The 107,811-nt window shown below is 43.5% G+C and overlaps 5 protein-coding genes across 5 annotated transcripts; 3 read left to right on the forward strand and 2 right to left on the reverse strand.

The window, feature by feature from the left end:
* Positions 1 to 5,428: 5,428 nt before the first annotated feature.
* Positions 5,429 to 9,429, reverse strand: LOC131262417 (SWI/SNF-related matrix-associated actin-dependent regulator of chromatin subfamily A containing DEAD/H box 1 homolog). Its single transcript, XM_058264411.1, has 7 exons — positions 8,931 to 9,429; positions 7,248 to 8,695; positions 7,026 to 7,172; positions 6,790 to 6,947; positions 6,580 to 6,727; positions 6,008 to 6,509; positions 5,429 to 5,940 (listed from the first exon to the last, which is right to left on the reverse strand). The coding sequence occupies exons 1-7, from the start codon at positions 8,989 to 8,991 to the stop codon at positions 5,807 to 5,809; spliced, it is 2,598 nt and encodes an 865-aa protein (XP_058120394.1). The 5' UTR covers positions 8,992 to 9,429; the 3' UTR covers positions 5,429 to 5,806.
* A 535-nt stretch (positions 9,430 to 9,964) lies between these two features.
* Positions 9,965 to 15,146, forward strand: LOC131266835 (glycoprotein-N-acetylgalactosamine 3-beta-galactosyltransferase 1-like). The gene is made up of 6 exons (XM_058269493.1): positions 9,965 to 10,270; positions 11,164 to 11,847; positions 13,149 to 13,538; positions 13,611 to 13,749; positions 13,820 to 14,198; positions 14,279 to 15,146. The coding sequence occupies exons 2-6, from the start codon at positions 11,829 to 11,831 to the stop codon at positions 14,588 to 14,590; spliced, it is 1,239 nt and encodes a 412-aa protein (XP_058125476.1). The 5' UTR covers positions 9,965 to 10,270; positions 11,164 to 11,828; the 3' UTR covers positions 14,591 to 15,146.
* An 11,520-nt stretch (positions 15,147 to 26,666) lies between these two features.
* On the forward strand, positions 26,667 to 59,931 carry LOC131261823 (dual oxidase). The gene is made up of 14 exons (XM_058263660.1): positions 26,667 to 26,699; positions 26,834 to 27,437; positions 46,246 to 46,329; positions 53,881 to 54,435; positions 54,500 to 54,903; positions 54,968 to 55,245; positions 55,310 to 55,477; positions 55,554 to 56,523; positions 56,595 to 56,798; positions 56,877 to 57,186; positions 57,252 to 57,375; positions 57,448 to 58,531; positions 58,597 to 58,725; positions 58,790 to 59,931. Exons 2-14 carry the CDS (start codon positions 27,323 to 27,325, stop codon positions 58,916 to 58,918), a joined length of 4,554 nt encoding a protein of 1,517 aa, XP_058119643.1. The 5' UTR covers positions 26,667 to 26,699; positions 26,834 to 27,322; the 3' UTR covers positions 58,919 to 59,931.
* Positions 59,932 to 73,834: 13,903 nt separating this feature from the next.
* On the forward strand, positions 73,835 to 106,392 carry LOC131266777 (dual oxidase maturation factor 1). Its single transcript, XM_058269414.1, has 9 exons — positions 73,835 to 74,420; positions 98,084 to 98,292; positions 99,370 to 99,427; positions 103,886 to 104,240; positions 104,693 to 104,904; positions 104,969 to 105,048; positions 105,119 to 105,240; positions 105,372 to 105,602; positions 105,682 to 106,392. Exons 2-9 carry the CDS (start codon positions 98,128 to 98,130, stop codon positions 105,722 to 105,724), a joined length of 1,266 nt encoding a protein of 421 aa, XP_058125397.1. The 5' UTR covers positions 73,835 to 74,420; positions 98,084 to 98,127; the 3' UTR covers positions 105,725 to 106,392.
* LOC131262086 (ficolin-1-like) lies at positions 91,832 to 92,470 on the reverse strand. The gene has a single exon (XM_058264005.1). It carries the CDS (start codon positions 92,468 to 92,470, stop codon positions 91,832 to 91,834), a length of 639 nt encoding a protein of 212 aa, XP_058119988.1.
* Positions 106,393 to 107,811: the final 1,419 nt, after the last annotated feature.

The raw sequence follows: 107,811 nt of genomic DNA on the forward strand, positions 1-107,811 counted from the left end.
ATCGAAAAAGCTTGTGGTATGCTCGTTGGCTTCTTGACTGCAATTGCAAAGGCACCCAAATCGAAACGAGGTCGAGCCTGCGCAGGCATTTACCGTTGAATGGTGGGTTTAATGGATTTTGTTTTGGTTTTTTTTTTGCTGTCCGATCCAATCGCACCACCGATCGTTCGTTCACACCGTCCCATTCCCCCACCCACTGGTGGTGGTGGTGACCTTAAAGACCTCGGTCAACCGCCATGGGCGGGTATCTCCCCGCGATCGAGCGAGATCTGCAGAGGAAAATGCAACCCGCGACGCCCGGTACACCATTTGGCCAACGCTGCCAAACAGTTCCCATCCAAGGGGGATAAAAGTGAGGTTGCGATAAGAAATTCCGATCTGATTCCGGTCGTGGCCGTCGCTGTGCATGAGGTAAACCAGCGAATCTTAGGCGAACCTTCTCGATGCAGAAGAAAAGAAACATTTAAAACAAAAACAGAGCTGTTAAAACTGGACACACTTGACGCCAAAGAGCGGTTCGTGGCGGATGGCCTTGTGAAGTTCACGAGCTGAATTCATTAAAATACATCCGAATTCGAATTCCAGATTTTCAGCGGCTGTACATCCACCTTTTGCCTCACCAAGGCTTCTCGTCCACAGCTTATCGGACAGCTCATCTTGTGGTCGCTTCCGTTGAGTCGTTTGTTTGTTTCAACGCGTTGAGCTTTTCTTGAAAATCACACCGGACGCTTTCGTATCAAAGCCGCGTTAGAAGATTCCACTGACGGCTGGGAAACACTCGCCGAAGATTCGTTGCTTGTGGACGTATAATTAACCAACGCTAGTGCCATGAATATGGCGCGCCTGCTACCGCCTGGCCTGTATGGCCTTCCCATGGCACGCTGGAGGACTAATTAGATATGCAGATTTTTTTTTTATCTAATTCTTATTGCTTCGTATGTCTTGGCTTTTCTCGCGCACCCTCCCCGGGAGACCTCGAAGTGGCTGTCTAACGCACACGCGCGACTCCAATCCTCGCCGTGCGAACTGCGCGAAATTATACCGGAAAAATAATAACCACAGAAAAACAACTCTCCGACCCCTAAACACACACACACACTCGCACACACATTCCAACGAGGTGATGGCGTATCAGAACGCGAACCTCGCGATCAAGCCACAAACCCCAGCTCCAAGAAAGTTCATCGGTTCTTGTGGCGAACTTTATTCCAGCCCGGACAAATTTACGATCCTGTTTATGATCACCTCAACCCGACGCAGACCTGAATTTTGTTATAGGCCAACATTTGTGGATACCATTCCGGGTGAGTGTTTGCCATTTGCTAAGAATTGGATTAATGTTAACGAAATCTTTAACCGAAAACTCGTTAAAAGCGACCCGATTTCATAACAGGAAATTAAAAAAAGATGTGGCGAAAATGAGATAAAAAGAAAAGTAGTCAAAAAATAACTCGAACAGCCGCTCATCGAACATTGGCTAATAAAAATGAGGCAACAAATGGAAATGAGAGACATTTATAGAAAATGAAATTTTAATTACATTAAGAATTTAGAAACCATGAACAAAACATAAGAGATCAGCGCCGGATGAAAGTGAAATACAACCAGTAAAAGTATTTAAATTTTATCGGATTTTATAAATCTCGCTAGGAAGGAAGTAGTCAAGGAAATCGAACGGTCATCGAAAATTGGCTAAGGTAAGATGAATTTGGATACTAAAAGGACGCAAAAACTATTCCAGAAATGATTGTATTATCTACAAAATAAGACTTGACATAACTTAAGCAAAAAAAACACAAGATCCGATAACACAAGATATATCCGATAAAAAAACTCATCAAAACTTAACTCATTCCCTATGGAAAATAAACTAATAAAATGTGGATTAAAATGAAACAGGATGCGAAAAGGAACGAAAGGCTGTGTTAGATAATATCAAGCAGGAGAATGAAAGATTTGAGACACCGAAGGCGAAAACAACATAAACGCCAGATCAAATATTAACAAAACACGGGTAAAAATATGAAAATTTTATGTGAAAACTAAATAAAATCTAATGTTAACTCAATTTCTATAACCATCGCACAAGACGAAACTTTTGCAAACTTTATACCACCGATAGCAGAACTCATTATCGGCAGCGTGATAATAAAACTCGATCGGTTGCCATTTCTGAACCACTTTCACTAGGGGGGCCAAGCGAGGCCCCCAAAGCACTTTACTCTACATTTGTTTGACATGGCTCTTGCCCCACCCATGGCTGGTCCCAAATCCCGCCTCCCTCCCTGCTGACCGGTTTCACTTTCGGTGACCCAGCGCGGGGATGGACGATATGTGAAAACATTTCATAATTTCTCCGAACCGTCCCAGGCGGGGTTACGCAAGTTACCCAGCACATCTCGCCCCGCAAACCTTTTTTTCTCTTCGGAGGCCGAGGACTTTGATTTAGGATAGCGAAGACGGCGAAAAAATGCATCTTAAGGAACACCTGCTCACAACGAACCCATGCTTTAACAAAAAACTGGGCGCCCCCTTAGGCCAAGGGAGCTCATTTGGGAGTGCGTCTAAGCCTCGCGCGGCAGGTCCTCGCGTGTTTGGACAGCCACGACAATCAACATAATTCTCCGATTGAGGTCACCGTCGGAACAATCGTATCGTCCCGCCGGATGCGTACAGCCGAAGGGTTGCCAACCTCGACTACTAAGGCGGAGATCGGAATTTTGTGATGAAGCCTTAGCCGCCGAACCCCCGTAAGCTTAAATTATGGAAAACAAGGTGCTTAGTTCAAGTTTGAATCCGATTGCTCAGCGTTACGGTTGAAGGTTCAACGGAAGGTTTTATGCGTAAGCCCTTCTCATCAGATGCCCTTCGCATGGGGCGTCATAGCTCGCCCAGGGAGCGGTATGATAGTCTACCTAGCTCTGGCTCCTGGCGAGGTCACTACACGCTGGGAAAGACAGAGGCTTCGTCGATTGTTGTTTCTCGCCAATCGAGCTCCGGTGGAGGCTGCCCGTTTTTTTGCAGGTGCCCCACGATCAACAAACAACTAACCTAGCCTACACACTCACAAAACGCACTAGTCTATCCGTGACGTCTACTAAGTCGGGGCCCAACGGTGGATCACTGGTAACGAGCACTGGTGCGGAATCGAGAAAACGAGATGAAAAACCAGTTCTGGTCGCGCTCGCCAAGTCGGCTTCTAACGCACACGCGAGCCTCCCCAAACGCACTAACCTCTAACGGATGGCAGCTGCTGGATGGGATCCGGGTCTTGGGAGCTTAGCCAGCTGTTTATGCTGCGGTCACTTTCGATGGACTAAACCTGGCACTGGTCTTGTGTTGGGCTTTATAGCGGGCTGGAAAGCGAGCGAGCGCGCGCGCGAGTGATCACCCCTTCCCCGTGGAATGACGAAGGGGGGAACAGTGGTGGACAGGATGATGGGGGGCCGAACGAGTCCCATTTGGGGTGGGATCCGCTGAATCCGCTTGCAGGTTGTTATGCCGAAGCAGAAGAAGAACCAGAGCACGTAGAAGATTCCTAATGGAAACGCGAAAACGGAAGATTGGTGGGCTTCGAAGCTTCGGAAGAACAGCAAACTGGCAAAGATTCTAGATCGAGAATTAGCGCACACACACCGGGCGAGTGTGATTGGATGGAATCTTGTTTTTCCTTCCTCTACTCGCGGTGCGCATCCCTAACGAAGGCAGAAGACATCCAGTCCATTTCGCGCGGAAAGGGATCAACGATTTACGGCGCGTTTTCGGCGATGCACGGCGGGTTTACGGGTTCTGCCACACGGGTGAAGCCAATCAATGGACTGGACCGGACTTCAAGGCCATTGGCGCGAGCCGATTTTCTCAGCCCCCAAATGGGAAGGTGCGCATCCAATTAAAAAATATCCAGCATGCTTCCACCGGCTCGGGATGCTTCATACGTTCGTTCTTGGGCGATCTTCATCCGAATCTTCCCCTCGGTGAGGGAGTTTTGGGGCGACCGAAAGAGGAACACTTGATCATTCCGAGGGTCACTGACCGCACGACGGTGAACTAAGACTGTGCAGCTACGTACGAACGATTCTCTGAATCGCCAGTGATACGACGGGAGGTCACGTCGAAACACAACGCCCCAATACGCACCACCGTCCCATGGGTTGATCTTGAACTTGTTTTTGGGGCGATTCGCGTCCGGGCGGGGAAGCCCGGTGGCCTAGCCGACGGAACGGAAGTCGACAGAAGATCGGCACACACCGCGCACTAATGGAGGGCAGTTTTTCATCGTTTAGCGAATGCGAATGCCTCCGGGCTGGCACGGGAAGCATCCTTCCTGGGGGTCACATAAAATCGCCTCCCAGGTTGTCGGTTGCTCGAGATCAGGTCGGATGGCGCAATTATAAAATGTGCTTCGTTTGCTGTCTTTTTGCAGTATTTTTTCCATCCATTCGCCATCTTCTCTCGGCAAGGTTTTGCCACTTCCTGTGATTTGATGTTAGAGATCGCGTGAGATCGATCTTAAGTGCGAAGCAGCGGTGGAGCTGAGCGAATTGGAGCCGAGAACGCAGTAAGAAGCCTACACAGTTTATGGCGTTTGCAGCGTGGAAACGACAGGATAAAATATGCAGTACCGGCACAGGATGGCGTAATACAAAACGATCGCTGCGGAGAAATAAGAGCGAACACGAAAAGCTTTAAATTTCCTATTAATATCCGCCAAAATCGCGCTTCCTATGTTTTGGGCACCAACGTTGGCTCACCTTGCGGTGGAGTTATTTTTCGTTGCTTTTCTTCAGTTTTCAAGAGTTAAACACTCAAAATAAAAGGAGAGCTTTCGAAAGCAAAACGATGGTTTAATTTATTCTTCAAACATGAATTATTTCGCTTGTAATAAAAAGGAAACCTACTGAGAGTGTACATTAATTTACATTACAAGTAAAACGAGTGAGAAAACAACAAATTAATGGCTCGTAAATTTGGCCCTCACATTGACAAAATAAATATTAAACGAACGAAGAAAAAAATGAAACACAGAAGGAAGAATATTTAAAACTGTACAAGAAAAAATCTCCGGAAATGAGACACATTAATTATTCCGAAACGTAAAATTATCAGCATGAATATTCCGTTTGGCCAAGACACAAAATGCAGAAGACTTCGCACATCGAAAACGCAGTAGAAGTGGAAAACGAAACAATGAGTGACGCATTACGGTGATTTCGATTGGCATTTAATTGGTACGATATTTGCAAAGCCTAAATCGAGCCCGACCTTGCCAATGGAGCGGCTTATTTATCCAAAACATACCGATTAAACATACGGCGAGCCGAAATTTGCGCACACTCATCCCATAGGGCTGTAATAAGTAGGTTATTTAACTATGCAAAACAAAAACACACGATCGTACGATCAATGAAAGAGTAGAGTAATCGGGCCGTTTTTTATTAACCAAATTTTACGTTTATTTTTATCTGGGTTTGTTTGCGTTACTTGATCCTACGCTTGAGCCTACAGGCTCCACGGTGCAGTGTGTATAAATAATTAAAATTATATATGTTTGGAAATTAAATTTTAAGTTTTCGGCTGATCCCTTAGCAGTAGGTATGGTGCAAATCAAAAGAAGCCACCGGCGATTCGTTTTAAAATTATAAAGAAACACAAAAACCTTAAAAAAAACATAGAGATGGTAGGAAGGCGGCAGACAATGATGCCTCGCGACGTTTTCGCTACTCCACAATCAATTAATCAGTTTTTACAATCTCAGGTAACACCAGCAAAATAGTGATGTGTAATTATAACTACATCCCGGGCGTCGTTAAAAGTCCTCCTCCAGCGACTTCTTCCTGGGAGACTCATTCTTCAGTAAGGAGTCGGCTTTACTTTCGTCCATGTTCAGTGCCATTGTTAGCAGACCAACCATGCACTTATGATCGTTTACCGGATTATTAGCTGGAAAGAAAGGAGGACGGTTGTTTTCAAATATGGAAACAGATTACGACAATTATGCAACACCTACCGTCCTGGTCCGTGACATCTTTCTCCAGTTGAAGCTTCTGCTGGGCGATCGTTAGCATTCCTTCCTCGATCGTACCCTCCGATACCAGCTTGTAGATCGTAACGGGTTTCTTCTGGCCCATACGATGCGCCCGGTCTTCTGCCTGCTTGTCGTTGTACGGGTTGAAGTCAATGTCATGTATGATTACGGTATCGGCGGCGGTAAGGTTGATCCCCAGACCACCCGCTTTCGTGGAAAGCAAAAAGATGAACAGATCTGGGTCTTGCGTGTACTGATCGATTAGCTCCTGGCGATCGGTGACGGCCGTCGCACCATCCAGTCGAAGAAAGCCGTACTTTCGAATCTTCATGTACCGTTCCATGATATCCAGCATCATGGTGAACTGGCTGAAGATCAGCACCCGGTGGCCGCCTTCCTTCAGCTTAGGTAGCAGCTCATCCAGTTGTCGGAACTTACCGGAGGCGGTAATCAACTTCTCCGGTAGACACAGGTCGTAGAGATTCTGCAAGGATAAAATATAAAAAAGTTGCAATCATTTGATTCCGTCTTCATGTTGACTGGCAGTAACGTACAGTATATTTTTCCTTTAGCTGGAATAGTTTAAAGTCTGACAAGTACGCAATGTCCAGGAAAATATCATCAACGTTGTTGCCTTTGTAGTCCACGTCCGTGGCAAGCTTCCGAGCGATGTCACGAACATCGGCATCGGAGTAATAGTATCTGCGTGGAGAATCAGACCCGTTTAGTCGAAACAGCTTTGCGAAAGATCATCCGTCACTTACCTCAGTAGAAGTGGGTGGTTTGCAAGCTTCCTCAAGTCCATCATGATCGCCATTCCGGACACTTCCGTGTTCTCCTTGATCACACCGGTTGCTTGCTGGTACTCGTTCACCGTTTCGTTGTACTTTTCTCTTTGCGAATCAATCATGGGCGTTTTAAGCTGAAAGTTTGTAGACAAATTAATAGGAAATCGAAAGAAACACGGTTTGTGCCACCGGAGGGCAGCAGTTTCACTTACGACGATTTCTTTTTTCGGTGGAAGGAAACTTAAGACATCCCGTTTAAGCCGTCGAAGTATAAACGGTTTCATGATCTTCTTGGCGCGTTCGATCTGATCCTTTTCAAAGGAAGACACTTCTTCGTCTGTCTCACCTTTGGCGGTTTTCTTTAAGTAGGAAAATATTGTTAATCTTATTTTTATGATTTACCACTCGCGAATGCGCACACGAATTGTACTCACCACTTTTCCTTGGAAGAGCGCTTTAATATCTTCCACCTTGCTACCGAACAGTTTGGGCATCACAAAGCAAAGCAGTGACATTAGCTCAAGCAGATTGTTCTGCAATGGGGTGCCAGTCAGCAAGATCCGGTGCTTCGCATTGATCCGTATCAGGTTCTGGTAGCGCTGCGAGTGTACGTTCTTCAGCATGTGCGCTTCATCGAACACGACGTAATCGAACTGCGTGACACGCCACATCTTTTTCTCCTCTCCGGAAGCACCCATCATATGGTACGTGGTCAGCACGACGTCTATATCGTCGATACCGTTTTTCGCCCAATCGACACGAATCATGCGACGATCTGCTTGGTTGCCGTAATACTTCAGAATGACCAAATTCGGGCACCATTTGACCAACTCTTGCTCCCAGTTGTCCATCGTGGACGACGGTACCACCACTAGGTTCGGGCGCGTTTGTTCACCGTTCTCCTTCAGCCAGGCTATAAAAGCGATTATCTGGATCGTCTTCCCGAGGCCCATCTCGTCCGCCAGAATACCGTTCATGTTGTGGCGATGCATGATGGTCATCCAGTTGAGCCCGACCAGCTGGTACTCGGCCAGCTTCAGCCCATCGGCGATACTTTCCGGCTGCTCGACCAAGTTGGTACCCGATTCGATCGCATCCTCTAGCTTTTTCACGATCTTGCCACATTTTCCCATGATCGCCGCCACGTTGTTGCGGCGCGTTAAATACTCTTGAGTGTTGTTCAGCAGATCAGTTTGTAGTGATTTGTGCGAGCGTAACTTATTCACTAGATCAGACCAGTCTTTGAATGGGCGGAGTTCGAGCAGGAAGTCGATTTTCTTCTGCGTTAGCGTTTTAACGCTGATCAGCTCCGTCAGCGGTGCGGCGTTGAGGAACTCGAGCACTCCTTTGCGTTCCTTCGTGAGCTTACCGTAGCTATATCCACCGTGGCCATCGCTGTCCTCGTCACTGTCGAATACCTGCTCCGCCGGACGGTCCGAATCGATATCACTCTCATTGTCGCTGCCATTGTTACTCTCCTGGACACGTCTCTTTTTCGCCGGTTGATTGTTGGTGTGGCCATTGGTTGGGAACGTTTTGGTTGCGACCTTCGATGGAGACGGACTGACAAGGATTTTCCGTTTGGGGGCAGCTTTCAATTGCTCGATGGTTTTTTCCACATCCCAGTCGTTGCCAGCGAGGGTCGATTGTACCAGCATTGCGTCCACGTCCAGACACGATCGTCTGATCGTTTGCAAACGTGCTTCCTTCTCTTTTATTGTCAGTGGTTGAGGTGTAACCTCTTTGGGTTTTTCTTTCACCTCAACGGCCGGAACAATAGCGGCGCTCGGTTTGGAAGGACTTCCTGTGGCATCCCCTTCGCTATCGCTGTCTCCCATCATTTGGATTCGCCTTCTTCCAGGTGCAAGGGAAAGCTTAGAATCTGAAACAAAAAATGTGAAAATTAAGTCATTCCAATTCTTACATTTAAATTCATAAGCCTCTGAGTTCTGGTTTGTAATTTCACATCAAACAGGCAACATTCGATGGCCCCATTAAACGCACACCATTCAATATTTTGTTTACATCCACGAAGCATTACTACACACATGCTCTTCGATGCCACCGTACAGCATTTTGTAATCTGGCCTCTGGCCGCTTCCCCGGAATATACCTACCTCCTCCGTTTCCTTCCCCATTTCCATTCTGTAATGGCTTGCGATATTCGCGTAGCGACATGATCAACTCCTTGTAGGCGCGCCTGAACACTAACAACAAAATCTACTCAAAAATTACACGCCGTCGTGAGCAGAAAATGTATCACGCTATACGAAAGATTTTGATCGAAATGTGAACACATACGCACAGCACACGAACGGAAATATGTTTCTGCTGCAAAACAACACACGAGTATCACAAAAATGTAGTTTAAAAGCTCCGAAAAACGCGAAGCAAACCAGACGACGAACGGCTTGGTTAATGCTTAATGCGGACGCGACGATGTGACAGCTGATTGATTTCAGCACAAAATGCCGCGCAAAGAGAATGGAAACGAAATTCGGCAAGTTTTAAGCTTTGAGATATCACTACCAACATCAAATTTGGTGCAGCAGCAGTGTGTGAAAATATCGACACTGTTTCTAAACACTTTTTAGTAGCAAAACACACAAAAAGATAATTTAAAAACTTGCATTTGGTATCGTAACTTTCGCGGCTTGACAGCTGTCGGTGTTTTGCTGTCAAACAAACCAAAGAGACAAGCTTTGCAGGTGGCTTCGTAAATGTTGAAGGTTGTATTGAAAAAGATGTTAGTAGGAAAATTAATCAATGTTACACTTATTGACTAAATTTTCTTTCAAAATATGCAAACAATCGAAATGAATACGGTTGTACAATGAGAACTTTTTTTTATAATGGTCAACTTGAAGTAACCTGCTTGGTTCAACCGTTGTTTGAATGTGACTAATTCGACTCAAATCATTGTGACTCGATTCAAACAGTTTAGGATCAAGTCAGAATCGAATCAAATTAAGTTCCAAACAAATCAAATCTGACTAGAATCCTAATCGAATCAAATCATTAGAATTTGTCAGACGGGATTCGAATCTTTAGAATCCGTCTAGGGATCGTATCTTCGCATCTTCCGAATCCCGATTCTGCCAACACTAGTTTAAAGTTTGACAGCAGTCGGTACTTTGCACTCGGCGACGATGGTTGCTTGTTGTTTGTGGTGTATATTTTTTGCGTTTTTACTCTGATCGACCGAATTGCAATCAACCGGGTGCGAAGAAAACATTTCGCGTAACGCCGTTTCTGCAGCGGTCATTCGGTGGTCTCATGCCGACCGTGTCAGGATGTGAATATTGAAGCAACAGCCCCCAAAAGTGATACGTTTTGTGCATCAACCCAACGAGTGGTTACCATATCGCCAGATGGCTTATCACTCCGTTTCCTGTCCGGAACGATGCTACCAGTAGCAAAAGCCCCTGTTTGGACGGTTGCTATCGCAAGACGGAGTGTAAGTTGTCCTATGTAGGTCTGATAAATGAAATCTTTTCATTGTGACCGTCTAGCATAACCCAAAGATCCTGCCCTGTTCGCAAGCCGCATCATGTTTTTCCTTGTGTGCAATCCGTGCAACTCCCTGGATACCCAATTAGGTTTTATTGATCCAAATTGACGAGGTTTGAAACATAAAACCCAAGCACGACTATACTTCCGGTTGCATCTAGTTCAGTCGAAAGATGTGTGAGATTTGTGGTCCTCCTTCAATGTTAGGCGATGAGCAGCGGTCAAAGACGTCGTTGATAAGCCGTATTTATGGTTCACAAATAACCAGATAGGATTTCCTAAAGATTCATACACACGAAAATAGTATATGTATGAGGCCCAATTGAATTTATTTGCCAGCTTATGGCCAACGTTTGGTGTCGGTTTAAAGCAAAAATCTCTCACCGATTCGTTAAGGCCAGTCAAATTTAAATAACACGCACCCCAAAAGTCCCGTTTCCGTCCCGGCTTCCGGCGACACTGCAGTCTGTTGCAAGCAGCAATTATTTGTTAACAATTGTGTCCAGCATAAATTAGCATGTTTGATGCTTTATTGGTGCCGTTCGCCTGTGTGACAAACAAAAGCAAACCTCTAACGCCGGGCGGGTGGCAGGAGGAAGAATAATTTAAAACTTTCATTCAAACGATCCTCCATCTGTTCCGTTCCAGTTCTATTCTTTTACATAAATTGTTTAAGATGATGTTGCTTTTATGTCAACGATCAATGGCGCTGGATGCACTGACGCGTAAGCCACTGTGTGGTATGAACATTTCCTCGGCATATAATTTTCGGGACCATAAATTACGGTATCATTCGTTAGTTTATCAATATTTACCAGAGTTTTCTCTTTCAAATTTTAGGCCAACTGAGACGGCGGAATCTCAAGTGAAAAGAATCTTATGGCAATAAGAGCAACAATACGAAACATTGAATCTCGCGTATAATCACGAGAATCTCGAGTGTGGTGGATGATTAAGGATTTCATTAGAATTCATGGATGCCGGCCACGAAGGTCATCATCGATGAACGCAGCTGAGCTCTCTGCTGGTTAACTTAGCTGTGAGGAAAAATGCAAAGCCCGACCGCTGCCTGAAGGTGATAGTTTAATCATGTGGTAGAAAGTGATACACAGGCTTGCTGTAAATTCTAGGAACGAAGTGGCCGCCCTGCCTGGATTATCCTATTAAAACACTATTAGTGTACGTTTATAGTGAACTGAAGTCACTATAAATTCGCTCTCGAAACACAATAATTACTCATATAGAAGCCTAACGACTCTTGTTTTCAAGGGCGTCAAATGTGTGCAGTAAAAAAAAAACACGATGAATATTCGATAGAACAGCAATCATAATTAGTGGTTCAAGTGGTCCATCAGGGAGCAGTTGGTGCGCAAGTGATATGGTAGTGGTTTGCGAAAATTAACCCAAAGTGACCGTTTGTCCACTCGGTTGTTCAGCGGGGTGTACGCAGATAGTGTGCAGAATCAGATAGATTCTAACGGAAAAAGGAAGTCATAATCATCACAATGAAGATCACCGATCTGGGTAAGTACGGGGGAGATAAAATGTTTTGTGGCATTTAATAGCTTTTTGTTTGAATCGTTTTTTATTTAATTTGTTGTATAATGTTTATTTCATTTTGTTTTTTTTTTTAAATTAAAGCATTATTTCATCAATTATTATCATGTTTCGTTAAATGGTTTACTCGTTTGATTGTATACATGAAGTATTCATGTGCCACAGACACTTAAACCGATTTGTATACCATTTGATTTTGTGTTTTATCACGAAACATGTAAAGATCACGTTATGTTTATCAGTAGAGGATTGAAAAAAAAAATGAAACAATTGACGAAACCTGAGCTAAGCCTCTTAAAAAAAACCTTGAAACTACAGTTCTCACGTATTACCCAAGATAAGCTTTTTGTGCAACTTTAATTTCTCACATTGTTAACTTGCACATTACTACAACCATTTGTTTTTCTTTTTACATTTCTGTTCATTCTTTAATTCATATTGTTTTACGATTATTTTTACGACAGTACTTTTCTCTAGTAATGGCAATCGTAAGTGACAGTACAGATCTAACTTCAAACGTGGTTCTAGCAATGATTGACTACAAATTACTATTAGTTTTCTACCAGCTATTTATTTGGTATTTAAAAAAAAAACAAAAAATAATAGCTTAGTCATTTCAACCCAGTTCGTTTCATATGAATCCGCGATACTAAAACTCACGTTGTAATTTTTATCAAAAATGCTTTCAATATCACTTTCAATTGCTAGTTCAACAGGAAGCTCGCGACGTTCTTGGTAAATGTTTGCAAGAGTAGAGTTTTATTGTAGAACTATTTTACAGCCAGACTGAGTCACAATCGGATCTAAACTAGGTGTCCAGAACTGTCGGCCCTTCGAATGAGGACAAGCCCAAATTGGTGTCTTTAAAGTTAGCCTGATAGTAAAAAAAGAGACATACGCGCACCCAATAAACTTTCTGCATCGTCAACGCTACTTGTGAGACGCTGTTTAATGTTTGTCAAACAGTTGTTCTTTTTCTTTCTTTTTAACGTAGCTGGGTAGAGAAAAGTGTAGAATGTACGTGTTTTTCACGGTTAACCAGGGGGAAGTTTCACTTTTGCTAGCTGCAAATGTTTGTTGCATCATCACGGCGAGTGTTTTCCCATCTACCAGATGTCAGTTTGGTTCTTTAAGCGTCGGAACTAGGTCGTTACAGCAGCAGCTTCTAGCAAGATATGGATTCTAATTACCACCCGTTAGGTTATGATCGCTATGAAGATTGTGTCGAAAAACAAATTAATTTAATCTTGATTATGTTTTCTTCACAGGACCACGAAACGGAAGCCACCCGCGAACGTTTATCACGTTGCTGTTTGGGACGGTACTGGGGTTCATGTTTGCCACGTTCATCTCCTCGACAACGGTGCGATTGCCGGAGTACTATCGCCAGCGTGATTCACCGACAGTTGTGAGTGACCCACACACGGGGAACGATTTGCGGGAAGCGGCCGGCCCGGAGCAGGATGTTGGCCAGCATGGAGCCCACGAGGAGGCGCACGCACATGAGAACGCGTCACTTGCGCATCAGCTTTACCGGGACGTGCGTATTCTCTGCTGGGTGATGACGAACCCGAGCAATCACAAGAAGAAAGCGTTACACGTGAAGCGGACGTGGGCCAATCGGTGCAATAAGGTGCTGTTCATGAGCTCCGAAGAAGGTACCGTGTGGTAAAACATTCGATGAATGCGTAGGAAATGTTACACTACACGAAAATGTTTTATTCCTACAGATCCGCTTCTCGATTCGGTAGCCCTTCCGGTGCGGGAAGGTCGAAATAATTTGTGGGGCAAGACGAAGGAAGCCTTTAAGTACATCTATCAGCATCATCTGGACGATGCGGATTGGTTTCTAAAGGCCGACGATGATACGTAAGTAATAGAGGCAAGGCTATTGAGCATTTGAGGATTTTCTAATACAACTGTCGTTTACTTTCAACAGTTACGTGATCGTAGAGAACCTTCGCTACATGCTGTACTCGTACTCTCCGAGCCATCCGATCTATTTCGGGTGCCGATTTAAGCCCTACGTTAAGCAGGGCTACATGTCCGGTGGCGCCGGGTACGTGCTAAGTAAGGAGGCCGTAAAGCGCTTCGTTGAGGACGCCATTCCCAGTACGCACTGCCGGCAGGACGCGGACGGAGCGGAAGATGTTGAGATGGGCAAGTGTATGGAAGCGGTGAAGGTGCTGGCGGGTGATTCACGGGATGCCGTCGGGCGGGGTAGATTTTTCCCGTTCGTTCCCGAGCACCACCTCATACCGAACCATGTCGATAAGGATTTTTGGTATCTACAGTACGCGTATTACAAACCGGATGAGGTATGATTAAAATGCACTGAGTTAGCATTGGTACGGTTTTATTGCACGATGCACGATAACTATTCTTTGTTTATTTGAAGGGCCTTGATTGCTGTTCAGATAATGCCATCTCGTTTCACTATGTGTCGCCGAATCAGATGTACGTGTTGGACTATCTGATCTACCATCTGCGACCGTACGGTATCGTTGCGCATTCGCAGCCACTTCCAAAGAAGCTCAGCTTGGGCGACATCGTGCGGGTCGACGATGCGGGTAAGACGACTACCACCAAAAAACCACCTGCATCCGTGCAGCACCACCATTCAGGAGCCAGAGGGCGCGGGCAGGACGTCGACGAAAGGCGGTTGGAAGTGACGTTTGCCGATACCAAAGCTAATGAACCAAAAACATAATTGATAGTAGCAAGTAGTAGGGCAAGGTACCAAAACGAATCACACAACTAAAGTAGAGTGAACATGTGGCCCTACCGTATGCCCGTTGCTGAGTGAATGAGCGTGCGCAAACGGCTGTGAGTTTGTATGTATGTGGCCAGTTCACTCGAAAAGAATGTCATCTAGGATTAACCATAACGATCCTTTTTAGTTTAAGAAGTATAAGTTCGAAAGGTTCCTGCTGTGTATGCTTTCCTCTGTCGACTGATAATTCCCTATTTCCTGTAATTGCTGTTCGTCTGTCAAAGGTCCACGCGCCCAATACCAGGGCATGAATTTCACTGCATTTTGATTTGCTTTGAGTCTGTTTTGTCTAGAAAAAAAGCCTTTCCAATCCTATATTTAGATGTAAACTTTGAGTGACGTAAAATTGTAAAAATAACACCTCAAGTTTAAAAAAATCGTAGAACGGTTTTTAGTGACGCCAAATGAATGAAGTTGAAGCAAATGCCATGGATTGAACGTTTGTGAATGTACCAAAAAGCGAAATAATAGATTTAATTCAGTTTTGATTCGATGACGTTCGTACCGTTTGAATCATACTTTCATGTATAGCACCTCATTCATGTTTTTATCCGGATTCTTGACCAGAGGAATAATCTTGCCGTAGAACTATACAATTTTGATCTATAACATGTAAGCGTTCCTTACTGCAGGACTTTTGTTTCTAAAGTTTCTCCAACTGTTTAGAATTCCTTATCGTACGCGCCTGCACACAACACATGTTTGCTTCTGATCCATAATTGTTCGTACTGTAATACGCAGAAAGTAAGCCATGAGATGACAAACGGAAACGCGTGTATTAACAGTAAAATGAAAAGTGGAAAAAAGGAGTACAACAAAACAATGATAACAATAAAACTTACTAACGAATCTGATTCTGGTAAGCGCAAGCACTACCATAGATAGATAAGTTAATAATTGTTTACTTTTGATAATGGGGCCGCATTTATGTAGTGATTAGTTGAAGAAAACACAGAATTTGGTGTATTAGATTAATTGTAATTTCGAGTCCTCTTTCTTTCGATCGATTCACTTAGAAATTCATTCTTTCGTAGGTAACGTTGTAGAACTATGAAAGTGTACCGTTTCAAACATCTGACTATCTAGTGTAACACGATAGGTAATCTCTTCCCAATCAGTTAGTCTTTGGTTGACCCTATCAATGCAATGTACCCATTAAAGTTTCAATACGGTTGCCATCACATTCAGGAGTTTTAGTTTTAAATTGGATCATCACTGAATATTGCGAACGGGCGTAGCGTAAGGAAGGTAGACTGTAAGTTCAGTTTAATAGAAAAGAAATCTCCCAAGGGAACCATAAAATACTCTCTATACCGAACAAAATGTGTAGCTGCAAGCTGTAACGCAAAGCATGGCAAAGTATCGAACCCATTTTGAATAAACTAATTTATCTAATACAGAACAAAAACATTTTGTCAGTCATTGATGAGCAAACCGAAAGATGTTGTGAGTTTGTTCTAATGTTGTCATTTGAGGAGCAGCTTTGTATCATGCGATTTTTGGCTAATTTTATGTAATCAGTAATAATAACAAAGTTGATTCATACTATTTGAATAAGCATGAAAATGAAGTGATTTACATAATACGAAAGACTACAATTCTAATTCTATCAACAGCAGTGCTTATGTATTACGCTTTATTACTGCATCTAATCCTGCAAACATCTCTTTCTAAAAGGAGGCCTCCTAGTGGCTCGCGCAACCTTTTTCTGCCCCACTTTTTATACTTATCTTCTTCCCTACTGCATGGACCGCTCCTACTGTTATCATGGCTGTCGGTTGCATCACCAACATATGGGGAACGATGACGAATTAGTCAACCAAGGAGGCCATAACATATTTACAAAAAATTATCACTACACAACCAAGAATTCTCAAAACATTGCGATAAGCTTTATTTTGAATTGGCCCGTTAGATGTTTACTGTCGCGAGAAGCGTGTGGCATTTGTACGTACTGGCAAACGCGTTCAGTTCGACTTTAAATGCGACGATAAGCAGTGAGTGTGTCCAAGCGAACTAAAATGTTGAAAATCTGTCCAACTAATGGACCCTGCAAAAGTTTTCGCGTTAGGCGTCTTGAGTGGACTCTTACTTGGAAGGAGTCAAAGAAGCGATTTGAGAGGAATTCAATTCGAGCTGTTATTGGCGCGCTTGGCGGATTTGGAAGCTCGTGTAGAGGATCGCTTTGAAAACAGTGTATTACAACTTATTAGCAGGATGGAAGAGTTGGAAAGAAACGTGATAGTTTCCTGCAGTACCCAAGTGGTCGTAGATGCATCAATCTTACCGCATCATCTTGATTACATTAGCAAACAGCCGGCTCTCTGTCGTGGAGGCGAATGGACCCCCATCCAACGCCGATTAGATGGTTCGGTGAACTTCTTCCGCACCTGGGCTGAATATAAACGAGGGTTCGGTGACATTAGGGGAGAATTTTGGATGGGTCTGGAGTTCCTCCACCGGATGGTCCGTGTTGAAAGACACGAGTTACTCGTTGTGCTGGAGGATTTCACTGGAACTTTAGTGCACGCATGTTACGATGACTTTCGCATCGGAAGTGAGGCGGATGCGTACGCGCTAGAGATGCTCGGAGAGTATTGCGGTACGGCTGGGGACTCGCTGCGGGATCACTTGCGGATGCCCTTCTCCACACACGACAAGGATAGCTCTGGTGAAACGAATGATTCTGCCTCTCGCCATCAAGGTGCATGGTGGTTTAATGGGAGTAAATATTGCATCGCTAGGTATGTGTAGCAGAAAAACATCCATTCAAAATAAATTCATTTGCAGCATAAAATTAACTTATATTTTTCCTTTACTTCCAGTCACTTGAATGGAGAGTATTCTAAAACTGCCAAGGTAGCGGAGGAGATGGGCCTGAATTGGTACGAGTTTCGCGGAGACTTTTATTCGCTGAAGTCATGTGAAATGATGATTCGTCGAGTTGAAAGTTAATTTAAAGTTTTGTTTTGTAAATTCGTTAATTTTGAGTGAGTTGATGTGAGTGAACTTAAGAATTCGAGATTCAAACTAATCGCTTCTTAGTTTTATTGCAGCCTCCAAAATGAGTTTGTTTTGTAGTTTAATTCTTACCATAAATATATAATAGAATCCAACTGAAATGTTCGAGTGAATTCTCGTTTAAATAGTTGAAACTGACGGAGGGCGTGTGAAGCGTTTTCGCCAGTTTAAAATTTAAGCGTTTTCAGGCTACTATGGTGCGGATGTTCAGTAAAACCACTTACACTAGCATGTCTGACCATTGGATCTCCAACCGGCATAACTGGCACTACATGGTGTGTGTATTTAGAAATTGTTTTCGTTGTACAAAGTCGTAACCACTTCATTCGCCTACCATAGTACTCCAAGGGGTCGACTGCTTCTTCACAGCATCGCTATGCTGCCGACTAAGCTGGTGTTAGTGCACGATGCGGGCACTCACGCATCGATCGCGAGATCGCGAAAGCCCTTCATAAGCTCGCATAAGGCGGCGGAGAGAAACGTCGCTAAAACCAGCGAGATCTTCGAACCTTGGCTGGCAGTCTTCGGTTACACCTCGGCCCGTTCGGTTGTGCTTTCGCTGCCTTCTTCTTCTGTGCTGCCATCCGCGAAGCTGGGCAAAAAACGCGTGCGCCCGCATCGCCTCGCAAACGTGTTGTAAGCTGTCGTGTGTGACTTTTTTTTTAATCGTTCGTGGTTACTGTAGTGTTGGTGGATCTTGGGCGTATTTGGTTTTTTTTTATTTCGTCGATGTTTCTCTTTCTGTTGCCTCCGAAACGATCGGAGACGATCGAACAGCCAAAGTGACTCCGGGCAGAGGACGCGATCCCCGCCGACTCGTGGCGTGGTTTTCATTGTGGCCACCGCCACCGTGTCTTGTCGCCATCGCCATCGACGTCTTCTTCTTGGTTCCCCCTCCTCACTGCCCCTCCCAATCGACAACAACGGTCTGTCGGCTGGTGGAAGAGTGCCATTTATTTGCCTTGTGCTCGTTTCTCGCTCGGTTAGCTGGCTTTTATGTCTCGATGTGTGTGTTATTTTCCCGTTACCGCAGCGATCTGGAGCCGCCGATATTTGGTTGGCCGCGGGCATCGATTTTCGCGACTCGCCAAACGAAAACGCAAACGAAAGCCCCTGCGACAGCCTCCAAAAGAGCTGCCCGTCTGCTTCCAAACTGCGAGCTGAAGTTCGGGGTCGCAATCGCTGACAAAACAATAAACCAATCCATCAGGTTCCCAAGTACTTGCTCGTTGAAGTTTTCAGTTCGGCCCAACGCAACTGCACGTTGCACGACGTGTTTTTGGAGTATTTTTGTTCGGGTTCGTGGTTTCGAAAGTTGCCCACCGTCGCAATCGGCGTGTTTCCGCATTCAAAACTTGCTTTTCAGGAGAGCCTTTTAGTCAGTTGCTCTCCTATTTTCGACCATTCCCAACATCAAGATTGATTCAAAAATATTGTTTTTAAGAAGTTCAAATTCACCGATCGTGGATGGAGTCGCGTAAAGATTGCCTCAAGCAAGGCGCACTTCTATCCACCGTTTACTTCCACCATTGCACGATAACTCACCCCCCGTTGCGGCACATACGTGATCCCTAATCCTGAGTACTGTTGAAAAGTGAAAACATTCCAGCGTGAACAAGTGAACGTAGTTGCACACACTCGTACGCGTTCGTCTGGTGGGGCAGCAGAAAAAGAAAACGCTTAAAACAGTCGATCCCCCCAGTGCACGTCCCTTCCTTCGCCTGTTGGTGGCACACTTTAGCTCGATTAAGCAGACGCGCGATGATCGTGTACCGATAATGGAAGTTAATCAAAACTCATCACCTCGGCATCGGCGCTGGTGGATTGAGGCCGTCCACAGGAGGAGGCTGGTGCGGTGCGTTTCGTTGCGGTTGAAGAATTTCCCTCCCCCCCTAACTCAGGAGAGATCTTCCGACGTTCGCCGGCGGAGAAGGGGAAGAGACCCGTGGCGTTACATAATGGCAAGCGACCGGAGATAAAGCGCAACGCAGTGTAAGTATATGTGCAGTAATTAACGAACGCAGCCACCCCGTCCCATTCCCTGGGGGCCATTCTTGTGCCACCCATCGTGCTGGGTTTGACTCGGCCTCCATAGTTCTTCAGATGTTCATCTTCCTTCCCACTTGCGCTCGGCTTCACCTTGCCAGCAATCATGATCATTTCCACCAGGGCTTGATGCTTTTTTCACCTGAAATTTCCATGCCATCACTGACCGACTGCCGACTGGTCGTAAGTCGTGGTGTCGAGGAAAAACTCGGCCCACCGAGGGACACAGCATCGTTGGAATCCGGCGCGAATCGCGCCACTGTCTCGATGTTGACCTGAGCCACGCTCCCCGCGCTACGAGATGACGAAACAATGATGAATTGCAAAAGGCTTCTGTTGTGGTGCTGTTTTGGCTCGACGACTCTTGTGAGTGAAGACACACAAAAAGAAACCTAACCTTAGCTTTGGCACAACGGCAGCCTTTGGCGGTTCACGGTTGGCTTTTGATAGTCCACGGTTTGCACTCCACACTCTCGCTCTTGATGATACCTTTGCAGCCTCGCGGATGGGTTTTGCTTTTGGTTTATTTTCCACCGCTCGTTAGGCGTAAGCTTCCGTAACGGTGTAATGCCAGTGTACCATAAACCAAGAAAAGCGAACCAGAAAAAAGATGTTGTAGTGAAAATGAAACTGAAAGTGGCATTTGGATTGGCTCCGCGTGTTGGAACTCACATCTTCTTCTTCTGTTTTCCACCGTTCGCTGACTAATACCAACAAACGAGAGATAAAACACTCCCATCTACGGAGAGGAACACTGGTGGAGAAAATGAGCACCCGCAATTCCTACGAAAATTGGGCTCCGTTCGGTTGAACAGCGTGAAGGCGCCGTTTGCCTCGGCAGTGGTACGAAAGACTTCAACGGCCAAACAAGCGACGAACCAACGAACATTCGTTGAACGTATGTGTTTTGTTTCCGCGTACGGATTTTTTTGAACAAAAGTACATTTTGTTTATTGTTAAATTGTGAGTTTTTATTTTTATGTTTATTTTACTGTCATCTATTTCATCTATCATTTAATTTAGTGGTCCTTTCAAAGTGTTCAATTTGTGCAATGCCAATTATTTTACAGAAAAAATGTTTTACATTTTGTTTTCTGCTATAAGTTACATTTGTGCCAGTCACAGTGTTTCAATCTCTTTTTGTTGTACAAAACATTGCTTAGTATGGAATTTAAAAAGAATTTGTTTGAGCCTAGGCTTATATACTTTGGAGAGATTTTTCTATTTCAAGTGAAAACATTATTGTCGCGTTTCCATCCAACTAAAACTGTTAGTTTCAACCTGTGCATTGATCGTGGTTTACACTCTTGTTTGAACAAACTGCAAGTCAAACCGCATGGTACAGTGCATTCCTCTGCCGTTACTCGACGATACTAGTCAGCTGAGAAGCTGAGTATCGTCAGGTTTCCTGAGAAGTTCCATTGGATCGTTGGAAAACGCACACAAACGCACCCGCAAGAGTTGGTCGGCGTACCTGAGAGTTTCTCGCGCTCCTTCGCGTGATCACACACATGGAATATCGCGATCGCGAGCCACAGGTTCGTTGTTCGTCGTGAGTGGTACGGCCCGCGGGCGTAAGGCACGCCGAGCGGAAAGGTGTGTGCGAAACGGAACGTGAATGTGGTTTTTTGAAAGTGAATTGCCAGCAGCGCGTCGCCCCGGTCCGTCTTGAGGGTCCGGTTCGGCAACCATGAAAGCAGCGTGCCCAGCGGAAGGTCGTCGCGTTTGGCGTTGGAGCCGGATCCGCGATTTGTAGATCATTTGACGCCTCCGTCGTCATCATACGTTAAAGAGCAGAATTTCCCATCCGTGAAATGATGTTTCTTGTCCACTTGGGCCCTTCGTTGTGATCCTTCTGCTTGCGAGACCGTTTAAAACGACCACGAGTGACCTCCTTTTCGCACCGTCGGTCTAAAATGCGACATCCGGCGAGCTGGTCTAATGGACAGCATACGCGGACGTATGTAAATTAGATTTCATTGACCAACGATTAAGTTGTGGGTAATTTGAGCGGATTTTTATCACCAAACCCTCGGCATCACACAACCGGTGTACGATGCGTTAGGCGAATCGTCGCGTGTCCTCGAAACCGGTTCGCCCCTACGATCGGTGCAACGGTTGGAGAAAGACACGGGAATGCATTCGCACAAAGCGTGTTCGAAAATTGTGCGTGGCGTGCGGTTGTTAAGAGAAGGAAGAGGAGGAGGAGGACGAGGAGGAGGCAAGCCGACACGACAATGGCCTAAGTCGGGCTGCAACGAGCACCACCCGTCGAGTTGTCGCCGTAAAGTTCAAGAAAAATGTAATTGCTCGCCAAATGAGTCGGTTGAAGGTTTTGCTCCGTTCGGAGTACGCAGGCAAATCGAGGATCCTGGGAGCAATGTAGGGGAAGAAGGCGGGAAACTGACGGTGGGTGAAATAAAACAGTGCAACAAAACGAACTGTTTTGCTTTATCGTCGGTTTCATCGAGATACGCAATACCGCAGGGGGAGATGCGGACTGGCAAGAGACATGTCTAGCTGATGTTCGGATCTCCTTTTACCCCAAACACCCTCTCCACCATTCGGTGCAACCGTGAAGCTTTGCATCATGTGACGAAATTAGCCTACTGGATGTTTTCGAACACTAAACGGCATTTTGCTGCGGTTTTCTGTTCAATTCAGCTTCACTCCGGGTGCAATCCAATCCATTCGCCGCTTTATAGTGAGACAATCTCATTTATGTTTTTGCCACCATAAAGCCAGGAATATCACGAACCACCGCACTGGTGCACTATTAAGTTGATTGTGGTATTGGATTCGCTTGAAAATGGTGCTGCATATGATATGAAAGGGACCAAACCGGCAACCACCAAGTACGCGTAACTGATCCGATTTGAGAACACGCTTCGCAGCGGACATGTTAGGTCGAAATTGAATGATCTTGGCCTTACGGGCGGATTAAGAAGAAAAATAAAATACCTGATTGACGTTCGAAAATATATATCACCCCAATCTGGCCTCACATTCAACAGAGATCGAATGTTTGATTTGGAATTCAATAGATCCATTTGTGCATGCACGTTCCAAGGGGTTGGCCCATGAGTCACTGACACGTCTAGATCAATGGATTCCTAAGGATATGATTTGATCTTCAAATGTTTGCAAAACCCCGAGGGTGTATTTTGGAGAATTGTACTCCTAGACATGTCCAAAACATATACTGTTGAATCATAAGGTTTCAATCGTTCCCCTTTTAACAAACCTTTATAGCACACAATCCACCCAAATAGCTTACAGTCAAATTTGCTTTTTATTGTTGTTCTACAGTTCCTTCATGTTTGAGTGTTTCTGTACCCCCAACCAGCTGCGAAAAGAAGTCGAAGCTGTTAATGCACCGGAGTTCATCCAAGCGAAAAGCCAGACCATAAACTAGCCTTTGGATTAATTCTTATTTGGCGGATAATTCGTCTTTACATCAGCTTCCTCCAGTTGCTGTTTCCAACAGAGACTCGATAGCGTCTGGCTACAGAGTAAGATCTACAAATTATGGTCTTGAATTTATGGTGAATTTTTTAGATTATCCCCCTATTTTGAAAGTTCACCGGTTCGTGCGACTGAACCACTCGCCAAGGTCAGTTTGTTATTCTGCATTGTTTGTCTGTTTGTTTGTTTTAAACAGGCTCCCGGCGGATTACCGGACGGTTTTAGTGGTTGTTTGGTGTGTCTGCCAAGTTCGAGCAACCTCCGACATGGGTAACAATTAAATACAAGACCTTGGCGAAATGGTCTTTGACGTTTTATTTTCCGGGATGCGAAAAACTTGTTAAGATCAAATTGGATAACTAATGTATGTAAGATCTTAAAGAGCAACTCAGTCTGGCGGTTAAACAAGTCCAAATATTGGAACGAACCGTCTGCAACTGTAACTTCTCAAATAGTTGTGAATTCTGATCCATTCAATGTGTAACGATGCGTCATTCTTTAATGACGTCGTACGAGACCTCGCATATCAATCCCTATCAATCAGCTTAAAAAACGTAATTTATCGATACCTTCGACTTGCGATCGATTATGAGCTTCTCTCTCAAGGTGCTCGATCATTACCCGAAGAGACGCACGCTTAATCACGCAACCTCACCTCTACATTGCATGATACGACGTCATGGACTTACATTTTATTGTTATTAGTCACCGCAACGAACGACGGACGAGTATTCCAGCTCCAACGGTTCGAATGGCAGCCAAAACGAACGCACGCAAACGAAAGATTTGCGCCGGACGCTAAGCGACGAACCTTCAAATGGTAAGCCAAAGTGCTTATCGTCTGCTGCCAAATATGTGCTTCAACTTTCGACCGTGCGCACGGTCCGGGCCTGCATACCGCCTTGAGACATTAATTGGATTGTCCCCAAACCGGCTCCGGCTGAAGATGTCACCGCATGCCGGGCTGCTATAGAGTTGTTCACCTACACACGATTAGCGTGACAGGCTGTTGTAATAAATTGCAATCGCGTGTCTCCCCCATCGGTTCGAAAGGGGATGCAGTTTGTGCCAGTGGCAAACTCATCTCGGTAGGGTTTAGACTCAAAGAGAATTATTTTTCAGATTATTAAAGAATCATTATTTTTCTGCTTCTGATTATATGTTTCTTCTTTCTGATTGTTAAAGTCTAACAAGGTAGTTCGTTGTACCAACGAATTTACCAATATTGAGTTATCAATAAATTCTTTTACGAAATGAATTTAAATTTTAGGGAGAATTTATGAAGATTTTTTTATGAAATAATATATTGCTTTAGCAGCTCATTTGCAAAATAAGGAATAACTTTTCAACGATCTATCAGCTGCTTATTATAAACACAACTCATTCGAAGCCTTTATTTTCAACGGTTGCTTTGTTATTGACGCATAATTTAAAATCATCACATTACTCAAATCTCAATGGCGCGTGGTTTCACACCATGCGTAGGCTTTCTCATTACCATCACAAAAGACACGCAAGATAGCCAACTTGTGATTGGTTCTTGAAACAGTACTACTTCTTTTCGGTAAACCACCCTGCCGAAAAAAGTAGCCAAGTGGAAACGAAAATGATCTGCAATGAACATTGTTGAGCTTCGTCACCTGCCACCATTATAAACGCCTCCAATATTTCTCAATATCGTTTGCGTAACCTTTCAACCGTACGTAAGCTCTGCGCGGTACGTTCAAAGTGGCCGTTTTCCGATTGACACTTGAACTCATATAAAACTTCGGTTACCTCATTCCGGTACGCGGAATAAATATTGCACACGGCGACGTCCTTGTTAGGCGGCACCGTGATGATTTGTCGTGTTGTTGATTGGTTGGTTGGTTGATTTTGCCGCTTCCAGCCACTGGTTGATTGCGGATATAGTGGCAATAATAATACTTCATCCGTTCGCCAAAGTGTTGGCAATTTTGCCGTCACTTTCAGTCTTAGTTTCTATGTGCAACCACTCCCTACCGCACACTGCATCACAATTGGCGTTTGATAGAGGCTAACAAATCAAAAATAACAGGTGTTTAACAAAAAATAAGTTTGATCAAGAAAGCTATTTCGAGGGCAGAAGCGAAAAAAGATGAGCCTCTTGAACATCGACGTTTGATACGATCTCATATTGTCACGTGTTTCACCTTCGCATGCGAAGATCACTACGAAAAATGCCGTAAAATAAACAACAAGTGAAGGATTGTTATTCCAACGTTCGCTTCGACAACACGCCCTGATACAAGCTGTAAGCTTAGAAATATTTTTTGACTTCACACAGACGCATAACTGCGTCAAATTGATTTTTGAAATGTTGGCAGCATAAAAACAAATATGCCATAACCTTTGATGATCACATTAGATGTCAATTAGTCTTTTCGAACAAAAAACGTGCAAGAAAATCCATTAACTTGATATGAGCTTGGCTTTTCATTTTTTTTTTCTTTAAACGTGAATCGGTGTGTAAAAACCATATAGCTAATTTTTTCCTTTCTTTCTTTACAGATATTCGGATTGATCACGATGTGCCTGTAGCCGGGACTACAACATAACACACAACACGCAAAAAAGAAAACAACTAGTGTCCGATATAATTGTGTTACCTTTTTCTTATCGAAACACCCGAAGGTGTTCCGAAACGTGTCATCGACGGATCGGCCTTGATATAAATTGTGCGTTGGTCCGGTTGGACCTGCCAGTACCACCCTCAGCCCTCAGCAACACGCACGGTTCGCGAAAAAGCTAGACCCACTCACTTACCCTTGGTCGTCATTTAGGGTGAACCGACGGACGGGTGGAGAGGGTGGCTAGACGACACTCGACCCGGTTTTTTCTTTCTATTTTTGTATTCGACACTCGAAAAAATGTTTGAACATCGATCAATTTGCCTTAACCCCGCATACTTAACCCTATCCTTCGCATTCCTTCTCAAAAACGCAGCGTCCTATGAATGTTCGAACCAGTGAGCGTCCGAATTCCGGGCAGTGACCAAACGTTCACGAGCGGACGATGTCTCAAGCAGTGAACATTACAATTTGTTGATTCTATAATTTGATTAATCTCTAATAAATGATACAGAGCGCTATACCTGCAGTTAAGGTAGAGTTCAATGTGAATCAAGAGAATACAAAATAATGAAATTAAAAAATTTAAATGACAAAAATTATACTAAAGGAATGTTCTAGATTTGAGCCAATGTTATGTACACACGTAACGAGAAGAAAAAGTAACAGAAAAAAATCTTTACTAATTTATTCGAGACGATCATCTAATTTGATCAGTTTGACATTAGAAGATGGCCGGAAATAACTGTGTGTGTCATCATTGCCCTTTAGTATCGTACCTGTACTGCTATCATCACGCTTGTCAGAGCGTACAAAGCGATTGCATTTAGCATCCATCGCGCCATAGCCTCTAACCTACGATCGTTCGATCATCATTATTCCTAGCAGAGAGTGTTGTTTTATTGGTTGTTTTCATCTGATTCGTGGTGGTTGATCACCGTTTTTTCATTTCCTGGTTTTGCTCGACAAAAAAAGGTGCCTGGAAAGCAGTTCGGCAAACTTTCTAACGCATTTCAGTGCTTTGATTTAATTTAATTTTACTTTCATCACCCAAACCCAGTAGCGACAGTGGTAGTGCTAGTGGTGCTGCGGTAGTAGTAATTGTAAAGTATTGTATTGAAGCGTGATAGTGTAAACTTTGTGCACACGACTCGAGCTTTCGAGTGGCAAAGAAAAGATAAACCGGAGCGAGTGATAAGTGTGTTTGCGGCAGTATTTAGCGGCAGCCATCGTGTGGCACCGGACCCGCACCCTGCATGTGTTAAAAGTGAAAGGAAGAGTGCGAAAATAATTCGATCACGGCCGCAAGGAAGGAAAGTGCCCCGCGGTCGCTTTCGCAGTGTTGCGAAAAAGGAGTCGAAAGCGCAAAATCGTCGGCGAGCGTTCGTTCGCATTTCTTTTCTGTTTTTGTTTGGCTGACAAAAATTGGTGCAGAAAAATAGCAAAACCGAAAAAAAAGCAAAAGGGCAGCAAAAGTGGTGTCACACATAAATGTGTTTTCAATGAGCGCAGTGTCCCGAAGTCAGCCACCGAAGCAGGAGTTATCAACATGAGGACTCTCGAGCGGCCCTTCGCAGGCCGGCGCTGGCTCTGGCCATTCGCCCTCGCGACCACAGGCTGCCTGTTGGCCTTGCACTTTACGATCCCTGCCATCAATGCTGCCGGTAAGTACCCCCTCCTACCTTCGTTCACTTTCCCTTCATTCCTTGCAGTTTGCAGTCGAGCTCCCTCGTGGCGATTCGCACAGATATCTCACTTACGTGGATTATCGAACCTGATCGGTTTATTGGCAATCGGGTCGATTACTCTCCATTGGAAGGCAATTAGCCGATCGTGACATTAATGGCTGGTGAAAAGGGAAGCCCTGATGCTGGGCACTCTCAAAGATTTGGCAACAATTGCAATTCCGACCGGGAGGGAAAATCAAGTGCTTGTTTCCCTCCTTCTCGACAGCGAGCTTGTCCGCAGTTGTCTCTCTACTTTTATTTTCAGTTGCATAAAACGAATCCGCTACCACGTCGTTGTTTGTGTCTGTTGTTACTGTACTTCTCGTACGACCCGAGGATGGTTTTTATTATTTTTCTACAAAAACCAATCGAGTAATACAAATAAATTTTATGATCGATAACAGGCTTCACCTTCGGGAACGAAAAGAAAAGGAAACTCACATCCCGCCGTCCAAGCCGTAACTCCCGTAAAAGTCGCAACCCAATCTCCACCGGGTCGGTTTGCATCCTTTTTGGCAATTGCAATCGAAGGCATAAACTATCGACCCCGGGGCGTAAACCTAATTTGATGATTTTGGCGAACGATTTCTCCCGTATAAGGTGCTGTCGTGCGTGTTAATATTGATTGCGGGTAGGAGTTTGTGAGCAAAAAGTCCGCACGGCCCCGCGGAATGTCGTTAAGCTGTGCAAAATGGATGTTTTGGCATGCCGGGTGATAGTTGAGTGCTGCTACGGGGGAATTATTTTTGACATTTTAATCTGATAAAATATGATACACAACACGAGCTCGAGTGAGATGTAGGAATGAAAGTGGAATAAATAATAAAAATGGCCAGCCAACATTTTTCAATTGTAAACAGGTTCGTTACATACTTCACCCTTGTGTTATGAATCAAAAAGCACAAAAATTACAGCAAGTTAAGTGTGTTGTTAAATTGTAAAATTTTTTATATATCTTTAATCCATCAACTTCGGTACCATTTTCAATTGTATGAAAAGGATAATTTTATCTTTAAATTAGTCTAAATTATCTTATCTAATTACTAAAATAAGTGGTAAGGTGTAAAAAAGGAACAGTCGATTGTACATGTATAATTTAAAGTAAAGCATACCATTTTGAAATCATAATATACAAATTGATTGTAAAACATCCTTACTGCACTACGAAAAATTAAAGATACATAACGCATTGTTTATTCGTCAACATGTTGTTTCCTTCAACACGTATGAAGCATTTCCAATCGTTCTGGATGCTTCGTTCATCATCATCGTTATCAAGATGGATTAACCCATCGACGTGAATTTATTTGCCTTCCTCCAGACTTCTCCTTACCTCAACCACTAAAAGCTTGGGCATCAATTGTACGCGATCGCATCCTTTCCGATCGATCGACGACAACCTTTCGAATTCGTGTCAATTCAAAGGTAGACGAATGAGAAGCGAACGGGTGAACGATGCCTTTTGTGAGCGAAACACACCGGTTGACAGAAGTGCATTGATGCATCGTGCGTCTTGACAGTAGTCTTGCGAATTATGCAATTGTTCAACAATGTCCCGCGTCACCCGTCACTCATGCGGCCCGCGCTGGTATTATTTATTGTGTTGTGTGCTATCGCTATCAGCGCATCTGGAACATGTTCCCAACGCCATCCAACGCTCGGCCATTTTTCGCATTAACGCGGTTATTATTCGATTTAATCAACGTTTTTCAGCCCGTCAAATGACACGAACGAGCATATTTTGCGATATTTATTTATTTATTTACTTTTCCGTCTTGCCTTCACCTCAATCTGAACATGCTCCAAGAAGCGTGTACTTTCGAACATCCATACAAACACTGCCGGATGCGGTTGGTTCCTAGTCCTAGGCAACCGAACTGGGCATCGTACCCACCACCGACGACGATGCACTCCAGCCACGCTGTAAATCATCAACCGCATGTCAAAGTCGGTTCGGTTATGCATACACAAACCGCCATTAACAGCGTCCTACCGCGTGACACGACAGATGGCACCGCTTCAACACCCTTTAAAGGAGCTGTAGGCATCTCCCCGGGTTAAAATTAAGCTAATTAAAGCCCCAACGGAACACATCTGCACCGCACGGTTGTTGCGTACGGAGTGCGTTTTCCCGTGTTCTACTTATCGGAGGGGTACAATTTGAATTCTAAACGGCCAACCGACTCGGGCGATCATCATTACGCGACGTCTAATGGCGTGCTACTATCGTAACATCGGTGCTGCTCACGTTTGTTGACACCTCCGTTTTAACCTGCAGATAGCGGGCTCCCGGAGCGTCGCTTCAAAAGCTTCGCGGGTCGTTTTTTTTTGGTCGTAATAATTATCATTAACCGCCAATTACTCACCGTCAACTAGTGGAAATCACTTTCAGCTATGATTTATGAAACTGGCTTACAGCTCAGGCTACCAGGGGGGCCTTCAAGGTTGGTGATGTTTGATCAGCAAACAGCACGCGCTCGCGTATGCTAACCATCGTCATGTATGCTGCCTTTGACGATCGTTTTCCTACCGGTTGAGATTTGTGTTCTACCATGTACTACATTCTTGCAGCTGTTCTGTTTGTCATGTAACATTTCCGCTACTTTTCAAGCTCCTCTTTTTCGTCCTTATCTTCCTTCTGTATTGTATTGAAGTAGTATAACAAGCCGTCAAGGAAACTCAATCAGATACATCAGTTATATACATTGTATCTGACAATCGACCACAATTCGTTGCTTTCTGAAACCAAAGATGATCATCGCAATAAGAAGATACAGCTCTCAATATAGCCTCACATTATAACGTACAGCACTGAAATCAGGAGTGCAGTCGATGGACTAAACCTAGCGGCCTCGTAAAGGTTCACCAATTTTCCGACGACTAAGTATAGCCAGTTGGTGTTGCTGGCGTGGATGATGATATAATTGGGCCGATATCTTGTTCCGCTCGCCATCCAACCGCCTGTAATCGATCCGCAGCTCAGGAGATCGCATCTAACCGGAGTTCGGCTGACATTCACCGACTTACGCTTGGGCTACCATAAATCTGACACTTTGCGGTGTTCATCAAATTGACAGGTAATTGTGCACCCTGCCGGTGGTAGATCCCATCGAGACAACCTTCACTCCTCTATGTAGTTTTCATCGCGGAAAACTTCTTCCTTCAACCGGAAATCATGCGCAAATCGACGCGAGCAGATCGATATCAGCGATTTACCGATAACGATCGACTTAATCGGGTGTGAAATGAAACCAACCCGCTCGAGTTCACTTTGATTTCCTGGTTCCCTCTGACAAGTCTGCTCACAAAAATAGTGCTCCATTTTGAGGCCTAGACTCATTGTCGAAATGAGGCTTTGTTTCTCATTTGTCTTCATTTGCGTACCACCGCGGTTCCCACGGTGTACAGCGGCCCTAGAGCCTTGATTGGGCATCTTTTAATTTTTTTCCCCCTTTGTGCGTTCGCGGACAAACCCTTAACACGGCGGATTGACCACAACGCCGTCGTTTTGTCCGAGCACTCGAAAAACGCGCGGGCCCAAGGTTGCCGGACGCGGATGGGAAAGGTGGCCGAATGGTCCGAAGGTCCGATTTCAATCATTCACTGAGCACGGCAAGGACATACCGACTGAACCGCTCGACCTGCCACCGATATGTGATTAATACAACTATTAATCTGCATTACCGCAACTGAAACTGATGGGTTGTTTTATTTTTTTGTAGCGTTTGCAGTTGAAGATGTTGGGATAAACATGGCTCTGGCAAGGCAACCGCATGTAAAACCTATCGAAGATCTTGCGGTCACTGTTGGGTACATATGGAATAAGCCTCCCATCGCGATAGGGACTTTTGGGCTCTTTGGTTAAAACGCCATTTGTGCGATGGATGGAATGTGTTAAACCCATAATCACAAGGCTATCCGTGTTTTTGTTTACATGTTTTGAACAAAATGGAAACAGACCAAAAAACAAATGTGTTGGAATAATAAATATTGGAGTAAATATTAAATTTAAACACATTCGTGACACAAAAATTATGGTCAATAGAGAAAGAGTTATTATGTTTATTGAGTTTTTATATGTTTTTCGGTAACGGCATGCCTGAACGTGTAATTACGTTAAAATATTCATAAGCTTTTAAAAGAGATTTATTTTAGTTTAATCATGTTTGCGTTAGCAATATTCTTACATCTAAAACAGTCAAAAGAAACACGTCAGAATTATCGTTTTCTCTTCCATCTTACCAGCCCAAACAATTAAGAAGTTTATTTCTGTTACCTGGGTGGCAAATTAACTTAACCGATCCTGTTACACTTGATTGCGGTAAAACCGAAATCCTATACGCAATCCATCAAGAACGATCCCACGAAGAAGATAAACCAATAGAACACTCAATTTAACGGCGGCCACACGACCCGATGTTCCGACGGACGAGCTCCGAGCGTGAGCGCACTTCGCGATGGACGGATCCATGTCCATCCTCTTTACGACCGGCAATAGCACCCTCGGAATCCCCCCTTCATGGACTCACCTCATCGTCCCATCAGCGATCGGCAGCTCAGGGTCGCGACATCACGACCGACCGAGCAGCGTGGCCAATTCTTGTTTCGAAGGAATTTAGACTAATTCGTAGCTTCTCACCGTCGTTGGCCGTCCCTTTGCGATTCATCATCGATTCGAAGTGGTTGTTTTATTATTGGCTTCTCTGTTTGTCCCTTCTTAGTTACCCTTTTGTTTCGGTGGTGCTTAAAAAATCGCCAAGAACTAGCTGGAGAGGATCGCGGGGAAGCTTTGCGCGGGGAAGCAATTGTTTATTCAAATGAGCTGCACTATACATTCCGTGATGAAAGGCAAAAAATGACGGAAAATGCCAGCAGCAGCCACAGCAGCAGGTCACGATGCATACCAATTGCAGTAGAGGACGTCCTCAGCTCCTAAGAGAGCCATCAGAACGGTCATCGCCAATTTAAGCATCTTCAGCCGCGTCTCCTTCAAACAATTGGTGGCAATTCTATCGTGTTCGTGTATGCCATTAGCAAACGAAGAAATACTCCGATTGCGAAATCTCGCACGAAGACCAACTTCTGCCAATGCGACCGCATGTTTTCTGCCTCCGGATGAAAGTGTCTTTCCACATCCTTTCCAAGTGAAAACCGAACCCGATGCCACCGGCGAGGACAACCAGCGTCCAGTGTTGTCCTTCGTCCTAGATATGCGAACAAACGTTCACTGTTCACGATCGCGATTTCATTGGCACAAGGCCAAATACACACACACACACGTATTCAACCCCCTCGATGGGGACCATCTTCGACACCACTAATTGCTACCGCAACAGCCGATGGCGAAAAGAAAATGGCCAGCCGATGGTTGAGTAAAAGGCGGGCTCTGATTGTAGGCTTTGGCCGTCCGGTTCTTGCGCGTATATCTCGCACGGTGGCGATGCGCAAGGTCAAGGCCGTCGGTGATCGCCACAAAAACGCCCGTCCTGACACGGTCTATGATTTTAGAAGGTTTTTCACTATCGCACCCCCCTGGCGCTGCGGTGGAAGATAAAGTGCGCTTCCGTTGGTTAAGATTGAAGAGCTGGTAGCTCGTCGTAGGTAAGTGGCGTGGTCAAAGCATTTCGATGAGCTTCTAGTTGGGTTGTGATTTATAGCAATTTATTATTTTATATTCCATCGGTAACAGATTGATATGGATCTATCGTTAATCAAGACGAATAGCTTAATCTTTTTCGAAACCAGCGTAACATATAACTTTTTTAATTCTTCTACATTAATTCACTATTTTTACAAAGCTATTTAGTTAATCAAATAGTGACATAAACATGACCATATCTGCTACAAGCCTTCAAAAATCCTTCAATCCAATCATATGACCACAAAAATGTGTCTAATAAAACCGCAGCCGTTCATTGCCAACGTGCTCCTCCCAAATGATGGACAGTTAATTATACGACACACCGATTAGCTCCTTCTCGTTATGCTGCCACCCGAAACCGATGTTTGAAGACGTAAAGCTGCCCATTTAAATTAGCTAAGATATAGAAAAAAAGAATCGAGCCGAAAAAATGCTCTCTCATTTCGAACATTTGTGGAACGATCACTCAAACCGTTCGTGCTCGGTATGGAAAGATTAAATCGAGGGGAACATAGACATACATAATGGGACTTGGGGGTCTTGCGGATAGCAAACACACAGTTGCCATTTCGGTTTCAATATTCATCCTCCGATGGACGGGAAGAAAAAGGAAACGACCACCGTTTATTACATTTACACTCGCTCCAGGCACGAATCGATGCTATTTTTAACCGGGGTTGGGATGGCACAAAAAAAGGCTTCCAAGATCCTCCTGTTTGTCCAGCAAACGGGCTGTGTTAGCGAACCGTGACCTGCCGGACCGGAGACCAGCCGATTGTCCGGCCTTCTTTGCGAACCACATCCGGCTCGGCGAAGCCGGATCCACACGAATGTGTATCGACACCTTCAGCCCGACATGGAACGTGGAGCACGTGTACGAATGTGATGAATAAAACAATAAAAAAGCGAGCTGTTCTCGTGCCCACACCGAAGCCTCGACGGAGGCGGTCCCGATGTTCCCAGATGCGATGCACACGATAAACGTGCACTTGCCGAGCTGGAGAGTTGCATAACACGATGCACGATAGCGATCAGTCGATGAGGAGCATTCCAGTCGCCGATGCTGGGGTCCAGAAAGGTGATGATGAACTCCTGTTCATTGCGCTTTCGTTGCCTAGTTTGGTGCCGATTTGGTACTGGATTTCCAAATTCGTTTGGAAATTCAATTTATTTAGCAAAAATTCGACGGAGACGCACTATCTCTTTTATGGTGAGGTCATTTTTGATACAAAAAGTTCGTTTACTTGCATTTGCCAATTGCTATTTTTTACTTTGTGTTTAAGCTTGCTAACCTTTTACTGCTGTTTGGTATGCTTCGCTTTTTTTTATTAAATTGTATCTTTTATTTAATTGGTTTTTATTCAATTGAAAATACATATGTATGTATTGTATTTTCTCACAATGGAAGAATTCAATAGAGTTTATTCCATGTTGAACGTAACGGAAAAGATAAATCATCATTTGTTATGGGTATTTGATTTGATTGCATTACAAAACATGTTTTTGGATTGATAATTTTGTCTTTATAATTTTACTATATTTGTGCAACTAGCAAAACTACTCTAGCTGTTGCTTTTTAATGGCAACAACTCGGAAAAGATGTTGTTTCTCGTAAATGAAAAATAAAACAAATCCCCCAATTTTCATAAAAAGTGGAAAAAAGGTCTTTAAATTTCTACAAAACATATTTAGACACCTCCGGCGGTTCCGTACATTGTAGGAGCCGATGTTTGTTTGCCGAGGTGATGCAATCTATAATCACCGTAAATGTCCGCACCGTCACACAAAACACCCGCCGCCAGCGCCATCCGTAGCCAATCGATTTCGACCCATCAATCGGTACGCTTGGGGCCGCAGTTAAAAGACACTTTCAATCTCCGCAGGGCTTTTGCGCGTGCACAAAGTCGCGCAAGCTCCGATCGGTTAGCTGGCCAGTGTTTAGTCAGCACTTGCTGGTACCTATACTAACACCCCTTTGGGCTAGTAATTATTACGTCTAATGATCGTTTCAATGGACTCGTTCGGCGAAGGACGAAGGGTTTACGAGGGGAGTTTTATAAAACCTTATTTAAATTCTCACCATATTTTTTTGAGATGTGAAAACCTTCATAAAGTACATTATCGATTGCTTTGAATCTCAAGGTTTGATGCTTTACATATATTGTTTACGTCCCTTCTAATAAAAATTGCTTATAATTAGTATCATCATTGAGTAATGTATGAGCGGATCGTCCTTCGTGGCGCTCTAATTGCATATCTGCAAGTCTTCAGGACGCTCAACGTGCGTTGCGTAGATCGCAATGTTAAAAGATAGTCCAGCCGATGTATTGGACGAGATCCAGCCCGGGGACGATGTCACTTGCCGATGTAATAATTGTCATCCACCAACTGGGCCACCGCTTCGTCTGGCTCGTCGCGACACCTGCAAGATCCGCAACACCAGCCGCACGTTTCGGCCTTCGAGATGGATTTTAATTAACTTCGCAATGCGCAACCAGTGTCGATACGTACGCCGCCGGTACGCCGATCGCAAAGGAATTCGCGGGCGAGTTATGACAAGTATCTCGAATTGAAGTATTTTAACGAACGCGTTCGCGCGGCCGGATCTGCTCAACCAGATCCTAATGGTGGCCCCCGTTCTACGGTTGTCTACGCACCCTCAATGCGATCCATCTGAATATGGTGGTGCCGTTTTCTTGCGTCTCCCTCCATGTTATTCTTTTTTTCCTATCCTTCTCTCGACATCTAATAAGAAAAAGGACACTAAGAAAACTAAATCTGTCAGATGTTGTAAATCATTAGTTATTGCTCCAACCACTGATCAAACATGCGAGCAAACTCGCTTGGATATACGAACGCATTTGGATCCGGGAGACAACAGAATAATTGAACTTCGCAACGGTAGAGCTGGGCAGGTTATTGCTCAGTTTGAAACGCAGGAGGACCTTGAAAATACACAAAAGAACTTATTGTCAGCGCTAGGCTCCAAATATTCTACCTCAGCTCCTCCAAAACGCCTTAATGTTATTGGTATGAGTGAAAGGTATGCCGACGAGGAAATAGTTCAACTACTAAAGAAGCAGAACCTAGGAATACCGGGATCGTATGTTAAAGTGATAGGACATTATATTAATTCTAGCTTCAAGTACCAAAAGCATAATGTTGTGCTGGAGGTTGATGCTGACACGGGAAGATACATGGTGGAAAGGGAGAAGGTCTTTGTGGGTTTCGATCGGTGTCGAGTGCATGAGTCGTACCATGTGTTAAGGTGTTTCAAATGTGGCCAGTTTGGACACAAAAGTACCACTTGTAAAAATGAAGATACATGCTCACGCTGTGGTGAGGGTCACCGAACTGCAGAGTGCAAATCCGAGGTCCTAAAGTGCGTTAATTGTGTTAGAGCGAACGCTGATAGAAAGCTGAGACTCAATACGGATCATGCAGCAAATAGCAAAGACTGTCCATCATTCAAGAAACTTTTGGACAAAACTAAAGAGTTTTCTAGATAGCTATCACAGGCACCCAATAGGTCTACTGATTTTTTGTACCTAAACGTGGCTGGATTATCGTCCAGTTACATCATGCTAAAAAAGATGGTTGAGGACACGCAACCTATTTTGTTATTTGTCACTGAAACTCATATCGTAGATCCTGATGCCTTCGAACAGTATGGAATAAATGGGTTTAAAGTTGTAGCTTGTTTGTCCCACTCTCGTCACACGGGAGGTGTTGCGGTCTATGTCAGGGAATCGGTCTCCCTCGACGTGGTTGTTAATCAGTCGCGGGAGGGCAATTGGTTTCTGGGTATAGCAGTAACTTCTGGAGCAAAGGTTGGACGATATGGTTTGGTTTATCATTCACCTAGCTCAAGTAATGTGCGATTTTTGCAAGTGCTTGAAACGTGGCTGGATGAATTTGTGGAATTGGAAAAATTGAATATTATAGTCGGTGACTTTAATATTAACTGGCTGAATGCGTCTGAATCCATTCAACTGAAAAGACTCATGGATTCTATGGGTATGGTACAAAGGGTTGAACAAGCTACACGTATTTCAGGAAACAGTAGAACTTTAATCGACCATGTATTCAGCAGCGACGAATCACTAAAGACTTTTATATTCCCTGAACTTCGGATATCTGATCATGAGACTATTGGTTGGAGGTTTGCGAGTAGTCAGTGCTCGTCCAATAAAAAGCGTATAAAATGTTGGGACAGATATTCCAAAACTAATCTCCAAAGACTAGTGTCCGACGGCCTGAGTTTAGAAGCTCACAGCTTTGAAGAAAAAGCATATAGAATTGTTAATGTCCTTGAAAATAGTATGAAGGAATTGATTCATGAAAAAGAGATAAAAATAAACGACCATAAAAAGTGGTATACAAAAAGTTTAGATCGGTTAAAGTATAATCGGGACAAAAAGTATAAACAATTTTTAAGAAGTAATAGACCTGCAGATTGGGAGGCGTATAGACAACTCAGAAACAGGTATTCAAAGGAGATTAAGAATACGAGAAAACAATATTACGCCTCCAAAATTTTTGAAAACAGAAATAATAGTAAAGAACTTTGGAAGCTGCTAAAGGCATTACTGAAGCCTTCGAATGAAATTAAAAGTTCTAACATTAAATTTGATAATAGCATAATTTACGACGAACTGACTATTGCGCGGATGTTCAATCGGTATTTCGTGGACAGTGTCTTGGGTGTCCATCTTAGTATTGACCCTGAGGTCGAGCCGGTCGAGCTAAGTATGGCTGCTCCTGTGGAACATGAGTTTCATTTTCATCCAGTCGGTCTTGGCAAACTTAAGACAATATGTTTTGGCTTGAGGAAGACTGCTGGATTGTTTAATGTTAATTCTCAGGTTATACAGGACAGTTTTGAGGTCATTGGAATGGAGCTGCTCAGCATTGTGAATGAGTCCATCATGACTGGTAGTTTTCCCACCACGTGGAAAGAATCTGTGGTAATTCCTATTCCTAAAGTGCCTGGAACTATCGTTGCGGAGGAGTTCCGGCCCATTAACATGTTGAACATACTTGAAAAGGTTCTGGAAGTTGTTGTTAAGGAACAACTTGTAGAATACTTGACTTGTAACCAGTTGCTAATGCCGGAGCAGTCGGGATACCGGGAAGGTCATTCCTGCGAAACCGCTCTGAATCTGGTATTAGCTAAGTGGAAACATGTTATGGATCGTGGACATGTTATTCTTGCTGTCTTTTTGGATCTTAAAAGAGCGTTTGAGACTATATCGCGACCTCTACTTTTGGAGTGTTTGAAGAAGTTTGGTATCAGGGGAAAGGAGCTCAATTGGTTCGAAAATTACCTTCGGGGTAGAACCCAGAGGACCATGTTTGGGAGCTCTACTTCTGAAGCGTTAGAAAATACACTTGGAGTTCCACAGGGCAGTGTGCTGGGCCCGATTTTATTTATTTTATATATAAATGACATGAATAAGGTTTTGCAGCACTGCGATATAAATCTGTTTGCAGACGATACAGTAATTTTTGTCGATAATCAATCTAAATGCGAAGCTGTTAGACGTCTCAATGACGACCTTGCTGTCTTGAACAAATGGCTAAAATTTAAAAAGCTGAAATTAAACATGTCAAAAACTAATATGTTAGTGATTTCTCGTAGACCAGAAGTACTTCCGTCGCAGGTGAGCATAGGTGGTGTTCCGGTTAATGTAGTGCAGGAGACTAAGTACCTAGGAGTAATTATTGACGAGAAACTCAGGTTTACAGCCCACATTGACAGTTTGATTAAAAAAATGGCAAAGCGATGTGGCGTCTTGGGAAGATTAAGGAGTGACCTGAGCTTGGTTGGTAGAATTCAGTTGTACAATTCTCTAATTATGCCACACCTTGACTTTTGTTCGTCGATCCTGTTTCTTGCCACACAGACCCAGTTTAATAGGCTACAAAGATTGCAAAATAAAGCCATGCGATATGTACTGGGCTGTAATCGGTTCACTTCGTCTAATATAATGCTTGACATTCTGCAATGGATGTCAGTTAAACAGAGAGTTGTGTACCGCACCATGGTATTCATCCATAAGCTTCTCAAGGGTCATCTACCTGGATATTTGAGCGAGAGAGTGGAGCGAGGCTGTGATATCCATCGTCACTTTACCCGGAGAGCAAACGAACCGAGAGTGCCGAGCTATACGACGATTAGTGGCCGTAATTCTTTGTTTTTTAAAGGTGTTCAGTATTACAATAAACTACCAATCACAATTGTCAGTGCGGGTACACTACCTGAGTTCAAAAGATTGTGTGCGGCTTATGTTAGAAGTAGTTTGGTTTAGGATAGAGTACGCTAGTTAGTTGAATAGAAAGTAGGATATGTGTACACAGCATTCGTCAATCATAGATGATGATGATGATTTAGAATTAAACTTAACGATTTTTTTTTTACTTTTGATTGTTTTTTGTAAGAGGCTGCACAGAATTGAGACACGCGCGCGTCAAATGGACTTGTTTGTCACTCACCTTGTAAGGATTTGTTTTGAGTTGATCTCTACAGGCGGGCAACCTGTCATCCTTACGAGGACTTTGTAGCGTGATTCTCAAATCATCCATTCGTAAAATGATATTTTGATTTTGTAATAAATGTATGAAATTTTTTTTTGTTTAACACTACATATCTTAAAGTAATTAATATATATCGTCAAATGGACTTGTTTGCCGCTCACCTTGTAAAGATTTGTTTTGAGTTGATCTCTACAGGCGGGCAACCTGTCATCCTTACGAGGACTTTGTAGCGTGATTCTCAAATCATCCATTTGTAAATGATATTTTGATTTTATAATAAATGTATGAAATTTTTTTTTGTTTAATACTATATATCTTAAAGATAATCCGTCTCATCTCAATCCTGTGCAGGGGTATGAGGTGGGCCATCATCATCATCATCATCATCATCTCTTCTGTTGCTTCTATTTCCACGCTAATTGATTGAAACGTGAAGCTCGCTTTGAACGCTGTGCGCTAGTGAACACAGCGGGTCAAACGTGGCCAGCTTTCGCGATCTTGTTTGCGATCAATGATTTCAAAACTCTGCGGCGATCGTGCATGCACACCTCCAAACTGTCGCCTGTTGTGAATGTAACTTGTTTTCTTGCAGTTAGCTCTTAACCGACCGGGATGACCCGAGCGAGACCTTCCCAGGGGCCACAGGACACACGACAGACGTAGAGCCCTTTAAAAAACACATAAAAACAACAGCTTCTATTTATGAGTCCGATTTTATGGCTGTTGAGCGATAAATAAACGGCAACATACTTTTTCCCCGCCAAACATAACTTTTTATTACCTCCAGTAATACTAATAATAATTGAGACATAATCGTTGATCTTTCGACACTTCGCGGGGTGGGTTTTGGGAGGAGAATTTACTTTATGGATCAACCATTAAGGGTTGGTGCACTTACGATCTTACTCATATCTCGCCTTTTCCTCGGACTTGTTGTGTTGTTAAACGTTGCTTGAGGGTAAAATTATTGTAACCCAATTTGTAAAATCGGTTGTAAACATTTATAATGTATCATTATAATTTACAGTTTATAATCTGTATGTAAATCGAATGCTTCATTTAAGTTTATTACGTAATAAAGGTTATGATGTGTAATATAAGAAGAATACTGGAAGGATACAATATGAGTAAAGAAAACTTGTAAATTTGGTGAGTTAAAAAAATATTTTTAAAGCTTTTTTAAACTAGGTAACTGGAAACCACAATATTAGAAACAAAGAATATAAATCAATCGAAAACGTTAAACATCTAGAACAGACAGCACTTGACATAATGAAGTGGAATCAATAGAAAAGTCTTGCCCGGGGTTAAAAACACATAAGTTAAAAACATATTTTTATAGTTTTGGCTAGGTAACTAGGTAACTGAAAAAATCAATGTTAGTGGTAAAGAATAGACATCAATCGAAAACATGAAACATCGAGAACAGACAGCACTTGAGAATCAAGTGGAATCAATAGAAAAGTATTGGCCGGGGTTAAAAATATATACATTAAAAACACATTTTAAAAGTGTTTTTAAAACTAGGTAACTGGAAACCACAATATTAGTAACAAAGAATATAAATCAATCGAAAACATGAAACATCGAGAACAGACAGCACTTGACATAATCAAGTGGAATCAATAGAAAAGTCTTGCCCGGGGCGGCAAAATCAATTAATTCACCATCGAACCGAACCGTCGCGGCCATTGCCCATTTACGTCACATAAAGTCGGCCCGATCCGTCCCAAAGCGCAAAGCTCGATCGGCAAACGGGCGTTTGGAGATGAAATAAGAAGTGGCGAACGGGTGTAGAAAAAATCCCACACGTCCGCCGACCACCACAAGCACGTGCTGATCTTTAACACTCCATGCGGGCATGTGTGAAAAGTGATTTTCATTAATATGCGCACGGATGCTACCGGGTTGTGCGAGGCGGAAGAGAACCGCGGCGACGGTTGCGGACAATAGCATGTAGGGAATTGTATGGTATATTTTGCCTCTTTTTTTTTGCATGTAATACATTCCATCATGACAGCTCGCTGGTGATCGCTGATGGAGGTTTTGGATTAAGCTTAATCATCGCCCGGTTCGTGCGCTCTTCTAGGCAACAAGTGTGGGGAGGATGGTTGAGAAAATCCGGGATTTGGAAGTTCAGGTTCGTGATTGACAGCAATTCAGAATTTTTCGCTGTTAGCTGGTACTTGAGGTAGAAGGAATTTACACTTGCTCGGTGGAAATTCAATTGTCTATTCATGATCAAAAACTCTCGCTTCACACCGCGAACCGCAGGGCAACAGTTTTGATTATTTTTACCTTCACTTTTTCTCAGTAATCCTAAAGAAAAATCTGACGTTACAAGAATTCTTGTTTTGCTGGCGTCATACGACCACGCAACCTTACTAGCCCCGGGGATAATCAATAGCTAGCAACAGAGAACTACTATTTAGATGAAATCGTTTTTGGCACTCGAAAACGAAGAAGGACATCGTTTTTAATGGGTGGTCCAGCGTTTATCTTTACATTCAATCACATTCCGCCGTCGGCCCCAATAAATCTGGGTTGAAGATAACAATTTTCGGTTCGCCAAATAGAAGCACCAGTTATGCTCCCGTTTCGTAATGGGCGGCCGTTGTTAACGTCCGGTGATAGTTCCGCTCTGACTATTAATTCCACTGTCAGCTTTTTGCCGTTCGGATTCCAGTTTGGCTATCTTCATTATGCCTTTTATGATCATGTTAATATCTGTAGTTTGCTTCACCCACTGATGCCCCCGCGACCGGCTTGTTCCGCTTTCCATTTATTTTTGTGTTTTGATGAATGATCCTTCTGGGGCTTTTGGTCTTTTCCCCGCGCAATCGATTAATCAATTATTTAAACATTTTCCCCCGCCACAACGTGACCGATGACTTTCGACAAGAGGTCGGAAGTGGAGATTCGGTAACAATTTGCACGGTCGCCAATTAAGCCACCGACGAGACCCAATCGCGCGCCGATAAGGGAACGGGTTTTTTTTAACATGCCCGAAACACCTACCGAAAGACTTCGCTTTCCGATTTTGTGTAGCTCGCGCCATCGAGGCACACTTTAAAAGCCGCTCAAGTCCCCCGTGAAGGTGGGTGTTGCTTTTTGTTTGAATATGAACGAAACACGCATAAAACACTCCCACGTGGGATGGTGACTGAGAAAGAAAAAAGCAAACGCGAGTCGTTGGGTTGACGCCCACTGGCAAGCACGGGATTGTTCAAAGTAACCTGTCCAGTTGTCCGTCATTTCGTCGTGTAAGCACCATATGCCAAGCCCGTTGTTATTGTGGTTGTTGTTGTCGTAGATCTAGGTGAGTGTACTCTGGACGAAATATTCTTGAAGAGGTACAAACCTCCGCTAAGAGGTCCACGTATACATAAATCCTAAAGGCGTTCGCACTGGACCGATCCAAACCGCAAACCGAAACTAAAAAGTTGTACTGCGAGGCAAGATTCTGTAGAATTCCAGGTCGAGCCCGGGGACAACACTCGGCGGTCCTTTGCGACACGGCACGCTCCGCGTGACTTCGCAGACGGTGGATTCGTGCAATTATCGCGTATTAAGTGAAAGGCAAATCTTGGGCGACCCAAACGCACGCTGATCCCATGGCTGTTCGCTTGACCCGACGGGCTTTTGGCTGCGTGAATTGCGATCACCAAAGAGAACCATCGCACGACCCAGACGGATCACATCGTCACCTGAATTCATACAGGTCTCTGTGAAATATACCCGAAGTAGAGTAGGAATGTCATGTTTGCTAGTAAACAACATCCTTTTCTCAATTATTGGCCAAAATTATCAAATATTTACTTGGCATAAATTTAAACTGAAAATCCCAAAAGTTCTTAAATTGATACGACATGCAGTAGTTTTAATGTTCATTTTGTAACATATTTACATCAAACAACATTTTCAAACTGTTGAAAGTAATAGAAATCCTGAAATATTCATTAACGAACATTTTCAACATTTCTCTTCAATATACTGAAAACCAACCAATAGCTCAAAATAAGTAGTTTTTTTTTATTATCGTATAAATTGATTTGGAATTAATAATTTTATGTTTTGCAAAGAAATTACCTTAAGAGTTAATTAAAGAGATGAAGAGTTACCTCAAGTAAAAGCTTATGCTTATGGTGTTGTATAAAGAAGAGTTGAATACTTGAAATGATATCTTGAATTACACAATTATATTTTCAACTATCGATTCGTTTCATAAAAATGTGATGTTTAATTCTTTTACATGGATAATGTGGATGAACATTTATTAGTAGTACTGAACAACGAGGATTTGTACATCTTTGAGGATTTATTAATTTGCATTTGAAATACTTCATAGAATTTAATGTTTAGCTGGTTGAAGCAAGCTTTGGTTGAACGACGAATGTTTTTGTGAGAAGTAGGCCCACTGTGCTGCTACCAGGATCGCGTCGCTACGCGACCAAGAACGAGACCACTTAGCTATCGCGCGGACATCTGGTGCTACTACTTGTCCCCGATTCTACAGCTTGACAGGTAAGGCCGTGAAGGATTTGCATGCGTGCAGCGCCGGAGACGAGATGTGTGCGTCCGAAACACGCAGAATGCAGCACGATTCGCACGCCGAACCGGACCAAAAGTCTGGACCACTCTGGACCGGCCGGATTGCAGCATGTTGCGCAAGGCGAACGCTTCGTGGGTTCAAATAAATCAATAGGACTTGATCTGCAAAATGGCTGCCGTAGTCCGTCGACTAGCGAGGCGCACAAACGTGATCCTATTTGGGCAGGTTGCAGTCGGCAAAATGGAAAGTCATCACCGGGGAGCCTTGTTATATCCACACACCCTGTGTAGACCGCATTGGCACACGCTGTTCTCGCGACGTACGGAGAGGGGGGAGGCTTCTGTAGGCACAAACAATTGTGCGCCCCGGTGGCAGGTGTGACTAACGATGTAGGGAGGTTTCGGTAGGCAGTGACTTTAAGGTGTGATTTAGTACAAAAGGCTCCGTAGGCTCGCTTTTCAAACATTACCAGCGTGACGCTCTGAAAAGCTGCCCATGTGTTCCGCAACGAAAAAGTTAAATCCTAAATTGATTTCTAACACCATTGTTTGGCTCTCGTCTTTTGATCGCCAGTAGACAGGCTATAGGTTGGATATCCATTTTTAAAGACACTTTATTAATTTAATTACATGCAGAATTCGTTACATCATCAATCCTAAAGTCGGACGCAAATCATAAAGACAACAATGTGACTGTGTGCCTCCCGATGAAGATATAAGAGCTCATGAAGAAGGAACTAATTAAGACTTTACAGAAAAAGCTCCCAGAAAGGAATAATTGTGTGTTGACTTTAATTTCGATCCACTTCTTCCGTTTGTCTCCTTCATTCTGTGTGCGCCAAATTCTTCTTGTGCTAGCATTCCCACCAGATTTCTCACGGCAGCTAATCCCGGATGCAAAATTAGTCTGCGACAGTAGGTCTTCTTGCGCCGTCCCCGTCGGTAGCACATTTGCCCGAGACACTGAGCCAAACAATTAAGCCAGCTCGAATCGATCCACCACGCGCATTCGCTTCCTTCGAAACGCCATTGATGGTTTTGGCCACTGACACAGTTGGGGGACGTATTGAGGACGCGGGGGGCTCTTTGTTTTCCATCTGGTTCCGTTTCCCATTCGCCAAGATTTCTGCCGGCCATGTTTATGACTTTATGACTTCACGACTGCCCGCAGGGACTACGTGCGAAATCTGTCGTGGTTCATCTAAAGCGAACATTAAAAAATCAAATCATTCGAGCGTGCGTGGTGAGTTATTTCGGCAAAATTCGTGCGAACGAGTCGCCAGGCTGGGACAAATACCTTAAAAGGGGAAAAAAGAATGCTAATTTTAATGAATCCCAGTTTCAGGTCCAACAAACTTTCGCAGGGATCGCTGGCGCAGATAAAGCTATGGCTTTGCATACGCGAATAAAGTTATTAAATTGTTGACCACTAAGGTCACCCTTCTAGAGGGCACACGAGGGGTACATGACCCTCGGACAACCGTTCGGGACAATCAGGATTTCCAGTCTTAACCTCAGCGCCCGATCCTCGTTCGCTCACTCGTGCGAAAAATCGTTTGCCGCGAAGATTTACGATCCAGTAATGCGGAACATTAATCAACCGGTCAAGTGACATGGAACTGTAAATTGCTCCTTTTACGGAGCATTTGATCGGAGTACGTTAGCCGAAAAAATATGCCTTACCCAAGCGCCGCACCGTCTCTTCCTCTTGCGTCCTTAAGCTTCCTTTGGTCGCTTACGAAAGGATTAGATTTGCTGCTTTAATTCTTGGGTGGTGACAAACATTCTCAGTCAAGCTTGATCGGGTGTGACCTCACGCAGATCCGAATTGAATTACTTATTCCCTTCACCTATTGGAGACCTTGTCCTCCGTGGTCAGATGTTATAAACCTCGGGCACCATTCGGTAGTCACCCGATGGGGGTATCTCTGAGGGCAAATCGGGCATAGGTTCACTATTACCACATAGGTGTTTTTTTGGTGCTAATTTTTCCTCCCCTTTTCTCTTCCATTGCAGAGTCCAGCCTGATGAGCCACGTCGAGAAGCAGCGGTACGATGGATGGTACAACAACCTGGCGCATCCGGACTGGGGAGCTGTCGGTAAGTCTGTCCCACTTTCGGAAGGGATCGCTCATAACGCGTTTGATTTATCACCAACACCGAACCGTCACAGCGGGGCGCCCCCAAAATACGGTGTACGAAGCTTGAAAGCCTCAACCCACCCAAAACGTGGCCGTCCGAAGCCACGGGGAGTTGTCAAACAATTCCGCACCATTCCGAGCGCGACCGCCACGATGACAGTTTGGCCCGTCCGGCCTGCCCTTAACGGTGCGACTATTTGCTTAACCCGCGGGGCTTTTATGACCCCTTTTTTTAACTCTAGTTGCACCCGGTAAAAGGTAGAATTACGGTCCACCAGGGTATCTTAAAATCGGTCGGCAACGATCGCTCAATTTTCGACCTGATCCACCCCGGCGGGGCGCGATCGCATCGCAATGCAGAAATTATCCCTTGTTGCCACAAAAAACCAACCACCCAGGGCTTGGAGCGTCAATCCGTTGAGAATGGTGTTTATTTTTATTAACGTCTGGACCGTCGTCCTCGTCGCTCCTCGTTGCACCTTCTTTCCGCACGTTCCGATGTGTGGCGAATGAATATGTAAAGTTTAATTATTTATGATTACCGGGCACTGATGTTGGCTATAAAAACCGAAAATAGAGTTAAAAAACATGACACCCAGCTCGATCGATTGCGTCATGCGATGCGGGTAGTTAAATTGTTCTCCATTTTCCCATCGTTCCATGGCGGCTAATTGGCGAAAACCATCGTTCGATTTCTTTCGTCGGTTGAAATGCTTACGTTTGGTGCACATGATCTCAATCAGTTTAATTGGTCAGATCCGAGCCAATATTCAAAGGAGGGGGTGGTGAAACTCGGTTAAATAGAACTAAATTGAATTCACAAAGCAGTATAAAGTACAGAATAAATTAAGCAGGCGGCGTGGGTTCGAAACCCAACCGAGACCGGGGAAAGTCTAGTAACCCTTAAACGGGCAGGCATGACCAAGACGGTTGTTACGCAAAGAAGAAAATTTTATTTTGTTGAATCTATTTCAACCTTTCTTTTTTGTTATTCTTCTCTTTGAATTCAAACGAACATTTTGCTATCAAACGATCCGTTTTATTTAAAAGCAATTGCTGCACAAAGTAATGGTTGTATAAAATTTTCTGTTTATTACTCTAATTTGGCAGAAGAGAAAGCAGAGAGGGAACAAAGATGCTGCAGCTGATGAACATCTTCACTGATGAGGCAATCGCTTCATGTTTGCATTAATTAATGATATCGCGAATCATCATTCGCGAGTAAGACAAACCACGAAAGTCGTTTTTTAAATGGTACCACTGCATCGCACTATAATCATCTGTTGTGTTCTGATAACGCCCGTTCAAATTGGAATCGTGGCAGTCGTTGTACCACCAGGCTCCGTGCCCATCCTCAGCACAATTCCCATCATCTGAGTCATTGTCGCGATCGAATGTGCTAAACATTTCATCCTTGTGGAACTCCATCGAAGCTCCCACTGTCCCTGAGTATGTCCCTAACTTCTTCAACACATACAACTCCGATTCGTTCCCTATCTCAAACTCGTCATACTTAGCGTATCCGTAGTTTCCATGGAAATCTTTCATTTCCACCAGCAGTTCATGAGATCGGTTTTTGGTAATTTGATGCACGTATTCTAGCCCGAGCCAGAATTCCCCATCAACATTCCCGAATCCGTTGCGGTACTCCGTCCAGTTCCTATAGAAATCGACTGAACCGTCGTACCTATGCTGGATTACAATCCAGCCGCCCCCGAACTTATTTTGCTCACAAAAGACCTCGAATGGTTTCGAGTTTTTCCACAAACGGAACAGATACGTTCCAGATTCTCGGGTAACTTGACGACATGAACGGATAGGAGCTATTAAGTGGTCTTCCAATGTCTTACTGCGTGTTTCTACATTGGTAGTCAAATTATGCATCGAATTCGCTAGCATATCTAGAATTTTCTTATTCTCTCCTAGTTTTATGAGTTCAGTTTTCGATGATTCCTGAATGCGGTTCATGTTGAGAATCGTATGATTCTTCAACTCTTCCAATTTAATTCGAGTATTCTTTTCGGATGCTTCCACGCTCTGCAAAAGAAGCAAACATATTTTTTTAGAAAATCGATCAGCTTGATTTTCTGAACCGGATCTCCAACACCTATTGCCCGCTTCCTTACCTTTTTCAGAGAGTTTTCCATTGCACGCATTTTGGCCATGATCGTCTCGATCTTTTCGTTGATATTATTTTCGTGTTTGGTTAGCTTCTCCTGTAGATGCTCCGTTTCCTACAAAGAGTCGATACTTTTCTCCTTAACTATCGTGTTTTCACTTAACTTGTGCTGAGGATTTACCTTCAGCGAATTCGGGACCTCTGCATTGGTAGTTAAATTATGTACCGAATTCGTTAGCATAGCAAGAATTTCCTTATTTTCTCTCAATTTCTTGAGCTCAGTTTGAGACGTTTCGTGCATGCGGTCCATCTTTGGTATCATATGATTCTGCATTTCTTCTAATTTGATCCGTGTATTCTCTTCGCTTGTCTTAACACTCTACAAATTAAGCGAACATTAATTTTTAGAAAATCGACCAGCTTTTCTGAACCGAATCTCTAACACCTATTGCACACTTCGTTACCTTTTCCAAAGAGTCAAACTTTTCGTTGATATTATTTTCGTGTTTGGTTAGCTTCACGTGTAGACGATGCTCCGTTTCCTACAAAGAGTCGATACATTTAGTTTTACCATCATGTTTTCACTTAACTTGTGCTGGGGATTCACCTTCAGCGAACTTTTCATAGTTTGCTCTACATCTTGTAGTTTGTCCGTTAAGTAATCAAGTTTGTTCATCAGTTTATGTAACTCGAAACTATTGATCGCCATTGTGAACCGGGCTGATAAAACAACACCATAACACAGCGCCAAAACATAGCTACAGATATTCATGACTTTAAAAATAACTTAATGCACTTAAACACACTGTCAGAACGAAAGATGAAAAACGAATGAGGATTCCGGATTCGTTTGGCTCGGAAAGGCAAGAAGTACAAAGAACTAATGTTGAAAATGTGTTCTGAGCGATAACGCGTGCACAATTATCACCAACATTGACCCAATTAATCGCGAACATATTTTTGTAAAAACCCAGTAAGAAGGTGACCCATACACATCAGCTCGTACCACAAACTGAGTCGAGAGCATAAACTGATTATGTTATCTCGGTCTCTCACCATCTCGACGGGCATGTGTCTTGTGTTTGCTGCTCATTTTGTAATATTTTAAAACCATTTTATTTATGTATTTTAAGTGTTTGTAAAGATTCGAACATAATAAATATCATGCTGAATTTTCTTTGAATTAGGAATCCATGAAGATTTAAAAGTAGCTGGTTTTTATTAACAGGCAGTTAAAAAATTCATTGAAATGTTCTCCATCTTTAATGTTCTTTAGATATTAGGAAAAACGGAATACTTTATATTTAAAAAGGATATGTATTCCTTCAATGTTTCAAAAACCAACTCAAAAAACCTTGTAGCAAAAAAACGAATTTTATGTCTTAATTCGAATTATTTTGTAATTAAGTTCATCATTTAGTCTATAGACAGACACCATTTTTCCTTTCAACACTACCACTACTGGTCGAGCTGGGGTTAAACATAATCGATTAGTGCATTTATTGAAGAACCCTAGGGGCGTTCGGTCGCCCGCTCAACCCTTGTGGCACGTGAGCAAAAACGTAACACGCCATCAGAATCACGCGACCTGCGTCTGAAACTGCATTTGTGTCCTGCGGCGATGTGAAATGCATCAAAATTCCCTCCCCTTGCCTCCTCAAATATATCTCAACCGAAGCCCCTCATCATCCACAGGAGGGCGTTTCGACGATGAGGTTCGAGGCTTCAAGCGGCAGGGGCTCGATTCTCGCAGTGATTTAATTGGATTAAAGCTTGTCTACCGAAGCCAGTTGGGCCCACTTCACTCCGCGCCCACTGCCTGGTTTCTGCTCGGGAGGGTGCTTGCCCAGTCGCCAGTTGTTAACTTTGTATCGTTGGACCTCCCTCTCGCTCGGGGCATTCCGGATCTCGCCGTCCCCCGAGACGCCGCCATGGGTGCCCTTGATGTGGTGCACCCTCCCGAGCGGCCACGTTCGTAACGAGCGTAGGCCTCAGCGCAGCAGGAGCTGCCCGTCCAGCTTCACGGCAGGCACACAAACTCGTTTTGTTTCAAGCGGCACAAACGGCAGCTCTAGAGCTGCTACTACTAAACAGCTACTAAATCGTCTGAATAATACCGCACAACGCGTGCTCTTTCAAACCCTTTTGCACAACCGGCGACGCGCGGTCCCGGGTGGCCAAGATGAATGATTCAGCGAACCCCTTCGGCGAACCAGATACACCTGTGCCCTGTGACACGCTCGACAGCGAAGGAATGCACTCCGTGGAATATGATCTTTTTGCCACCGGCGAGTTGGTAGGCTTTTTTCTCCACTCTACCGAACCTGTCGCCCGAAGGTCTAGCACTAAGAACAGCCTTTGAATGGTGCGCCGACACTCGGCAAACCACGCTTGAGGCCATCAGTGCAGCATAACCCAGCGCCGACGAGCATACTTATGGTAATGCTCTCCAACGCACCAATTCGATCGTGCGCGATCTCGAGCGTTCCGTCAAATACAATGACTGCCATGCCGCTGGAACTACATTCTTCGGAACGATCATAAATCATTTACGACTCTTCCTCGCCAGCATTGTAAAGAAGTTGCCGAGTGCAACAGTGGGGGCTTAATTGAATGGGGTTATTAAGACGCTAAACCTACCTACCTTGTACCTTTTGAACCAACTATCAGGAGCTGTGTTTTGACCAAGGAAATATTTTAATTGAACTTGTTGATTTGTTCGCCTTTAAAAGGTCTTCTTTAGTCACAGGAAACGTGTATTATTTAAAGGAAAATTTTAATTCTTGATTCCTCACAACGAAAACTCTTTGCTTCTAGATTTTTCTTACTCGATGCTCGTAATACGAGCAGCTAAAGTGCTTTCAATACACTTTTCCTATTTTTAACCAACATGATCATTTAACTGTTGTTATTGTTCCTGATTGAAATTATCGATTGATGTAGTAACAAAGCGTGATGTTTATGTTGTGTCATAAATTGCTTTATCTTTTCCCTAGATTAATCAAATAATTACAGTCCATAGTTATTGAATTATCTCCTTCGCTTCGAGGTGAACGGTTTCAGCTCCAACTCACCACCTTGAACAGGAACTTTTTACAGTTTCCTCTTTGATCCTCACTCCATTTTAATCCTTGCCAACCAACATGCGCTATCTTTCAACAGCTCTGCGAAGCCTTTTACACCATTTTAATCGCATTTCCTGGGAAGCAATGGAGAACGATCGTGCAGACGATGGGCAGCCGTTTGCCAGCACTATTCACCCTGCTCCGGATGGGCACAAGCAAATCCTTCGCCAAAACTTGTTGCATTATGAAACAATGCAGCCGCTCGAAGTCATTTATATCCGTCCCGAAGACATAATTGATGGTCTGGTTGGTTTTCTGGCCTCGAAACTAAATTTCAACCAAAGTTAAGCGGTTTGGAATGGGAATGGTGTGTCAAATGTGGTGTTTTGCAAAGGACGAATCCATTCCATTCCCATCGAATATTTCTCATTAAGAGCAGACTTTCTATAATTTAATGATTCTTTTAAATAAAGGGACTGCAAAAAATTTACTCCGTTTTTGCCGTTATGAGAAAATTCCTCAGTGTGACTTCTCATACACAAACCGACCATTAAAAACAACTGAAACACCTAAAGCGTCATACGAAAGCCTTTTGGAACTTATTCTATTATTTTATGAGTAATGAAGTTGTCGCCATGGTTGTTGTCTTCCTGTTAGAGGGTGCGGAAAAACACATGCATTATGCATGTTTTCTAAACATGGTACGGTCGCTTAATTAGTCAGTGTTTAATTACTGTTATCACCTTGCTGACACACTCGGCGCGTATCTGCGGCATTGATCTAGATACCTGCCGGCTTGCAAAGGACAACTTTATTTAGCCAAAGGTATCGGGGAATTACGGGCGTGAAAACGTATAAGATTTTCCTCACGTAAGGATCAACTGCGCTGCTGGATAACATGACCATATACAAGACTAAATGCGTAAGAAATGAGTATAACACATGGTTTCATATTCATCGTCTTGTAACATGTTTTGAATTATGTTCTCATAACCTAGTAATTTCCGTGCCAAACATTCCCTTTAGTGCTGTGCACTTAACCTTTCGAAATGGCATGTTTATTGCATGCACGCATACAGAATAGTGGTACAAATTCAATCCACATTCCCTCCAGCGTATGCTCCTGCAAATTTACACCAGCAATTACAGGGACATAACTTATCTTCGCCTTTCGAAGTACTTAACAAGGTAGAAAAAACGGTTCCTCTGCTTACCATTGCGTAAGCCCACTGCAAAATTGGTTAGCTCCATTTACAATTTGAGCAAACATTAAGATTCAAGACAGACGGACTAGATGGACCCGGGTGTCATAAAAACCTTCCAAGAACACATGTAATCTTTTCCCAGTCAAAGGGGATTCTATGAATTTGCACATTGTTTTGTTACACAAACTGTTTTGTAGCGCACACCGCATGCATAAACACATGTAGAGGAAAAGAGTTTGTGTACTGCCCATCAACCGCCGGAACCGTTAATGGACATTTTAGGAATAGTTATTATTTATGAACACACCACATTGACATTGAACTGCTTCCGTTTAGATGTTTTTTGTTGTGTTGTGTCTGCTCTCTGCTCCGTATACGCTCACTTAGCAGACGACAGCCACCACTTACGTACTTCCTTACTCGCCGGGCGTCCAGTACACTTAGGCACCGACACGAAAATCATCATCCATTAGCGTAACCCTATCCCTTAAAATATGCAAATTAGTACAAGGTACAAGCAATTACAACCCGGTGAAGTGGGGAGATTCTAAAGCGCGCCGCATCAGTGAGTTTGGTGGGTCGGAGTGGGGAGTGGGTTGTAGCTTTTGAAAACAAAAAAAAAATGGTAGACCTATGCATGGACTGAGCTTATAGAAAAGACTAGTTTTTACGCTTCGTCAAGCACCTTTTTTAAGTACCTGTAACTGTCGAACAGCAAAGTTAATTAAAATTAGGTAAACAGCTTCATTCCACAATTTTTTTCAATGTTTAACCAGTTCCTACTAGGTTCCGTTGTTTTTCGCTACGTTTTATGGTTATATATCCTACGTTTTTCTTACGTGGAGGCTTTAAATTGCCTGTATACATGTTTTGTATGGTAAACGAGTACCAATGGAGGCGCCTGGTAATGTTCTCTTTATGGGATGTTTTATTTTATTAGTTTTGGTCTTCAAACACTATCAATTTACCATAAAAACTAATTACCATAATGTATGAGCTATTTAATGTTAATCCATAATAAGCTTTTTGTTTTCATTGTATTATTTATAAGTACTATATTATTCAAAAAGCTTAGTAAAACAAAAACAGTGCTGATCGTTCCGTTTTCTTCTCCATCGTAGATAACCATCTCACAAGGAAGGCTCCTTCGGCCTACTCTGACGGTGTTTACGTCATGGCCGGCAGCAACAGGCCATCCCCGCGTAAACTAAGTCGACTGTTCATGCGCGGAACTGACGGTCTGCCATCGATGGAAAACCGAACCGCACTGCTGGCCTTCTTCGGGCAGGTTGTAACAAACGAGATCGTGATGGCATCGGAGTCCGGCTGCCCGATCGAGATGCACCGGATCGAGGTGGAAAAGTGCGACGAGATGTACGACCGGGAGTGCCGGGGAGATCGGTACATTCCGTTCCATCGGGCCGCATACGATCGCAACACGGGTCAGAGTCCGAATGCACCTCGCGAGCAGATTAACCAGATGACGGCCTGGATCGATGGCAGTTTCATCTACAGCACCTCGGAGGCGTGGTTGAACGCGATGCGATCGTTTCAGGACGGTGCGTTGCTGACGGACAAACAGGGGACGATGCCGGTCAAGAACACGATGCGTGTGCCTTTGTTCAACAATCCTGTGCCGCACGTGATGCGTATGCTGAGTCCGGAGAGGTTATACCGTGAGTAATATCAATGTGTTATTACAATTTCTTGAAGCTTAACCAATGGTTCTTCCCTTCACAGTCTTGGGAGATCCACGAACCAACCAGAATCCAGCGCTTCTCTCGTTCGCTATCCTATTTCTGCGTTGGCACAACGTGGTGGCAAAACGAGTCCGCCGACAGCACCGGGATTGGGGAGACGAGGAAATCTTCCAACGGGCACGCCGCGTCGTTATCGCCAGTCTTCAAAACATAGTCGCCTACGAATACCTGCCGGCCTTCCTGGACAAGGAGCTACCACCGTACGATGGCTACAAAGCGGACACACACCCCGGCGTGAGCCACATGTTCCAGGCGGCTGCGTTCCGGTTCGGCCACTCACTCATTCCACCCGGACTGTTCCGACGCGATGGCCAATGTAACTTCCGGCGAACCAACATGGACTTCCCGGCGTTACGGCTTTGTTCAACCTGGTGGAATTCTAATGTAAGTCCAGTTTAACGAAACGTTTGGACATTGGTGCATCTCAAATTTCTCTTCCCTTTACCAGGACGTCCTCGACAATACGCCAGTGGAAGAGTTCATCATGGGAATGGCATCACAAATCGCAGAAAAGGAGGATCCGCTGCTGTGCTCCGACGTGCGTGACAAACTGTTCGGACCGATGGAGTTCACCCGGCGGGATCTTGGCGCGCTGAACATTATGCGCGGTCGTGACAATGGACTGCCGGATTACAACACTGCCCGTGCCGCATATCGACTGCCTAAGAAGAAGACCTGGCGAGACATCAACCCGCAGGTGTTTGAACGGCAACCAGAACTGATGGAGTAAGTAACCAGAAAATCAAGATCACAAGTACTTTTTCTCATACAACGTTATTTTTCTGCACAGATTGCTGATCAATACCTACGACAATCGCCTCGACAACGTGGACGTCTATGTAGGGGGAATGTTGGAGTCGGACGGGCGCCCTGGAGAACTATTTTCAGCTGTCATTATAGATCAGTTCACCCGAATCCGCGATGCCGATCGGTTCTGGTTCGAGAATGAAGATAATGGGTGAGTTGACAGTTCCTTTCAATATAGACTAAGAAGAATAAGATGATTATTTGACATCAATTATTGGATTTTGCAGTATTTTCACGAAGGAAGAGATTGACGAAATCCGTAAGTTCACACTCTGGGACATCATCGTCAACAGCACGGACATCGAGGGTGATGAAATTCAGCGTGATGTGTTCCACTGGAAGCAGGGAGACCCATGTCCCCAACCGGAGCAGTTGAACGCCACACTCTTGGAACCGTGCAATTATCTTGAGGGCTACGACTACTTCTCCGGCTCCGAGCTGGCGTACATCTACTCGTGCGTGTTCCTCGGTTTCGTGCCCATCCTTTGCGCCGGTGCCGGTTATTGCGTGATCAAGCTACAGAACAGTCGGCGCCGTAAGCTGAAGATCAAACAGGAGGCGATGAAAAATGCCGCCACAGGCAAGATTTCCGTCGAGAAGAGTGTTGCACGCGAGTGGCTTCATGCGAACCATAAGCGGTTGGTGACAGTTAAATTTGGACCGGAGGCGGCGATCTACACCGTCGATCGGAAGGGTGAAAAATTACGTACGTTCAACCTGAAGCACGTGGACGTTGTGACGGTTGAGCAGTCGCAGGAGAATTATAAGGCGAAGAAACCATACATTCTGCTGCGTGTCCCGAACGATCACGATCTGGTGCTCGAGCTGGAGTCGAACTCGGCCCGCCGTAAGTTCGTCAAGAAGCTGGAAGATTTCCTGGTAGTCCACAAAAAGGCTATGACGTTCGTTGAGTCCAATCGGGACCTCATGCTGGCTAAGGCTGAAACTCGTGAGCGTCGTCAGAAGCGGCTTGAACACTTCTTCCGCGAGGCGTATGCTTTAACGTTCGGTTTGCGGCCCGGTGAGCGTCGTCGTCGGTCGGATGCTTCGCTCGACGGCGAAGTTATGACCGTAATGCGCACCAGTTTATCTAAATCAGAGTTTGCGGCGGCGCTTGGTATGAAACCTGACGACATGTTCGTTCGCAAAATGTTCAACATTGTCGACAAGGACAAGGATGGAAGAATATCGTTCCAGGTGAGAAGCATTAGATGACAGCTATCAAAACCACGACCGAGTTATTAACCGTCTCACAAACTCTTTCACAGGAATTCCTCGAAACGGTGGTGCTTTTCTCACGTGGAAAAACCGATGATAAACTGAGGATCATTTTCGACATGTGCGATAACGACCGCAATGGTGTGATCGACAAGGGCGAGCTCAGTGAAATGATGCGATCATTGGTAGAGATAGCTCGTACGACCAGCGTTACGGACGATCAAGTCAACGAGCTGATCGATGGAATGTTCCAGGTATATATCATCAGATCTACTCTTAATTAAAACCAAAGATTCTATTGATTTTAATATTCTCATTCTTTTTCCTATTAGGACGTTGGTCTGGAGCACAAGAACCATCTGACGTACGAAGATTTCAAGCTCATGATGAAGGAATACAAGGGAGACTTTGTCGCCATCGGGTTGGACTGCAAGGGTGCGAAACAGAACTTCCTCGACACGTCGACCAACGTGGCTCGCATGACGTCGTTCCACATCGAACCGATATCGGACTCCCGCCGTCACTGGATGCAGGAGAAGTGGGACGCCTACACGACGTTCCTGGAGGAGAATCGGCAGAACATTTTCTATCTGTTCATTTTCTACGTTATCACGATAGTGTTGTTTGTTGAGCGTTTCATTCGTAAGTTCACTGAGAGAATTATTTGTTATTTAGAAACCGATTCAAACTGAGCTTGATTTTTGTAGATTACTCATTCATGGCGGAGCATACCGATCTTCGGCACATCATGGGCGTCGGTATTGCCATTACACGTGGTTCTGCAGCTTCCCTTTCATTCTGCTACTCACTGTTACTGCTCACAATGTCAAGGTAAATGTCCATCATTGAAATATTGCGTAGGTTTCCTTCGTTATAGTCTATAATTTATCTCATCTTTTACAGGAACCTGCTCACCAAGTTGAAGGAGTTCCCCATCCAACAGTACATCCCACTGGATTCGCACATTCAATTCCACAAGATTGCTGCCTGTACGGCGCTGTTCTTCTCGCTGCTCCATACCGTTGGACACATCGTAAATTTCTATCACGTTTCGACACAATCCATCGAGAATCTCAAGTGTCTCACGAAGGAAGTCCATTTCACTTCCGACTATCGGCCCGACATCACCTACTGGCTGTTCCAGACGGTTACGGGCGTAACGGGCGTGATGCTATTCGTTACGATGTGCATCATCTTTGCCTTCGCCCATCCGACCATCCGCAAGAAGGCGTACAAGTTCTTCTGGAACGCACATTCGCTGTACGTGCTACTGTATGCGCTTTGTCTCATTCATGGACTTGCGCGTCTAACAGGTGCCCCACGCTTCTGGCTGTTTTTCATCGGTCCCGGCATCGTGTACACGCTGGACAAGATCGTGTCCCTGCGCACCAAGTACATGGCGCTGGACGTCATCGAGACGGACCTGTTGCCGTCGGATGTGATTAAGATTAAGTTCTACCGACCGCCGAATCTAAAGTATCTCTCCGGCCAGTGGGTACGACTATCGTGCACGGAGATCAAACCGGAGGAGATGCACAGCTTCACGCTGACCTCGGCACCGCACGAGAACTTCCTCAGCTGTCACATCAAGGCGCAGGGTCCGTGGACGTGGAAGCTGCGCAACTACTTCGACCCGTGCAACTACAATCCGGACGATCAGCCGAAGATAAGAATCGAGGGTCCGTTCGGTGGAGGCAACCAGGATTGGTATAAGTTCGAGGTGGCCGTCATGGTGGGCGGTGGAATCGGTGTTACACCGTACGCGTCGATCCTGAACGATCTGGTGTTTGGTACCAGCACCAACCGGTACTCGGGAGTGGCCTGTAAGAAGGTGTACTTCCTATGGATTTGTCCGTCGCACAAACACTTCGAGTGGTTCATCGATGTGCTGCGTGACGTCGAGAAGAAGGACGTCACCAACGTGCTGGAGATTCACATATTTATCACACAGTTCTTCCACAAGTTCGATTTGCGTACTACCATGCTCGTAAGTATTCTTGTGCAGGAGCTAACTTCAATGATTTTGTTAAACGTGTATTTTTTCATTTCTAGTACATTTGCGAGAATCACTTCCAGCGACTTTCGAAGACGTCCATGTTCACCGGATTGAAGGCGGTGAACCACTTCGGTCGTCCGGACATGTCCAGCTTCCTGAAGTTTGTCCAAAAGAAGCACTCCTACGTACGTACCATATCTTCTACCGAATCAACTGATTCTAAGCTACTCTGTTATTCCCACCTTGCAGGTCTCAAAGATCGGCGTCTTCTCCTGTGGACCCCGGCCGCTTACCAAGAGCGTCATGTCGGCGTGCGATGAAGTGAACAAAAGCCGCAAGTGGCCATATTTCATACATCACTTTGAAAACTTTGGCTAACCGTCCAAATTCGATCGGCGACGATGGTGTCGTGTTGGTCCGCTCCAGTCCGCTACCTGCAAAACCGTTCGCTTCTTCAATCCGTCTGGAGGGATGCATTTGCTCACGCATTTCATGGCAAACTCGTTCATCATCGTATCATTTACGTTTTTGTGTCTCGTATTCTGTGTTTTTTGTGCGTCTTTGAATGTATGTTTGTATGTCGCTTACTATATGTTGTTCAACCCGTCCTTAGAAGCGTCGTTCGCGGCTATAAGTCGTACATAGCTTCTATTTTGTTCTAAACACAGTATTCTCAAACCTTTTGGTTTGATCTACGCCTTCCCAATGAGAAGTTGTATGTGGAACTGGAGGCGTAGAGTTTTGTTCATTTTTAAATAAGCGGTTCAACGAGTCAGAAGTTTCGGTTCATTATCACTGCCTCAAGTGGCTATTTATTTTAGTCGAAAAAAATCATATACAGTGCGCATCAGGTCATATAAAGTGCGCATTAGTTGGTTTTGTTCAAACATACAACAACATGCAAATGTAGTAACACAGTCGGTTAGCTGGGACCATGATGCACAGGAAAAGGATGTAACAGAAAACTACCATTTCAGAATGAGTGATATTACATGTACGAATAAATGCAATTATTTGTTAGCATTAGGGAACACAACTATCATGCATCGCTGTACGAGGTAGTCGGTCAAAACAGGGTGCACATAATCGTTTCTTCGACGCTGGTCCAACAAGTTTCACTACCATCACAACTGCCGGATGCGGATGTACCGTCTCGTGGTTGTACATCTGGCACGTGTTCGGTGTAAGCGCGCTTCACCCCTGTCACTTTCCTTTGAGATACATTTGCTCATGCCCGAGCTCATGCTCGTTTTTCACGCTGGCGCAAACAGGGAGGAAAAAACCCCACCTTGGGGCGTAAAAAGTAGTTAAAGATCAATGTAAATAAGCATTAAACTCGTTGCTATATTTATTGTAACATGTACCGATAGGAATAAATGTAAGCTTTCCAACAAAACGTTACGTTATTGTGTCTTATTGTGTCAAACCTGTATCATATAACAGTAATATTAAATCTAAATACAAGTTACAAATGGTATAATATGTAAATTGAAATTATAAAATTTAATATAAGCATAAATCTTCCAGCACAACGTAAGTAAAAACAACTTGTCTGGCAGCACTGCACAAAGCTTGCAAACATGAAAGCTCTCAGATGAAACATTAGATGAAAAGCTCGAATGCTCTGGATCGGAAGCTTTCGAGCGGCGAAGAATGTCTTTAAAATGGATTAATAGATCAAAATTTATGAACATTTATAAAAATTTTGTACAACTTTCACTTTGAAAATTGATTGGTTGATTTGATTATTTAATGTTACATCAATTGTAGACGATCTTCAACTTTTTTGAGGGCTTTTATTTGATTCCATTTGACATTTTGAATAACAAATTCCACATTCCTTCCTCGCGTACTTTGGATGTCACGAGGAGGAAAAATCATCCCATATTGTCATAGTTCAGCGCAAACCGAACTCTGCCCTACGCCACGGTGATGTAACGTAATTATGTTACGATGAGGAAACCCAGCAATAAAACCAGGCACTAAACTGAAGCGCCACGGTCGGAGGCCAACAAAATTCGTTTTGCTACCAACCAGATGAACCAAAAAGGGAGACGCGGAGTTAACCCCGTAAGCCACCCAGCGTAAGGGCTGGCCCCGCGTGGTCGAAGGGAAAGAAAGTGGTTTGTGGTCTTTTGAAATGGCTCTCCCGATATTCGGTAAAGTTCACTGGAAAAGCTCATGCGGCCAGCGGCGTCTAATGCCAGACGATTGTGGGACGTTTTCCTCAGGCGATGCAGACATCAAGCGCAACATTCAAGAGTCCATCTAGACAAACCATTTATGATGATGCTGCCGTCGCCCGGTCGAGCGAAACGAGCAGAGGATCGATGGGCCACGATCGTCAACCGTGTGATTAAGTGCGGCACTTGATCTTTCCAAAAGGCACGAAATGCTCACGCCTCTGGTCGGTGGGAATCGGTCAATGTGCCGCGATGCGTTAGCTGATAGGTCAGCGCAGCGTAACGAATACCTTTGCTCGACGTCCGACTTTTGAGTATCCATGATTGGAGCAAATCTAAACGAAACACGAATGGTGAACGATGTAAGGGTGAGTGGGTCATCACATTTTGGTTTTGTTCCTTACTGAAATGGTTTTTCTTCAGCAACATTCAATACCTTTTAACATAAGAAGTCACCGAAGAGGTTAGCCTTTTTATCCTAAAACCTATGCTTGTGGTGACATTTATGAAAATATCGCAGAGTATTTTCTAGGCTTTGTGACGTACTAAGCATCTTGATCTTTATTTTAATTTTAACGACTGCAATTTTTAAGATAAAAAGAAAAAACGGTTATCTTTGTCGGTCCGGTTGGTCCTTTGGGTTGAACATCTGTCCAGCCGCACCTTGCGAGCAATATTGAGGACAGCACTTTGGCGCATTTTTATCGCACGTCGCCAAGAAAGGCAGAGGTTAAACCTGCTGCGAGATATCATGCCACGCGCGCGCACATCGACCTTACGAAATACTAAGATGTGCGAAACAGTTACGAAAGTCCACCTGCGTTCTATAGCCCTAGGGTAGTCACGATGGTATGGAAGATGCCTCTTATTCAGGGTTTGGCAGACCTTAAAATATAACATAAAAGACTATGCACTAACTTACATCCTATTGCGTGAATTTTACAAAGCAAGTTTTTTTTTGGAAAAGAGTTAAAAAAAACACTAAAAACTAAAAACGAATCTGAACATCGAGGATTGCGAACCCCTGACAAAAAAAGGTGTGATGAAGATGCTCAATGCTGTAGCTGCGTTGAAGATACAAGTAAATACATAAATGCAATTAATGTCGCTTGTCTCCTCCTCCGAGTACTTACCTCTGATGTGTGTGGCAATCGGAGGCTCACTTGGCTTCAAAGATACTGCTCGAAGTGAACCTAGACTATCCGAAGAACAGAGGCACACATGAAGCCAGATGTCAACAAGCTGGAGCTGATTTTCTCGTTATCCGTAACCTCTCGGTGTCTTAGCCGGTACTTGGAAGAAGCTGCTGTGCCGCATCATCTTGAAGCTGGTTAGCTCCCCGGTTGGCCTTTGCAATCAGCAATGATTGACCCCTCGAGAATTTCGAACAGAAGAAATAGCGGTTAAAGAATTGGTATCCCACCGCGGTCAGGTTCCAAAAGTGGTTCCAACAGTGGCTCAAAGGAGGCTACTCTGAGATGTCGAATGCGTTCCAACATCTCCCATCAATTTCAAGCGTACATACGCGTGATGAGGCTTCACTTATCACAAGCATTACACAACCTCTTCCGTTGCCACCACAAACTCAACTTTGACTTCTTCTGCAGAATCAATATTGATCGATTATTATACCCCGTTGTTGTCGGGCGGGTTTACCGACCAAGCGTGCAACGGTGTTCGCAATTAGCAAACGGATAATTAATATGTTCAATGTTTTCACGCCACATCGGCGGCGTTTACCAAGGGTGTTGATTACTTAAGCAATGCGTAAGACGTTGGATCAAATCGTAAGGATAACGAAAGGGAGAGGAAAATTTGTGTTTGAATACAAGATTTAGGGGATTTTATGTAATGTTCTCACGGTCTGTGGAGTTGCTGTTAATATAAGAAAAACAATATTATTATGTTTTTATTTTTGTTGCAAATGCGATCTAAGTACATTATGTCAATATATCGATTTGAAAAAACAACTTACAATATTGTAGCTTTATCATGCATTGCTGATGACATTGAAATACAAATTACACACACCTCTTGGCTAAGTTTAAAATCGTCTTCGGCTATAACTAGATGGGGTAATTATCAATGTATGTCTTCAATAGTTGTAATAGCTTCTGCAAGCAATATAAACTTTCCTATTCTTTGCAATTAGCACAAACTGTTGGCATTATTTAATGTGTTTTTACAACAACTATGGTCATCAGTATAACACGTGTTTATCGCTCTTTTACTGTACGGCTTGTTCCACAAATAACCTTCCATTTACGGGTTTGATTGGATTTGTACCGACGCGCCATAAAATAAATCTCCCTCGTGGGAGTTCATTACACCTACATAAAATAAAGTGTACCGCGCACAAGACCGCAAGTGAGGCTACAAATGACCTACACGCCAAACATGTGTATTTCGGCACACTTTGCACGACCTGTACCACTCCCCCGGGAATCGCTTCATCGGTAGCGTCTTCGCATAACATGGCTTCTGCAAACGTTACTTCAAGCACGCGACAGGTGTTGAGGACCCGTTTGGAACCTTCAGTTGTGCAACAGACGGTCGTCTCCATCGGCGATCCGTTGGACCTTCGACTGCGCCGACCTCACCTTCGACTGCAGTTCGCAGGCTCAGGCAAGTTTTTGGGCTCCCCTTGTCAAGTGCCCCAAAAATCGATTCATTTTGATTGCCTTCCCCTCCCAAAAAAGCTCTCGCTCGCGCCGACAAGATGATCCCTTGCGCCCAATCACCCAATCTGCCGATCGCTGATGATGAGCCGTGATTTGTACGCCTTATGCCACGGTTTGTTGGGTTTTTTTTTTACTTACCCCCCCGTAATCCACCATTCTCCATCCCGCCAACGATGGGCGTCGAAAAAAAAGCCACATCGTTTTATTGCTCCAGGGGTTGATGGGATCAACGTGTTTCGTCCACCGAGACCTCGTTCGTCTGTTGGCTCATCTTACCCTATGCCAGGGGGAGGGGTTTCGTCGGGGCGTGGACGTTCATGCTGATCATGCGTGCCGATTGTGGGCAGACCGAGCTGATTTTGGATAAAACGATTTCGCGGGTTCAACGGTCGCTCGTCCGATTCCGGGCTCGTCCTTCCCTTTTTTGGCCACCTAAAGGCAAAAACCCCGTCCACAGCAGTGTACGTTATGTATTGCATATATCACCATTTGAAAGCACAATAATAAATCAGTTTTGTGGTCTCCTTCCCCCGTAACCATTTCTAAAGTGTGGCTCCTGATCCTGTTGGATTTCAGAGCCACGGTGAGCAGTCGTGACCTGCCAGTCGGTGGGTAATTTGAGCGTGTAATATAATTTATGTCCGTTTTGATTTGTGTAACGCTATCAAGATGGTTCTTCAAATGTCAAACCACAAAAAGGAATCAAACCACCTCGCAAACCCACGTAGAACATAATCATTCGACCTCCGCGGTGGAAAAACTTCTGCAAAACTTCCTAACATCTAATAAAGCCTTTCTCTTTTGCGACCACCGGGTTGTTGTTTAATGGTTGTTTTTTCCTTCTTTTTTGTATATTTCTTCAGCTCAGTCACATTCTAGCGAGCCGGTCGAGCGCGCACAAAAGTAGTCCGTTCTAATTTCTGGTGGAAACCGAAAAAAGTTACTAATCCAAGCAAGCAACGCACTCCAGGAAACCGTCTCGGATCAGTGCTGGCTCGACGTTTCGAGTCGTTTGGTTCAATGTCGGTCAGCCTGCCCCGGATACGAGGCAGGCCAGTTCGAGTGAACCCTCCAATGGGTAGGAATTTCTTAGGTTCAAGGACTCTGTCTTCGATCGCGGGTTGTCGTTTGTGCCGAGGCGTAATAAATTCAACGTTTAGTTCGAGTGCTCGAAGAACCACGACTTTAGCGTTCACGACCAGGAGAGCCCAAAGGGAAGTGGAAGCGATCGTAATTGAAGCACAAATTTCTGCTCGATCGCGAATGATGACTTTTAATCGTAGTATGCTTTGATTTATTTTATCCTTCCGCGCGTTGGAGCATTGCCCTTTTGCGTGATCTTGTGTTACGAGAGAACGTTTCGATTAAGCATATCAGAGTAAATAATCATGTTGGAATGATTGAGAAGAAGAAAAATAAAAATAAAACAAAGAGGGGTGGCATTTAAATTAATATAGTTTTGAACTTATACGAAATACAAAAAAGTTTCAATTTCATGATTAATTGAAACAAGTAAACTTTACAGTCTTGAATTAAAATAAATTACCTTGATCATTTAAATTCAAAACACTTTAATGTACAAAGTAAAGTGTCGCTCCCCCACAGCAGAACAAAACCATGAGTCACCGGACGTAGGATCGAGCGGAGGGAACCTTCGGTGCGCTGGGCGGTTCAATTGCGGCCCACTGTCGGCATTTTATTTGCCGCTCCGCGCTTCCGACATTCTAACGGTAGCACGTGAGTAGGAAGTGCTTTGCGAGAATGAGTGACATTTTCCGACTTCTAACGCGGAACGGTACAGCGAGCTGTTCCGTTTGAATGCTTACGACGTCCTACGCGCTCGAGATTGTTTGGATAGGATTAGGTCGACATTGGAGGATAGAGATCATTAATGTGTTACGAATGAATCGATGTTTATTATGTATCGATCTATAGGTTGTTTTATTGAGTTGGAATGTAACGAAATTTCCATATCATAATTGCTGTTAAGCAGATTACTATATTAAAGTTTTTTTTGGCACTTTATTAGCAATTATATAATAAACTTAATATAAATTAATTGAAGTTGGTTTTGGAACAAGTTCGTTCCAAATAACATACCATGATAATCATTAAGGATCATAGCAAGCCCTTAACGCAAAGGGAAAAAGTTTAATAAGCCCCTAACAGGCAGGCATGACCAAGACAAGACAGTCGTTACGCGAAGAAGAAAATTTTATTTGATTTGGTTCACCCTTGTTTCTTCCCTTTTTGTTTTTTTTTTATCTATGAATGCAAACGAACATTTTACTATAAAACGGTCTGTTTTTATTCAAAAGCAATTGTTGTGCATAGTAATGCTTGTATCAAACTTTCTATTATTATTATTTTAATTTGAAAGAAGTGAAGGAAGAGAGGGAACAAAGATGCTGCAGGTGATGAGCATCTTCACTGATGAGGTAATCGCTTTATGTTTGCGTTAATTAATAATATCGCGAATCATCATTCGCGAGTAAGACAAACCACGCCTGTCGTCTTTGAAATGGTGCCACACCATCGCACTCGCATCATTTGTTGTGTTCTGATAACGCCCGTTCAAATTGGAAAGGTGGCAGCTTCTGTACCACCAGGCTCCGTGATATTCCTTAGCACAATCATAAGAAGCTAAGTCATTGTCGCGATCGAATGTGCTGAACATTTGATTCTTATGGTACTCCATCGAATTTCTTAGTGTCCCTGAGTAAGTTCCTAACTTCTTCAACACATACAACTCCGATTCGTTCCCTATCTCAAACTCATCATACTTAGCGTATCCGTAGTTTCCATAGAAATCTTTCATTTCCACCAGCAGTTCATGCGGTCTGTTTTTAGTAATTTGATGTACGTATTCCAGCCCGAGCCAGAATTCCCCGCACAAATTCCCAAATCCGTTCCGGTACTCCGTCCAATTCCTATAAAAATCGACCGAACCGTTGAACCTATGCTGGATTACAGTCCAGCCGCCTTCGAAATTATTTTGCTCACAAAAGACCTCGAATGGTTCGGTGTTTACCTCAATTTTGATCATGTAAGTATCCGATATACTGAGAGCTTGCCGACATGAACTCACTGGATGCAAAAAGTTAAGCAACTTAGTGGTGAATTTTCCTTGCATACTAATATTTCGTACCGAATCTGTAAACATATCAAGAGTTTTCTTGTTCTCTCCAAGTTCCTTGAGCTCAGTTTGGGTCTTTGCCTGGATGGTTTTTGTTTCATTCATCAGTTGTAGCTGCATATTGTCCATCCTGGAAATCAACTGATTCTTCACATCTTCAAAGTTGGTTCGTGTAGTCTCTTCACTTATCTTAACAATCTGCAAATCAAAAAAGTTAATCATTTTAATTTTCTAGACCGTATCGCCAACACCATTTGCACGCTTCCTTTCCTTTTTCAAAGAGTTTTCCATTGCGTGCATTTTTGTTCCGATTTGCTTTTCATGTTCGGTTAGCTTCTCTTGCAGACGTTGTTCCACTTCCTATAAATAATTGTAATATTCCTCGATAACCTTTTGGCATATAACTGAATTCGTAAGATTTCAATTCACCTTCAGCGAACTCTCCATAGCTGTCTTCATGGTGTTTTCCACCTCTTGCAATTTGTCTTGCAAGTAATCCAGCTTTGTCATTAAAAGCTCCATCTCGAAACCTCCTATTGCCGTTGTCATTCGGGCTGATAAAACTACACCAACACACAGCACCAACATATAACTACTATTATTCATGACTTTCAACTTGCTGTAATTCAAAGGACTCAATCGCACAATCGGAACGAAAGATGAAACACGACTGAGGATCGTGCGAATTCGTTTAGCTAAGAAAGACAAGAAATACAAAGAACTAATGTTGATAATGTGTTCTGAGCGATAACGCGTGCACAATCATCACCAACACTGAGCCAATTAATTGCAAGCATATTTGGCAAAAACATATTCTTCCTGAGTGATCCATAGCTTTATGGTACACAACAGCTCTTACCAAAAGATGAGTCGAGAGCGTGAACTGATTATGTTATCTCTGACGGTAATTCCCAGCTTCGCTTTCTGACTCGTCAAACGCTCAAGGCTCGTTGGGGGTCCGCGACTGCCGAGCGGTAGCGCCAGCTTGAAAATTGGCCCATGACCCGTCTCTCACAACCTCGACGGTATGGATTCGAAGTCCAACCGAGACCGGATCCTCCCATGTACGAGATTACAGACTATCAATGCACACAAAGGGAAATGTCTCGTAAACCCTTGACGGACAAGCATGACCAACAACGTCGTTACGCTAAGAAGAAGAAGAAGAAGAATTACTTCAAACATTTCAGAGTTGCGTGTAGCAATATCTAATAGCTCTACTTTGCCACAGAAGTTTATAAATAAGCCATGTGCCTTGCAGAAGCTTAAATTGCCGCTCGCTCAACTGAAAATTGTGAATGATGCTGGAAGCTACGATCACGTGGCCCCGTTTTACCAAGTTCAGGACTGTTCGCCGCAAGGAAAATTCAGCTATCAAACGCATCACTCCTAATCTGCTGGGAAACCTACTCCCCTGGCTGACCAGTCGTGCGAAAATGCGCATCGCACCGAAAACGGTCCCGGGGCATCACGTTTTCCATCTCCATCTCTGAAGCGCTCCGTAAACGGCTTCGGAGAGGGAGAGAGATTATAAAAGTGCGAGAAACTCGAAACAGACAAGAAAAAACCCGCCGGCAGACAACCTGTCCAGACGCCAAAGAAAACCACAACCAACTTGTTTATTTTATTTTTATTTTAGTTGTGTCTGCATTTTTGGCTTGCGCAATAGATTGTGTCCCTGCAATGCTGCCCCGAGCTGAAGATGAGGAAACCTCGGCACCGGGGGGGATCGTTCAGCCCGGTTTGACTTGTTTGGGGCTTGGCTGCTCCCAAGTCGTCATCGGTCCGAGGTGGATTGCACGACAAGTGGACAAACGCTGTGGAAAATCTTTCACCCTTATGGAACAAGCTCGGTGCACTGAATTGGAATTTTGGCAACACATTTCCTTAGTAAATTGCTTGCATCAAATAAATTCCTGCTTTAACCAATCGTTGAACACACAGGTTTATTGAAGAACCATTTCATTCAGCCAAATAGCTTTCACTTCGTGTGGCTGATAAAACACGCACTTTAACGTACAAATCAATGACCGTATGGTCTCGCCAATCATTCTAACTGGCTTGGCACATCATGGGCTTAGTTCAGTTCGGTAAAGAAATCCGCAACCATTTAACGGTCTGCATGCTCGTCAAACTTCTATGTGTCTAAGCTCAGACCAGTCTGTCGACTTCAAGCCAACGATGAAGATAGGTAAAGTGCTAAATTTAGCACGACTGGTATTGCTTTTATCGAGATAAAAATAAACACAACCATGCTGAGGTATTTAGATTGAGGTTGTTGCAATACATGCTGCTTCGACCCAAATCATGACGCAGCGATGGCAGCAAATCTATACAACTATTATTTTGCATGTCAAAAAGCTTGTTATATAATTCATCAGTCATAAAATGTTCATATGTGACTTAAACTCAACACGATTAGATCATCTTAAAACTTTTAGTTACTTTTTGTAGCTACACAACGCGGCATTCCAAACTCATGGCTCGTGTTTTACAACCATCCTAACCGATTCTCACGTTGCTCTCGGTCCATCTGCAACGTGACAAATTTGAGCAACCGAATACGATTAATATTGGCGGTTCGCATCATCTCGAGCCGCTCGCCGAAGCGTTCGTATTACTTTTAATGAAAACATATTGCGGCAGCCCTCAAGCTTCATCAATTGCGCATGCGATCAACATCGCCATCAACATCATCATCAGCAGCAGCAGCATCGCCGTTTTCACGATGTCACGATTTTTTTTCCCTCTGGCGGCCTGTTTCATGTTTCCCAGCATCGCGCGGAGGAATGTGTGCTCGGTTCTAGAAGTGTTTGTTATTGTTCCGATCCACACGTTGATACTGAAGGACAACAATCAGGGTAAGTGGCACTGAATATAAATGCTTTGAGATCAATGTTTTGGCTGAACGATAATAAAAAAAATGTGTTTTTTGTAGAGTTGAAAAGAAATACCGTATGCTTCGCATATCTTTCATGGGTTGTTAAAGGATATATGAACTCTCTTTTTTGCAATTTGATTTTCTTTCAAAAAAATAACCCTAGGGGTTGCACACATGTGCGCCACAGCTGTGCCAATACTACCACACGGTAGCCTGCCGACACGAGTTTCCGTTCAGAACTGAATTGATTACGGTACCGTGCGCCCGTGGGTGAACCTTTCTTCTCACCGTACGTGATATCAAGGTTTAGCAGGCGAAGTTCAAAGCCGTTCATAAGTGTGTCTGGCCTTAGGCAAGGTTTCAGCAGCTCTCCTTGAGTCGGAACACAATCTACAGTTGCACGTTTTGCTTCATTCGTTCGCCACAATCAGAAAGTGCAACCGTTCGCCGCTCGCGATTCGCAATCAGCCCGATCCGTTCACTTTGTCGTCGGACGGTGGAGGATAGATCAAGTACCGAACACAGTGGCTCGATAAGGCGGAGAAGACATAAAAAACATGATTTATCACAATCCCATAGCGCCAATCCAGCGACAAGATAATTCGGCAGCGTACGCTCAGTTGCTCAGAACAAAATACTTCAACGCTTCGTATGGATATAAAAGCGACGAACTTCGCGTCGCTTTGAAAAATGAGTAATGCCTTAAAAGAAGAATTCCAGCTGCAGTCGGCTGAAGGCCGCTTTTAATCACTGCGATATGTTATGATAAATGTTTGATGAGTCTTTTCGTATGCAAAAAATCCATTCTAAGCAACCGACCGGTGATGAATATTCAACAATTTATCTGCGATACAAACCGATAAGTCCACTTGACCATCTGACCTTGAACATTCCACCTCGGACTGTATTTTTTATTATATTTTTCATTTGTTTCATCGTTTCTACTCGTTCTTCTCTTGCCACTCACACGATTACAATCGACCAGAAATGTTATTTGCCCAGCCTGGTCACTACATCGGTAATCGCTCGGTGAAGCGTGATGTCCGGAGTTCAAAATCCAAGTTGAAGGACGTCAGGACTTTATTGGCCCGCGCAGTCATTGCGGTCCACTTTGCTTTCCTCTCTTGAAAGAGCGGTTCCGCGGAAAGGAAGCTCCGAAATGTTCGAAAACACGTTCAAATCCGAAACTCCTTGCGTTCGCTCCAGTTTTTTGGTACATCCTATAAATGCGTCGTCCACATTGTTTGGAGCTTGTTTGTCTCCGTTTGAAGAAGGTCAAAGATGGGCTGTAAATACGAACGGACTAAACAGAAATTTCCGTCAAAAGGCGGATGAGTGTGTGGCGTTTGTAAAGCAACGCAAAGCTCGAATAAATAATCATTACGGACGATGAAGGTCAAATGAAAATTAATACTACCGGCTAATGTGACGGGCAATGTAACTAGAACTACTTTTTCTGATAATTTTTCTAAATCGTAAATGTACCTACTATATATTTCATTCAAAAATTGATTACAACTATCATCAATTGCTTTCAAAATAGCAATCTACTATCTCTGAAATAAGGTCATATGGATAACAGTTACAAGAAATTCCATGCAAATTGTTAATTTATCTTTTAATAATACATACGTACAAGATTATTATCACGAAAAACATGTCACAAAAGCATAGAAATTAATTCGATCAAACCGTCCAACAACATCCGACCATAATTCATGAAACGATCGCAGTCTCCGTTCGATTCTCACAACACGTCGTTCATGCTCCATCTCGCAGTAGTGAACGCTCCGAAGATCAAATCTCACTCCTCACTGTCTCACTGTGTCGTATCCAAAAGGGCAAATCCAGTTTGTGACGTCACCGATCGTTCACGCTGGTCACCTCTCAACCTGCTGCGCGTTTCACACAAAAGCCCTTCCTTTTGCCTCCCCCTTCCATCAACCACGCAAGCGCACGCGGAAAAGCTTTCGGTTGCGGGCGCCTCCATCGGCAGGTCCTCCCTGCCGTTCCGCGACCAGCGCACCCCGCAGCCTGTGACCGATCGTGACCGAACACGGATGTAGCCGTCGCGATGTTCGGTGTGCGGCGTCGGCGGTCGCGGCAATACATGTTTGCACCTTCACCGCGCAGTTCCGCAAATTCCCAGGAGACACACACGGAGACTTCCCGCGGAGACTCGCGTGCGCCATTGTGATCGTGTCGCACCGTGGATCAGCACGCGCACGTACACATCTGCAAATCCGCGGCACTTAAGACGCGATCTTCGGTTGTACCAAAGTACGCACGCACACTAACGGCTTCAACAAATGCTGTGCCGATCTTGCGGACGTGATCTTTTTTCCGCAAAAAACAACCCCAACAACCCTTAGTGCGGCGCTGGTTCGGTGTCGGTTACGTCGGCGATCTCCTGCGGCCGCCACCTGCCCGCCGCGGCGCCTTCGCTTGACGGGGATCGCGACTGTGTGGTGGTGCGGTGCCGTGTCGGTTGTTGTTATTGGAGGTGGCTCGCTCAGGCCGCCGAGTGTGAAGTAATATTTTGTACAAAACATTTCGTCCGCGAGGGAGCATTTTTCAGTTTGAACAGAACATTCGCTGGCGTCGGAAGCGTACGGGGTTGCTTCGAGGTTTTTGTTTTCATTTAATTATTTTTTTTTCTAAGTCCTTTTTCTTTCCGCATTTGCGTTTCGTGATCGACGACGTTTGTTTACGATGCTCGTTGTGATTCATTGTGATTTGTTTTTGAAGTTCATCGAGTTTTGCAATACAACAAATGTGATCATTTATGAATAATTGTACATTGTTCAGTTGTTTGAGGCGTATTGCGCTGTTCACACAAACTTTACGAGCCAAATTGCATCATTGTGAATTTATTATTTAATACGCAAGTAAAAGTGAAGCCTGAAATGTGCTTGTTGGATGCCTTCTCCAGGTCCATTGTGTGCGTTTTTGTATTTTAGTGTGGTTTTTTTCTTCTGTTGTTCACTTTTTAAACCGGAATCATTTATGCTGCTCGCGTTCCTCCCATTCTACTGACACACTTCTTTCCGCTTCGCTGACTGGGGCAGAAACATCTTCCTTTTGCTCATCCGTACTCTCCGTTGCATGCGGGTTGCATTTTCGGTTGAATTCGTTCGCAGCGAGAATCCCTTTCGCTTTCCTTACCCACTTTTCCGACCGTGCCGTCGATTTGCAATCGATGAAATAATTTCACCAAACGATGTAACGGTGCGAAAACCCCTAACCCGTGGGCCTGATATTACTCAACCCAAACCTGGGCACCTTCGAGTTCGGAGAGTTTCGCTTTCGGTTTCGGTGGCTTCCTTTCTCCAACGCCGCTGTAACGGGACCACGCTGGGAAGCGATTACGCGAGGGCTAGTCTATCTTCCGCCCATTCTGTGGTTTCGCGGCCACCGATATCGCAACGGAAGAAAGCATTGGGCCGCAGCAAACCCAAGCCTGGAGAAAAAGAAGAGGTGAAAAACATAAAAATAAACACAGCCGGACGGGTTGAAGTGAACGAAGCGAAAACGGAAAACGTGTTCAAGGAAAGTGAAAATATAAACCTGGCCCTCATGCAACACCCCCCAGAGCAACCCAACGGGGGGAACGGTTGCGTTTAAAAAAACCGGTGGTTAGCGAAAGGGGATGATGCTGTAGTTGCACAGTCGCGTGTGTTTTGTAATAGCTGGATAAGATAATCAGCCAAACTCAGCGTTGCTTCAAAAGCTGACTCTAACAAAAACGGAATAAAGAGAAAACACTAGCATTTTTTTACCTAAAGAAAATTTAGCTAAACATGGTGGGGAAGATGCATACAAACCAGTCAAACGCATGGATCATATAACTGATGGATTTACCTTTTTAATGCGTTCGAAAAGTTTAAGGCACGCACTTGGCAGATGAAGTTCCTTTGCTATCTTCCGTACAGTCGTTGGTGATTAATGTCTGTGCCTGGGATGAAAACTACTCATCACCTATATGGAACTGACCACGTGTTTTGACTGCATAATAGGTAAGGAACTCGTTTACTTTGCCTCGAAAAACGAAAAGAAATGTACAACCTTTCCGCATGCAACTTCAACTTTCCAGACCCGCATGGAAGTGTGCATTTGTGATAAGCAAAAGTTCGAAAGAAGATGACGCACTGTGTGTACGATTCATCAAGGGTTATCCGCGTGAACGAGACGGGATTGACGGGAGGGAAGAAAAAGTGTGAAATTGTATTTCTAAAGGTCCCATTTATTTTGCAGTTAAATAATACAGAGTGCAAGTGAGTGAATGAGAAAGAGAGGAGGCACTCCAAGTGTGGAATAAAAAGGGATAGTGCAAGCAGAGAAAGCGCACCTAAGCAACCCATGCGATTATGTAAAAGTGTTTTTTCGAGCACTCCATATCTCGGGAGGCTGCGGCTTAGTGGTGAGTGCACCCAGGTGAGCGAAGGTGAAGCCCCGAAAGATCTCGTGTATCCACCCGGAGTAGTGTGGCTTCACGGGGCGAGTGTTTAGTGTTCTGCAAGTGATTCGAAACGGTGCACCAGCGCGTCAGCCCGGACTGTGCCCCGGTCGACTACCCTCCGTGTAGTCTTTGGTTTCTTCTCCGCGTCCCGTAACCTGCTGGGAAAGCATCTGTGATATTTCAGTAGAGAAAATCACACACTAATTGGCGGCTCGGTTTCCCACCGTGCGGCAAAACGAACGCAACGGCACGACTCCTGCAGAAGAGTCCCGGTGTCAGTGAGTGTATCGATTTTGTGGCTGTTCGGTGCTCGATCAGTTCTTCTCGTCAAGTATTCAGTGGAAACAAACCGCAATCCGCGTAATCGCATCACATTTGTCGCCATTTGCACCAACCGAGCAATTATCGCACATCGCCACAGTGCGCTTCCGAGCGGTGTGTTGGATAATCCGCCCACCACAACCACAACAACATCAACGAACGCAGTCCGTCTGGATCTTCCCTTGACAAAGCCGGCTTTAAGGCAAAGCTTCTACGAAGGTGAGTAACGCAAACCATCTCAAACGTAGTGCACCATACCTTCCGTCGGCGGCGGAATACTAAAGGGTTTACCTTTGTTTGTGCACGGTCCGATCGGCGTGTTAGAGCGCCATTGTGTTGTTTATTGATTGTTTCATTTTTGTTTTTCTTATTACACCGCTTGGGCCAAACCACGTGCAGAGGCGCCATTGCTTTGCTCGGTGGCGCTCTCACGCTCTGTTCCCTGTGTAGGTTATAGTCCCGCTTTTATGGTAGCTAAAGTCTTATTTATCTTATTATAAATTAGCTTCACACAAGTTGTTCCAATCAACAAGGTGAACCGTAGCAGGTTAAAAATATATTTAAGTTTATTTTATAGAATGCCATTTCAATAAACATATCTATAAAAATCTATAATGTATTATTCCCCCAGCCATTACACTTATTGCACTGTTTTTAACCATAAGCTGAACCCAGGACAATAAAATAAATGTATGTGTTAGATCAAGGATATATCTGTAAATGGTAGACGTTTAATTTTATTACCTTTTCTTGTTTAGATATTTTTTGCCTCTTAGTACATGAATATTTAAAAAAAAATCGTTTCAACCTTCTAAACATAGAAATGAAAATAAATTTGAAAGTGGCACCGTTTAATGAAGTGTAACTTTCTCTCTTCATATATGAAAACGCTTTTTAGATTTTAATACCTGTCCACCAGTATCAATATTTACTTATTTATTTTAGTTTGACGGAACTTTCTATTAAGGTAGTGTCCCATAGCTAGCCGATAAATGAAATCATAAACCTCGACAAAGATATGTAACATTTTTATTGCCCAACTGATTAAATGGGTATTAAATTGAATTAAAACATAGGCAGGATAGATACTTACAACATATTGTCAAGGGAGTTGCTGTCAATTGCAGCTCATAGTGAGGAATTAATCTGACATGGACAGAAAAACTAGGTACTTATCAAATTTATATTCAAATTGTCCTTATATTGAAACATCCATTTCGCAATATGGAAGCGAAAACACGTTTTTGCAAACATTTTGTTAGGTCTTGCCTGAGCTGCTCTTCCTAAGTTGTCGGCCATTGGAGAGTCGAAGTAGACAAACCCCAACACGGTTACTACTCACACTTACTCAAATCCCTGTAAGCGCTTCGCGACTTTAGTACGAGATGCGAAAAAGAAACACTAACCTCACATTTACATCGGCTAAAGGTTAGCCGTCCGCAAGCTTCCCGTCCGAACCGGTAGCGTACGGCCATATAATAATGCGGTGCTGGCTAACGAGGCACCGAGAAGGCACTGGAACGGGCATTATAGCGCTACGCTGAAGGCGTCAAGACTGCCGTGCCGTTCGACACCTCGATAGTGTCCGAACGGAAACGGTCACCGCGGGCTACTTCCCGTGGCGATGTGCAGATATCGAAAACGCACTCAGAAGAGGTACGTACTCTGAGGTGTGGTAGAAGGAGCGGAAGAGTGTGGGCTGTGGCAGCGAGCAAGGAAAGAATTTATATATCCCCTGTAATTTAACATCTTCCATCATGGCTCGTGGACGGTTTGAAGGTTAGCTCGCAGAGATGGTCAATCGTACCATTTCGCGGATCGATGGACATCGACGCGTTGCTTCGAGTGGAGTTTGATCGATCATCTAAAGTAAATCTGTTAGTAAACAGAGAGTGAACGAATGAAAGCGTGTTCTATGTTAAAAACCCCGCAAAACAGAAGGCATGACAAATGTGTAATCTTCGTTCTAAATAGCATCCTTGGGCCACTTTTCAACCTGTGCCAGAAACGGCAATTGATCCAACGAGTACTGGATGTCGTCCCCAGTGTCGCGCTTTATAATCCGTTAAAGATTAACTTTGTCCAATGCACCTTTCCGGATCAAATTGTCCCCTACCGTGCAGAACGCCACCGACAGATGCCTGGTAGCGCGCAGGTCATGATTAATTTAGCCGACCCTGGCCAGCTTTAAAGAGGCTTTTGTTCGCTGTTCTCTCTTCCCGTGGTGCCGAGACTTTTGGCCAGGGGCTGACCTGAGGTGCAAGTGAGCGAGCGAAGACTCTGTCCACCGGAGTGTTTCATTAAAATTTCAAATGAGACGTCTAGTGGCGGCCTAATAAGCACCACGCCAACCGTGGCCAATAGTCGTTGGGGGCAGAGAGAAAAAAAAGGGAAGAAAAAAGACGCGGTAATGTTAATCAACAAACCCGGTGGTTCTGGGCATGCCACAAACCGGTCGCGCTGCCGTGTGATTGTTGGAGGGTATTTAATTGAAAATTTTACCCTCCACTCCCTCCGTCGGTGCGGAGCCACGGGGTCGCAATTAGGAAGGGCTTCACCAACCAGCATCCACCAGGCTGGGTCGAATGGTTTACACTCACAAACACGCGACCTGTGCGATTTGTTTGTGCCCACGGGCCACCCCTATGGCTCTGCTCTACCCTCCCCCTGGTGGCTTGCGGTCAAATTGTTCTTCCCCTCGAGCCACAAATCATTCCGCGTAGCTTCGCGAAGATTTTCTCTCATCGTTCATCGCTCGGAAGTTGTTTCGATTACCATTAACTCGCCGCAAACCGAACGGCCCGTGGTGGGAAATCTTCTACTCGAAACGTTCTCGAGTAGCCAACACACACAATGGAGACGCCTGGCCTGGCCTGGACTGACTGCGCGATTAGTGCCATTTTTCGCGAACAAAAGCTTGACCAAAGTCAGCGCATAAGCATTACGCGGTGGTTTTCACATCGTTTATTCCCCTCAAGATATAAAAAAAAAAGATCGCAAGCACTATGATCATACTTTGACATTTTCTTGTTCATTTGGGAAAATCAGTACGATGGTAATCAAGTTCAAATGTTTACAAATAAATAAATGTGTGTTTTCACTTGTTCTATTCATTGACTTTGTTGTAAAGCATTCTTTCGGATTGTGATATCAGTTGATCCTGTAATTATGTTACTTTGTTATCCAATTGAGTTTAAAATATTAACATATTTCTTGTTTAAAAACTCGAAACAAAACTATTTCATCAAACAAAAAATTGTAGACAGCACGAAACATTTCCAAAACAATTTCTGTTACAAGCCAAACTTTTCCTTTTCCATAGAAAATTATTTTATATGACCAAAGACTAACTATTGATCTTCACAGTTGTTAAACTTAATAATTTTTTTAGTTTGTTTAAAATAGTATAAAATTAGGAAATAATTGTAAATTAGTAATCAAAATCAGGTACTAATCAGAAAACATCACACAACTAAACCTAAACCGAGCAAATATTTTCTAACCCGGTCTCAACCGACTCGTCGCCAAATCGTGAAGCTATCGAAAGCAACTCATCTCCCGGATGCACGATAATCTAAGGTCAGTGGGCCAGATGCAGCTCCGCGAAGCTGACGAGCACTACAATAAATCGCAACGGCTAATATTGTGCGGCCCTGTGGAGCGCCGGCGCAATGTGCGCCACCATATCTCGGCAATATCTGCTTGACCAAGGCCCCCGAGCGCACGGGGTTGACCTTGGGCGCTCGTTGAAAAATAAAATACCGCGTACCGGCCTTCCTCGCCTCGCCAGCGCCAAAGTCTCATCCTGATGTTCTAAAGGATAAGCAAGCGAGCGCCATTTGCAGCCATCGACAGCGCGGGATGCGCTGGAAAACGAGCAGAAAAACGGCACAAAAGTTCGCAAAACGACAACGGAAAAGGGTAGAGGCTGACGGAACCGCAAGGGTGTATTCTGGCGGCGCAATCCGCCGGCTTCGTTCCGGCACACTTCTGGTGCCATGCTCATCAATAAAACATGAATTGACGTTGCCGGTGGATGCTGGTGGGATCCGTTAGGCGCCGCAATTGGGGTCCCCCGGGGAGGGAGGACCACCGGTTCGTTGTGGTCGCTCGGTCATGAATACATATTTATGCAGATTCATGTCTTTAAACGCCAATCGATGCGCCTTGCCTCGCGCTCGACCGGTCGATCCGAGATTGTAATTCCTTCAAATTGACATCAAACGAAGGAACCACCATCTGACGATGATACCCTTCTCGGTCGGATCAATCGTTGGCAGGGTGCGTGTTCCCCCAATTGTCATCCAATTAGGCATGATGACTCGAGCTTCAATTTGCTTCACCATAAACGCATCGTATGTTGATTTTTTTTACAGAAAAATTATGCCCTTTAGAATCTACAGGGCAGAATAAACATGGAGGTTATATGGATTATTTTGCAATAATTTTTGGATGGATAAATGTACATTTATTTGACGCACAAATAAGGGATTTATTTTTTATTTGAACGATGCCAACATAACTTAAAATTGTTCAATAAATGAAGTGAAATATTCCATCTAATGTTTTTAACTTAATTTTTTCATTGATTTTACAAAACTGCTACTTCCCATGTTCTGGTCGATTGAACAATAAGGTTTGCCTAACAGTTCATCAAATTAATTGCAAACCTTTCCATACATTTATCTTACCGATTTTGTCAAGCTCCCATCAAACAACTCAATTGTCGAGTTCATTATACTTTGGCACGCAAATTCGCAGCCATTGGCCACGGAATCTAACTGTAACTGCGCGAAGTTGGCAGTGCGTTCAACCTGCCGCCACCGAACGTCACCCGGCGAAGGTCAACATGCCAAATTTACCCCACGTTCAATCAATTTCGCACGCTGGATGGCGGTTCGTTCTCGTGCCGGTTATTTTAAATGTACGAATCAATTTGGCCCGCTTGATGTCGGAAGCCGGGCGGTGAAACAAAAAGGGTAAATAAAATCGAACACATTATGTGTGCCCCCCCTTAAGACAAGATCGACGAACTCGTCAAGGACCACCCCGGGCGGCTTCCTCGTTGCATGTAATTGTGATGGCAGTGCGTATTTTCAGCTTGTGTTTCTTCCTAAAACAACCCCAAACGACCCCGACGACTCCAAATTGATGGATAATTTATCGGGTTTTCGGAACGATTTGTAGCCGGAGGGCAAAAAAGAACTCCTTTTGCACTATCAACAACGTCAAACTCGTAAATTATGTTTTAATGTTAGCGATCGGGCCCAAAAAAACAAACAATCTTAATGTGCGTTTATCTTTATTGCGCGCGAGAGTATTTTATCGTTCACTTCACTGCAGGCTAATTTGCTTTTCTTTTCGTTTTCGTGATTACATTTCCCCGCGCGACGGTTTTCGATTACGCAAGCACTATCACGTTGCTTTCTTTTATTTTTCATTTATCTTTCATCGTCGTCGTCGGCGTAAGATTTGGATGTTTACTCACTTCATTAACAAGCGCATGGCACCTAGACGTGCGCCAGCTTTTACTTGCAATTTTCTCCCAAACCCCCCGCCGGATGTTATGCTGGCTCGTTTCGATCGTGTATCCCGCCGTTTTAAAGACACCGTCGTTGTACGCACGTCCCAAAATGGGCTACCGTGTGAAATTTATTTTCGTTCGAAACCGGATCCTTGCCTGTTTTGGCCGGACACCTTTGCAGAACGTGTGGAAACCAGTGCAATATGGCTAGGTTCCCTTACGCCACCGTCTAGTCCGATCGTGATCGTGATAATATCTGATACTTTTTTTTGTTTAATTTCATCCAATAAAATACGATCCCTCATTAGGGTCCCGAACTGTCACACCGGATTGCAACATTATTTATCACCTCTTGCATCGAAGGACCCGTTTGGATACGATGGATTCCGGTCCAAAGTGCCATCTACCGAAACGGCGCAGTCGTGCGATCGGGTCCTATCCCGTGCATGACGAACCGACACGCTGCTATGCTGATCAACCGTACACAGCCCCGTTTACGGTTCGTCTTTCGGGGGGGCCAGCAGTGAATCATTTTCGTCAAATGAGCCAGAGGTGCAACGAAAACAAACATCGGCATCGGCACAAGAAGCAGGGGAAAAAAGGAAAAAGAATCCATTCCCCGGTGGAGGAAAAAGAAGTAAAAAGCTCCCAGCGCACCAAACCACATAACATTAAATCGCTGTCACGATCGCGTACGGAAAAGTAAGGATGATTGGTCACGATCGACGGACGCGCTTGCGACACACCGATGCGTTGCGAAGATCGCCCCGGTGACGACGGTTTTGCCTACCATTTTGGACTGACCCCCTGGCAGTCCCAATGCCCCTTCTGCCCCTGAAAGTTCTTTCGAAGGTGCAGATTAGTATAACCGAACCGTTGAGAAACATTCCATTCCGATGGGCAGAGAAAGCGTACGCAAAGAGTAACCAAAGTTTGGCATCCAGCATTGGTTATGGTATTTTTTGTATGTCTAGAAATTCACCAAGCACGTCTGGCAAGTGTTTGGAGATTGATTTTCGTATTTCAAATATGTTATTTTTTTCTTCCCTGACAAATCTTCTGGAAATCGAAAATCAAACGAACGGCCCACGGTTGTGTAACTAAACTGCAGTCTAAACTATTCGGTCCACCGTGCAGTGCCCCGCCCTATCGTCCATCGATATGGCGCCATCGGATTTTCCTCGCTTCCTTTCGCTCGATCTTTCCCCCGGGTGACCAACCTGAGTTACATCACTTAAACACACACACACTTTTTTTTAGTGGACCAAATCCAGACCGGAGCGGCAGCCGGTGGCCCGGAGGGCAAGAAAAATGAATCGATAATTAATTACGGCTGTTTGTTTTTCCACCCGAAATCTTTTTTTCGGTGGAACGCGTGCAAAAAGCGTCCGTAAACAAATGGGAGGACTAATTTGTCTCGATTGTGGTACCGGGCCCGGCTTGGGTGCACGATGTTTTATATCATCACGGCGCTAATCGGTGTTGCAGCACCAACGGACCAGACCCATCGCCGGTGGACCTTCTACTCGAGCCCAAAAAAAAACCAAAATGGTGGAAAGGGGCAGCTTTTCACCCTTCGACGTGTTGTGCATTCGTTTGGCATCGGCTATGAATTAGAGCGGCCTTGCTCTAGGCCCAGTATCTTCGCTCAAGACGAGCCGCTTGTACTTCTTGAGGCACTGTTTTACTTTTTCCTTGATGTATTTTAACTTCAACTCCATTAGATGGCACGGTAGATGGCAGCGTGCATCACGAGAGCCTGCCAGTACAGCTCAATCGCTCGATCGAGCTGCAAATGAACATATCAATTGTCAATGTCTCGTGTCAAACAAGACGACAGCCAACAGCGGTACCGACATCACTGAATTCTTGGTGGTTTTTCTATTCTAAGGAGCAATGATGCAAACCTAAATGGAACACAATATTGCACGGTTAGCATTTTTATTATCAATTTTTCATCAGAATTTTTCACTTCAGAAAATCGACGAATGTTGGTTGCATGATAAATTTCAAATCAGGAAGAATATGGTAATCATGCTCGATGGGAGATTATTTTAATGTAAAGCAAAAGAAATTGCTTGCACCTCATCTCAATTCATCTATATTTTACAATGAGAAGTCACTACTTATCCAGAATTAATAATGAGAGATCGATTAGCAATCGTTAAACTGGAATTTTAATGCGATCAACTCGTTTTAGGTCGATTTTCAAGATAAAAAAGATTATTGTTCTGAAAGCTAATGAGTAAATTTAGATGGCTTGAATAGTAAACTTTCAATCAAGACGGTCTATCTAATTTTTATGTTTTTATTCACTAACTATAAATTGTTATTTTCATTTCATGTATCGTTCGTATATTTTTTACTTCTCACCCAAAGCAACCCAATTGATGCCTTCCCTGTAAGATTGCTAAACCGACGAGTTCACAGCTTCTTATGTCGTCAGCCACATTTAACCGCACGTTGTTTTCGAAATTTTCCTTTCTACCCGCGAGTTACGAACTCGCGTCTGTGCGGTTCCTTTTGCAAACGCATAGCCTCACTCGCATTCCTAGCACATCCGGTGCATAGCTCGCCCGTTTGCCTATTACAAATGCCAAACAAAAGCTATCGGAAACATCACCTCAAGCCATCAACCCAAACATCACACTCTGCATGTGAAACCACTAGTGTAACAGGGATTGGCCCACCGCTCGCCGAACTACTCCGCTGCCGATGGTTCGGTCACGGTTTGCAGAGTCGAGAACAGGCAACAAAAATACACAACGTAAAAAAAAGAACGTAGATCTAACGTAACAAACTGTAAATTAACTTCTCCTTTTCCGCTTGTTATTTTGCGCTCCGCTGTATCATTGCTCGCCTGCCAACGAAAACAGATGTTTGCTGCTACATTCAATTTACTCCCGTTCGGTGATCGACTTTGGCGTGGCCGGGAAGGTAAAGGGTATGTTCGCTTGCGGCTCCTTTCCTCATCCAGCTTCTTTCCCCACACGATTCTGTGGCGCGCGGTGTTGCCCCGGATCGGATCCATCCCGCAGCAATAACGTTCACCAACATTTGTCTTTGGCCAGTTGAATAGATATTTTTATGTGCGAGCGGAGGATATCATTGGGGAGATATATGGTATCGATGACCACGGAATGGCTTTTGGGAGGCAGAGAGGTTGAAGTCGTCATGGTCGGCGCCACTTGACGCAAGCAAACCGTGGTGCAGGAGCGAACCTCAACTCCCGGAGCGAAGAGTTACGAGCTGACATTTCACCTTACGATCGAGCTGCTTTGGAACCGTACCGGATCGGAAGGGCGAAGGCCAGTCGATGGGATATTTTAAAGGCTAGTTCTACACTCGAAGCATAAGCGCATACTAACTGCCGCTGAAGTAATTATTTGCCGCCGTTGATCTTAAGAGCAACTCCCTCCGAACGGGGGAGTTGCTGACCACCCCAAGTACTTTCCGCCCGAATTCCACCGATCGCTCTTGTGAACGTGGGGCGATTCATAAATCATTATCATTCCCAATGCGCGGTATGCTGTGTAGCGTTGCTGTTGACGTACCGGCGCAACGGCTACGTGAGCAACTGCGCCCGTCGTAACTTTGAAGGTTACCGTTCGTCCATTGCCTGCCGGACTTTTGAATGCCCTGAACGTTGGTTCTCGGTTTCCGCCGCCATGCTGGTGGTGGTGGTGGTGGTTCCTGCGTATGCGGAAGTGTGGACCGGCACGTTCTCTTGCACGTTGGCCGACACACAGACGGCAGTGTCGGTCGCCACTGGACCTGTAAGTTCTCGTACGTGTGCTGTATGTCGCCCGAGGCGTACAAATGAAGTTCTAGATATTCCGGCTACGCGCAAGCACCTAATCTTCAACCTGTACATTTGTGTACCGTAACGACTGGAGCGAACGATTCCGGAAATATGTTGGAATAAGTGGTTGGACAGTGCCCTTTACTCGTGACACTTCATGCATAAGGGGACAGAAGTTCTGAGCAATGAAATACTTTTAAATTTAAGGATGGTAGGACAAATTTAGGATGGTGGTTCCTTTTAGATATCCCAAATGTGATAACCAGAAGGTTGTGTAATTATCATTTAGTTGTCAACTGAGTAAAGTCGACAAAAGAACCATCGTCTATAGCGTTATGGCTGTAAAATTCCACAACTAGTATCAGGTACACAGAATGTAAAACAGATGGTGCTTCATTTCCATTCTCTTCTGGAATTCAAGAGATGGGAAACTACAATTATAAACCACCCACATGATGGAGGAGGTTATAAACTTTTTTCAAAGGAACAACAAGAACCAAGTAAACCAGTTGTGGTACTGGGTATATGTGCCATCCAATGCGCCAAGGAAGCCGTAGCTAGGTCAGTATGGTAGGTACACAAAGTCACTAGAATTGCTGAGCCATCGCACCGCATGAGTACACTGGAAGCAAAAATGTCAATTAAAGAAGTGGTGTTCTATCGCGTACCGCCGTCAACGGCGACATTAGGGCTTGCGCGCGGTGGCAATGAAGTCGTCCTACAGCACCCAACACATGATCATCCTACTCAGCTCGAAGGGCTCGAAGAGGCGAGGGCCGCTTGGGGGTCGTAATTTGAGTCGCATGTGTACGCGCGCCTGTTACAGCCCTTCTCGACGAGCTCGGCCCTATTTCCCTGCGAGCAAGAGGCGAGGGATAATTATGTACCCTCAAGCCCACCGGCCTGGCCACCGTTTTGCAGCGGCGCGGTATCATCGTGTCGAATCGATCGGTGATTTAATATTACGTGACTGTCCTTCGCTGATTGCTGCCGTTTTGCTGCTACCGGGTACCCGGGCCAACGTGGTCGTATATGTCCACACACATCGCGATGATATGGCCCGCGATGTTGTGCGCGTGGCCCGGCCGAAGGCTGCCGATGGAGTTCAAGGCCTGCGTGCCTGTGTGAAGTCACCGTTGCGGAGATCAGCGATTGGCAGGTGAAAACTGTGCCCGTTGTTTCAGTTCCGGGAACTTAATTCACCTGTTAACTACCGTTCTAGTTCTTCCCTGAAGCAAGATACGGAAATTGCTTTACGAATATTTGATGATTCATGAGCAGAACATGGTCACGAAGGAAAGGATTTTGCTGAATTCTGCGAGTCAGGCATGTTATGAACCAATATTCTCTGAAGACAATGATGGTTAACCACGAATTACTTCAAACCAAACGCGATTGAATAGAACATGTCATAAATGATTCATTATATAGATTTTTGTCGTAGGTACTTAAATTGTATAAACAGATGTTCTACTTAAAATTTTGTTTCATATTTCGTCAATCCTTTAATTCCCAAAGCTCGATTATTTATACTAATCACTTTGGAAGAATTAAAAGATCTTCTCACCTAGAAAAAGCGTTTTGTATCAGTAGCCTGACATCTAAAATTGATTTGCTGCTTTAAAATTGCTTATATTTCTGAAGATGCATTTCCAGTATTCCTCAAAGATACATCAGAAAAGCAACGCGTTCATAATTGGCACTGTTTAACCGCATGCAAATGTTGTTCTCCACTTGGCAAACTGGTTTCATTCCTCGCACACTCTGGAAGCGAGCAGTAAAAAAACCCATGAGTAATGCAATATTTCCTGCTATCACCTCAACTTGTCACCCGCCAGTATGCGGTTATCCTCGACGAATGTCATCGGCGCCGGCATCCGTAGCTGCTTGAGGTTAAGTGCCTCCGTTGTGGTGGTCACCAGTACGCTCCACCACCGGATGCCATTAGCGTCCTTTGCCGTAAAAGGAAGCCCGTCCACCAACATCCCGCTCTGTTGGAGTATGGAAAAAAGCAAACCGCAATACAGCCGGACGCGCCATCGAACTCCGCCAAGTTTTGCACAGAGATTCCTGTACACGACGGCTACGGCTTCGTGCTGATTCCGGCTTCGCGAGTCCACGAGACGCACGTGTAAATATTCATCGATCCGTTCGAGCGCCTGGGTGACGCACAAGAGCGCGCAAGGACACGCGAGCGTAGCGGACGGCGCGGATCGAATTCTGTATTGGTTCGATGCCACCGGAGCTGAACACAATCTTCGTCACCGTCTTGCGCAAGGGTCAATGGCAGCGTGGACGGGCGCCTTTTTTGCATGCGATCGACAAAAGATGTGAGGTGTTTGTTTGCACCCCCTTTTTTCTTTCCACGATTTCTTATCCTCGAGCAAATTATCTTAAGGAAACGTTGAACTTTGAAGTAACGCCTTTCGCCATTTACCAATTTTAAAATAAATCTTCTAATCCTCTTTCGAATCTGCCAGCGAAGCGTCAAATCAACGCAAAACCCAACCAATTATTTATCGTCCCAGCATGGCCACAGCGCAACAAACAAAGCCCCTCAATAATAAATAATCAAAAATATTCTTCACCAATCGCCACTATAAATAACCTTCATTCTAGCACGATACGCTGCTAATGGCCTTCGGAACTCATCCAACATTTTATGCTACCCATCATTCATGCACCAAATTGACGTATCAATGAAAATGGCAGCGTCATGTGTGAAGGAAGCTCCAGTCGGGTTGGTTCTTCGACTCGATGCTATCGACCGTATGGCACGTTGACTCAGCACAATCTGGCTTGGTTTTGGGGATGTTTAGAGCGTGTTTGGGGATTATTGCTATTATTTCTCACATTCGAGTGGATTTTCGACGTAGCGATATTTCTTTGTTCTAAGATGTCAGAGAAAGAGAAGAGAGATGGAATATCAAAAAAAGTTATCCCATTTCCTTCAAGAAACCCAGCTTTTCAAGGATTCATCCTCCAAACAGTCCAATCGTTAGTGGTTGGTATGCCTGATGAAGGAATTAATCTTCCTTTCCTTTCCGCCGAAGCAAACGATCTGCGCTTAAAGATCGCATCTTTAGTCCGAATCCTCGGACGGATGCAATCCGCTTACGGAGGATGTTTTCCCAATGACCAACAATCGAAACGCAGCTTCCATTTCGCTCTCTAATGGCGTGGCGTGTCATAATTGACTGACCCTTTAGCTGCCAACAGCTTTGGCGCAGATTTAAAATGGCCCCCAAACTCCCCTAACTGATCGGTTCGATTTCCATTGCCTCATGCGAAGCTTAACCTTTAGCCTGATGGGGAGGGGGAAGTTAGTGCTGCCATTTACCAACGTCGTTGTTTCTTTCCACCCTTCCTGCACCTCCTCAGCTGCCCAAACGTGTATAATCTCGCTCGTGTGCGGGAACATGATTTATATCGCTGTAATACACACGATGCACGTACTCATTACCCAAGGGAGGCCCTTTTCCCAGCACGATCGGTCCAACTGGTGATCTCCCGGCGCACGGATGGACACCTATTAGTAACCAGTTGCTATTGAAATCCGTAGCGCTAGTGGGGAAAACGTGTCAGAAATATTAAACGATTTCCATTTTGACGAATTAACTAATTAGGTTGGAATTGGTGGTCGACCTGTGTGGCTTTTGGAATTTGGAGAAAAAATGGATTGAATTCGATCACGAACCAACGCCGGTTGCACAGAACCATCAATCATATGGTGGAGTTTCATTCGAGAGGTCCTACCACCGATCAGAAATCAAACGGAATGCGACAACTTCAACCTGAGGGTCTTTTTAATGGATTATAATTTATTGTTGCTGTGGAGAGACAAAATCTAATAAATTTTATATGTTTCTTTGTTTGTATGAACAGAAGGACATAATTTGACAGTTCCATTTTCAATGATGATTTACAAGCTTGGCACGACTATGGCGATGTTTGAACATTGTTTTTTTACTTTAAATTTACTAACATAAAACGATACATAAAATATGCACTTACGTGTCTCAATGTTGCATAAATCGGTGCAATAATTTCTCTCACATCCACCTAGGTGCAATTGCTACCCAAACTGCAGGGAAATCATATCGTTTCGCGGGCTCATAAATTGTGCCACAACTGACAGCATTAACCACTCCGAAACTAAGCTACCTGTCTTACGTAGTCAAAGCACGAGGTAGATGGGATTTCTCCCTCCCTTTCGGTTCAAATTAATCTCGGATATTTACTCTAATTGCACCAAATCCAGCTACCGCGCCGTTTCGTTTCACAGCCAGCTCCAGAGTAATACGTCGTACGTCGTTGCCTTCCCTTCCCGATCGTATGCACCAACTCCGAAACCATAGGCTGCCATGTGGTTGCCTTTTCGGTTACGGAATACTTTCCCAACCTACACCTTTAAAATTGCAGACCGTTGCATATCCGTCGCCGTCGCCATTGCCGTTGCTTTTCTCATATGCTTGCGCCTCACATGGGCAACAGGTGGTGAGGCAACACGCGGGCAACGCGTTACAGCTCCAGAGATACGGACGGCACGAGCGGGATTCAATTGTGCTGGAGTAATTTTTTCCCCGGCAGCATCCCCCCCTCCCCCAAAGCCAAATCGGTGGGTGTATTTTCGAATGCAAATGCACGGTAAAGTTGGTCGTTAGAAGCGTGGCACGAGGCACGTGGAGCAATCACAATGCGGTGCCCTGAAGGGTCAAGAATTATGGATGCCATTGGCGAGTAGGAAGGGCCTGTCCGCAAACGTGGCCGAACAGCATTATGCCTAGGGAACGTGGGTCTACTTGGGGGAACAATCACCATCATCTACTTTTCGGTGTCACTCTAAGAACAAGTTTTACCAGTTGAGCATGCCGGAAGGAAAAAGTGCGGGAAATACCTCTGGGGTGGTTTAACGTTGCGCAAATCGTTCTTACGGTGGCTGACGGTTGTTGCTATACCCTAATCGTACGCGCTAATGTCCCTACCATAAATTGACGTTCCGTGCGTTGGCGTTTTGCGGCACCGTCGTCGATTTACAGCTGCTCCCAACTCTCGACAACGAAAAAACCAAAAATGAAAAATGGCTCACGCTGAAGTAAAGCGAATCTTGGAGCACACAATTGGTACGGCCGGAACGGATCATATGCGTGGGTTTTTTTTTTGAAAGTTTCTTCAAACAGGAACAAAGATCGCCAGACGGATACGGTGTTACTGACGTCGTGTCAAACACGTTTTATAGTTCGTAGATCAGATATGATGATTTGCTAGAGCCTTTCTTATGCCTTTCCTGTTATAAGAGCATAACATTGTAGCGAAATTTTAAATGACTTTACCTCGTCAAGCGTCCGCGACTGCCGAGCGGTCCGCAACAGTCAGTGGTTCGAATCCCAACCGCGAGCGAGGAAAAGGCTAGCAAGCCCTTAACGCAAGGTAAAAAGTTCAGTACGCCCTTGACGGGCAGGCATGACCAAGACGGTCGCTACGCAAAGAAGGAAATTTATTTGGTTTGGGCCACCCTTGTTTCTTTCTTTTTTGTTTTTTTTTCTCTTTGAATTAAAACATACATTTTACTATAAACGTAAACGGTTTAGTAACACTTGTATAAAAATTATTTGTATAAAATTTATTATGTTTAATTTGGTAGAATTGAAAGTAGATAGGGATCAAAGATGCTGAAGCTGATGACCATCTTCACTGATGAGGTAATCGCTTTATGAATTAATGATATCGCGAATCATCATTCGTGAATAAGACAAACCTCGCCAATCGTTTTTGAAATGGTACCACACCATCGCACTCGCATCATTTGTTGTGTCCAGATAACGCCCGTTCAAATGGGATTCGTGGCATCCACGGTACCACCAGGCTCCGTGATATTCCTTAGCACAATTTCCATTACCTTGGTCATTGTGGCGATCGAATGTGCTAAACATTTGATTCTTATGGAACCGCATCGAATCTCCTGCTGTCCCTGAGTACGTCCCTAACTTCTTCAACACATACAACTCATATTCGCTCCCTATCTCAAACTCTCTATACTTAGCGTATCCGTAGTTTCCATGGAAATCTTTTACCTCCACCAGCAGTTCATGCGGTCGGTTTTTAGTAATTTGATGTACGTATTCTAGCCCGAGCCAGAACTCACCATCAACGTTACCGAATCCATTACGGTACTCGGTCCAGTCCCGATAAAAATCGACTGAACCGTCGAACCTGTGCTGGATCATCGTCCAGCCGCCCTCGAACTTATTTTGTTCACAAAAGACTTCAAATGGTTTCGAGTTTTCCCTCAAACGGAACAGATACGTGCCAGATTCTCTGGTAACTTGACGACATGTACGGAAAGGAGATATTAAGTGGTCTTCCAATGTCTTACTGCGTTTCTCTGAATTTGTATTTAAATTATTCATCGACTTTGTTAACATATCAAGATTTTCCTTATTTTCTGCTAGTTTCTTGAGCCCAGTTTGCAACAATTCCTCCAATTTGGTCCGTGTGTTCTCTTCACTTGTCTTCACACTCTGCAAAAGAAGCAATCATTAATTTCACAAAATTATATTGGTATGATTTTTAAGATTGTAGCACCAACGCATATTGCACGCCTCCTTACCATTTTCAAAGAGTCTTCCATTGCGTGCATTTTTGACTCAATATGCTGCATAGCTGTCTTCATAGTTTGCTCCACCTCTTGCAGTTTATCTTGCAAATAATCAAGCTTTGTCATTAAAAGCTCCATCTCGAAACCTCCTATTGCCATTGTCAGTCGAGCTGATAAAATAACACTTAAACACAGCACCACTATGTAACTAATATTATTCATGACTTTCAATGAGCTTTGTTTCAAAGCACTTAAACACACAGTCAGAAGGAAAGATTAAACACAACTGAGGATCGTGCGGATTCTTTTGGCTCAGAAAGGCAAGAAATACAAAGAATTAATTATGATAATGTGTTCTGGACGATAACGCGTGCACAATTTTCACCAACACTGACCCAATTAATCGCGAGCATATTTTAGCAAAAACATGGGTGACCTATGGCTTCATAGTACACATCAGTTCATACCACAAACTGAGTCGAAAGCCTGAACTGATTATGTTATCTGGAACGGGGATTCCCGGCTTCGCTTTCTGACTCGTCAAACGCTCTTGTTAGCGTGGTTTTCTCGAAAACATTTTGGTTTTGCTGTTCTGTTCTTCTCAACTAATCATACGCAAGGCGTGTGATCTGGTGAATGACCGCCGAAGTTGGCACCAGTTGATAATGGAGAAAAGAAACGTTCGACATACACACATCTTCTTCTTCTTCTTAGCGTAACGACCGTGTTGGTCATGCCTGCCCGTTAAGGGCTTACGAGACTTGTTTCCCTGTTGTACGTACGTGGATAGTCAGTCCTCTCGTACAGGGGAGGGTCCGGTCTCGGATGGGATTCGAACCCACGCCGTCGAGGTGGTGAGCCCCGGCGCTCATGGGCCGATTTTCTAACCGGCGCTACCGCTCGGCTGTCGCGGACACCCCATACACATCACACACATCTAATAATGTAGCATTTGTAGCTCAAATACTAAATATATGACTTTGAAATGTGAATTTCTTCTTTTATTTCTCAAAGGCGTGGGTTCGATGCTTAAACAAGACCAAATCCAAGGGGAATCACTATTCATGTACCATGGGTTCGTGTTACAACGAGAGTGGGAGTATTAATTTAAAAGCACTATGAACGGGACTTGACATTTTGACAAAAATGTTTGTTTAACAGCTCTTGGCAATGGATTGATCAAAATCTTCACTTTTTTACCACTTAAGGGTTAAAAAATGTATGGAAAATTGATAAAAAAAAAAAATTAGCAACCGGAACATCGTGGCAATGGGTTTGAATACGATTGAATGGCTCAGTTCTAAGGTGGACGGCAGAATGAAACCAATATTTACTATCATGTACTTTTTCCAGTACTATTTATTAAAAAAAAACATCACGAAATAAGTTCGTTTCATTAACAAGATACCTACCTTATAAGTATTATCCCTCCAAAGTAAACTTTCTTTCCAATTTAAGCCACTAATTTTATTTTGTTGAATTCATTTCACCCTTGTTTTTTTCTCTATGAATCCAAACGAACATTTTACTATCAAACGATCTGTTTTTATTCAAAAGCAATTGGTGTGCATAGTAATTCTTATATCAAATTTTCTGTTATTACTTTAATTTGATAGAAGAGAAGGGAGAGATGAACAAAGATGCTGAAATTTCACATCTTCACATAAAATAGATTTCACTAAAGAAGTCTATGCTTTATATTTCCGTTAATTAATGATATCACGAATCATCATTCGCGAGTAAGACAAACCACGGAAGTCGTTTTTGAAATGGTACCACGACATCGCACTCCTTTCATTTGTTGTGTTCTGATAACGGCCGTTCAAATTTGAAATGTAGCAGCTTCTGTACCACCAGGCTCCGTGATATTCCTTAGCACAATTATAAGAAGCAAAGCCATTGTCGACATCGAATGTGCTAAACATTTGATTCTTATGGTTGCTCATCGAATCTCCTGCGGTCCCTGAGTATGTCCCTAACTTCTTCAACACATACAACTCCGATTCGTCCCCTATCTCAAACTCTCCATACTTAGCGTATCCGTATTTTCCGTAGAAATCTTTCATTTCCACCAGCAGTTCATGGGGTCGGTTTTTAGTTATTTGATGCACGTATTCTAGCCCGAGCCAGAATTCGCCATCCAAATTCCCGAATCCATTGAGGTACTCCGTCCAGTTCCGATAAAAATCGACCGAACCGTCGTACCTATGCTGGATCACAATCCAGCCGCCATCAAACTTATGTTGTTCGCAAAGTACTTTGAATGGTTTGCTATGTAACACAATTTGGATAATGTATTTCCCTGACACGTTGAGCGCTTGTCGGCATGAATTCACCGTATGCATCATGTGAAGCAACTGAGTATTGAATTTGCTTTGGATACTAATATTTTGTACCGAAAGAAGCAAACATCAATTTAAAAAAAATCGATCACCTGGATTTTATGGACTGAATCTCTAACACCTATTGCACGCTTCCTTACCTTTTCCAAAGAGTTGATCTTTTCGTTAATATTATTTTTGTGCTTGGTTAGCTCCTCCTGTAGGCGATGCTCCGTTTCCTACAAAGAATCGATATTTCTCTGCTTTATGAACGTGTTTTCACTTAACTTGTGCTGGAGATTCACCTTAAGCGAAGTTTTCATAGTTTGTTGTACATCTTGCAGACTGTCCTTTATGTAATCAATTTTATTCATAATAGTTTGTAATTCGAAACTATTAATCGTCATTGCGAACCGGGCTGATAAAATAACACTTAAACACAGCACCAACATATAGCTACGTTGATTCATGACTTTCAATTAGCTGTAATTCAAAGCACCTTAACACACTGTCAGACCTAAAGATGAAACACGACTGAGGATCGTACGAATTCGTTTGGCTCAGCAAGGCAAGAAATACAAAAAACTTTTTCTCATAATGTGTTTTAAGCGATAACGCGTGCACAATTATCACCAACACTGAGCCAATTAATCGTGAACATATTTTGGCAACATCTTGTTCTTTCTGGGTGACCCATAGTTTTATGGTACACAACAGCTCGTACCACAAGTTGAATCGAGAGCATGAACTTATTATGTTATCGCGAACGGCGCTTCCCGGCTTCGCTTTCTGACTCGTCCAACGCTAAAGTCTGGTTGGGAATCCTCGACTGCCAAGCGATAGCGCCGGTTACAAAATCGGCCCATGGGACCCAGGGATCACCACCTCGACGGCGTGGGTTTGAATCCTAACCGAGACCGGACCCTCCCCTGTACGAAAGAACTGACTATCCACTTACACAAAGGGAAAAGGTATCTTAATGGGAGCAGGCATGACCAACACGTTCGTTATGCCAAGAAGAAGATATCAAGTTGTTTTATTATATTGTTATTTTCACAGGTTTTGAAGAATTTCACACTTTTTGAATTATTTTTACCCTGTTACCTTAGAAACACTGCCTACATCCTCAGGCCAAGGAAAACTCAAGTCAAGAATTACTTCACGGTGAAATAATTCTAAGAGCACAAAGCCGGTACCTTTGTTGGCTATTTTTCCAATTTTATAATTTATCGATCTTAATAAATCAAAATATAGCAGCTATTAATAATGTTAAAATGGCGTTGATGAAATTTAACTTCATGTAACAATGTGAAGAGTATTTGCATTTGTTTGCAAGTGATGAAAATATTTTATTCGGGTCATTTTGATCATGGAAATCTTTATTTGAGTCAAAATAACCCATCACAATTCAAACAGAATCGATGGACGCTAGTGTTAGTAACCGACTCGGGGTGTAACTTTTCCTCGTGCAGGAAAGTCGATTTTTTCTTTCTTTTTTCAAAATAATATTAAACCTTTGGTGTACTCTCCGTAATTCAAATTACTTAACATTCACGAGATTCGCGAGACTAGGAAACTTTAGAGTGATCAAAAATCCAAATACGATAGAACAAGTACTACAAAAAGTATACGAGAAAGTCGTCTTTTATTGAACACCTCATTCAACAATTCCATGCTTCAGCTTTAGTTTAAAACAAGTGTGATATCGTAAACAACTGCGATAAGAATTAAGATGGGGTTTTCGTATGTAGCACAGAAAATTTCTTACAGGCCTGATAAAATCAGCTGGCAGGCCAGATTTGGCCCGCGAGCCGGACTTTGAAGACCCCTGATCCAAGTGATTACAACTACACACCTCAAACAAATCGAACAATATGTGCAAGAATGATTATTTGAGCTTTATTACAGTAATAGCCGACATGCTACTTTTCGATGCATGGAACGTTTTCCTGGTTTTGTATTTCACTCATTCCCTTCATCCTAATCTATAAGTCGGAATGAACGTTGAACTTCGACAAGTACTTCGTAGTGTTTGAAATCGATCTCTCTGTCAGCATAAGAAACGTATAGGTTACCGTTACTCGCTGGATGAATTTTTCCTGGAAGTAGATGGCCACGATAGTACGCACGCCCAATGTAAAGAGAGGCACCATTAGAGGTCCGTCCCCCTACTACTGCTCCGGAAGGAACTTCTCCATGTGAAGCTGAAACCCATTTTAAGCTGGAAGTTGTGTGTTCCTGAAAGATTGATAGACTCAGTGGCGGATTTACAGTCATGGGGACCCTAAGCGGTAAAATGAACGAGGCCCCTGCGCAATACCGTAAAAAATGATAAATTTTCATCTTGTTTATATTCATTTCAACATAATCAATGTGAGATATTACTTTTATCCAACTGTTATTGTATAGAATATTTGTTTATGTAATTTTGAGAACTAGGCCACTTGAAGCTTCGGGGCCCCTTGCAAGCACTTGGCCTACCGTGGCCGCTCAGTCCGTGCACCGTTAGATCCGCCACTGGATAGACTACATAAGCTTTGATCCATGAACACGTTCATGAAGTACCACTTCATTTCATTTGACATAGATATTTTAGCCGCCGCTTCGGAAACTGTCGTATTTGGTTCAAACGGGTAGAAATCTACATAAAAATCACCATCATGCTGATTCTGGTGCTCAGCATCGGTCTCGTCAATACAAACAATTTCCGACCAGCTTGGTTTTCTGGACTGAATCTCCAAGACATATTGAACGCTTACTTACCTTCCTCAAAGAGTCTTCGATTAAATGCATTTTGGCCTTGATCGTCTCGATCTTGTTGTTCATATTATTTTCGTACCTGGTTAGCTTCTCCTGTATACGATACTCCGTTCCCTACAAACAGTCGATATTTTTCTTCTTTATCATCGTGTATTCACTTAACTTGTGGTGGGGATTTACCTGCAGCGAACTCTGCACCTCTCCTTTTGTAATTAAATTATTAATCGAATTAGTTACCATATCAAGAATTTTCTTATTTTCTCCTAGTTTCTGGAGTTCAGTTTGAGACGTTTCCTGAATGTGGTCCATCTTGGATGTCATATGATTCTTCAACTCTTCCAATTTAGTTCGTGTATTCTCTTCGGATACTTCCACACTCTGGAAAACAGGCCATCATTGTTTCCCCAAATTTTGACTGGTATGATCTTCAAGATTGTAACACCAACCCCTATTGCACGCATCCTTACCTTTTTCAAAGAGTTTTCCATTGCATGCATTTTGGCCTCGATCGTCGCGATCTTTTCGTTAATATTATTTTCGTGCTTGGTTAGCTTCTCCTGTAGGCTTTGCTCCGTTTCCTACAAATAGTCGATATTTTTCTTCTTTATCCTTGTGTTTTCACTTAACTTGTGCTGGGAATTTAGATGCACCTTCAGCGAACTTTCCATAGCTAACTTCATAGTGTGCTCCACCTCTTGCAATTTGTCTTGCAAGAAGTCCAACTTTGTCATTAAAAGCTCCATCTCGAAACCTTCTACCGCCATTGTCGGCCGGGCAGCTAAAACAACACCAAAACACAACACCACGACATAGCTTAAATTATTCATGACTTTGAAAATAGTTTACTGCACTTAAACACGCAGTAAGAACGAAAGATGAAAAAGGACTGAGGATCGTTCGGATTCGTTTAGCTCGGAAAGGCAAGAAATACAACGAACTAATTCTGATAATGTGTTCTAAGGGATGACGTGTGCATGATTATCACCAATAATCAGCCAATTAATCGCGAACATATTTTGGTAAAAATTTGTTCTTACTGGGTGACCCATAGCTTTATGGTAAACGACAGCTCGTACAACCGAGATTATGTTATCTCGGATGGTAATTCCATGCTGCGTTTTCTGACTGAGAGGACGGACTATCCACGTACACAAAGGGGAAGTGTCTTGTAAGCCCTTAACGGGGAAGCATGACCAACACGGTCGTTACGCCAAGAAGACGAAGATCTCGTCTAGATTATTCAGCTTCAAGTGGATTTTGGAAGATGTTTGAAGCCAAATCAACAACCCCACTATCTCAAATAATTTTTAACTTCTATATTATATTATATTATATTTTTTTATGATCTTGAGATGGAAAAAGTACTCTTTGTCTTATGATCTATTGCTGTAGAAACATGGAGGAATATTATCAGTTTTAGGCTATAATATGGAGGGACCATACTTGGCGCAGTTAGGGATATTGTTCATAAAAAGTTGAATAAAATACAGTGATAGTCTAACCTTCTTTGCTTCACGCGCTGCTCTCTTTTCGGCGCGAATTTTTCGTCTTTTTGTATATTTGCAGCTTTACGAACAGAAGTTGGTCTCCGTGTCATGAACATGGCTTTTCCAAGGGCAGAATTCGGTAACAACAATTCTGATGCGGATATGTTGTACAAACATAAACAAATGTTTGACTGCATATTTTAGGTTGAAATATTTTGGAAATAGTCTAATTACGACAAAAATATTAGAAAGTGCGCCATGATTGGACCCGGGCCAAGTATGGTGGTTTTGCGGTATATTTATTTAATTTGAAAATTATATTTGTAACATTGTTGCATTGGGTAATATTTAGAGATTTATTGCTATCATTTTTATATCATTGTGTTTTATTATCTTGTTATTTTCATAAGTTTTGGGGAGTTCCTCGCTATTTGATCTCTTTTTACCCTGTTACCTTAGAATCCCTGCTTACATCCTTAGCCCAATGAAAACTTAAGTCAACAATTACTTTACGGTGAAATAATTCTAAGAGCACAAAGTACCGACTTTTGTTTACTATTTTTCCAATTATCGATTTTAATAAATCAACATATAGCAGCTATTACAAATGTTAACACGACTGTTTCAAATCGTCACATTAGAACATTATCGTATTCAAATATTGTTTGCATCTAGCTTGCAAGATGTTGGAACAAAAAAAAACGCCGAGTCACCTCTGCCCGACGATCTGCTGATAAGGAGGAATGATCGCGTTCGACTTCTCTCTGAAACTATTTTATTCGGGTCATTTTGATTACGGAAATCTTTCAATTCCGTCAAAATTACCCATCACATTTCTCAAAAAAAGCTTAACAAAATCGATGGACGCTAGTATGAATAACCGACCCGGAGTGAAACTTTTCCTCGTGCAGGAAAGTCGATTTTTTCATTATATAAATTGCATAAATCATGACGCCTGTCAAACCGTTTCACGTCGCAATCCGTTTAGCCATTTTTCCTTTTCGTTTGACCATGGAAAGGAATTTTCATTTTCCGAAACTGAACAGGGCTGGATGGGGGGGGGGGGGGGGGGGGGGGGACAACAAAAATGGCCACATGCTACTCTATTATTCAAATCAGCCAATTATCTTCTCTCGCTTTGCCGGTCCAGCGCCGTCACTGTCGCTTTCCGCCCTCCAAAACGGTGTGGAACAATGGCAAATAACAAGTGCGAAAGAAAGAAGTGCTATTGCGGTAGCTCTTCCGCGTTATTGTGTGGAGTTCCCTTTCGAGTTTTTCGCGCCTCGTGCCATAATTTATAGCAGCTCCGTTATCTAACCCCGCGGGGTTGCGTTTCAGTTCAAACTTATGAGACTAAAATTGTTTGTCTGTTTCGTTTTCCATTTCTCAGGTTCCGCATCTCGGACAACGCAGCCAACATAGACAACCCCAGCGATGAAGGGCTGGTTCGATGCGTTCCGTGACGACGGGGCGCCAACGCTCTACTCGTTCTCCAACCGAACCCCCGTCACCGGCGATGTGTCGATCGTGGCCGTGTGCGTCATGTTCGCCACCGTCTATCTGGCGTTTCTGGTTATCTTTCCCGGCGTGCGAAAGCAGGTAAAAAGGCAGCCCCGAGCTCCGTAGGCCGCTAAGTATCCGCTGAAATGTGGACCTCCGTAAAGCAACGTTTAAGAAAACATGACGATAATCACTTAAAATGGCTCGCGTCGGAACGCGCCAGCACCGTTCGGTGTCTTCAAATGTTTGCAACTGTTAAATTGGTCGCCGGGTTTGGAGAAGTGCGTCCACTTCGGCGCTCGATGCGTGGCGAGAGAGCAATTGAAAACCCGACGTACAACTAACGTCCCATTACGGCATTACATGCACTGTTGTTGTTGTTGAGCCGGGCCCGGACAAGCAAATAAAAATAAATAAATAAACAAGTAACCTCTCTCGCTGGCCCACGTTTTGGTCGCGCCATGCCGTTTTGGGGCGGCCCATTCCATGCGGCCTAATGAGATGCGGTTACGATCCCGGAGCTCCAAGGAGTTATGACTCCCGGTGCGCCGATTACAACCCTCATCGGTTCATTTTCCCGCACGCCACGTGGTCCGTGAACCCCAAACACTATTGAATCGATACGTCCCTCGGGCTCGATTGCTGCCGAGGCGTGAATTTGGCCACATTTTGATCGAACAAACGCACTTTCCGACCGGGTAAGAACGATCATGCTCACGTTTCGCGACTTTGGACGACCGCCCCGAATCCGTACCGAGGGCATTCCGTATTGATTGATGGCCGATAAATCGACCGGTCTTTTGTTTTTTTTTTTTTTATGATCATTCCGGCGCGGGGAAAGCAGCCCACAAGACGGGGATCGATGCGGCTGCTGCTGCATCGGTGCACCATTATTGATCATTTTGTCTGATTTATTGCACGACTAAACACGTAGCACTGATTTATTGGCCATCGCTATATGGGGCGGTGTGGCGAAGAACAGGTTGTAATTTGCCAAATAATAATAAAATAACACACCGTCTCTTATAGGATAAATAACATACGTAAAGGAGTTCATAAATGGAGTGATTAATGAGAAGTGCAGTTTAAATTTAATATTGATTTAATTTAGCCCATCGTTTTATTTCACTTTTTTACTTCATTTGGTTTTTTTCTTTCTCTTCATCTTATTTTCAGAAATTTACCACATTTACTACCGTTACCTTAAGTCTCTTCGTTGGACTAGTCATATTAGGTAAGTGAAGGCCACAAATAAGCCTGCCTTGTCTAGCTATTTTACAGGCGAGAAGCAATCGATTGGAAGATACATATTTGTCAATTATCGATCGAACATAATGTTACTAGTTGAAAATGATTTTCTCTCAATTTCTGTTAACCCTTTTTTTGCTCATTATTTGAAACACCCGTAGTTTGATATCATTTGAAATGATTTTAAAATATATCCATTTACTTTATTTACAAAAGCATTGGACTTAAACATTTTATTAATTTTTTTTTTCCTAAAATTGTTGCTCCAATCAACCAACAGCATTCTAGCAACAACCTGTTAAATGAACAAAAAAAAACACATAAGACTTCTTGTGCATTTGCGATTCCTTTGTGGCACCCACAGTCCAACCAAAAGCTCATTAATGCGTGTTTCATTGGACGCCTTCCGTTGCGCAGATTTTACAATGGCACATCGCCATGTTCGCAGCGTTAGTTCGCAACTAAACGTCGCACATTAACGACCACAAAACACTAAGAATCGGTCGTACTTCGAGATCTTACAGCAAGATGTTCCATCATCCCTTCCGGTCCGGTTGACTTTGGGCCGCTCTTCCGGCCTCTTTGCCTCACCCGGATGTTCTCCGGTTGGAGAGGGCTTCTTTATAGTAGTAAAAACAGTTCTTCTCCGAACTGTGGAGAGGATTTTTACTTGTTTGTCGTTTGCCATGTTTGATGTAAATGAGTTGTGGTTTGTTTGTTTTTTTTCATGCCCTCCCCCGTCTTGGATAAAACCATAATAAAACAACCGAAAATTTAATGCCACTGTTAATGAGGCAAAATAAAATCCTCATCAGCCTCCCCTCGTGTGGGTCGCAAAAAATACTAAAAGCTGCCAATCTTCGACAGTTCTCGCGAATCGCACCATCGCACTATGGAGCGAAAAGAGCAAATTGCCGGGATAAAATTCGGAATCAAATGTTTTGCAATTTTTTCATTGTAATATCGTGTAATACTATTATATTACACGAAATTATGATGTTTCTGGACAATCCCGCCAGGTGGCGCTGCAAAAACCTCATATTTTTGGAATTTTCTATGGGTGCATTATTTTTTATTTTTTTTTTATATTAACTTAAAGATTTTTTAAAGTTTGATATAAAACAAATTAAATTTACTACAAACTTTCATTCAAAATATTGTCATCTGGAATATAATTGATATTCAAAGCATCTAACGCGGACATAACGTCTCCTAACGAAGAGCTACTATCTGAATATTCTGAACTTGTACCATCATCTTCTTGGGTTTGAATTGGCAAGGGATTGTTACTATTTGAGGAGCTGTAATCTACGAAGAATGTTTTTACTGCGTCTGGGTAAGGAATTTGTTTTTTATTTTTCAACGATTTGGCCAGAGATATTGTTGAAATGTATGGATCGGATGATTGTAATGCTCTCATAAAAATGTCTTTAATATTGAATTCTCGTGACATTTTACGGGCGTGTTCTCTTCTATCCCTTCTGTATATTTTATTTCTACCTTCTGCTGCTTCCTCTCCTAAGGATCCCAATGGAGCTGGGGCATTTACAATGATTTCACCTACATGCGCAAGAACTTTATGGACAGTGGAAGGCATTTTGTACCAATTATAATGATGTATGTAAAACTTGTATGTATCTTTGCAATATAGACTAATAGTTTTTGGATTTAAAGGCTGTGAACAGTTGATGGCTATTAAAATATTTCGAAACCTTTCTATGAGTTCTGTTTCTATTTGCAAAATATCGCTCAATTTTTCTATGTTTGAAAAAGCCCGACGACAAACATTTCCCGTCGTACTATTTCCACCCATTTGCCTTGGTTCATCTACTTTTACACCAAATTCCTTGTACATCTTTTCCAATACAATTTTTTTCGATCATTGTACATGCTTTTAAAATTTTTAGTAACCTTCCGTTTTTTAAATTCAATTCTGTACGAAATGTGAAGCAAGCATTCGAAAAATCTGATCCAACAGTGCAGTGGAGATATTCCATAAGATAAATTCTCATGATTTGGAATAAATCCATTTTCTAAGTGCTCTACACTGTTCATTTCTGTTGGTTTTGCATCACATATACAACATGTTTGCATAGATAGAGTGTCGGTTAAATATGCCAAAATTTTTCCATCAATTAAACTCATGTAAAATTAATAGTTTACCGTCACACTACTTGTTTCATTTAGCTGAATTGTATAAGGAACTAACCTGGTTATTTGGCTTTTGATTTCGTCTACTGTTTGTATAACTTTTTCTTTTGACTCGTTCGCAAACTCGATCACAATTGGCCTGCAAAACCTAACACTTTGAGGCATCAAGTTTATCCAGATGATATCTGAATCGTCACTGATGAACGAAAGACGGATAGGCGTTAATGCCGATACTAATAAATTACTGTCTTATGCAGTATTTTCTCCGGAACCATGAAACGGTTGATTGTAAATGCTGTGTCCACTAGATCCGTCAATGCCCCACGAGCACAATAATACTACGCTTAGTGAATCACACAAAGAAGATGAAAGGTGTCGCAAGATTTCTGCCTTTTGTATTTCAATTATTCTACACGCAGTTTGATTAACCAACTCTAGTAGATTAACTTCAGCTTTTGTTTCACTAATAGAAATAAAATCTTCACTTGGTGCGCAGGTTTTTTTAAGTTTGTTGATTTGGTAATATGACGGAAAAACTTTTTTTGATACTTTATGCAAATCATTATACTGGGATTTTGAGAAACTATTGTCTATAAAACATGCCAACGCTTCTTCGGCAGATACTAAAACATCACTTTTGGTTGTCATTGGCATAACACTTGAAGGATTTTTCAAAAACATGTCTATCATACTCATCAGCCTTAACTGCTTTTCTTTAAAAGCTAACAACCTCACTGAGTATAATTCCTTTTCGAGATTGCCGTTGATATCTGTCTCTTTGGCCACACTTCGACGTTTATTCCTCACGCAGAGATCATTAAACTCTTTTTTTGGCCGTCCACGACTTTTGTTTTCCGTATAGGCACTAATGTCAAATGGTTTGTTCAACCAGATTTTCGAATCCTTTTGAAAATTCTTCGAGTTTCTAGCACATTTCTTCAATCTAGCTTGAAACTTTTTTCCAGTATAATCAACTTATTAGTCACTTTCAATTTATCACACGGTTTGATGCTTACTTTACTTTCAATGAACTGTAACGCATACCCAATGTTTTCCTTGCAAGAAGCATTGTTTTTCAAAACGTTTATGATATCATTGATTATAAAGGAACCCATCGTGAAATTATTAAATCAATCTCAGATAGATTATTTACTTGAAAACTAAAAAAACACAATTAGCGGCGTTTTACCATTAGGGTAGAAAAAGAGTGACAGGTATATCTACCCAAAATTCACGGCTTTTACAGGTAAGGGTACAAACAGAACAAAGTGTTAGTGTAGGGTACATTTATTATTATTTATTATTTTAGTGTAGGGTATATTATTCCGAGGAATTTTGGGTATAAAAAAATGGATTTGTGAGCTGTAGAACAAGTAAAAGCGACCTGATACATTTAAAGCAAACCAAACCAAATTTAATTCTTTGCCAGTGACTTGGCTTGTCTTTCCCCTTTTATGTGATGTTCAATCACTACCCTGCTTCACATTTTTCATTGAATGAGAATTTCAAATTTGAATGCATTGAATGAGAATTCATATTTCTTACCACACATGATGCTGCATATGGCATGATGGAGGCGCCTAGTAGCTGATAAACTATAAGCTTCACATATAAAGTACAGAATAACGTAAAGATGCGCGCGTATGCGCAAAAAAAACTATCATTTATTGTTACAAATCATTCTAGACTATAAGTGGGTATGCATCATATTACAATCTTTCGCAATCCTTAGCGATGGCATAAGGTTAAAAACAGAAATTTGAAAAATTTTCCGGGAGTTTTTCGAAACAATGCTTAATATTTATTGACATTCAATTTCAATTTGGTCAAACTGTCAACAATTATTAAGCATGATAATATACCTTTCCAAAACTGTGCTTGGAATCCGATTCCGACCATTATTATAGGAGTTACAGACCTTCAAAGTTGATGGATTTTTTTCAATTTTTCATGCAATATTTTCACAAATCTTGACTTTGAGGGGCTGTTTCTCAGAACCTGGAAGAGCAGAGGCTCTAGTTTTTGGGTCATTTCTTAGTTTCATCTTGTAGTTTAAGAAAACATGTCTCTTTTTTCTGAAATCCAAAAATGAATTTTTGATTTTTATCCCGGCTTCGCTCCATCGTGCATCGCGGGAACCCGGCAAAGCGGAACAATCAGCTTCGAATCGCAAGAAATCGCTGACTACGCTAAACACTCCAAGCCGTTCATATCTTCCTTTTTTGATGCCGCATTTCCTTTTCTTTGTTTCGTTTGTTTCCTCCCACTCCCTCTCTCTCTCTCTCCCTCGCAGTAAGCCGTCTCGGTTCCGGTTGGCATGTGGCCCAATCGACGATCGTCGCGCCGTACCGGGCGTTCTCGCGGGAAAAGCTTCCGGCCCGGATCGGGGCCCACATTGGGCTGATGCACATCAACATCACGCTGACGGCACTGCCGGTCGGCAACTGGACGCCGCCGGACATCGACTTCAACGAGCGGTTCAGCTGGAACCAGGCGAACGACATGGGCAACTCGTACCGGGACGCCCTGCAGCGCGGACTCCCCTATCCGATTCTGACGGTGGCCGAATATTTTAGCTTGGGTCAGGAAGGGTTTGCCTGGGGTGGCCAATACCGAGCTGCCGGTTACTACGCTAGCATCCTCTTGTGGTAAGGCATTTCAACTTAGTTAACGTTTTACTCAATTTTGCTTCACATATTTTACATTCAAATTTGATGATTTGTTAAACACTGTTTATAATTCAAAAGGTTTGGATTTTTTCTCTTTCAACTGCTTTTTCTATCATTTATCACAATTCGTTAAATTTCTCGAATAATGTTCCTAATGTTTTCGGTATCTTTAAACGTTACACTTACATTTACTTGATCTAAGTTTTTTTTTTGTGTTGCTAGATATTCTAAAATATGTATTAGATAAACCGTTTGACCCTTAAAATGAGTATTTAAAACCGTAATTTTCCACCATTAAAGTAGACCTAATTTTTGAACAGTAATTTCCGAAACTTTTAGCATAATGTTGTTGGTCTATTCTGCTGCTTAATATATTTGTTTGCAACAATTAAACCTAACTTGGTCTATTACTATGATCCCTCTTCCCTCAGGGCGTCGTTTGCCTCGTGGCTCCTGATGAATCTGCTCCTAGTGGCGGTGCCTCGCTACGGTGCGTACACCATGACCCTGACCGGAGCCCTGCTGATCGGAGCCAGCATCGGTTACAGCTCGATGCTACCGAAGCGACCGCTGATGATCGTCATCGAGGGTGCCCAGATCGATTTCCATCTCGGCTGGTGTTTCTATCTCGTGCTCATCGCAGGTACCTCAATCCATCCGTGGAAACCTCCGGCCCCTCTCATCTGATTTACTTCCTCTCTTTCCAGGCGTTTTGTGCTTCTCGGTAGGACTGGTCATTTCCATCATTGATCTTGTCTGGCCGCATCGGTTTTCGACGATTCTGGAGGTAAGTTCACTACGGACACCGGGAGAGTTCGAAGAGAAGATCACATCCTCATCTGCTACCATCTCCACAGGTTTACTATGACACACCGTACGATCGGCACGTTATTCTGGAGGAATCACATGACGTCCGCTATCGCAAGCGCAACAGCAAAGGACTGGAAGAACCGCCCGGCCTTGGATCGCGCATTCTTCGGTAAGGGATACATCGATAACCATACTCCTGGCTTAAAAAATTTCAATTAAAAAAATCAGTTGGATAGATAGTCGGTTATAACTCAAAAATAAAATCACGATAATTTGTACTTAATTTTTCTTGTTTTTTAGACGCCTTTCCTCGAAAGCACGCGACGCCAACACCGATAAGATGGGTATCGAGAACCGTGGCTTCCAACACGATGTCCCTAAATCTCCGTGGCGCTATCCGTTCCGACGCGCCCAGCAGACGCCACCGCAGGGCATCCAGCGTACGATCTCGCAGGACTCCACGTCCAGCATCGCGTCCGCCGCTGCCATGTCCCAGTCGCTTCACAAAGTGGCTCTCTCACGAATGCTACCGTAAGGAAGACTACACCCCGGTGTCCTATGCGATTATCTCCGTGATACTAAAACCTTTTCCATTCCCTTTTGCCCACAGGAAACCACCGCTAGAGCGTACGCGGGAAATTTCCAACTGGTGAAAACCATCAACGCGCCATCATGCCAGAATCAGGAACGGACGCAACCGAGGAACGGTGGACGCTCTGGTCCCGTTTTGCGTGATCAACGTCTTTTGTGATATTTAAGAGTTTAGCTACAAAACACCAACATACTAACTGACCACAGGCCAAGCATTTTATCATAACTTCCTTTAGTAGCAGCGCCCGCAAAGTCAAGTGGGAACGGCGGCGGATAAGACGTAAGCCGGGCCCAGTGCTATAAATTCGAGGGACGACTCATTTGAAAGACGATAATTAAAGAGGTGAAAGCGAATTTTAATCTAAGCTTGAGAAACGGGACTATAGAAGGGAGAGCTTACAAAAAAGCAAGCAAAAAGAAGCCGTAAAACCGTTAGCATGGTCGAACATTTGCAGAAGGGCACCGTTTTGACGAAGGCAACCTGCCGAGGGCATCTCAATTTTAAGCTTATTTATTGTTCCTGTACCAGTGTTAGCAATGTAGCAGTTTCATGTATGCATAGCAGAGCAGAACGAACGTGCTTACAGCACCGATATAAGTTGTAAACGTATTGTATTGTAAAAATCTTTGGGTTTCTATTGTTTGTCCTAAGGAAGATTGTACTATGTTACTTGACAACAAATCTGCAACAAGAGACAAATGTAATAAAAGTTCAGATTTGACTTGAGAATCCGTGGTGGAATTATTCATTTGTTTTACTTGCTAGTGGTGCTATTACGAAATTTGCCTGAGAATCCTTCTCGTTTAATTTACCCATTTGATGCCTAGATTTTCTTTCAAACCAGGACATTTTTTCCAAGTGTTTGAAACGTACGCAAACGTCTCCTATGAGAATGGGTAGTGTGGGATTCGTACCCACTACGAAAACTCCTGGGACATGAATATGTTTAGTTTTAGTTTTTTATTTTTTTTTGTTTGGAGTACTAACATGTAATCGGTTAAAGGGTTCATGAAGCCTCAGGTGTTATATTTCTTGGTTTTCCTACATAGTTGTGGTGTAGAATGTTTTTGCTAATGTGAGACGATGGAACTGAAGGTATGCGTGGGGCGATATATGAATGGTATTACGCGATGCAGCTGAAAGTATCCGGTATTACGAACGGCTGACCAGCGATCTACAATATACCGTGTTTCGGTCACCGAAAACTCTCTTCGGAGAGACGCCTTGTCCCACTTGGGGATGTTGTGCCACATAAAAAAAAAGTATTGATCCTTTAATTTTTAGCTTCAGTTCTGAGCCGTTGGTGGTCGTTCAAATTTAGACCAAAATTATACCAGCACAAATGATTCACATAGCAACCTTGTAGGGCAAGTGGTTTTTACACACCAGGTCAAATCTACCCTCAACACAGTTGCGCGTCTTGAAAAGACCTTTCATTTAAGGTGTCAATCGTGAAAATCGGTTTAAAGAATCAATACTTATTAACAAATGAGCAGATTTTAGCTTTTTATTAATCAAGGTTTATCAACCTTGTTCCCGGTAGTGTGCTGTCTTTTCCACACAATTAGCAGTCTCAAAAACTAGATGAGACGGAAAGATCTTTTGTAGCACAAGTTGTGTGTCCTGAAAATACTATTCATTTAAGGGGTCACATGTACAAATTGGTTGAGCGATCATGAAGTTATTACCAATTTGTTATTTCAGCTGAAAATTCGAACCAAGGTATCTGTACCAACGTCCCAGTCAAATGTTTATTTCGTTACGAAAGATTCGAGGTAGAATCTTTGTTATATCAAGATGTTTGCCTTCAAAAGACCTTTCATTTGAGAAGTCTGCTGTTGAAATTGAAAAAGTTATTAACAAATTAGCTATTTCAGTCAGTATTTTAAGTTGGAGCAAGGTTTTTGAAGCTTGTTGATGCGCTGCTGCTTCGTTCTAGTGGTGGGTACATCGAATCCCCAATTCCGAATCCCATTCCATCAAACAGTCGCGAGGCGATATAAACAATCAACCGTTCCGGTCTGGAAATCGTTTATCCTAATCTGAATCCCAATCAAATCACAACGGATAATTCGCTTTTTCCGTAATAAAAGAATAATAATTCTATGTTAAAATAGGTTCATGCATTTTTTTCGAACCTAAGTTACA

This window comes from Anopheles coustani, chromosome 2 (assembly GCF_943734705.1).
Source record: "Anopheles coustani chromosome 2, idAnoCousDA_361_x.2, whole genome shotgun sequence".
Classification (NCBI taxonomy): Eukaryota; Metazoa; Arthropoda; class Insecta; order Diptera; family Culicidae; genus Anopheles; species Anopheles coustani.

Bases quoted from the DNA above. Each gene is read 5' to 3' on its own strand.
- LOC131262417 (XM_058264411.1), bottom strand. From the start codon at position 8,991: ATGTCGCTACGCGAATATCGCAAGCCATTACAGAATGGAAATGGGGAA. The intron at 8,696-8,930 runs GTAGGTATATTC...TTTTTGTTTCAG, and splicing joins TGGGGAAGGAAACGGAGGAG to ATTCTAAGCTTTCCCTTGCA. The intron at 6,948-7,025 runs GTAAGTGAAACT...ACAAACTTTCAG, and splicing joins CACCGAAAAAAGAAATCGTC to CTTAAAACGCCCATGATTGA.
- LOC131266835 (XM_058269493.1), top strand. The intron at 13,539-13,610 runs GTACCGTGTGGT...TTATTCCTACAG, and splicing joins GTTCATGAGCTCCGAAGAAG to ATCCGCTTCTCGATTCGGTA. The intron at 13,750-13,819 runs GTAAGTAATAGA...TACTTTCAACAG, and splicing joins CTAAAGGCCGACGATGATAC to TTACGTGATCGTAGAGAACC.
- LOC131261823 (XM_058263660.1), top strand. From the start codon at position 27,323: ATGAGGACTCTCGAGCGGCCCTTCGCAGGCCGGCGCTGGCTCTGGCCA. The intron at 55,478-55,553 runs GTGAGTTGACAG...TGGATTTTGCAG, and splicing joins TTCGAGAATGAAGATAATGG to TATTTTCACGAAGGAAGAGA. The intron at 58,726-58,789 runs GTACGTACCATA...CCCACCTTGCAG, and splicing joins TCCAAAAGAAGCACTCCTAC to GTCTCAAAGATCGGCGTCTT.
- LOC131262086 (XM_058264005.1), bottom strand. From the start codon at position 92,470: ATGCATACGGTGAATTCATGCCGACAAGCGCTCAACGTGTCAGGGAAA.
- LOC131266777 (XM_058269414.1), top strand. From the start codon at position 98,128: ATGAAGGGCTGGTTCGATGCGTTCCGTGACGACGGGGCGCCAACGCTC. The intron at 99,428-103,885 runs GTAAGTGAAGGC...TCTCCCTCGCAG, and splicing joins CGTTGGACTAGTCATATTAG to TAAGCCGTCTCGGTTCCGGT. The intron at 105,603-105,681 runs GTAAGGAAGACT...TTTTGCCCACAG, and splicing joins GCTCTCTCACGAATGCTACC to GAAACCACCGCTAGAGCGTA.